General features: G+C 40.1%; 2 protein-coding genes across 2 annotated transcripts; one reads left to right on the top strand and one right to left on the bottom strand.

Moving 5' to 3' along the window:
* Nucleotides 1-9,827: 9,827 nt before the first annotated feature.
* dock2-like (dedicator of cytokinesis protein 2) lies at nucleotides 9,828-104,701 on the top strand. The gene is made up of 51 exons (XM_070836321.1): nucleotides 9,828-9,899; nucleotides 12,648-12,731; nucleotides 13,202-13,242; nucleotides 13,447-13,502; nucleotides 13,590-13,686; nucleotides 13,775-13,923; nucleotides 14,225-14,360; nucleotides 15,034-15,191; nucleotides 16,686-16,767; nucleotides 17,005-17,140; nucleotides 17,778-17,853; nucleotides 18,035-18,111; nucleotides 19,752-20,002; nucleotides 20,440-20,538; nucleotides 20,727-20,799; nucleotides 21,093-21,196; nucleotides 22,937-23,135; nucleotides 24,842-24,939; nucleotides 25,039-25,128; nucleotides 25,411-25,511; nucleotides 27,735-27,869; nucleotides 33,767-33,875; nucleotides 34,247-34,317; nucleotides 37,114-37,220; nucleotides 51,241-51,383; nucleotides 55,555-55,650; nucleotides 86,635-86,733; nucleotides 86,853-86,947; nucleotides 87,876-87,954; nucleotides 88,087-88,187; nucleotides 88,514-88,572; nucleotides 89,056-89,204; nucleotides 89,609-89,694; nucleotides 90,025-90,181; nucleotides 92,329-92,369; nucleotides 94,546-94,636; nucleotides 95,530-95,637; nucleotides 96,179-96,268; nucleotides 97,337-97,441; nucleotides 97,890-98,031; nucleotides 98,426-98,507; nucleotides 98,675-98,759; nucleotides 100,394-100,480; nucleotides 100,662-100,838; nucleotides 101,439-101,522; nucleotides 101,631-101,768; nucleotides 102,286-102,413; nucleotides 102,783-102,987; nucleotides 103,093-103,198; nucleotides 103,777-103,925; nucleotides 104,429-104,701. The coding sequence occupies exons 1-51, from the start codon at nucleotides 9,857-9,859 to the stop codon at nucleotides 104,489-104,491; spliced, it is 5,517 nt and encodes a 1,838-aa protein (XP_070692422.1). The 5' UTR covers nucleotides 9,828-9,856; the 3' UTR covers nucleotides 104,492-104,701.
* LOC139207569 (uncharacterized) lies at nucleotides 57,868-69,013 on the bottom strand. The gene is made up of 3 exons (XM_070837307.1): nucleotides 67,440-69,013; nucleotides 64,684-64,758; nucleotides 57,868-58,051 (listed from the first exon to the last, which is right to left on the bottom strand). Exons 1-3 carry the CDS (start codon nucleotides 69,011-69,013, stop codon nucleotides 57,868-57,870), a joined length of 1,833 nt encoding a protein of 610 aa, XP_070693408.1.
* Nucleotides 104,702-112,792: the final 8,091 nt, after the last annotated feature.

The following is a 112,792-nucleotide window of genomic DNA, read 5'->3' as shown; positions in this document are numbered from 1 at the left end:
AACAAGCAAAATAAAGCTGCGATTTTAGACAGTCACTAATGGGAATTCCAATCTATCTACAATAAAACCATGGCCTAAGACAGATGAGCATGCTTATTGTGGGCACAGTATGTGTTCAGTACCACATGCACAACTGTGTAAACATCCAGCATAGCTAAGTGTCTCTGCACAGTCTGCTGCAGCTAAGATGATGTTAAGACTTGTTTTGTTTCAATATTGTTGAATATGATTAACATTTTTGATGCAGTGATGAGGCAATACATCAGAGTAAAACCCTGTTAGGTCTCATGTGTCTCAAATCAAGTTATAGAAGGTTTGTTCTGACTGTTGAGAGCCACTAATGAATATATGATTTAAGTATGCTAACCATAGTTAACAAGTAATAGCCAGAAATAGTAAAATGACAAACATAATTTCTGCTAATTAGCAAAGCAAGTAATTTTACATTAAGCACTTTTGACAAACACCATTATTATTATTATGCTTTGTTTTTACATACTTCCTTGTTGAGAGAGTTACACAGTGTTATTTGTCCTCTGTGAACTCATTATTGGCATGTGGGCATTAGTTTTTAATGTTTGCTTGGTGGAATGAGGGTAACTACTTGATAAGTGAGGGTGTGTGTGTGTGTGCGTGCGTGTGTGTGTGTGTGTGTGTGTGTGTGTGTGTGTGTGTGTGTGTGTGTGTGTGTGTGCAGTACATGTGTTTGCGTCATTGGGTGGTGGGTAATGTTTGCTCGTCTATTTTCTAACACTGTAATGGATATTTGGACATTTGCCAGACTCGGTCCAGAACCACTTACTTATCACCTCAGAGTGTGTGTGTGAGAGAGAGAGAGAGAGAGAGAGAGAGACGCGTCAAGAGGTGCACATGCTGGCTTCACATGAAGGTGAGAAGAAAGGGCACTAGTCGACATAATGAAAAGAACACAGAAAGAAAGGTTTTGATTGAATCTGAGTCTAAGGACACCAGAACACCATCTCTAATCTTTGAACTCTTCTAATCTTCATTTCTTTGTTCCACGGACACATTTCTGTCATAGTCTCACAGCTTTGAACTTCATCCAGAGTAAACACTGATAACACAGCCACTAACCTATGAAGTGCAGCTCTCAATTGCACATGACATCTCGGCGTTTATGCCTGACAGAACCACAGACTGACTCCCTGAGACCACACATTTTCACAAAACATGCATGAGAGACAGAAAATCTGTCTCTCATGCAGTCACTTTCTTGCTTTGCCACACACACACAAAAACAGATGGAATGAATTTTGGAATTTTGTGTGTGTGTGTGTGTGTGTTCACCCAGGCATACTTATTTGCCCTCAGTTTAATGCATTAGTTCCTTTTCCCATCTTACAGTGCATGCGTATGAGAGCTTAAGCATATTTGTTTCCTGTGTTTATTTTTACATAAACATTTGTGTTTTAATAAAACCATATTAATATACAATCCTCCCCACTCACTCATCAACAACTAAGCACAAGACTTATTTAATAAAAGTAAGATGCAAGCAACGTGCATGCATTTGTATTTGATCGATTCCAAGTTACTCGTAGTCAGTAGAAAGTCAGTCAAAGTCATTGAGAATTATGATGGCCCCCATAGTAAATAAAGAATTACTCATTCAGACAGTGCACTACTTTATTACTGACCATCTGTTTTCTTTCTCAAACGTCTCATTAGTTGTCCCTAATGGAAAACAATGATGAGTGTTACTACATCTGTATATATAATCACAGACACATGCATGTAGGCCTTCATGCACTCAGTAACACACAACCCAAAACATGTCTTAGTAATGGATTTTGAGGACTGTAATGGATTGTAATGACAGCTGAGTGCTGTGTTTTCCACAGAATGTAAAGGCTGCCCTACTTTCAGTTTTTTTCTACAGGAGAATGCTGTGTCCTGTTCTCAAGAGACAACAAAGGATTGCATGGGTTTTGTGATAGTGCACGATGGGTTCATCCCAGGACAGGTCAGTCTGTGTATTGTATATATTGCGGTGACGCCCAACAGCTTGTGGACATAACAAAGTGATAAACTTTTAGGAGCTCCTAGACAGCTTCCTATCCATGATTACGATCTTCCAGCTTAAGAAAGATGCAAATGAGCTGGAAAGGCTTCATTCTGCCCCATCTAGACCTTCCCTTACTCAGTGAGTGGTTTGGTGAAAAGAGCCCAATTTGGGTATTGAGATGAAAGGCAGGCAGAAAAAACTTGGAACAGTGTCTCTGCACCAGACATGATCTGAGCTCAGAGATGAGTAATGAGGTTATTTACCTCTCAGCTGGGACTTGCTGCCTGATTTGTGAAATTCTCCCAATACCATTCTGCAACCTTTTTTTACCAGCCAGATGCGTCCTTTTAGAAATAAACACATAATGAGTATCTGCTCTTCTTTGGCCCAATGAGCTACCAAAGTAATCACATGTATTGTCACAAATTCAAAGTAATGACTTTGAATTTGTTTACATAGAGCCTTCTCATATCATTGCAATAGTGAGATAAGCTCTGTATGATTGGCAGGGTGTAAAATGAACCTTTTTTTAATTCAGTTGCTTCAGACTAGTCATAGATACAGGAAATAACTCATTCATTCATTCATTCACTTTTTCGTTCAGTCAACCCATTAAAACTCAATCACAGTTAGTGTATATGCCACCTAATGGCTGGTAGGAGGTATGGCATCATCTTAAGGTGACGCACTGAATCAAATCATTTGCCTTCTCTCTATATTGCAGGTGAAATGTGTGGAGAGCTTTGTGTCTGTGGTGCTGCACAGAACAAGTACAAATAGTGAAGTACAAGTGCACCTAGTGACTCCAGTCACAGTACTTCACAGTAACATGGTTGTCTGGTAATGGTTCGTCAACGGCAGAGACAGACCTGACAGTGGAAACTGGCAGTAACTGGTGTTGATTCTACAGTCTTCTGAATTTTGTAGCAGGTCAATAATCATTTAATTAGTGGGGTGTGTAATACTGAAAAGATGTGAGATCAACTTTTGTCCCTGCACGCAGCATCCATAAGAGCCTCATAATGTAATCAGACATCTGAATGCTTCATTTATCCTAATATAATTCAATTCAGCACCAAATACTTGGCTCACTCACTTCCCCTGCTTTTGCAAAACAAGCTATAGCTGTCTGCATTTTTGTGAATTTGCCATTGCCTGTGTGTGTACTATCCATGTACTGTATGTGTATATGTGTGTACTAAATGTATGTGTATGTACTGAATGTGTGTGAGTGTGTACACACAGTCTGCCTTACTGTTTGTCTTTATTTTTGTCCTTGACATAGAGACCCAGAGAGAGACTGGAGAGAGAGAGAAGTGGCCTGGGATGATGGGTTGCTTGGTAACAGTTGTATGCCCTGACCAGTGGAGGAAGCGGTGGAATCTTGACGAAGCGTGAAAACCTAACACACAGAGTGTCAGACGAGACTGCAGACAGGTACACTGACAGGGGGATCAGACACATTAAATATGTATAAATACTAACAGCATGCATTGCTATGGCACAGACATGCAAACACAAACAAGCTCAGGTCACGGAGGGATAATTGATCACTTGTAATGTGTCAGTCTTTATTACCACACCTCTGTTATGTCAACATTACAGCTACTGTATATAGTGCTTCAACTTAATAATGCCTATGTAAGTGCAAACACACACGCAGAGACATTTGTGTGGAAATTACATTGACACAGGTCCAGAATCAACAAATGTCAGATCATATCTCATAGTCGCACTTCCTACCAAATAAACGGAGAACCTTCTTCTGACCTGCTCAGCACCACGTATGACACTTAACCACATCCTCTCACAATGCTGGTGGCTGCTCATTTGGGTTAACCCTCCCACTGCTACAATAATAATATAGCTCAGTGTCAGTTCACACTTTCTCACACATTTCTTGTTCTATTTCCTGCAGGTAAATCTTTACTGGCTCATGTTAAAGCAAAGAAAAACAAGATGGTTACCATTCGCAGTCAGAACCACAATTTCTGTACATAAAAAACATAAAGTACCGGCTTTAGAAACTCAACCTTTGTCAACATAAAGGCCATGGAAAAGATCTATGCATCTGTATTGATCTGTCTATCAATGTGTCTTCTGATGTGTTGCTATGGAAATTCACACTGTTTTAGAGTATGATAGGGGGAAATTTGAAATTAGTTCCTTGGTTTTATTACACACACTCTCACACACACATGCACACAGAATAATCACACTTCCTCATTTTTGGGACTGATTAAATGACCCCTCTGTATGTTTGTCATTGTGCAGAGTTCACATGCTCACACCAAACTCAGGACTGGCTCTGTTGAACTCTTCACAACCACAAATCTATGAATTTGAATTTAAATCATAACACAATTCCATAGTAAATAAGAAAGAGTTTCCCTACAGCCGAGCTGACAAAGGCTCAGAGCAGGTACCTCTTCTGCTGTGAGTGAAATTTGAACTATAAAGAGCAGAAATGCTCCGAAATCTGATATCTTCAAGTTTGATGACATGTTAAATATATTTTAGAGCATATAAAGCAGGAACATATCAACTCACCTCAGTGCTGCTCTTCCCTCTCTGTGACGCCTGCACCCGCTTCTCTGCTCTGCTCTCTGAGAGAACCACGGTCTTGCTCGTGTGTGTGTGTGTGTGTGTGTGTGTGTGTGTGTGTGTGCGTGGAGTGAGTGTGTAAGTGTATGTGGGAAAGAGAGGAGAGAGGGAAAGTGAGGGAGCACCAGTAACTCACAGAGCTCTCTCTCTCTTTTTTTTTTCACTCTCTGTGTCTCCTCCTATTATTCCTCTCTTTCTCTCTTTAGGGTAATTTGCCTTTGAAATTATTTTAATAGCTCCTCCATTCTCTTATTGTCCCTTCTAACTTGCATGTGCCAGCAGCTGCGATTAAGTTGGTTCTACTTAGCAAACTGTTACCTTTGGATACTGGCCAGTATCACCTGTGTAATACAAGGAATAATACAACCTGTTGCATCGAGCCCTAATGGAATCGTTGGCACATAAGTCCACTTTGTAGTGGGGAGAGATGCATGGTACTCATGTATGCATCATTTCTTGTCTTTAAGATTTTTCTTCCTATCCATGTCTCAAGCCGACACAAATGCCACTGCTATGTAAACTTTATACAATTTGGCAATTTAGGGATTCTTTAGAGCTTCATGGATGGAGGGCTTTTGGGTAAATCTCTGAGAACTGGCACCAGTTGGACTGGAGTGATGTCAATGACCTGTTAGGTCACAAAAAAATCTAAATCAATCTCTCTATTTCTGGTGTAGCCTTTTACTCAGCCTCTGTATCTATTTTTCAGCTGCTTCGGTCCCTGATGTAGCTTCTCTTGGCTTTCCAATGTCAGTTCATCTGCCAGCCTACAGGCTAATATTCACAAGTCATTATTGCTTCTTTTTTAATAACATTTGTCCATTTTTGCCTCCATCTTCCCTTATCTGTCTCATATCTGTCTGTCTTTGGCCCTGTCTCAGCTTCCGTGGCCTTGTTCATGTCTTAGCTGGTGCTGAAATTAATCTTTCTTTGTCTCTTTTTTTTGCTTCTTTTTTGGCTGCTGTCTCTTTTTATTCCTTCATCTCTATATCACTTCATTTCTGACTGTATCCATCTTACATTTGTCACGTTTTTCTTCCTTTCTTTCCACACACCTTTAAGCTCCACCCTTATTTCTCCTTGTGAGTCACAGCAGCAAGGTTCCAGTTTTGTTCCACTGCAGAACTATGCGATAACATATCTTTCTTTATCTTTTTATTTTTGTCCCTCTCTCCTTCTTTCTTCATCTATCTGCCTGTCTTTCTTTCGGTCTTGCTCTCTAAAGCACACAATTTCTGTCACTCATTACTAAGTGTCACCTCCTCGCACACACATACTTGTTAATGTTTCTAAGCTCACCTGTCTGTCATTGTCAATTTCATAGTGTGTTGACCGGGTCTTTCGCCCCTCATGTTTCCACAACAACAAGATTTTCACTGCACAGATGGGGGAGGATACCTGATTGGCATTCCCATCTCTGAATCAACAGTGTCATCAGCCATTTAGCGAGTCATGTGATGTGATTTATAATGAAGACCATAGCTGGGAGTTCCTTGGAGTTGATGTATTTGGGCCGCGGTGTTCCCATGCAAGTTAGAGTAAGGAAAGAGACCATTTATTTAAACTGGTAGTGTGAAAAAGGCATTTGGCAGTGGTATCTCAAATTCCATTAGCATTGTAACATACTTTTTTATTATGGGAAGTTAAACTGCAGCTCCCAGTTTAGGTCAATAGTGTGTTTAAAATATGCCAGATCGTGATAAGATAAGATGAGGTAATGCCAGGGGAATAAAACAAAAAATGATTTAGAGCTCTACCACCCTCTTTTGGAATTGCAAAGTAATGACATAATTTCTAAGGAAGTCATTTGTTAGTGTTAGCCACAGGCAAACAGGCTAATTCAGCCTCACCAATCAGACTGAAAAAACAAACAAACGCCTCTTAGATAAGTAAAGGAAAATGTACTTTCGAATAAACTGCTAATATTTGTGTCCACAGAAGCAATTGAAATTCATTTGAATGATACAATAACTTAAACCTCCCCCAAACTGAATGAAACAGTAGACATTTTAAGAATTGTCAAAAGCATTAAGCCAATTGTTATAAATCTCAATGAGTGGTGGTTTGTAATATGAGCTTTCTTATATCTCTCTCTCTCTGTGATTCTTTTGGAAGCTAAACTTTCATAGTTTTTTTTTTTTGTTCAGTTGGTCAGTAACAACAAATATCATCCTCATTTTTCATCATCCTCTTATGGCATCTCAGCCAACAGTTCCACTCGTTAGTAGCCTCGTACTCACGACCACTTTTGCCAGCTGATAGAAGAGATTCCTACTGGTTACTTTATAACTTTGATATGACTTAGCAGAATAGTTTTAAGCTAGTTGCACACTGATCGCTTAGCTAGCTGGGTGTTCCATTAGACCTACTTTGTCTATTTATAGTAGGTTCAACTACTGACAGATATCAGTACAAACATGCCTTTTGGTAATATTCATGAATGCCTTGCTGTGAAATTTGAAAATGTGTTTTAACCTTCAAAAAATGCACTACAGAATTGCTTTCTGGGGCTATATGTATATAAATAATTGTATATATTGTTTTATTCTATTTTCTTTAGTCTTTAACCAATTCTGTTCTAATAATTAATTTAATGTGTATATATGTTTATTTATGTGCAGCATGAAAGGGCTATGACTTACATTCCATTGTACAACCCAGTGTTGTAAAAAGACCTTGATACTTGATATTCTATACACAGCTGATCGATGTATACACAGAACTGAATTTGCCAAAAAAACTAATAAAAGTATTTACGTAATAATAGAATTACATAAATAAAACTAGATAATACAGCACATTTTTCTTCATGTTTTAAAGGATAGCTAAGAGGGGAATGTGATGAAAGTTACTCTCTTCAATCATCAGCATAATAAAACTCAAACACATCACCCACACTAACAGTCAAATGCTGATAATACTAGTAAATCAGCTCTGTTGTGTATCTGTTAAATTTTGACATCCAAATTGGTTGAGAGCCAACCTGCAAAGCACCTTTTTATATTCTAAATGCTACTTTGACTTTGACCATTAAATAATAGTGAAATGCTAAGGACCTGCAGGAAAACAGGATATTTACTGTTCTTGGTACCATTACTTTACACTTATAATAAATTACATTTACTGTTCTTGGTACTATTACTTTACACTTAAAATAAATGTACAGAATTCACTTAAGAAGATAAGAGATTAAAATGGACAGCTTTAATAAAATAGTCAATAAAGGTGCGGTGTGGAGTTCTCATGTAAACAAACACAAGTTATGTTTGTATTCATTATTGCTCACCAAAATGCATTGTGTGCATCTTTGAGCTCTAACAAGCTGAATGCTTTTCTTTCCTCATAAAACATCTGCAAAGCTGGATGCATTGTAGGCTATTTAAATCCTGCATTGTTACATTGACTTGATAGCAGTCTTCTGTGTCTTTGCTGATACATTGCTGTTGGATCAATGGAAAATACGGAATAGTTTGCAGGATTGTGCATCATATCACCCATGTGCAGGTGATAAACAAAGATAAACAAAAGAAGATAAATTAAAAAAGGTTCTGCTCTTCGAAAAACAGCACTATACCTGGTCAAAAAACTCCATAGTGAACCTTTAATTTAGGATTTGGGACCATTTGGACTGTCATGTTGATCATAAAATCTGTCAGAAGTGAAGGATGATTTTTAGATTAGAAATAGTTTTTGGATGGCAAGAGTTACTCTGGGATCCAAAATGTAGTAAAAGAAAACTATTTTCCTGTTTTTCCAGTTAAACTGTATTCATCTGCAATGAGTGTAATCCGCAATTTAAGTCAAGAGAGTGCTCAATAATATTCAAAAACATCCTGTTATGGATGGTTGTTGCTTGTTGTTATTGTGTTGAGGATGTTTTCAAAATGGGAAATATATGTTTACCCTGACAACGTCATCTGAAGGGGGTACAGGGGAAATAAACATTTGATGAAGACGTGTATTTGAAATTCCAGACATAAACTTCAGCTTGATAAAGAGTTTCTTAAAAAAGGCAACTCGGACACAAATAAACACCTACCTTATTTTACATATCATCTCTATCTACAGCTGGAGTTCAGATGCTGCTTGAGCTGCTTCTGTGTTTCTGATTATACCAAAGAGACTAACTTTAACCAGACACAAATCCTTTCAAACTGATGGCAATTTACAGCGTGCAGGATCACAGCTGCAGCTCTCCATTTGCCTTTCACCTAGTCGGAGTCAGTCAGATTGATAAACAGAAGACAAACACGCTGTATTTGAGATTCAGGATTTTTGTTGTATTGCCCACAGAGACATCCAAATCACATTTCTAAAGCTGAATTTTACAATTAGCTATATTATGTGTATTTATAAGAAGTGATACTAATTTTAAAACATCCTGCTGATTTCCTCTTTGAAAAACACAAAATTATTAATGGTGTAGTGTTTCCCCATCGAGTCTGATTACAGGGATTTTTTCAAGTCTTATCTTTTTTTTTGTTGTGGCTGAAGGAGAGAGGAGATGAGAACAAAGCTGGTGTGATCTGAGGTGATCTATAAATGAACACAACCAGTGGAGCTGCTTCTTGTAACTTATAACACATTTATTTTCACAAGCTTGAAGGATGATGCACATAGAGAAGAGGCGAGAGCATGCTGACCGTGTGAGCTGGCAGGTGATCGAGTGAAGTCCTCCATGGTTCAGGCACTTTGCACACTGTATGGTATCCACGACACATTTTCTTCAGATTTGAGAATCTATCACAAATATAAGTTACTTTCTGTCGCTTTAAATCTGCATCTTAAAGAGGGACATGTTTAGGCCCAGCTTTGCTCTAATGAGAAGTGCAAAACTATCAGTTTTGACATTGTGGATAATTTTGTGAACTCTCCTCAGCATCTGTAATCCTTTTGAAACATGCGACACATGCTGCTGATGTTTTACAGTCAATTATAATCAGATAAGGTAATCCACTATGTCCAAATGAGCAAAGCACACTCCGCACAGGCCTGTGGGCAATGTAGGCCTCCACCATGTTGTATTCACCCACTTCCTGTAACCGCCAGACTGCAGAGAGGAGAGACAGAAGAGGAAGAGAAACAAGGGGGGATGGGCTTATTGTTTTCATTTAAAGTAAAAAAAAATAGAGAAGTGAGAAGTTTAACAGACTCAGCAGAGAGAGAGAGAGAGAGAATCAGAAAGACGAGTAGAAAGTAGGTGAAGTAGGCGAAGGACATGCAATCATGGCTCCTTGGACAAGGACCATCTCGGAGCGGTATGGTGTAGGTACGTCAGTATGTGCTCACTTGTGCGTGTGTGTGTGTGTACATGGACATACATGTTGCTTTAGTGTCTGTCTCTTTGGGGGTGATGGTAAACTAGTCATGTTGTGAACGATAATGAGAACACTGAATGCTTCGCATTTCCTGCTCAACAGGATCTGAACAGGTGCTTTAGGATGTACACATCAGATGTAGTCCCTCCAAAAACTTAAAATTTAGTATCATATTCACATTAAAATATTTAAATTACAAGCAAAATTACCTCCCATCCTAAGCTGATGGAGAAATGAGCAGCAGTTAGTAGGTAGTCTCCATGCATTACGCATTATGCACGAAGAAGAGAAATGATTAAAAGTTTAAATTTTTGAAGTGAAAACATTTGATATAAGCAACAGGAACAAATCCTAGACTGAAATCAAAACTTCTCTGTACAATCTGTAGTTAAACTGATATGTGGGTTGAATATAGCCGAGCTGATCAGCATGTGTTACCGTTAGATAATATGCAAGATGGACACAATCAAAAATACAGATTTCTGAGTTTTAATACAGATTGTAATGGCAGAGTTACCCTGGCCTGCAGTAGACGATGCAATGATTTATCAATCACTTGCAATAAGTTAGGTATATATTTTGTACTGTAGACAGTGAGTGAGGGCAATGTTACATTTTTATATAATTCTTATATCTTAAGATCGATAGAGAAAATAACAATGAATTTATAAAAGCCACTTTAAATCTGTTACTTATATGATTTGCCTACTTAATGAAGTGGTGTATATCTATTGTATCTACACTGACTGTCTTCCTGGTCTGTGTAAGACTACAACACAGGAAGTGGAGGAAGAAGGAAGAAAGTTAGTTTGAGTTTGAAGCCCTACAGCTCAATACTGCAGAAAGACTTAATTAAAACCACATAGTGTTATGAATTGTATATACTCTATACTTTCATTTTGGAAGTATTATCTATCTTCATTAATGTACTGGTCTTAAAATAGTGTGCCACTTTTTTAAATATACAGTCTAAATACAGAGCTACTTAGTTTATCAGTCATTTCTGTCACTGCTTGTTTAGTGCCCAAACCATTAAAGCAGCAGTTGGTAGGATTAAGAGAGTGGACTTAGCCTCTCTTAGACTTTGAAAGAGTACAGTTTCCAGCTCCCTCCCCAGCGTGCTTCAGTTCTGCCTCCAAAGCCCCTCCCAGCAGAGGAAGCTGTCATGCACACTCAGGCTAACTACGGCAACTGAAGAGGCCAGGTGTACAATAACGTCCATAATAGGTACACAACAGTAACACTGCATTGACATTATTGATCTACATGTGATTGGAAAAGAACAGAGGTATAGAATCGCTTGTTGACCTGCACGGAGTAATGCACTACTGGTGTGAACAGCCATAATGACACTTGCCCGACACTTGATATATCATGGCGCTTCACTGAGCCTCCCCTTCCTGTGTGTGCCCGGAGTAAAAAAGAAACATGAAGTATTCTCCACATAGCTAGAAATAACATGTTTTTTCATTGCTGTCGTTGAAGATGTTGAGCTTGATTAGGTGAGAGCATGCGTGGGAGAGCGGGGCTCCACAGTGTGTACAAGAGCAGTGACTGACACTCAGCTAGAGAGTCTTCCTGCTCTGATTGGTTGTTTTCATTCAGGCGCGGTGATTTGACATCAGGAGCACTGAGAGGGGTCAAAGGAAGCAGATTTTTTTTTTCACAATTTGCCTGTCTCATGAGATGGGAGATGAGACTTTACTGAAATTCGCATGTAGCAGCAAATAGAAAAAATAAGCAATAGTAGATAAATGTATATTATAATGATAATAAATATTTACACTATGTACACTATGTAAACGCACACGGTGTGCAGCATATTGATATGGTTGTTGAGTAAGGTGAAATGAAATTTACTACTGTCAGGATATAGCCACAGTTTCATCAAATATTATTTAAGTCTTTCTTTATAAAAGTTACAACTGCTGCGTTAAACACAAATGGAGCAAAATTTGGAGTTGACTTTTTGCAGCAAATGGTGATGATGAATGATGGTGAGGCTGTTTACAGAAGCTGCTGCTAGTGCTCTGCCTTCTCTTTTGCAGTGTTTATTCCTGGTGCTTGCTGATTAATTTCTAAATTAATCAATTAATCATTTAGTCTTTAAAATATCCGAAAATATTTAGAAATTCCAGAGCCTGATGTATTTGTTATCAAAATGGTTTCAGAATAACTTTCTTTCAGTTGACTAGAACTGATAAAATTGTCTTAATTGATTAATCAGATCATTTTCAGCTCTATGTAGGGTAAATGATTTTATAGGCAAGGTGAATTGGCATCATGTTGCCCATGTAAACACATTTTTGATGCAGAAGCATGAAAAAAAAAAAAAGAAGAGGTTTGTTGGCTCCATTGTTGTTCATTCATTGGTTGGTCTTACAGTTTGACTGGTCCTGCGTTTCTACATGAGATTAACTATTTTCAAGGCATTCAAGGCTTTCTTCCATCATAATACTTGTAGCTAGTCTGAAAGTGTTTCTCCATAGCTACTCCAGCGACAGCCTGAAGCCAAGGACACCTGTTGCCACGGTTACCAAGGATCTGCTGCACACCATTCAAGCTAGTTTACTGCTAGCATTCATAACATGAGAGGAGTTGGTGTTTGTGTTCTTGGAGAGTTTTTTTCATTGCTTTTCCATTAAACAAGGGTCTATCAAATGTATCCCTCATCATATTGTAACAATTCCTTTTTTTAGTAAAATGGAATTTTGTCGGGAAAGGAGAGAAGCAGCTCTCCCTCGAGGTAGGAGATATGGTCCACATCCAGGAGGTCTGTGATGGTAAGAATATCTTGAAACATAAACATTGTTAAATTAAATTGAACATCACTTCTGTTGCATGGTGCTCCTAAATAACCATTTTAATTTGATTTTAGCATGTCCTACTGTGAGATATGCTAATATTTTGCATCTGTGATATTACGTGTGGCATGTCCTAATACAGACATATTTTCCCTGATTATAAACCAGCTGCATCAAACACAATGACAAATGAGACAAGTTAGCACTTACAGATTGTGAAATAGAATAAAACAGGATAAGAATGCCAAGAACTACAAGTAGGATAGTTGACAAATATTAGGTCAATGTTATACCAGTTCAAGATTGAATGCATTTTAGTTTCCCTTTAGGTTTGTCTTCCCACAATCTAAACACCTTTGGAAATTTCACAAAACACCAAAAGCCTTAGAGCCTGTAGAGATGTCAGTGTGGTATGATGGCAGTAAGATGACAGTCAGTTTGTCTTTTAGGATGGTACAGGGGCTACTTGGCTAGGAACAAAGCCCAGCAGGTAAGAGCTCACACACACACACACACACACACACACACACACACACACACAGAACCTAGTTTTTACACCACATTGTGCATCACTTTGACAGAAAGGTGATAAAAAGACATAATGCGGGACATTTAACTGCTATATGCAATTGGGATACCTTCTTTTCAAGTTTTGTCTCTCGTCTTCATCTTCCTCACACATATTCCTCTCCAGGGAGTGTTCCCTGCCAGTTTTGTCCATCTTAAAGAGGTCATCGTTGAGAGACGAGGGTGAGTGGGAGTAAACACTCTTATCTGTCTCCAAGTTTTTTTTTTTGTTTGCAGTTGTTCTGTTTTCATGTATGTGTGTTACTACAGAGATGAGGAGGTAGTGATGTCTGCAGAGATGCCCTTGGTGAAGGAAGTGACCACCACATTGAGGGAATGGGGAAGCATATGGAAACAGCTCTTTGTGGTAAAAAAAAAAAGCAAAAAGGCAAAAACAGTGTATGCGAATGTGTGTGTGTCTGTGCGAGTGTAACACCATACATCTACCTGTCCAGGCCAATAAACAGGTTCGTGTGAAGCAGGTCCAGAGACTGATGTGGGAGCTGATGGAGTGGCGTTCACAGCTCCTGTCTGGCACTTTGCCCAGTGATGAATTCAAGGAGCTTAAGCAGAAAGTCACCTCCAAGATTGACTATGGAAACAAGTATGCCTGCTCAAAAACAATATCACTGGATTGCAATTTTTCTAACTAATGTCAGTCTGTCACACCAGCTAATTTCCTCCCATCTCATCTACCTGTTCACACCTTTTGAAGCACTATTCTTTCAGTATCTTCCTCCCTTATCTCTCTTTTCTCTCTGCTCCCTCCTCCATTCTGTCTCCCCTTTGTCTGCTTTCCTCGCCTATTTCCACCTACACTTGTTGCCCTTTCATTGTTCTCTGTCCTTTGTTCACCTTCCAATAATCTCATCAATCCTCACCTCTCCTGCCTCCTTATACTACAGGATCCTGGAGCTGGACCTGGTGGTTCGGGATGAGGACGGGAACATTTTGGAGCCGGAGCGCACTAGTGTCATCAATCTGTTTCGGGCCCACGAGAATGCCACTGTTAAGATCAATGAACGCATCAAAGAGGAGCAGGTAAGGATAAGAAGGCAGTGAACCCAGTAGGGAGAGGGCCACATGTTTAATGGGCAAGAGACAGAATATCTTTGGTGGACGGGATACCATTTTTAAATCAATTTATTTAAGTTTATTTTTTTTATTTAATTTATTTGGCAACAGCTGTGATTTGACTGTGCTAGACTGTCCAGAGACCTGTTTACCAAGAGATTTTCCTGGGAATATTGGAAAATGTAGAAGCTATTGTGAAGATACTCTATGGGTGGGATCACAATTTTGTCATTTCATTTAGTTAAAATGAAGATTCATCTGCATGACAATGCCATGAATAATAGATTCGGCTTGCCAATCATGTCTGCCAACGAAGACTTATTAAGAATTCACTTCCTCATAAATTGGCTAGACTTAACTTCAACTCCATAAAGCCTATTTTACATTTCAACACTGATTCATTGGAGTGCACTCTATTACGATTTCTTTTTTTTATTCAGTGACTTTTGTTCTTTCTGAAAAACCCACAATCTGGATGCTGCAGCTTGTACATCCCAGAATGAAGTAACCAGCTTTTATTAATTGGAATACCAGCCAACAAGATTTTTAGGATCTTGAAGTTGAGGCTTTTGGCTGATATTTTATCCTGTTAAACCCTTGTCCATAGTTAACCTCCAATAACTAATGTCCTCTCCTGCAGTCCAACATCCAGACAGACCACAGTGGGATCTCAGCGCGGATCCAGTCCTCCCCCACCCACAGCCTCTACGTGTTTGTCAGGAATTTTGTGTGTCGCATCGGAGAGGACTCGGAGCTCTTCATGTCCCTCTATGACCCCATCAAACAGACCATTATCAGGTGTCACTTGCCCTTCTCTCTTAGTCCCTGGCCTCATACAGTGAGCCTCCATTGGTATTTTAGAGAGTGGCAGTGTATTCTTTTCAGGATGATCAGGATTCACAATTAAGTTTAAATGTGTCTGTTTAGGCTTCAAGTAATAAACTGATGTTAAGGAAGATTTAATTTAACTCCCCTTTCATTACTTTAAAATTGAGTCACATGATAGAAAACAAGGTGCATGAATATAAACAGCTAGTGCTGTTTCTTGAAAGCTTATATTGATGTGACATTGCTTATGACTCTGAATATTGTATGTGAAGGACTTAGATCATGACTTAAGTAAACTCTATCCATTGAATAAAATAAAAATATGGCAAAATTTGGGTTGAGTGGATCCACCCTCCACTGTACCCCTCTTAGTACCATTTACAGTCTAAAAATGAATTGAAATTATGTAGAATTGAATTAGAGTTAGAATTCATGTGCAAATTTTTTAATACATTTCGTCCATCCCTCAGCTGTCTAAAATGTGCATGCATGCACGCACACACACACTCCAGCCCACACACACTCTCTGATTTTCTCTTCATTTTCGACACGTCTATATACCTCTCATTCTCTTCTTTCCTCATTTGTCCTCTCTCCTCCATTGTTAATCCTAAATTAGAACAATGGTATGCCATAAATTTGAATACAGAAACACAAATTATAGAGCACCAGATACTGACTGGCAGCACTATGTGGTGCCTGACAGTGCTGATGCTAAGCCCTGTCACTCACTGTCATACTGGGTATATCTATGTCTCAGCCTCTGCAGTCGGGAGTATTAAGATAGAGTTGGATTGATTATCTTTTTCTCAACATATATATACATGCATTCTTCACCATTTGATTGTCTCTTATGTTCTTACCATTTGTCCTGATGTCTAATTCTCTTCTGTCTCATCTGCACTTGTTAAGATTTTTAAGTTTGATTAGTGAAATGCTTCGCGTTTTTGCTTTGTACTATCCATTCAGTCTGTCTCTCTGAAAAAATACTTTTTTTTTGACAGGACTGTTTTAGGAGGGTGTGAAATTTTTCTCACCTTTGATCTACCCCTCTGTATCTATACTTATAGACATCACCTGTGTGTCTTTCTTGCTCTCTTTCTGTTCTTCTCTCTGCCAGTACCTAGTACATGCCTATATGTCAGGAAAATGCTATCGGGAATAGAGGGATTGCACGTTTAGCACTTCAGTGCAAATTCTCATGTGGCTGAATTGCGTTACATTAGTGCATTCACACACCAATCAGGGGATAACTGTAACATTTGAACTTAATTTTCTCAGAATGTAATGGCACATCAGTAAGTGTATATATTTTCACTCAAAGGGAATGAGATGTGAGATGATCTTTATTGCAACTGCAGTTTCTGATACTATGTGTGGTTGTACATTTAAACATTACACGGTATAATATATAGCAGTTATGTAACAGATATGCTGTGTGTCTGATTTCCATGCTTGCTGCAGTGAGAACTACTTGGTACGCTGGGGTAGCAAAGGATTCCCCATGGAGATTGACATGCTTAACAATCTGAAGGTTGTCTTTACAGTAAGTGACCACAGGAGGGCACTGTCACATTGTTTCTGAGCACTACAGACACTGCATATTATACCAGTGAATGTATTTATTCCCTCTCAGGAGCTTCATTCTGTCCCACTAACCCTCGGTCCCCAAACTTCTCTCTCCTCTATCTTTTCACCCTTATATCTCTTATTCCCACTCAATCCCACTTCTTCTTTTGCTTTATTTTCTCTCTGTTCTCTTTCCCCTGTTGTACTTTATCAGGACCTGGGGAACAAGGACCTCAGCAGAGAGAAGATTTATCTCATTTGTCAAATAGTGCGAGTTGGCAGGATGGACCTGAAAGAGGCGAATAACAGGAAGTACACTCTGGGCCTGAGACGGCCGTTTGGAGTGGCAGGTACTTTAGTGGCAACCCGTTTTATTTTAGTTGAAGGTGCTGCTAGGTTGCAAATTCCAAATGATCAAACAATTAGCAAAGTATTGATTGTAGTTATTAGACTTACCAAGTCTAATAATCAGAAAGATTTCTATGTATCCTCAATATTTACCAGTGTCGCTTTAAGGAGCCTCTCTACTAAAGCCGTGTTATATTTGGTGACAGAGAAAGGCAGTTTTGCCTCGTTCCAATGGAAAATTTTAGTTTGTTTAATAAACAATAATGGCCTTTGGTAGTTTCTTGGGTAATTTTTACTTTTATTCCCTAAAGGTCAGACTAATCTTCTTTTATTTATTTCTTTTATCTGCTGCAGGTATTATTGTCCATATTTACACCTGGGAGCTACCCTGCACAACCATAGTCCACAGGTTTATTGTTCCTCGAAAAAGTTGCATGTATCCTCATATAACCTTAGAAAACAGATATCAGGTTGTGTAGTAAGGCCTGTTTTTCACTAGCGTGTGATGAGAGCTTTATACACAAAATGTTCACAGAGGCTGTCATCGTTGACTGATGTGAATCCACCATCAGAAATGATTGTATAGCATTTTTCTTTGATTCTGTCATCACAGACGCATTTGTTTTCTCTTTTCGACAGTGATGGACATTAGTGATATCATCAAAGGGAAGATGGAATGCGATGAGGAGAAGCAGTTTTTCATCCCCTTCTTCCCGTATGTCCCATTTTCTGCCTTTTCTTCTCTAAAAAACTTAAATCTCTGGTCACAGATCCTCCCTGTAATTAAAATAGCTGTATTGCAATTTTATGTCTGTTAAGTTTTGAGCATCTGCACGATTTTAAGATTAAAAGGTTTCTGTGTGTTTTCAAGTGTGCACGTGTGTGTTTGTTTCCAGGGTAGTTGCTGAGAATGACTTTCTCCACTCCTTGCTGAACAAAGTGACGGCATTGCGAGGAGACAGTGGTGGCCAAGGTACTGTTTTGCATTTACAGGCTTTGCTCTGTTTTCTTCTAGTTTGCAGGCCATGTGACTATTCCACCAAACTTGTATGCACTGAAGGTTCCCATTGGGCTGTGTACACTTCAGTTATTTGTGGTCATACAAAATGGCCATTTCTCAACGCATCCTCACCTCTTCTCTCTGCTCCGTGGGTGAGAACGAAAGACATTATCCTGATGGATAGTGTGTGCCCTTGAGCCGATGTTTTCGTATTACTTACCCTTTATCTCTCCCTCACTAGCCTCCAGTCTCACTGCCCACTACCTCATGTTTATGGCTGGCTATGGCAGCCCACATGTGTGGCACTGGCTTGTTCCACATAGAGTACCCACTGGACTGCACTGGACAGCACTGTCATATCACTCAGCTTTTATCTTCTCTCCTGCTCCTGAAGTCCCTGGGTATAACCTAGATATGAAAGGAGGACCTGGATGAGCAGATATGGAAGGAGCACCTGAGGCTACCAGATGTCTGTTCTTAACATTACTTACCCTCAATCTCTCCTTACTCTCATTTTGAGCAGTTTCTGCTACAGTGCGCGCGCACACACACACGCACACACACGCACACACACTCATGCTGACATGCATTCCCTGTAGGCATGTGGTTAGCCTTGAAAATGTGGGTTTGTGACATAGTCTAGATTTCACCAACCATGTATTTCCCTAAAATAGCTCACCCTTTTCCCCTACTCTGTCCATTCTTTGTCAGTGCTTTCTCACATAATTTGTCAGAAAGTTGTGAAAGCCTTTATTGTTAGGCACTAAATTTCTGCCTGTTATGATAACACCTTCGTCCTTTCTTTGTCTCTTTTGCTTCCCTCTCTCACACCCCCTCCACTAACAGGAGATAGAAATTTTATAGTATTGATTACAGTCTAGCCTGCAACAACAGCACATTTTCACATCCCTAGTTCACCTTGGAACACTTTAACATTATGTTACACTAAAATGTTTCATAAAGTGGATCTCACTTTAAGTTCAGCTCTTAGGCCTAATGTTTCAGGGTTTCTGTTGTCCCTAAAACATTTTAAAATGTTTTAAATTCAGTTTGAATTCTACAGAGCCTTGAACCTCCTTATTCATTCATTTGGCCTTAATTTGAATTTGCTTACCTGAGGAGGAAAATGAAAACACCCTCTGGATCCCTGATTTAAAATAGGGACCTATTTGTCTAGAGAAATTTAATTTGATATTTGGTCAAACAAACTTCTGTGAAGTATTAAACATGACTCCCTGACATCTACACATACCCTGTGACCCTGTGCTTTCCTAAGTTGTTTTCGGGTGATCACCCTTGGTCACTATTAAATTTTGTCTCTTACAGGCCTGATGAAGGTTCTTTACTTGTCATGGACATCTTTATATGAAATCCCAGAATGAAATGCAGTTTCTCTACTTATATAATGTATCATCAACTTGTTAAACTATTAATCTTTACATTAAGAACCCATGTCAATTTAGTAATGTATCTCAGACAATATGTGCTATGCAATATGTCTAAATTTCACATCTTCTTGAGAGTCCTATGATGGTCTTCTTATTAATTGCGGACCTGAAAATGCAACCACGACAAACATTAATACAAAGCCTTCTCTCTTCTCCTCCTTACAGGTCTGTGGGTGACCATGAAGGCTCTGGTAGGGGACATAGTTCAGATCAGGAAGGAATATCCTCACCTAGTGGACCGCAGCACCGTGGTGGCCCGCAAGCTGGGCTTCCCAGAGATCATCATGCCGGGAGATGTTCGCAATGACATCTACCTCACCTTACAGGGCGGCGACTTTGACAAATACAACAAGACGACGCAGAAAAACGTGGAAGTCATCATGTGGGTCTGTGATATGGAGGGAAAGGTCATACAGGTGAGCAACGTGAAGAGATGAGGTTAAGCATGTTCGGTGACGGTGTATCTATTTTGGAGAGAGGATAAGGATTGGCTTGTGTATGTGTGGCGTTTGAGGTAGAGTGTGCAGGTGCTAAAGTGTGTATGTACGTCTACCGTATGTGTGGTGTTTAAGAGATTGAGGTGGTATGGGCCAGTGAGCAAGCATGGCACTGATGAAGCGTTTACTCACCCTCTCATATTCAGAGGGCACATAGACATGGCTTGATCCCAGAATGAAAATCCGTCTTGGGCATACATGGACGCACACACAGACACACACACACACACACACACACACACACACACACACACACACACACACACACACACACATATATATACACATGCACACACAAACATAAACTCCTTCAGCTCAATATGACAAATATTCTTCTCTCCCTCCCTCTTTCCCAGAACTCAATCTGTCTGGGAGCAGGGGATAAGGTGGTGAGTGAGTACAGATCTGTCATCTACTACCAAGTGAAACAGCCGCGCTGGATGGAGACAATTAAGGTATGTGTGCATTTGTGTGTATGTGCGAGTTGCAGAGCTAACAATTTAGTTGTATAATATTACTTACACCTACGCCACAGGTGTTTATATAGCATTTGCATTCTTCCAAAGTCAGTATCATGGTATATGTTTAAAATTTAAAGTAATGTGTTATTTTATATTCTACAATAACATGAGGTGTCCCCCAGGTGGCAGTCCCTCTGGAAGAAATGCACCGAATTCATTTACGCTTTATGTTCAGGCACCGCTCTTCCCAGGAGTGTGAGTACCAGCCTCTCGTTCTCTGCCTCCCTGTTGTCTCCATACATCCACACTCTTAACTACTCTCCTCTGGTCTCCTGAGCATAATGTGATGCTGAAAAGGGTGAATGATTAGGGGCAATTTGGCAAATGACCCAAGGCCTCATTACACACACTTGATTATACAAATCAATGGTCTTTCCTCCTCGAATGCCTGAATTGTCACCCTCCCTTCTCCTTTTCTATTTTCCCTGATGTGTTTCTCTCCTGACTCTCCCTCCTTCTGTTTACAAATCATTCTACTTTGTCTCCAGCGAAGGACAAGAGTGAAAAGAACTTTGCCATGGCCTTTGTGCGCCTGATGAAGGAGGATGGGACAGTTCTACAAGATGGGCAGCATGACCTTGTAGTGTTCAAGGTCAGAATCACAACAGATCACTTACAGAAAGAAAACAGATGAACTCATGAACGGGCTTAGTGTCTCCTCTAAAGAACAAACAAATCAAATAAAGAATAAAGTAGACACATTTCAATTTGCTGAATGTGTGATATACTCAAAAGTGGATATATAACGTCTTTATTGTCACCCAAATCCTATCATCTTTGACCACCAATTTAGAGAATAACACCATTATGCAACTGAATAGCAGATCAACACACAAAGCTCTCTGACTTATACAGATGTAAACGCTCCACTGAGAGTAACAAATGCAATAGTATGTCTGTTATGACGAGAAAGGGTCATAGCTCATTACTCTTTTGGACAGCCCAACTACAATAAATCTGAAATACTGATGGTTAATATCACATCCACTTTACAGGATTATTTTGATTCATAAATCACAGTCAGACATGAATGACTGGGGTGTTTATTCTAAACTGCACTAAAGCTCAATGCCATTTCCCACTTAATTTTCATCTACATGTGTATATATAATGGTGTGAAGTAAATGGGGGACTTTACAAGTCATTGAAGCACGACGGATTATTTGACTAAAACATGATTGAAAAAGGCAGATAGACTGTTTCTTTGAGGAAAGTTCATAATGTTTATACTTTATTTAGCAGAGAAAGAATTTCAAAGTTTCAGTTATATGTAATGCAGGATGACCACAGCTCCACATGACTAGATCTTTGCTAAGGTGCTTGAAGCAACAAAAAATGCAAACTGATAAAGAAGGTTTCTGAAGACTTAGATCTATGCAGTGTATCCCTTTATTTCTGACCTTTCAGTCTATCCAGCTGCAACCATCATCAGAGCAGACCCAAACATATAGTGAGTCTGGACGAGAGATTATGGCCAGACAGGTTGAATAAGCCAAATAGATTTCCTGCCAAATGAGCCAGAGCTAAGATTGAATCCCCTTATTGATTAAATGCCAAACGCAATGAAGATTAATTACTCATGATTCACTCAAAGACCAAATGAATAGTCTCTCTGTGCCCTCTCTCTCGATTATCTCTCGTTATCCCTACATTCCTCTCCATCTCTGTGCCACTCATGGCTTCAATCTCTTACTCCCTGCTTTTTCACCCACTCACTCTTTATTACTTACTGGTTTGGCATTAAAGGGTACAGTGCTGAGCTTTGAGGTCTGACTGAATCTATGACCTGAGGATGGATATTTTATGTGTGGAAGAATATACAGTATGTTAAGTACGATCACATAAACAAAACAGATAAAAGACATCAATGCATCAATATGCCAATCACTTTCCTTTCACTCTAGCTTATCTCCACCTTCTAGCTAAGAGCAAAAGCTGTAATAATAGTTGGTGTTGTTTTTGCTTGTGCTTTTATTTTTCTAAACTGTCCTGGCTCTACTGTTTCCAAAGTTTACAGTTTGGCAGAAGTAGATATGGCATAGTCACCACTGAGGATTACTGCCGCGTAACTGGCAACTTCAGTCACTGTTTGTCATTTGTTTCCTTCAGGGCAGACCTGATAAATCACTGCAAGTGTACAAACCCCAGTGTGTCTGTCTTCTTCTGCCATATTTGCATCGAGACATTTTGACTAAACAAAGGAAATCTAATTCTTTTCCCAATGCTGGTGTGCCACCCACCAAACATCTGTGCCATCATTAATGATGTTGCAACATTACTGGTGTGTCAACATTATCGGGTTAAAAATGACTCCCTCATGTTGTCCTCTCAGGGTGACAGCAAGCGCATGGAGGATGTGAACTGCTACTTGTCATTACCCTCTACCCGCCAAAACCATGGTGACCCCCACAAGGTGGCATCGCTGAGCCGCAGCTCCAGCAGCGTGTCCGGGAGTGGAGGACTGTCAGTCAGCTCTAGAGACAGCTTCTGTATCTCCACCCTGGTCTGCTCCACCAAACTCACCCAGAATGGTAGGTGTATCTGTGTTTTTGTTTGCATGTGTGTGTGGTGCAGGTGTTGCGATGTTCAAGCAGCTCCTTTGTGACATTGTGTTGACATTAAGCTACTCTTGGGAGACTTGGCAGGGCAAAACATTCACACATACACACATACACACAAGAGTTGAAGAAAGGTTTGGGCATAAATTATGAGGAGGAGGGTGTTTGAAATTAAACCTGACACGTCAAAAAAACATTAATTAACATCTTCTTTCAACAGAGTAATAAGGCCAGACCAAGACAATGAATTATCGGCTGGCTGTGAAATTGGGAGAGGACAAATCCACTGCTTAGAAGGTCTCTTTAAGCCTGAAAACACTACTGGTCCAGTGCTCATACTGGAGCTAAATGGGTGATTTTTTCTTAGAAAACCCATAAAACCCATATTTGTAATGAAATGTAGGTAACATTTGTCTGACCTCACCAGGTTTAGGGCTAAAAGTTGAGTCAGCATGACAGAAGCCGAAGGGTGAGGGGAGGTTTGGGTTAGGGTAAAGGAGACGTCTAACCAATTAACAGTGAGTCAACAGTATGTTAATTAGGTTAATGGTGCCAGAACTGCAAGTGTGTCTGGTGTGTGGTATAGTCATGGGATACTGAGCAAAGGATGGAGAAAATATGTGTATACATAGGTTTTATTTGTAGCAAGTATCGTCATTTTGTCCTACACGCTCTGGCAGGCAGCCACACAAGCAGACACACGCTGAAGTGCACATCTATAAATGCATGCACACACGGACACTCTAGACAATAAGGTGCATCAGACACAGGTGCAGTGCAACAGCTGTTACTGAGGAAGCCAGTCCATCACTATAATGAACATTATCCTGCAGTATTAATCACCTGTACCACACACACACACACACACACACACACACACACACACACACAAGCTTTTAGGCATGCAGGCACACAATGTTGTTTGGGGCCACCCACCAGATGTGCGGCTTGGCATGGTGTGTCAGAAATTATTGGACAGGGAAAGCAGTGAGCTTCAAGCGGGCAGCCCTACAGAGACATGGAAATCTGCCCCATGTCAAACTGTACCCAAATTAATGACAGAAACTGTGGACTTGTTCAGCTGAAGGTCTCACTGAACAGAGGAACAGGGACTGTCCACATTACAAATCATCACTTAACAAATTGTTGCTTATCAGTCAGAGATAAACTTGAGAACACATAACTGAATATAGAATAAATACAAATGTGTTTGGGACACAGAAGAACAAAAATGCAGAGGTCAACTGATATAATGTGTATTCAAAACCCAAACTATTACATTTACAGTGATCTAAAGCAGAGAAAAGCAGCAAATTGCAGATTATCAGAATTGTTGCCCATTCATTTTCTGTTGAGTAATTGATAAATTGAGGAATTATTTCAGCTCCAATTTTAATACAGTAATCAAATTACACATCACATCTTTTGTATTATATTAAAAAGTGACAAGTCACCAACTAAAACTCAGGGCAACAGTTTTTATGTATTCTGTGCAATACATAAGATGACATGCATCGTTAAATGTTGAAGGACAGAGAGTGGAACGTTACACTGTCAACTAAGATGTTTCAATTACAAGAGCTTTGATCAGCATTCAGGCGTTAGCAAAACATCATGTGTATGAATGGACACGTTCAGACAGCTGAACAGAAAATGTTCTGTGTGTGTATCCTCTCCAGTGGGCCTGCTGGGGCTGCTCAAGTGGAGGACTCGACCTGAACTCCTGAAAGAAAACCTGGAGAAACTCAAAATCATTGACGGAGAGGAGGTGGTCAAGGTCAGTGATATGGATGCGGGTGTGTCTTTGCATAAGTGTGTATTTTGCTGTGAGTGTGCTCTCACTGGACCTCTGCTTTGTCGTTACATATGTGTGTAGTTTCTGCAGGACACTCTGGATGCCTTGTTCAACATCATGATGGAACACTCTCAGACTGACGACTACGACATCCTCGTGTTTGATGCCTTGGTGAGTTTATGGTGTGTTTGTGTTTTCCCAACAAATATTTCTGAGTGTGTGTGTGTGTGTGTGTGTGTGTGTGTGTGTGTGTGTGTGTGTCGTCAACAGATGCAGCTTTCCTGACAGGCTGATTCTTTGTGTATCGAGACTGACATTTTTGTGTCTACCTGTCCATCTTTTTCCAAATAAACACGTCTATCAGATGATTGTACATAACTTCTCATCTGTCTTATAAATGTCTACTGCTTTGTAAATATGTAACTGTCGTTCTATTTCGCACATGTCTGCTAGATATACATCATAGGTCTGATCGCTGACAGAAAGTTCCAGCACTTCAACACTGTGTTGGAGGCCTACATCAAGCAGCATTTCAGCGCTACATTGGCCTACAAGTAGGTTATTTCCTGGATCACAACCCACTTTCTGTCATCTGAATCTGTTATGTTTCTTTTGTGAGTTTCTGAATGACAGAAGGCATTGTTCTCACCTCCATGTATGTCTTCCATCAGATTCTAACAAATGGCAAACAAAGTTTCAACGCCTTCATAAATCTGACAAAGATAGGTAAATTTAAATCAACATTTGAGGCATTCAGACTGAGAAAGAAGCAACAAGACAAATATAAACATTGCAGGCAAGCAACATGTAACATGTATGAGAGCAAAATATGACAAAAGTCACATAGATACTAGAAAAAGAGGATTTGTTCTACATAAGTTTGCTCTCCAAAAAGTAAAATGTTCAGTTCCCTTTAGTGAATACCACTTAAACTCACTGAGCACGATTGGCTATTTAAGTAATTTTAATATGGGCCAGCTGAGTCCTTAATTTAGGTATGACCTTAGGGACATGTAAACATACAGTGCTACTCTTGTGTGAAAACATGCATACAGTGTATCTGCAAGTTTTGCAATGTTCTTGTTTGCAATTCAAATGAGGGATTACATGATCTTTCATGAGGTAATTCTCCCACCACTTGGGAATTATGAAATCTTTTAAATCCCATCAGATAATCTGAATAATGCTTTGTCATCAAGCCAAAAACACAGACTGTTTTGTGGTTCCTAGAAGGTTGGGACAGAGCAGCTTAAAGTGCAGTATTAGAAAATACATACAGCATCAGTGTAGGTTGTCCAAGTTGAAATCAAATGTATAAGGTAAATTATAATCCATGCCAAAGGTACACATGTGCTTAACCTATTGTGGCAATTTAAAAGTCACCTGAAGATCTAATGTTAAATGATTAAATACTGCACTGTATCCAGCTGCCACTGGAGGTCAGTGTGTATTTTGGCCTTTTGAGCACTTGACTGAACAGGATTAGAGTATGCTACTTTGCTGTACACGCATCTATTCAGAGTTTTAACCCAGCCTCTTTGTGGAGTAGCAGCCAAAGCACTCAGGCATGCTCCTCAAACACTTCTATCTGCTGCTTACTCTCTCTTAATTCACTTCACTTGATTCAGTGGGCACTAGAGAAAACATTTGTTTGCACTGCCAAAGCTTCAGTTAGGAAATTAAAAACATGCCTGACTCCTCCTGCTCTCTTTTTCCCCAACAGCTCCTCCTCCTCTCAGCCTCCTTTTGTCCAATTATCCCAGCGACTCCTCTCTTAACCGCTTTTCTTTCTTCCTCTCTGTTCTTCACTCCATCCATTCATCTGTCTCCCCTCCCTCCCCTGCCACTGTGTTGGTGTTCACCCTCTTTAAGAGGGTCAGTGGAGCTTAACGCCTGTCAGTCCAGAGGCTGTTATGTAAAACTCTCTAACTCCCTCTCACTACATTTAAACTCCCTATCTCTTGCTCTTAAAAAAGAATAAATCCTCCTGTGCTTGCCTTTAAGCCATGCACCAAAACAAAACCAGGGAAGACTGAATGGTAATAACACTGGTAATATTTTCAAGGCCACCCTGACGGCAGAGAGGCCAGATTAGCGCTCACTTTTTAAGGGGACTTTTATTGTTTAAGAGGATTGGGTAGTTTTAAACCAGTTAGAGGGTGATCCCCTGTTGCCATTTCATGGAAATAGAGCGATCGCAAAGCCAGCCCTCTGTAGACATACAGTATTGTTTTATGTGTTCTGAATATGCTAGTATTGCATATACCATTGGGGGACTAGGCAGAGAAATGCTGATAGGTCATAAACCTAGAGTGAACTCTGTCCCACCCACACCTCTCACAAACTGCTTTGATACACCGGAATATTTATGTGTGTGTCTAAAGACGCCTGTGGGGTGTGCGTGTGTTGGAGAATGATTTTTTTTTTTCACCAAGCATCTGAGGGCAAATAAAAATGTGAGCAGTGTGAAAGGTACATCTGTTGAGGTGTGAAATACTATTTTGCCATGTTTCCACCTCTACCTCCTTGCCAGTCTTCCTCTCTCTCTCTCGTTCTTTCACTGTCCCTCTGTTGCACCTTGTCTTTCTGCTCTATGGAAGTGAAAAATGGAGTTGGTGATTAACTTTCCAACCTGTGGAACATCAGAAATGCAATGACAGTTCTGACTGAATGATTTTTATTTCTGTCCTCCTTTTTCACTTTTCTTTCTTTATCTCTTCATTTTGTTTTCTTTTCTTCTTTTCTCTCTCTCACTTTTTCGTATCATTCTCTCCCAGAAAGCTGATGTTGGTGCTGAAGAGGTATCTGGACGTGTCCAGCCGAGGGGAACGGTGTGAGCCCATCCTTCGAACCCTCAAAGCCCTTGAATACATCTTCAAGTTCATTGTCCGCTCGCGCATGCTCTACTCCCAGTGAGTGTTTCTTTACCTTATTATGAACTGATCTTTGTGACAATGATTTCCTCTTAATGATTTCTAATCATAGTGATTTCTTTTTGGACACTAATGCAAATAGAGATTCCTGAAGCCTTACACACACACACACACACACAGTCCAGTGACACTGGATTGTCGGGGTAATCGTTTTTGACAGCTCTGTGAGAAAAGGCTGCTGATTACAGCACTAACGTTGCTAATAAGCATTGATGATGAAGTGCAGAGTCCAAATGAGAGCTAATGACCAGGCAGAGCTGCTGAATGGGCAGCCTACAGAACCAGACAGACAAAATTCCAGCAGGAGAGACTTATGACACCTACTGTGCTGAGGCGAGAGCTGCTCCATACGATAAGTGTAAACATCATTTATAACTACAGCGCAGAAGTAGAGGCTGACAGATCAGAACACATGATCCACAACTGTGTGACGTGCCTTGCCTGTGGGCGACTTGAGTACCTATGTGTGTTTGTTTGCAGGTACAGTGGGTACGGAAAGTATTCAGACCCCTTCACTTTTTCCACATTTTGTTATGTTACAGCCTGAAATTGATTAAATTCTTTTTTTTCCTCATCAACCTACACACAATACCCCATAATGACAAAGTGAAAAAAGTTTTTTAGAAATTTTTGCAAATGTATTAAAAATAAAAACCTGAAATATCACATGTACATAAGTATTCACACCCTTTATTCAGTACTTTGTTGAGGCACCTTTGGTAGCAATTACAGCCTCAAGTCTTCTTGGGTATGATGCTACAAGCTTGGCACACCTGCATTTGGGGTGTTTTTCCCCATTCTTCTCTGCAGATCCTCTCAAGCTCTGTCAGGTTAGATGGGGAGTGTTGCTGCACAGCTATTTTCAGGTCTTTCCAGAGATGTTCAATGGGGTTCAAGTCTGGGCTCTGGCTGGGCCACTCAAGGACATTCACAGACTTGTCCCGAAGCAACTCCTTCGTTATCTTGGCTGTGTGCTTCGGGTCGTTGTCCTGTTGGAAGGTGAACCGTTGCCCCAGTCTGAGATCCTGAGCGCTCTAGAGCAGGTTTTCATCCAGGGTGTCTCTGTACTTTGCTGCATTCATCTTTCCCTCTATCCTGACTAGTCTCCCAGTTCCTGCCGCTGAAAAACATCCCCACAGCATGATGCTGCCACCACCATGCTTCACCGTAGGGATGGTATTTGCAAGGTGATGAGCGGTGCCTGGTTTCCTCCAGACGTGACGCTTGGCATTCAGGCCAAATAGTTCTATCTTGGTTTCATCAGACCAGAGAATCTTGTTTCTCATGGTCTGAGAGTCGTTTAGGTGCATTTTGGCAAACTCCAAGCGGGCTGTCATGTGCCTTTTACTGAGGAGAGGCTTCCGTCTGGCCACTCGGGTTCTTGGTCACCTCCCTGACCAAGGCCCTTCTCCCCCGATTGCTCACTTTGGACAGGCGACCAGCTCTAGGAAGAGTCCTGGTGGTTCTGAACTTCTTCCATTTACGAATGATGGAGGCCACTGTGCTCTTCGGGAGCTTCAATGCTGCAGAAATTTTTCTGTACCCTTCCCCAGATCTGTGCCTCGATACAATCCTGTCTCGGAGGTCTACAGACAATTCCTTTGACTTCATGGCTTGGTTTCTGCTCTGACATGCACTGTCAGCTGTGGGACCTTATATAGACAGGTGTGTGCCTTTCCAAATCAAGTCCAATCAATTGAATTTACCACAAGTGGACTCCAGTCAAGTTGTAGAAACATCTCAAGGACGATCAGTGGAAACAGGATGCACGGGTGTGAATACTTATGCACATGTGATATTTCAGTTTTTTATTTTTAATACATTTGCAAAAATTTCTAAAAAACATTTTTCACTTTGTTATTATGGGGTATTGTGTGTAGATTGATGAGGAAAAAAAAGGGTCTGAATACTTTCCGTACCCACTGTATATAAGACACAATCATGTGCATAATTGAGTGTTTGTTCACATAATAATGCAATGTTATTGTCTCAGTTGTTTTGGGTTGTGTGCCTTTGTTAGAAGCTGCTGTCACTGTTTAAATGACTTGGGAGTGGACCTCTGTGTAGGCATATGTGTGTGCATGTGCTGTTATGTGTATGTGTTTGTCAACCGAAGTACAGTGGCCAATGAAAGTCTGTCTTTTTACTCTTCCAGAGGGCATTGTGGGCTTTATTTGTTAAAATTGGTGTGTTTGTTTATCGCTGTGGTGGATGTTTTATTTATTCATAGGCTGTGTGTGGATTTGTGTTGATGCATTAGTGTAGTTTCGCAAGTTAGTGTGTGTGTATATGTGTGTGTTAATGTGCATGAGAAAGCATGTTGTTGTACACAGGCCAACACATACAGTATACATTCAATCATATGTCTAAATAGATATCTTTATGTGGGCGCGCATGTGTGTGTGTGTGCGCGTTTATGTGCACGTGCATCACATTATTGCTCCACTGCTCCTGGATTGACCGAGTCCCAGTTGCCAACATCCTCTGGGTATCTCTGAACTGATAAATCTCACCCTCCTTCTGACTTTCTTTCCTTCTCTATCTGTCGTCCCCCAACTACCTGCAGACTTCAGCTTGCTCTGCATCTAAAGTTTTCCCATCTTATTTCTCCTCCTATAAGGATATGTCATGCAGACAGAAAATCAGGTATTCAAGGGAGCCACTGGCGCTTTAGGTGCATCTGTAAGAGCCCATCATTATCAGCATCAAGACAAGCAGTCATTAATAGTTAAATAGGTGGACTGAAGATTTATTAGCTTGTCAAACGGCTTTGTGTTCATGCAAAGTCTATTAGAAGTGTGTGATGTTTACTTCGAAAATATGTAAGGCACGCTGTACCAGATTTTGCTCTTTCCTTCACCTTCTTTCTGTCCTTCACGCCCTATAGTTTTCATTACTTCCCTGTAGTCTAGCTCATCAGTTGTATCTGTTTCTATTTCCTTCCCCTGAGCACCTGCTATGTTCTACATTTCTCCTTTGTGTTATCCTCCCCTCGTCCTCTTTTTCTCCATTCCTCCCCTCATCTTTAAATACTCCCTTTCCTTCATTCCACCTCTTTAAATTTTCTCTCTCCTTTTCCTATTGAAGCACATTGCATTCATTTAATTATCATGACTTTGAATCTATTGAGTCTTTACAAGCTATCTTACTCTTATCTTACTCTTGTCATCAGATAATTTCTTGTAATAGGAAGACAGAATATCTAGCAACGATAATTAAAAAAGCACATCTTAAAATAATGAGAAATAGTTCATAATAGCATTCATCACCTTGAAGAGCTGCAATTTCATCTATCAGATACAGAAATACCAAGTTTGACAGAGCAAACAATATTTTGATCAATGCTAGCCTTTTCACAATTACACTGATTGACCTAAGGGGTCTACAATGTCACATTTTCAGGTCAAATCAGATACTATTTATATAACCAGAAATCACAAATGACAGTATGCCCTAGGGGACTTTGCAATTTGTACACTTTTCTTTACAAACTTACACTAAAATTTCATTTATCAGTCTTGTAGGAGCAAAGTACTTTTTATTATACTTTTTCAATGCAATATGAGTCACTCCACCACTTATTTGCTCATCCACGTGTCTTGCAAAAATCTTGTATCTCACTACTTAATTACAGCATTTAACATTTTTACTGATTGGACCAGGGGAAACTGCAATTATGGACCACAACAAAGTGATATTTGCAACTGATTTGCTTAGGCAGGGATTTCATTACTCATGGGGGACAGGTTTATTGTTTATCTCATCCACAACTACTCCTTTGTCCCTCACTCCTTTCCTTTCCCCCTGTCAAATGCCTTCGCCCCATCCCTCTCCCTCTCCATCTATCTCCAGCATTAATTTGTTGAGCTCCTGTGACATATTGGTGGTGTTGTACTCCTGTGAGGGTATTTAGTGCCTGTGTTTTTATGTAAGTGTGTGTGTCTGAGTGCAGACAGTTGTAGCAGTTTTAAATTCCACATACAGTGTGGAGTTGGATTAAAGTGGTACTCAACAGGCTGTGATATGCTATACTGTACTAATGGGACACAATTATTTTAGTGAAGTGTGTGTGGTGTGAGTGCATAACCCGATGTTGTCACACCAACACTTACCCTAACACATCTAGATATCATCTCTCTCTTTCTCTCTACACACATGAACACACACACACACACATACATTCATGCACAGTCAGGCCTGGTGGATTAAGCAGGGCAATGCGTCTGTAACTCTACTCTGCAAAGAGCCCCGTGATAATACCTCTGTGTGTTACCGCCTAATCCTTCCCCCCACATGCAACAACTGTACAGCTCCACTGAATCACACAGAGGTAGTGAGAAGATGCGGGAAGGAGAGGGGCAGTGAGATGGATGAGAGCAAAGTTTGCAAGGGGTGGAGGAAGTAGGACTGAAGGGATGGAAGAGTAATCTGTAGGTCCTTGCGCGTGATTTTAAATAGCAGCAGCAAAGATAATTCTTTTTTTGTTAAGTCAGGGGAGGATTGTTATAATCACAGCAGTTAGTGTTATTGATGTTTTTTTTGTCAGCATGACACTACATTGTTTTGCTGCATAACTATAATTAACTACAGGGCATTAAATTACAAGTGTATGCAGTCATAGGCAGTATAATAATTTGGTGTAATGGTCTTACAGCTTCCTATGTAAAATGAAATATTGACTTAAGGGTTAAAGTGCAGTACAGCACTATCACGTTGAATATTTTTTCAACTATGTCTTTAAAAGAAGGTGAGAAACTGTAACCAATTCAGTGAATGGCCCATTTCCATAAAAACACAAGAATTCAGGTGTAGTTTCACTTGTTTATAGATTTCTCTGAGTTAGCACAGAGAAACAATACATCAAAAACATGATATCCAGCTTGGAAGCAATTAAACTGTTATATATAAAAAAAACAAAACACTGCAGAATAATGTACATCTGGAGTCACCTGTGGTTCTTAGAAATGATTGACTGTAACTGCAAAATAAAAGCTGTCAAGGGGATAAACATGTCAAGTTATGGACACAGGCTTGTTATGGAGTTGCAATAAATGTAGATTTCCAAGGTAAAATGTGACTTATTATGTACAAAATCATCATATTGCATTATCACGTATTATAGCCTACAAAACCCTCTCTGACCTTCAATGTAAAACAAAATAGGTTGAGTGCAACAGGGATGTGTTAAATACAAAACACATCCATGTTGCACTCAAAAGGTATGGATGTGAGGGCTTGGCTTAAAGACTACAACACATAGCCTGACCTGATTATTACAGACGCGGCTTCCATAAGTACATGCTTTAGTAAAAGAAAAACAACTTAAGCTCCTATGTAAAATCAAGCATCAGCTCATTGTGCATGATGATCCCATGGATTATGCACTTAATTTGACTAGATATGAGAATCAACATATATTGTGAACTAAACTCAAACTGCATAGTTCATCTATAAGTGTACACCAAAGATACAATTTTAATTTTATTATATTTAAGTTAATAAACTTACCATCTAGGTTTTTTGCCCTACACTCAGTAGTCTTTTCATATTTCTGCTGCACAAGAAGAAATGTAGACAAAGCTCTTTCGGACAGTAGTTACATCTAACTTGAGCTTCTTGTCATGTATAGTTATTTTGACATTTTGTGTCCTATTTTCTCTCTCCATGCCCTACTCTCACTGATTATTCAACCCCTATATTGTTTTCTTTCACCTTTAGGTCCCTCCTCAATCTGTTTTGCTTCCATCATCCTCCCCACCATCTCCCTTGTTAATCATGTCACGTCATGTTTCTGACATTCGTCTCATGCTTTCTCTCTTTCTCCCCTTTTCTGTTTTTCTCATTGCATTTCCATGAATTTCCTCCTGCCCTCCCAGGCTGTACGAGGGGAAGGAGCAGGCAGAGTTTGAGGAGTCACTGAGAAGGCTTTTTGAGTCCATCAACAGCCTGATGAGAACAGACTACACCACCACTCTGCTGCTCAGGGTAATCACGTACACTCACCCTGTACTCATACTTCACCACCTCTTTACATCCATCTCTTCCCCTCACTCCTTTTCTGTATCTCTTGTTTCTTCTTCTGTTTTTCTGCACTTTCCTGCTTTGTCTTCCTGCTCCTCCTCATCCTCCAACTCTGAAGTGATCTCTCAATCTAATTCTGACTACATCACTGTTCTGCTCATTAATGTCTTCCTGCCCTGCAAACACATCGAGTCACAAAAAGTTTGGCAGACAGACAAGTGGCCCTGTGAAAAATAGAACTGATGTTTTCTCACACATGTGATGAGAGAAGGCAAAGTTACCTTCTATTAACAAACATCTTCTACAGGACTGTGTTTACTTGTGTGTGCCATCAGGTTGCTGCTCTGAAGTACCTGCCAACAGTCCTGCATGATGTTGAGAAAGTATTTGACGCCAAGCTCCTCAGGTAAGCTTACCTTTCAGTATATGACACACACACACACAAGCACCTTATCTTTTGGTCTCATCCAGAGACAGTGACAGAGAGGATATATGGGAGCTTTCCGCTCAACTCAAGTTTTCCTCTTGGCTTTGTTCATTGACCCCCATCCTTCTGTCCCCCACACATTCAGTCCTGCTTGAGCCTTACTTTCTTTATCAGGTGATAAAAATCTCATCAAACTGACGTATAAGGACACACACTCTCCGCACCTCCTCCATGTGCCCCTGAGTGAATTGACAATTTCAGTGAAACCATCAAACAAAACCCATTTGAACCTCTTCTCTTACGTTTATTCTCAGCCTCTTGGAGAGCAAAATTACTTGGAATGACTTGTTTAACCTGTCTTTGACCCAGAATAAACTTTACAAAATACTGTTTAGCCCAGAGAATTACCCTTTTTTTCAAACAACAAAATTCAGGCACTTAATTTATCATCTAGCAATTCTACAACAACCATGGATCTATTGTCTTGGCATAATCTTATTACTTTATGGAAAGAAAATGTTAAGTGATGCATTCTTGACCCGCCATGTTCAATTTCAAACACACTTGTCTTTTCACCTTTCTGTCATCTGTGTGTGCTTTTGTGTGTCCACATATTTGTTTGTGGATTATCCTCATCTTCCACTTCAGTCCCTCGAGTGGCTTGATGTCAACACAGCATCACAGAGGTGCTACCTTTAACACCAGCCACACTGACACACACAAGCAAATACACACACATAAAGGTAAAAAAGTGATGAAGGGCAGAGAGTTAAAAATCAGCGCACATATTCTCACTTTCTGTCATACTTTCTCTCCCCTCCACACACTCACCCTTCGTGTCTGTCTTCTGCACTTTTTTTCACATGCACACACAAACATACCCGAGCCATCTAAACTTAAAAGTAAGGTCCCCATTGCATTCCTGATCAGAATTGCCTCAGGCAGAGTTTCCAAAAGCAAGCTGTTTGAATTACAATCACTGTGCATGGGTTGGACATCAAAGCTTTGTCTCATTTTCCGAATAGCCACATTCTTACACCTTGTAAACTCACCTGTAGTGTGATCCAGGAAGTGGTACAAGCACATCATTATCAGCTATTCGTGTGTTCTGTTTGGTCTCTGTGTCCTTTGCATGCCCAAGTAGAAACAGGCTGACATTTTGGGTTTTAATTAAATTCAGCTCAGCTGATTAGTGGGCCTGATAAGTCTGCACTGAGCCTCTGTGCCCCAGCGAGTCTTCGTGCCAGTTTATGCACATCAAAAGTCATACAAATCTTTTTGTTGTATTTGGGTTTGGGAGATGAAGTGGTGCATTTCATTCTTTTATGCTATTACCGAAAGTGCCTCTGCAACCTGTGTGGCATAATTTAAGGAGACGGAGACAAAGTGAGAGACAGACAAAAAAATGGAGACAGAGGGTTTGCCATGCTCTGAGCATTCAATCTTTCTAAGTGGCATCAGGGCTTGCAACCAGCCTGTTTAATTATTCTAAAATTGAATTTGGGGTGGAGGATGGCTCACCTGTGTCTTCATTAAAGTGTGTTTAGGCTTTGGCTCATTTGTTTTCATCCAGCATTCATTGCTCTGCTCTATGCTGCCCTGATAACACCATCACCAGCTTTCTGTGGTTCGTTTAGTTGTATTCCTGCGCTGCTTTAAGTGCATTTTCCTGATTATACTTACAGGGCAGGAATTCTACCGAAAAGAGAGTAGGAGAGGGAAAGAGGAGAGCACTATGAGTGCTTGAGCATAACTACTGTAAGTGTAAATGCATAACAGATAATTAGATGCTGTGATAATGAATTTAGCAAAAGTAACTGGGTTGAGAGCAGGAAAAATGTTACCAGTAACAGAAACACTGGCAACCAAAAATGAGACAATATGCTGACCGCAGCATGTCAGCACATCAGGTCACAATTTCATCTGGGCAGACTGCTATAATTTCGATATACTGAACTGATTGATTTCATTGTTCATTGTGTTTAGATACTTTATTTACCATTGTTTTTGGCCTAGCTGGTGTACATTTTGGCCGCAATGCCCCAATAAAGACCTTAGTGGCCTTGGCCTAAAAATGACTTAATTCCAGGACTGTTAAAGTATTAAAAGTAGTCAAAGCAGAAATATGACCCCGTAATTGTTATACCATTATATATTATCATTTATCACTCTGAAATGCACAATATTTACATTAAAGTAAATTGTAATGGAGTAGAAGTAGAAAATGACATGAGAAGAAAAGACTAGTAAAGAACACGCACCTCAAATTTACAGAACAGTACTTGAGTAAATGTACACAAGCAATTCCAACACTGGAGAGCGGATATAGATCGAACATAAGGATGGAAAATTTACAGAGAAGTGGTACTTTACAGATTAGGTGATGAGGAGTGATGACAGCAATGCCAATACAATGAGCTGCAGCATTTGCCGCAGGTATTCAACAAATAGGACCAACTTGTTTGTGGTGGAGGCATCGTTGAATGAAAATTGAATCTATTAAAGACAATGGAAACTCGAAAACTCGAAATAGCTGTTAGCATTGTTTTAATGACATTGTATCTTATGCAGATTTATGGCCAGTTGAAAAATATTTTGGCTGGTAATTTTTTTAGGTTTACCAGCTATTGGCAGATAGGTCAAACAGGCAATTTGGACCTGCCTGTAGACAATGATTCTTGAATATTTCTATTTCTTATTTTCAAGAAAAACACTCTTCCTGCATAATGATCTTGGTGATTATTTACTCCACCGACTGTTGCTTTCTCTCCCCAGTCAGTTGCTGCATGACTTCTATTCCTGCATCCCACCTGAGAAACTCCAGAAACAGAAGGTGGCCTCCATGACTGAAATTGTCAGCAGCAAACTCTTCCAGAGACAAGGTATGTCATTTTTTCCAATAATAATAGGCCAGAGCACTGAGCCACTAACCAATGACGGACTTAACGGTTGTGTAAAAAACCAATCACAGATGTGCACAGTAGCAAACAACTGCCAAGCCATTCTGCATGAAATCCAACAGAGCATTAGTTGTTTCTCAGTTAAAGGTTGAAGTCACATTAAAAGGTCTATTATACAGTGAGTAATTCTAGCTCAGCAACAGGACTGGGCAGACAGCTGTTCCCACTGTACTTGATGACCAGTTAGGGTGGTCTTTGCTTGAAAGGTTTTATCTTGATAAAGTACATTGGATAAAAGTGTGGTGTTTATACTGGAAGGGTAATGTTCCATCCCTTGTAGGGCAATCCAGTAAAGCATTGTGGATAAAAGCATCAGCCAAATGGTGAAAGGGAATACTGGTGTTTATGTAGTTATATTTTATTGCAACATACACGAGTGGACTCGACAAATTACACCATTCAATCACAATCTTTTGAATTTTGAATATTTACCTCATTTGTTTTATTTTTTTGTTATTACATAAACATGAAGAATAAACCTACCTTAAAATGATCTGTTTTTTCCAAATAGCATGTACATAAAGAAGACGTGGATATTCGAGTTGCTTTTCCTGTTTAGATAGAGAAAACAATATGGATATTTGATGCTGATGCTGTAATAAACAATTTTATGTTCACCTGTACTGACATAACAATCAGTTGAATGGACGCCAGTCAGATACCATCTTATTACAATCAGCTCAAGTGGCACCGATTAATGTACTCCTCCACTGATGGTAAAGGTCACTTCAAGTCATGCTTGCTGAGATTAAACAGTCTTGAGGCTAAATTAACATTGACCTAAACACATATTTGTTAGTCATCTGCAGTATTTGATGGTTTTCTTTTGTCCTTGCGGCATTGATATTCCCTCTCCACCCAGACTGAAAATGTCCATGAACCTTATTGCAAGCAGAAAATGAGTACACTGTTCATGCCTCAGTAGGTATTGGTGGCGAATACAGAGAAAGATAAGTGTTATCCTTATTAATATGACAGGTGATACCTGCTGTCTGCCAAAGGAGACGAAAGGATATGACTGGAACGGCTCTCAAAACACTGCAATTTTACTGTCATTAATGTCACTTTTCACACCATATCAACTCTACTGTTGAGGGGAAATTTGTCCACATTTTATGTGGATGACCAATGAGTGGTGATGTTAAACATAGTTAATTAAAGCTATAAATGGCCCAGTGTGTGCCATATTGACTGAGAAAGCTGAGTTCTGCTGCTTTTGAAGCCATGCCACAAGTGCCTACATGTACTAGGATGCCTTGTGTGCAAGCTTCTGAAGCTGTCTCTACTTAGGCTAAAATTAATTGCTTTAATTGCTCTCCCATGCCAACAATAACAATAAGTCATGAATAAGTCATTCTGCTGCAACGGAACCACCATTTGCTGTGTGTTCTTGGCAGCTCGGGTTCTGGATGGTCCATGCCGACTATTGTCTAATGCATCTGCAGCCAATGCATGTCTTGACTGCATTTCTTCGGCTGCATGCTCTGGCTAAATAAGACTGAATATCCTATTCAGCCAAAACACTGTAGAATGTATCCTTGTCCATAACATCCTCTGCACTTATATTTTGGGATGCCTTTTTTGCTGTCAGTTTGCAGTATAAGGAAAAACAACACGGAAGGTTTGTTTTTGAGCGGCATCGAGAGCACACCTACCCAGATGCAGAGAAGCCCAAGCTAACATAGCCTGTGGTTCTTTCAGGCCACCAACGGCTTCACATGATGGTACTGGTGGCCTGGAGGAGCAACAGATTTTGCAGCAAGAGAACTCTGCTTTCTCAGTCAATACAGCATACACTGAGGTATTTTTTGCTCCAATTAAGTACATTTATTATCGAAACTGATTTCTTACCCACATAAAATATGGTGAATGTGGTGAAAAGTAATTTTCACTAGATCTGCCATAATTGTCAGGGACATATAATTATGTTTGTATTATACCTTTAAAGTGCACCACACATCAATGATCACACACTGCACCAATTTCCACCCCCTACCTCTGTTCAGCCCAATTACATCTGTCTAATTTGCTTGTAGTGGGCTGATAAGTGGTGTTTTCCCCTGTAGAGGAACACATTCTGATGGATAGAGTGGGCTACTGTTGTGCTGCTGTATTATACAAACTCGATAAGGGGGTCCAAATCGGGCCTCTGAAGTTGAAATTGAAGAATTGGAAGTAGCCTGTAAGTGATTGTGGGAGAGAAAAATTTGGTTTGAGACAGAAATCAGTGTGAGCGGGACCATGATAGAATACGTGCTGGGCTGCACTAGACAGATTCAGTCACATCATGGACATTGCTCCATGTTTGCATGAATGCATTCTCGTACGCAACCTGCAAACACATTTGTATGTATTTCTTTCAGAGTGACTGATGACACTATATCTGGGTGTGAGTGTATTTGTGCATTTCAGTGTTTGTGCAGTGGTGCATGCTAAATGGGTGTGTGCACTGCCTTTAATGTTGTTTTTGCCCGGTATGGCAGTGGGTGCGCTCATCAGTCAGTTGCTGCCAGCCAAGCCAGTAGCTCGTCCGGGATACGGTGCTTTGGTATTGATCCTGGCCCCGATGATTGATCCCCTAGGGCCTGTCGTCTAGCCCTCTGGCTAGATGTCAACACACTCAGAGTCACACTCTGTCACCAGGAAAGTAGGGAGAGAGGGGAGAAAGTGATGAAAGTAGCAGGAATGGGAGCGATGGGGATGACAGGTAGAGAAGGAGAGAGCAAGATAAAGAAAAAAATAATCAAAGGAATGTAGGGCATCATGCCAAAATGCTACATATCAATTTTGGCAAAGAAAGACCTCTGAGTTTTCAGTCAATGTGGAAAAAACAGATGACTGTCCTGCAACTATTTTTGAGGCAAAGATTTGGAAATTACTTTTACCTCCAGTCGTAGTGTGCTGGAGATGGAGGCAGGCAGGGGTGCCAGAGAGACCAAGGAGCCAAGAATAAATAGAGGAGAAAGGGATGGATAATAGTGAAGTAGATAAGTTAATTTGCAAAGAAGGGAGAGAGAAGGAGGGGAAGGGAAGAATCTCTGGGAGAAAAAGGAATTGAGACCGGAAAGAGGAAAAATCACAAGATCACATGATTATTTGTGAAGGTGGAGCAGAGGGATACGTAAAGGGATGGGAAAGATGGATAACAAAGGAGTGGCGAAGAGACACAGGCTGGTTGATAAAGAGGGAACAAGGGATTTGAGATTGATAAAGAGAGAATACGTAGATGATGGTGTTAAGAGAAAACAAAATAGCTTTGGGAGAGCAAAAGTTTGTGTGAGAAAGAGAGAGGTACTGGCCTTGTTTTGCTATGTAACAGTCCAAAAGTGATTTAAAGTTTAAGGTCTGCTCACACGCAGTCTATCAGCAAACCTGCATGTTGCTGGTCAGCGGTGCCAAGCCCCTCCTCTGCTCTTTTTTCTCCCCTCATCCTCCGGCACAATGCTTATTTATTTATTCGTTCATTTATACATTGGTCCATTCCATCTCGATCCCTGCCTCACCAAATGAGGGCTGACACTCAGTCTAATTGAGATGCATTTTGGCATTGGGATGCTAATCAGAGGGCTTGTATGCTAGGCTGCTATTCGCCCAGGAGGCTGAAATATGCAGCAGAGCTAAATTATATATTTATAATAGTTAATGGCCTGGTGTCCTATCACTGCACTGCAATACATATTTAATAACCCTACCTGTCTGTGTGGCTGTCTGTCTGAGCAGGTCTGCCAAGCTCACTCTCCAGGGAAAAATGTCAGGCCACTGACAGTGTAGGAGAGGTTAGATGATGGAAGGGGCTGGTGTGTGTGAGTGTATGTGTGTCAGGGTGAGACGGGAGATCACTTGCTTGCTTATGTTTGACAGAGTGAAAATGAATTATCTTAGGTATAGTTATTTTTGTTTTTTACTGTAGATTTATTTATGATATAAAATGATCATTAAAGTTAATCATTCAAAATCTAGTAGGTAATCTAGTTGGTAATTGGATTATAAATGTACCATTTGCAAATATATTTTTTAAATATTCTTTGTTTGCTTGATTTATTTTTTACTTACTTGGATGTACATAATGAACAGCACATTTGCTTTTGGCCCAGTTTTTCTCTCACATACTTCTACTGAAAGATTTTTGGGAGCTGTCCTCATTGCAAGAGGACATTGTTTATTGTAAACTATGTTGGTCAGCATCTTCTTCTTTCAGTAGAAAACACAAGAACTTTTGGGTGTGTAGGGACTAAAGCCTGGATGAAATTTTGTTTAAATGAATCTGCTGGGTACATTTTGGACAAAGAATGATAATCATTTATGTAAGAATCTTTTTTTTGCAATAGGAAAGCAGTTGCTATTTGTGTAATGAGGTTCTCTCACATGGTCACATGTATTCCTTTTTCCCCAACCTGGTTTGCTGTGTGTGTGTGAGTGCACGTGTGCATGTGCGCACGTGTGAGCATGGTTTTGTGTTTGTGTCCAACTTCCAGATTTTGCCTGTCCATGTGCTTGGCTTTCTCATGACTGGTTGCATCCATGGGCAGTGTTTGAAGGGATTGGATGTTTTTTTTCTCCTGCTCAAAAATACTCCTCTGATTTATTCAGCATACGCTCCTGGGATTAAGGGTCTTGGCAAGCACATACTGTATACACACACAATGCACACATACACACACTGACACACACGCACAGATACACATGTGCATCCTGTCATACGGGTTAATCTGGTTTTGAGACAAAATTAAATTTACGAGGCGCATTATGGCTCAATTTAGGCAAATTATAATGCTGTCAGGCAATCACTGCGACAGATTGAGAGCATCAGCACTGATAAAGGGGAAAAAAAGGACGAGAGATCAGGGAGAGCAAAGTGCAGAGGGACAGAGGGATGAGTCTGTCATTTTGTTTGCCCACTCATTTCCAAAAGCTGGTCAAAGTCCCTGATACAAACCACTAACCCTCTGTATTTTCTCAGCCAGGCCGCCATTTCCCCTCCTCCATCTCTACAGCTGGAGGAGAGACTGCAGTCATGTCACCCGTCTTGTAGCACATATTAAACAGATTAAAGGAATCCCAATGCGTTTTGATATAATGCTCTTGAAGGGTGAATTGTTATAGCGAAGTCTCTCTATAACATAACATAAAAATAACCCATAATACAGAAAATCAACTAATACAGAAAGCTGCATGTGTGTCTAGTGTCAACGTATTTTATTTTAATTAATAAAAAAATTAATTAATTTTAATTTATCATATTCATAGTCCATATGAACAGCAGCAATCTCATTACTTAAATTGTTTGCATTTTATGGCAGCGCATTATACAGTGTTGTTGACATTGTTCACACCCATGTCTATATTTCCCCTGCTGTGATTACTTAACGGATGCATGTCAGTGCTTGATGAATATGGATGAGTGATGTGTTGTTCAGTTATTATCGTCAGGATTTAATCAACGCTGAGTGACCTCGGTTGTCTCCACATTCTCTACCAATCAGCATTAGTGACAGGCCACTTTAGGCAACAGTTATGATAATACTGAATGTAGTTTTCTACATCTAACCTCTAAGAGAGCTTTAGATGACAAAGATACTACCATGTTAACATGCAGGATCTGGCTATAAATCTAGAGTGATCTTCTTTACTCCCTGACTGTGGTCAAAAGTAAGATTAGGCTGTGCTAATAGCTTACCTTAACTAAATCTCCAGCTGGTGTTAGTAGAAGAAGGATGGTATGTGTGTGAGGGTTACCCTGAGGGTAAGCAAGTGTTTGCATGCATCAGAAGGGACCTGTATTTATTGTTATGTATTTCTCCTAGCCTTTTTCAAAGCAGCTGCTTGAGCTGTAATTTCAAAGCTGTCAGCTTTACTGCTGCTCAGGGGATGTGAGCGTCTATGTGTATGAAACAGGTTGCTTGGTGGTCCAGTAAGCCCCCATGCGCCCATATGCTGAATGTTTAGTTATATAGACATATTAAGAGACAGACATCATAAAAAACATAATCGTCATATGGCTGCTGTGTCCCCTCAGGCTGTTTCAGAAGTGCTTCTCTCTCACTTTGCTCCTTATGAACGAGGCGTTTACTGCACTCTTCTCTTCTCTGCTCTTCTCATCTTTCTTCTCTCACCCTCTCTCTCTCTGTCCTCTTCTGTTCTCTTACCTCCTACTGTGTCTTGCTCTAAGATATTGTTTTATGCTGTGTTACATTACATTAGCTTCTGTTACATCACATTAAGGTTTGTGTCACGCTTTACAGTAACTGCATCGAGATCACTCTCACAAACAACCAGCAAAAACTGCCTGCCACACCTGCCAGAGAATTATGAATATAAATTGGGTACAAGAATATGAATTGGGTACAAGAGGTGGCGTGTGTGTGTTTGTTAATATGTTTGACAGCAGAGGAGCAATGTGCCATAGGTGATTTTTGATTTCGTTGTACAGGCTGACCAGAAATAGCTATACTTAATGTAGAGCTGTGGGGCTGATGGCTGCGAAGTTTAATGAGAAAGAGAGATAGTTACTATCATTCATTCAGAGTCTGTAGAGACTCTAGTTTGGGAGGTTGTAGATGAAACAGTGGCAGAAAAGAGGGATGGATGAGACTAATGGAGCAAAGTGAATGGAGTTTAATCATTTTGGGAAATGCCTCTGTTTCACAATCTTCCTCTGTCTAATTTATATTCAGATCCATTCTTGTGTCTGTGGGTTGATGTCACTGGAAATTGAATGCAAGCAAGGACAGCAGAGGTACACGGTCAGTGTATTAGCACACTTTCTTTAGTTCATTTAGCACAGATGGGGTTTGCTTTAATGTTAACCAGAGACACAAGCAACCTGACAGAGAACAGCTTGGTACTGTCAATAGCCGGCTTTCCACTGCACAAGTGGGGGTTATGTTTCTCAGGTTACAGCAAAATAACATTTCTGGGACTCCTTAAAGCTTAATGATCCCCGCCGAGACTCTGGGTCATTATACAGCTGCAGCAATAATGGTTGAAGTGAAGGAATTATTTCAAACTCTGTAGTAAATTGGAGATGATATAAAGATAAAATGAATAAAGACTTACAGATTGAGCGCATGTATCACAATTGTGCTCACTCTATTATCCAATTCGAACAAATACATAGCAGGATTTAAGAACTGAAATCAGATATAGGCTTAACCAGAGCCAGCAGCTACGTGATATATTACTCTCCTATTAGAGGGCACTGGGAATAAGCCTGTCCATCAGTCAAAGCAGTGAGATGGTTCACCGCAAGGCATTCATCTACCATAGATTGCCTTGGTTAAATTGATCAAAAAACGCTGTAGCAACTAATGTTACCAACAGACTAATTGGTCGATCAATTTAATAGCCATATGGAAGACAGAGCAGAGGAGGAAGGCAGAGATGAGGGATGGCAATTAGTGGGTGACTCATAGACAGTGAGAAAGACAAGTGGGAAGAAACAGAGAGATAATTTACATGCTGTTTGAAGCACAGGGTAAAATAAATAAAAGCTGCTTCTAAAAGCAATACTCAAGGGATTATCTGAACAGTAACAACAGTATCCAGTTGTTACTTGTTATCCTTCCAACAAATCTTTGTTTTAGTGGTAAACATGACAAAGATGCCCAGTTCCTTCTGGACCAATGATCAAGTTTCAACACATACATGGTGCAATGCATCTACATTGTTATCTATTGTTATGTTTGTTGTTATGTTTGTAAGTTTCTGGTCAACTTTTTTTGTGTGTATTTACACTAGGGAGAAAACACGAGGGAAACCAATTGCACTCGCAATAGCACCCTTCTCCATGATTGTGTTTACCTTGGTTTTGCTGACAGTATTTGTTCTGTGTCAGGTCTTATCAAGCTCATCACAAAAATCACAGTGAGAAATGCACTTTCAGGCATCATATCCACTGTATATCACCATCATTCAGGAGCGCACTCTGTCATCTATAACTTATTGGCCTATACTTTTGGGAGAGCACTCTTTCACATAGGCAAGACAACTTTATGCGTTTCTATGAAAAAAATATGATCCCCTTAAACCATTTTTAGACAGCTTTTTTACTTCTACAAATCATACGTACATGTCAAACAGATTTTACCACCACACCATACCGAACTAGTGATTGAAGAAATAGAGTAATGTGTACAGACAGGCTCAACCAAAATACGAACAGAGAAAATGCAGAGCTTTAAATTTCTGATTCGGTTTAAAGATGGAGCAAGGAAAAAAGAGGGAGGAAGACAAATGAAAGATGGAGGGAGAGCGGATGAGAGGGGACACCCACAGTGACACAGAGAGATGAAAAACCTGCTGAGAGAGACATTTAGTCATCACCATGCAGGAAGACAGTTGGCGTAGTCCCAACACCTTCTCAACATAGACGATTTACTTGTTGTAGTGCCTCCAAACCTCCTCATTATAATCTTTTCTATCACTCTATCTTCCCGAAAGCAAGGCATGACAACCCAAATGGAGGGAAAAGAGAGGGATGGAGAAAAACGAGAAGACACCTCTGATTTACATGCCTCTTAGAAACTGAGATTGCATCTCATTATCATGTGCTATAGTTTATTGTGTTTGGCTGTCAAATGCAAAAATGGAGTAGAGAAAAGATGAGCTGGCTGCTGAGCCATCAAAGCTACTCTCTGTGTGGTGGCCTGCCAGCACCCACGGCTGTCTGCTCTCACAAAACTTGGTAACCCAAACACATAACCAGGCTCTCACACAGGCACAAAGAGATTCCAGCTATTACACATCAAATAGTGGTGAAGCACCAAATCAGACACAAAAAGGACGATTCACACTTGGGCACACATTGGTATTAATAATCAAAGGCTGAGATTACAGCTAGAATAAACAGACATTTCCAATTGATTAGATGAGTACTCAAAACTTGGTGCGTGTTCTGAAAATGTTGTGTATTGTGTGTCAACACCTGTGTGTATTTCTGTTTCTTTGAAAAAGTGTGTTTACCTGCACACAGTGAAAGCTAGAAGAGAAAAAGTCCAAATGCATCCCAATGTTTTCCCCAAGACCTTGATTTCCATTTGTCTGTCAATGCCTGTTGGCAAAGCTTTCTTACTTACTTTCTTTCCACAGCATGGCTGAATTGATTTACTGCATCGGTCCACTGCAGGCTAAAACACATAACATGCAACTAAATCACATGGGAAAGTGGAGCATGTAACCACAGGCACACGAGCACACACACCTTTTCCATTACAAAATAGCTTGTAAATTTTATGTTTGCTTTTTTACATATGTCACATAAAATCTCTTCAAATATGAGTAAAAAGCAAATTGTATGCTTAGCTTTTTTTTTTATATAGCACAGTTCCTCAACTTTGGCATCCCCCACCCCCCTCACCTTTAGTTGAGCCTCTGAGGCAGCATCTCTTTTTGGGTGTCTTTGCTTCAAAGCAGCTGCAAGCATGCTCCACCAAATAGACCACTGCAAAAATGGTTTCAGGTTATTGGATTAGGGCCATGACTGGGTTAGACTCTGCCAATCCTAGCAAAGGATGCTGGATTTGTGTGCAGCCCAAAAGGAAGTTCTATGAGATTCAAACCAGAGCAGAGATGAAGAACTTATCACATTTACAACTGTTCTATATTCGTTGAAAAGACCAGGTACATAGCTTGTGGCAGCATGGAACTGGTGTTCATAGGTAGCAAATTACAAAATAAAGTTTGTAGTGAAATTAATTTTACCTGAAATGCTGATGTGGAAAATCAGAATTATAATAAACAGAATAGTACGCTGATGTGTAGAAAGGACAAGAAATGATACAGAAAGTTGTGAAAGGACGTGTGGGGGGGTCAGCAGAGAGAGTAAAAAAACAACATGGAAAACTACAGGCAAGAGATTGAGATGGAGAAGATGGAGAGTGCATTATTCACAGAGGACTAGGGAACACATTGAATAGAAATATAAAGTTAAAGAAAGTGAGACACACACAAGAGGGAAGATAGCCACCAGGAGGAGCAAGAGGAGAACTTGCTGGCTGAAGCAGCAGATTGTATGGGGAAGCTAAATTTTCAAGCTTTTTGCATTTAAGAACCCAACAGAATGAGCATTTGTGCCAAGGAATTAATTGCATTTTATAAGTAAGCAAATGTTTTTCAGTCACTATGAGTCCCTGTAGCTCAAATAAGGGCAAATTTGTACAGGTGGTTAAACTGCTCAGCCAATGCGTTAGTGCACTTAAAGTTTATTTTGACTCAGTCAAGAAATAAACTCACTAAAATAGGCTCATGCGGTTCCATTTGCAGCATGAGCTCTTTCAATATCTGTTTAGAAAAGTCCCAGAAGAAATGCAGGAAACTTCCATTATGTTTGATTGGATCATTGATGTGATCCACTGTCATTTGATTTAAAAAAAGTTTTCCCTCTGTTGTACAAACACAGATAGTTCTTCAGGTCAGAGTGTACGGTCAGCCACAGTGCAGTGCTGCAGAGCTTGTGTTCCTTGAAATAGCAATCATTTCAAATGCCCTCTTTATGAATGACCCACACCTGGGAGCTGCACACTATTGTAGCGGGTGTTCTTACAAGGCTGAAAGCCCGGAGGACCACAGTGCAGTTCAAAGAAGTCTCTGAGAAAGCCACCATTCAGGCTGACGCAGCAGATATTTACATTCCTGATGTTATTTCAGGCCAGGCCAGGCGCAAGAAAATATCTGCAATGTTAAAGGTTCTGTTCTGTGTTAGTGACTGAAGAGTCTGGAGGAGCATTAGTGTTTTGAAGGGAAACCTAAGTAAAATCAAAACAGGCAAAACACACCCTGAGAGATCTGTCACAGTTTGATGCTGGAGATGAACAAACTATGACGGTGTTTTCTGAGGAGCGGCTGCTAGAGGTGTTTTATTCTGCATACAAAAGCTCTCAGAAGAGCAAAGGTTATACAGAGAGTCTTCAAAAAACATGTTTTTCCCCAAATTATTCAAACTGGTGAAAATATATACTCTAGTGTCAGCAGGCCCAGTAGAAAGGCTGATCAGAGTTGATCAGATTGTGCAACTGTGGAAAATGAACTGCAGTAGTCTATAGTAAAGTACATAAAAGTGTGCCGCCTATCTGACTGTTGCTGAAAGTTGTTTTTGATTTAGAAAATCACCCCAATATAAAAGGAAAATAATCAAGTTTCAGTTTCTTTTTTTGTCACTTTACCTGCACTACCTCATTTTTTCAACTGTGGCAGCCCTTTGTTTGTAGACAGATTACAAATAACCCAAGACAAAATAGTGTGCCTGCAAAGAAACGGCAGCTTGCGAAAGGGAGTTAAGAACTTTATTCCCGACCGCCTCTCTAGCCTGTACAGTATTTGTGTGCATCAGTGTTAATTTTCTAAATGTGACAGTCGAAGTGCAGTAATGTTATGTGTGGAGCTTCTGTAAATTTATTCTTGCTGTCTTCCTGTGTATTCACATAGGGGTTAGGCTAGGAGTAGACCTTGAAACTTGCTATCGTCGTTACTTTTTCATTATGCCTGCTTTCCTGACACAGTAAAAACAAAAAGTACACAATGTATCATACAACAGGATACCCTTTCAACCCCCCCATCTGCTCTCAATTTCACTTTCTCTCCCCTGACCATGGTACACCTAAAAATATCGGCTGGGTTTCTTTCTTAGATCAATAGAAATAAAGAAGCAGGTGGCTTTGGGGTCATTTCACCAGGGAATGGAGTTCTCCACAGGTTTAATGGTACATCCACTCCACAGAAGGCAGTTGGATTAATTCTAGAGCTTGCGCACACAACAATGCTGCTATAAAACATAACCCATTGTTTTCTGTATCTGGAAGGACAAAAGCTGATGAGTTCCTGCTTTGATGGATTAAACAGATTTAGTAGGGTTTCTACTCAAATACAAAGCTGGCAGCATCTAAAACACCATGCTCTATTTAAAGGGCACAGTCAAGGAGTCCTCCCTGTTTCATGTTCATTAAATCTGACAAAGGGACATTTTTATTTGATGTTTTATATCATGTTAAATAGATTGGGAAAGACTGGATGACAAACAAAAGTAGCTTCTCAGTGTCTCACTTTAACTGCCCCATCCTGTTGGATTTCCTCAACCAGTCCCGGCTACTTCTCCATCTCTTCCCTCCATTTCTTTGAGTCATTGAGGGCATTCAGTGACTCATGCATTTCCCCCTCTCCCCATGTTTGTGTGATGGAGTGAGTGTTGTGATGAGGGTCCACTCAGCAGGCGTACAGGCTTGGCTCAGTTAATAATGGAACTAACGAGCATCAGCCCAAATGAGCTTTTAATGTGCTCTGTCTACCTGCGGCTACAAGGGCGGGGGGCAGAAAGATGGAGCAAAAAGAAGATAAGAAAAGGAAAGGTCAAGGTAGACAAGTGGGAAATATAAGAAGGATCACAGTGCACTCACAGTTTTTCTTACATTATACATTTATAACTCCATAGTTCATCATTTGTAATGAAAGTTTAACATTTATATCTGACCTTGAGTTAAATAATTTGACCTGTCTTTAATACTGTCTATTTTAATCGATTAACTGTAGCCCTTGACTCTGGCTTTTTTGGCAATTTGGCCAAAGCGTTTGAGTAAAATAGCGTCCTTAAAAAGATCAATTATTTTAATTATCTGTCAGACAGTGCCTAGTCAAATTACCCATCATTAAATCTAATCAAATGTTATTGTTTCCAAAACAGTGTGATGTTTTAGACGCCTAGTTTTGTGTCAATGAAGTGAAATGTGTAGGAAGGCATCTTCACATCCACTACTATTTTACGATGCAGATACAAGATTTAGCCCTGAATTTGGACTTTTTTCAGCCACAGGAGGAGCCATAGCTTTCCTAGTTTCCTAGTTTGGCATGAAAATAATATTACAGGAACTTGAATCATTTTAAATTTGAAATAACACTATTTGTGTTTGTAGCCGAGAGCAAAGACTCTTCCTTGACCGCGCATTTTGGATATTGTGGGACATTATATACATACAAATAGACACATTTATCATTCTGAAAGCTTAAGAAAACATAAAGAAAAACTACAAGAAATTGTAGTGTTCACAGCCTTAGGACAGGTGCGAAAGTCTCACCTACATCCTGTAATTTACTTAGGTCTACTTTTACTTCAGTTTCCACTACAGTACTTTTGCTCCCTTCGTCCGCCTGTAATTCCTAGGATGACTTTGGGCAACCCCCAGAGAGGAGCTGTGACCATTTAACACCTAAAAAAGAATTTATTGAGTAGTTAAGCACCAGGTGTAAGTGGTATAAAACATAATAGATGCCGTCATGTACAGTAGCTTAATCTATATATACTTTAACATTATTGAAGTAATTTATCACCTTTGTGTTCACGACTTTGACGTTATCTTTTGTGGAAGTAATTACTGATGATGCATTGCACGTGTGACCAAATTAACACATGAATTAATTTAAGATTAGGATTAATCAGAGAGATAAAAAAGCATAAACGGGAAAACATTAGGCCATGGTGATTGATGTGTTGCCTGTGTGGCTGACAGAGCAGCAGACATGCATGAAACTGTAAATAGACACTTGATTGATATCACTCCATTGTGCAGTCTGGGGTTAGGGTTGAATTTCTTCTTCAGGGTGCATTGGCATCATTACTCATAGATGTGTGGGAGCAGCTGTCTCCACAGGTGCTGCATCAATTGATGTGAGGGTCTGAGGTTTAGGTTTTGAAGGGTTTTTTCTGGGGGGAATCACATTAAAGTAATTCTTGATGTTGTGACTTGATGTTGGTTTTTAAAATTCTTTGGGCTTTGCCTAAAAGAACTAAATAAACCATCACTCTTGCATAAACTGTCTCACATTACCAAATTTCTTACTGACTGGGAAGTTTTATGTGTGATGGGGAAATAAAAAATCTTCACCATGTGTGTATGTGTGTCCGCCTTTATTATTGTGTCTCTACTTATTAAGTCTGCATGGTTTTGTTTTTTCACAGAGTGCCGTGATGTGTTGTTACCCATGATGCTGCGGGAGCTGAGTGGGGCACTGGCCAGTATGGCTGACGGGCCTCATGATGAGAGGAGAAACAGTCTGGAGCTGCTCAACAACATCCTGGAGGTCCTCAGCAGGGACAGTGTGGTGAGAAACACAGCCATTTTGTAATAAAGAACACACAATGCCCTGTTCTCACTTGGCACTAAACTGCATTCTGGATTTCAAAGTAGATACACACTGAGAACATGTTGGCCTTTGATTACTCAGGCCACATTTGGTAATGGCTAGCATAACAAACAGCTGATCACAGCTTCTGTTTGAGGCAAGATGCTAAATTCTTATTTCTTTCTCTTAACTTTCTTATATTTGTTTACAACTTGTTTCATTTTGAGGTTTTTTTCCCAGTGTGCAAATGGCAGTCCCAATCATGTAGCTTCCCTCAGTGGCTGTGTATGATTTTAGTTTTTACAGATATAATCAAATGCCAGTGGGAAACAAAATTACAGCCCAAGTGGTCACTTGACGTGCAGCCCAAGTGACTCATCCTGATATCGGGAGTGAGCAGCAACAACACCAGTTTAGACTTCATCTGGGCACAATCTGCATTTGTAAAAAGATGAACAGGTCTGGTAAAATATAAAAAAACAACCAAACAACTAATACCAGATGCTGACAGTTCAGGCCAGACCTTATTTGCTTTGGAACCACACAATACCACCTTCTTACAAAGCATTATTATTGGGGAAATGGTAGGGCCCAAGGATTAGAAAACATTTCCTTATCTTCTTAGAGTTGTTGCATGAATTTGAACTACCCCTGAGCTCCGTGCCACCCAAGTGAAACTTGTCTCTTAAAGAGTAAAGTAAATAGCCTTAAGCTATTTTGTCTTAAGTCATCCAGTCGTGCAATGAAGCAGGCCTTGACCAATTAGAATCTAATTGATTTCGTTTCACCCATGTTGCTGCATGTTAGTCTGCTGAAACAAAATACAGTTAGCTCCCGAACTCAACACCTTTGACACACACACACACACACAGAACAAATACATCACCAGTATCCAGTCGAGATCTTTTTAATTGCTCCTGCAAATAGTTGACAGCCTGCTGAGTCTTTGAAGGGAAGTTATGGCTTTCTCATCTCTATTTATTTGGAAACACTAATGAAGCATGAGCCAAGAGAAAGAGACAGTGAGAGGAGAGAGAGAAGTAATGAATGGAGTGGAATGAATTTGGTGAGATCACTTTGTGTCGGTTAAGGTATAACAACAAAAGCAGGCGGTGGCAGAGTGTCAAAAGAACACGTACAGGTCCCAGTACAACGTGAATGAATACAAAACCAGAGACGCACAACCACATGAAAAGCTATGAAAGCTGTTGGATAACATAGAAGCGCCAGACTTCATATTAAAGTATTCTCTGAAATTTACACACGCATTCACACACTCACTGTATTGCTATTTAGTCCTTGCAAGACACATTAAGGACACTTTCAGAATTAATGCTGGCTTTGATGAATATAAATGTACTTATTCTAAGAAAAACACATACTTACCTGCACCGTGTAGTTCATGCCTGTTGGTAGACTGCACCTACTATGGTTAATTAAGAACCTTGACCAAAACGTTTCCACATAACTCCGGCTTTTATGTTGCACATCTTTTTGTAAAGGTGAAAATGTTTATTTCATAGACAATAAGGTGGTAGGATTTTACAAGAAAACCAAAAAGATCTAGAGAGATGGCAGTCTGAAATTGGAGGGTGAGAGAGAGAAAACAGATGGAAGAAAAACAACAGAAGTACAGGTGAAAAGAGGTGATAAGAAAGACTCTTACGTCCTCACTTTCCACCTTTTTATTTTCTGCATCTTCTTGCCTTTGTTTTTCACCCATCTCTTCATCTCTCTCTTCCTCGCTCTGGGTGGTACCTGATTAACTTGTTACACCACAGATGTCTCCAAACTAGTAAGAGATGCAGAAAGATAGACAGAGATTGAAGAGAAAGCAACACAATAGACAGATGCACATGTCTGTGGGAGAGTTTGTGTTGAATGTATAAGTAACTTTGTTACTTTAGTGCGTGTGGGTGTGTGCTAAAGGGAGGATACAGAAAGACACATGGCTCACCAGAGCTTTCTCGCTTTTTTCTTTTCCCCAACCCCAAAACAATGTTATCTGCTTTTCTTTTTTACATCATATTGTCAGTAGAGATTATAAAACCAGTGTGGCTAAAGCTTGGAATAAATGAACAACTTCCACACGTTTGCGTTCTGCAGGAGAGAAGGAGCATTGTGTCTCGTCTCTTGCTTCCTGCTCTGAGACGACTGTCTGAGAGACTCTTTCCAGGAGACCAAAATACCTACAGTGAGCCAGAGAGATTTAGGCTTATTTAGGATCAACAGCTGCGCCTCAGCCTAACTACGTGAGTGTGTGTGTGTGTGTGTGTCGCAGTGTGTGAGTTTGACTTGGTCTGAAATGGAAATGCGAGAAGACACACGCACACTTACAGTTGTTTATGTTTTCTGTGTAGTGCCTATCTGTTTCTCATCATGGCCCTTCAAATCATCTGCCATCAGCCCAGCATACGCACACACACATGTACTCACACTTACAATTGCACAGTGAAAGGTAGAGTGAAACTTTGAACTTGAGGCCTTTTTACCTATTTCTGTTATTTTTGGACATACCGTCTTTGTTTTTCAGTATTGTTGATCAGCTTTTACAAGGACATATTCACAAAAAGTGCACACACAAGTATTTGGGTCAGATTACGCTAACAAGGGTGTGCGCACACGCACACACACACGCACACGCACACACACACACACACACACACACACACACACACACACACACACACACACAGATGCACCATGCAGCATTAATGCTAAGATGTTTTTAGATGGAGCAGATGCTTCACTAGTGAGTTACTGCTCCCAGGCAAGTCTGAGTCATCTTCCATTGCCCAGCTTCACTGTAGCATCGTGTGTGTCTGTGTTTTGTCCTGTGTCCATGGAGCCATACCTCCGTAAAGGTCCATATTTTACATATGCATACTTACCTTTGAGGGAAGGATTTGACCTATTTTTATGTTTGTGGCATTAGTCAGACTCAAGTCTCTTAGCATCCAGTCTTCACGGATCAACAAAACATTTTCAGTATTTTTTCAAAAATTTCAAATCTTTTATGTTATTAAAGTATTTTCTTTCATCATAAACAATATTGTATGTTCAATGTAAAATTTATTTGATTATACAGATAATGGTAAGTAAAAAGGGTAATGTCAGGACAATGTATCTGAATGATAATGGCATTGTGACAAAGGATTTAGCATAGACTGTATTACAGTATTTTAATGTTCCAGCTCAATGAGAGGAAGACTGAATCATTCTTGTTTGGTTACCATATTCAGATTCAAAAATAGTGTTTTTTAGAGCATTAATAATAATCCCCACGTTCTATTCTATATTTCTATATCACCTACTCCTATGTTCGTTTATCTTAAGAGCGTTGGTAATTATATTTACATTTGCTGCTGTTTAAGGCCTGACCATTGCAAAAGTTATTAGTTATATTACCTGCACTTTGTAGTTTCCTTTTGCTATCAACCCAAGTGAGTGCACCAACACAGCATAGACAGCAGGTCCAACCATAGTTAATATGCCAGTCTTGCTGTCTAACAGCGCTTGGCCATGAAGACAGACAGACTCTTAGATACATCTCACCTCCTTTGTTCCCGTCTGAGCAGATGAAGGAACAAAAAATGACAGAAAAGTGGCTTCAAAGGGAAGGGAAAGATATGGATAGGAAAGCAGTCCCCATTCTTGAGTCAAAAGCCTTTGCAGTTCAAGTGTCCACACTGAAGTTGATTAACTGAATGTGCTGGTGAAGCTCATTTTCTGAAAAGTGAACAGACTTTAAATTTTAGAGTCCGAAAAACTTTATTCTCTTTCTTGTTTCATTTGATCTGCCATCCATCCATTCAGAGCCTGAGTATGTGTGAAGAGTTGGTTGTCTTCAGATTGAGGAGAGTTCATGAAAGGGGCGAATAGCTGCATAAAAAAAACCTGATGAATCTCAAAAGTTTTGTGGAGGAAAAAGTTCTGAGGTGTTCCTCGAAGCAGCGCTAGCGTTATGCCCGAGTGGATGCTGCTTGAACAGAACAGAAACTGCTCTGCTTCTGTGTGGGTTTTTTTTTTTTTGTATGTTTACATCTAAAAGATATCTAACAGTCTTTTGTTTCTTTGTCTGTTTTTCCTCACCAAATTTCATTGTTATTTTATTTCTTTTACTCTACTCTCTGTCTCTGTCTTTTTTCAGGGTGAAACATTTCAACATATCCAGGACATTGTGGCATCTCTGCTGAGGATCATCAACGGCACCGTCATCACAATGGGTCGAGAGCATGCCTTGATTGTAAGTACATGCATGACTTTCTATAAATGGATTTGTCAAGCATTGTTGAACCTTCAACAACCTTCTTCTGTCCTTTTCTCACTTTGTCTACTGTTGTTGTAGACAAGTGAAGTAGTAAAAAAGCCCAATCCTCTATACACTCTTCTCTGCGATGTAGTTTCATTCTTAAATACAAAGTATGTCAACAACACCACATGTAGTTTAAAATACACACTTTTATTGTACATACAAGAGGAAGATCAGGAAGAGAGGGGCATTGTGGGAGCTCACAGACTGTTATGGTTAATTAGTAAGTGTGGTGTCATCCAGGATTCTAATTTGTGGCAATTTGTCACCCAGAAGCAGCTGAAGTAGGCTCTTGTGAGATTAGTGGTTATGCTCTAAACTGCTGTGAACAAAGTAGTGTGCAAATGGTGTGTGTCTACATGTGTCCAAAATAATGGTGAGGGTATGTGAGTGCAACAGGGATAGACCCATACATCATTTTTACAGATTTAATTTCTGACAAGTCTGCCAATATATCTGCCAAAATGTTTGCTGTAAAATATAATATTCCTCTACTAATTGTTATGAGTTTACAAAGACATTGTTTATTGGTTAAAGTTTCACTTTTGGATGAGATAAGGTACCTTGACCTGATAAAGTATGGTGATTTCTTTTTTTTTTTTGTGTACACAAGATGTGTAAATCATCTATGTAATGTATGTTCTCATCATTGATTTTTGCTTCTCTATTGTGGCTTAATGAATCAGCCAGCAGTGGCAGTGTGGCCTGAACAATACGACAAGTATATAGATATGAAAATTATCATCTACGGTATATTTAATATGGACAAGGTGATGTCCATTATTGGGAATAGCCTTTCAAAAAGGACTGGACATATTTTGGTTTTTCTGTTTAATTTACTTGGTACATAATTGCAGATAGTCACAGTTGGTGGGTGTTAAATCACATGAAACTGTTGCATGTCCCCCAGACAGTTTCACTGCAACTCATACAGAATTTTATAGGTGCCTTATTATCTCAGCTTTTGTAAATATTGATACACCTTTGAAACATGAACACAGGCCAACAACTAACTGTGAACTGATCACTAGTCTACCCCTAGATTGATTGCATTGGTTCACAACTGTATGTATGTTTGTGTGGGTTGAGTACTTGCTTGTGTTTCAGGGAGTATACTGCATGTGTGTGCTTGTAAGTATATGCCTCTGTGTGTTTGTGTATGTGTGGAAAAACCTTGAAACAAGACTGAGCTTACATCAAAACACTTCCATTTTGAATGGTAATAAAGGAGAGAATGAATCACTCTGTCAGACATAGTTGACAGAATTTTTAATTATCTGACACGGCCTGTCAGTCTGTGATCAGCTGCCTATCACATTGTCTCTTGATGTATTCTTAATACAGTCTCCACCATTCTCTCCAAAACCTTGATATCCAATCTGTCTGTCTCTTTGTTTTCAGAGAGCTCAGCAGCTTGTTTTCCACTCTTATCGTCTTAGCTCTTCAGTTGTCGCTACATTCAAATTTTGGCTGTCAAGCCCTCCAAAGACACAGTATTCTGATTAGTTGTTAAATTCCTGGGATTTTCAAAAACATTTTTATTCCCCTGCTTATTGCTTCAATTTAGCCATAACTGTTGTGAGGATTCATTCCCAGCTGTAGGCGTGAATCAGTCTTGGCATAAATCCTTTCATACATCTGTCCATCTGTCTAGACAGCCACTCAGCTAAGTGACAAACAGTACACCCATCTGTCATCAGAAGTGTCAGTGCTTCATCTTCCTGTTACAGAATTGGTGTGGGAAAACAGTATCCCCACTTCAAGTCAAAAGTTAATCACAAATTAGCCGGTGAAGTCCAGTTACCGCAGAGAGAAGATCATTATGATCTTGTTCTCGATCTCCCTCTTTGACAGATCCGAGGGGAGGGTTCAGCAGCTCCTTTGGTCCTCTTTTCCTTCTTTAGCGCTTTTCCTCTTTCTCTACCTGGTCCCCTGGTGTATATTTTCAGAGCTGAGGATGGATTGCTGTGTAATAAGTGCCATTTACAGGGATACAGCTTGGAAAAGCCCCCCACTGATTTTAATGACACTTAAACACACCACACACCCTCAGGACCATGAGAGAGATGCTTTACTCCACAACTTTAGGGCCTGGGTGTCCTGAATCATAATCATCACCCATATACCATTGTATTTTTTTTTTTTTTTTTTTCAAAGCCACCAGAAACACTTCTTGCGGAGTTTCTTGACACGGGCCTTGGTGCTGGGGCGGCTGGAGGAGGAAGGGGCTGGCGTAGGCTTGGTCAGAGTGGGTGCAGGCACATCATATTCCCCCTCAAGGGCCTCAATAACCCCCTGGAAGCGCCCCTCCTGCTGTCGGAAATCGTGCTCCACACTGGAGAGAAGAGAAAGACAGAGCAGTTCAAGGGGACCGAAACAGGGATGAGGGAGATGCAGTGGGAGTACGATTTAGAGGTTGGGGTAGTGTCACATCAAGTCAAATTTATTTATATAGCTAATTGTTCACAAAAAGAGATTAGATGTGTGTGTGTGTGTGTGTGTGTGTGTGTGTGTGTGTGTGTGTTGTAAATGCTGACAACACCTTAAAGGGAAGTGGTACTTTTTTATACTGAGATGTAAAATCATGTTGTGTTCTTAACTCAGATATAAGCACCTTCAGCACACAATCACGCACACTTTCACACAGGACTCAACTCAGCACTCATTTCACGTCCATAGTATTCTTCTGCGCTTCATGCACCGATAGATCACAGGCTGGTGAGATGAGAGGAGTGGGAGGAGAATGGAAAAGGAGAGCAGGAAAGGAGAGGACAGGAGGGTTTGTAAAATGGAGGAGCTAAAGGAGGGAGTAAAGGAGGAACTTTTTTCTGCTCTTCTGATGTGTTCAAAGCAGACCCTCTTGACTTTCTTTTTCTATGCTTCTCTCATTCCCCCTCCCCCCTCTCTTCTCTCTTGCGCTCTTTTTCTCACCATCTCTCTGAAGTGTCCATTGCTCTGGGTCATAGTGTAGTCGACTTTGAGTCTCCCTCTCCTCTTGGTTACTGTGTTTTCGTGTGTCCGAGAATATATGTGTGTGTGCGTGTGCATGTATATTTTGAGTTGGATTATATGGGTGGAGCTGCATAGGGCCTGGCATCTGGAGTTAATGAGCCATATGATGAGGTAAGGAGAGCAGAGACAACTACCCACCCTCCTCTCCTCCAGCATCCCAACATCTCAACATCCCAACATAAGCACATATACACACACATGCTATAAAAACACATATGTGCTCCCCTGACATCCAACCTGCGCATCTTCCACAAGAAGCCCACAGTTGAGTGAGGAGGGGAAAGGGAATATACTGGCTCCTCTGGGAGATGGGGGGATGGATAAATGAAAGAAAGGCAAGCTTTAATAATACAAGGCAGAGAGGTCACTGTAGAATAAAGGCAGAAGACAAAAAAAACAGAGGGAAGAGGTAAAGGAGGAGAGGATGAGTGCCACCAGAGACAAGGAGAGAGGAGGGCAGAAAGGTCTCTGCTCCCCAAGATAGAGCACAGGGATGGAGGGAGTGTGGGAAAAAGTAAATCAATGAGAAAGTAAAAGCTCTGGTGGACACAGAGGAAGGGAGATGGCTGTCATGAATAAATGATAAATGAAATGTACTATGACTACACCCACACACCCACATATATACAGTACAGGCCAAAAGTTTGGGCACACCTTCTCATTCAATGCGTTTTCTTTATTTTCATGACTATTTACATTGTAGATTCTCACTGAAGGCATCAAAACTATGAATGAACACATGTGGAATTATGTACTTAACAAAAAAGTGTGAAATAACTGAAAACATGTCTTATATTCTAGTTTCTTCAAAGTAGCCACCCTTTGCTCTGATTACTGTTTTGCACACTCTTGGCATTCTCATAGTTTTGATGAGAATCTACAATGTAAATCACGTATGTCAAACTCAAGGCCCGCGGGCCACATCAGGCCCGCGATACAATTATATACGGCCCGCGAGATAATTTCATGTGACTATTAAGAATGGCCCGTCTGTAAACAGCACTCCCACCTCTAATACTACAAATCCCACAATGCACTGAACAGCTGCCGCGCTAGTCAGGACCCGTGCAGCAGCCCCTCCTCCCGCAGGTATAATGACACACCGATCAGCGGATCAATGCATCGATCAGCGCTGTTATAGCGACACTTATGGCGCGTTTCCACTAGTACCTACTCAGCTCTACTCGGCGTAGGTACGGAGTAGGTACTAGTGGAAATGCGCCATTAAGCTAGCCCCCCCAAAATAAATGGCTAAACGAAAAGTGGACTTTGAAAACAGAGACTTTCAAAGCAGGTGGGGGGCAGAATTTTACCTGTTTGTCTGTCGGAGGTGAACCTGTGTGTCTTGTTTGTGGAGCTAATGTGGCCATAATTAAAGAATAGAAATATAAGACGACACTATGAGACAAAACATCAGGATAGTACAGAAAATAAAAAAATAATTTAAAATTCTATTTATTTTATTGAGGAAAAGTTGTTGAAGTTTGGCTGTTTACATTCATATTTCTGGACAATATATATATATATATATATATATATATATATATATATATATATATATATATATATATATATATATATATAATATGATATACTATAATAAAAGAGTCACTATTAGAGTCTTCACTAAATGTTGAGCCCGTTTGGCCCACGACTTAGACCGTGTTTTAAATTTTGTCCCTTTCTTTGATTGAGTTTGACACCCCTGATGTAAATAGTCATGAAAATAAAGAAAACGCATTGAATGAGAAGGTGTGTCCAAACTTTTGGCCTGTACTGTATAAGAAAAGATAAAGTGGTGCACCTGTCCCACATTCACTCAATTTATAGGATATTTTGTTTTAGAATGGAGGACTTTCTGTTATCAGGTCTGTCTATACCCACAAACTTCAACAGGTTTTAGTCTTCTCTAAATACCTCTCCACCCATATATACCTCTCTCTCACTATTGTTCATGGGATTATGGCACAGAAGTTCATTCTGCATCTTCAGCCTCTTATGTGAGTCTGTGTTCTGGTTGCCTTTGTCCTTGTGTGACGCTGTTAAATGTTTAAATCTTCAGTGGGTTGGTTAAGGGTGAAGGTTAGTCATGTTCAGGGTTCAGAATCAGGTTTGTATGAATGTGTCTTCAGGCAGCCAGCCCACATCAAAACCCCTTTTTTCACCACAGATCATTTGGATGGATGTTCCAGTTAGGCCTGTCACGATAACAAATTTTGCTGGACGATAAATTGTCCCAGAAATTATTGCGATAAACGATAATATTGCCGTTTTGATACCATTTTTCAACTAATATAATAATAATGGTATAATAATGCAAGTAGACCCTTTTAAAGATGAAATATTTCTTAAGAATATTTAAAATTGGAATTATATTATGAAAAAAGACATTGTAAATATCCAAAATAAATAATCAAAACAACCAAAAACAATAAATAAAATGGACTGTCAGTCTCTGTTAACAAAAAATGCACTTGAATAAAAACCACTCACAACTGATGGTCAATGGTATGGTATGGTCAAGCTCATATAGGGGGTCATGTTTGAGCTTGACCACATATCGTAGTGGCAGAGTAAAATGGGATGTCTGTGATCTCCTTCAGTATGTCATCTTTCATGTTGTTGTATGCCGGCTTTTCGACGGTGTTAAAGGGCTGCATCTCTTTGGCGATGTAGCGAACTACACCGTCTGTGAGTGCGCACCATTTGGCACTGTCACGTTTATATTTTGTTTGCTTCATAAACGCCCCAGTGATGGTGGACTGTCGGGAAGATGTTGACGGCCCCTCTGCCTCTTTCGTAGACGTTTTTTTTCCCAGTTAGGAAAACTGCAACGGGTGGTTGTGTTTGAGGTGAAGGTGCATGTTTGTTGTGTTGCCGCGTTTAGCATGAACTGTTTTAAAACGAATGCGACATACCGGCTCATTTATGTTTTGTATTTCAACGCGGTCATTTGGTTTAAATCCACAGTGTTCCCACACGTCAGCTGTTGCTTTCGGCTTAGAGACCAATTCCATTTTTCCTCCAAATCTCTCCCTCTACTCCTCACGGGGCTCTCATGCTGTACTCTGTGGTGCGCCACGTGCCCCGCCTCCCCACACAGAGACAGAGTGACTGACAGGAGGGTTCACTCCTCATTACGCTAAGGAACCAAGAGGAGTCAGTTGAGACGGATGCAGCGAAGTTAACTCATTATCCAGTGTCTTTGGTAAATGAAAAATTATCGAGCCCGGCAAACTTATCGAGCTGATTTTTAATTATCGTGCAATTAATTGATTTATTGATTATCGCGACAGGCCTAGTTCCAGTCCCACGCATAATTCATCCTATATCTCTCTTTCGCCCATCCTCTTTACCCAGAATCCTCTCTGAGAATTTGATAAGGCCATTACTGTCCAATCAAAGCTCTTGTACTTTTTACTTTTGTGTATGTGTTTGTGTGTGTTGACCCTGCATGTGTAAAATGTGCATATGTTTAATGTGCACTTTTTTTTCGTCAGAAATGTATACTGAAATATGAGAAAAACTGATTAGGAAGCAAATTCTGCATTTCTGTCCAAGTCATTATCTCGCAGCGTGAAATATATTCAGTTCTTTGTTTGTCAGTATGTATGAGTCTCTGCATGCAAGTATGCCTATGAAATCCATGCAAAGACATATCAAACAAAAGCTTTTGTTGGATTAATTAGCATTTGTACAAAAAAAAAAAGGAAAGGGAAAGTGGAGCAGGAAAGAAAATCTGTGAAACTGAGAAGAGAGAAAAGAGGGATGATAATGACGTGAGAGGTAGCAACTTGATATCATTGGTAGCCTCAGGGCCCCAAGATGTCTGAAGATGGCTAACTTCAAAACTTTGAAAATTATTGTAATATCTAAATTACTGCTGTTTTTTTTTTTTTTGTAACTCTTTAATAACACATTTCTTTGCATTGCCTGTTTTACCTTACATTAGACAGTAGGTAGTAGTAGCAGCAGATAAAATAATTGTAGGTTATGTCCTGTAAACATCAATTTCCACTAATTTCCAATTTCCTAAACATATTTTTTTGTTTGTCAAATTCATGTGACGACATTTGGAGGTGCAGATTAATTGTAGAGTGACCAGAAAAAAAGCTTTTTGTGAGCAATTGTGTTTTCCTGCTTAAGTGAGTGGTTCTGTAATGGAAGTTGTTGGGCTGCGGCTCATGATAGTTTTCTTTATGAATGAATCTGCCAAATATTTTATCGATTAATTGATTCATTGTATAGTTGTATAGCTGAAAATTGCAAAAAATGCCTGCTTTCCAAAATGACTGCTATCCAAAGCTGAGTGGACACATTTGTATGCCTTGTTTTGTCTGACAAACAGTCAAAAATCTAACATGTTTAGTTTGCTAAATTACAAAACGGGGAAAAGCAGCAAATCCTCACATTTGGCATACTGTAACCAGAGAATTTTTAACATGTCTGCATAAAAAAAATCACACAAATGATTATCAAAATTGTTCATTCTCTAACCAATAATCATTTCATCTCTTGCTGGTTGTAAGGTTATATTCCACTGAGCACTGAGCAAACTTTTTTGCCAGATTGTCTGCATTTTTGTGATTATATGTTTGCATACATTTGCTTGAGGACAGATTTGTGTGTGTTCATTTACATCTGTTTATATATGTATGGATATATCGGTGGATGAGTACGTTAGCATGTGGCTGTTCTTTCCCCTTGGTATTCCTTGAAACTTACTGGGCCAAGGATCCTGCTGTGTTAATTAACATCAAGGGGAGGAGAGGAACAGGGAGTTGAAGAAGTGTGTGAAGAGATGGAGAGATGAAAAAACAGAGAAATGCAAAGTAAAACTAGAGGAGGAATGCAAATGTGGGGCTGCTGGGAGGTGAGTGTTTTTGCGAATTAGGTAGAAGTGGAGAGATAAAGACCCTGTAAAATGTGCCTTTATCCCTTGTGGCCTGCAAGGGGCATTTATATACGATTGTAAACAAGCAGAGGTGGCTTCAGGCTGAGCTTCGGATGCATGTGCACAAAAAATTTTGGACTAAAAGGAGGTTTTGATGCCAGATTATTCCAGTTACAGTATGTAAATATTTCTCTTCTAGTCTGTTTGTGTGTTGAAGCTACTGTACATGTGAAAACCCATATTTCCAGCAGAGCAGAGAAAGATCAGAGTCTTAGAGGATGGGTGGGAGTGGGGCACAAGTGATTATAGCTTTTGTCAATTGACAGATGGAATGAGCCAAGGATGTGCAAAGGAAACCAGTTTGATTGAAAGTTAGAGATGAAAGAAAGGGAGACTGAGCAGGCACGGGATGAAAAGGTGGAGTGATTTACATAATGAAAAGGTGAGAATAGGAAAAGGATGGGGTGGAAGTGATGGGAGGATTTAACCACAGTATGTGGTATCAGATTGTGTGGATGCAGCTCTGTAAGTTGCACAGGATCTAAGAATGCAATTATTTATTTAGGTCACACACACAAGGGATAACTGAAACAGAAAAGACATCATTTAGGTGCTGAATTAATGTGCTTGTTTGCATAGAACACTCTTTTGTGCGTAAATAACTTTCCTGGAGAGAGCATCCTCTTTAATCTCTAGAATACAGCATGTATTTATTTCAATATTGTTGAGGGGGATTACTCACTGTCTCGCATTTTTCATATAATAGGGATATATTTTATGAGTAGTTCAATTATCAGATTGGAGAAAAGGGCAGAGACAGCAGGATACCAGGAAGAGAGGCTAATGAAAAATAAAACAAAAAAAGAGAAAGATATGCTGAATAAGTGATAAAACCTGGAAAAGCTGTTAAAAACAATGGAAAATGGAACATTTTCAAGGCTACAAAAGGCATACAGTTCTCTAGGAGAGGTTTTAGGGCTGTTTATGACGCTGCAGGAAAAAATGAGTTGTCATCGGTTGGGTTATGTAATGCAGTAAGCTCATTATCTAGATCAGTTTACCTGTAGATGATGCAGGCTGTCTTTTGGCAGGTGGGGCAGTTGTTAATGTCCTGGCCAGTTCTGTATGAGCTGCGACTGGAGAAACAACAGATTTAAAACATTCACACACCCTCGCAAAAGGAGTTTAATTGAGATGGCACTTTTACATTTAATGCTACAAATACTGCTTATTAGATATTGTGTTGTTATTTCAGTTGTATTGTAATTATGTATACAATTTGTTTTAGTCTGCTTTAAGAACAACGTCCATTTTGTCATCTTAGAAATGAATTTATCAAGAGCAATGATTTCTAAATTGATAAATATCAGATTATGTATCAGCCAGTGGAAACTAAACTCTTTGTAGACTTAAAATTATACACTGATTTTCAACAGCAGTGGAAGAAATTTTTGGAATAGCAATTTTACACTAACAGGCCGAGCTTTTCTTCACTGGAACATGACTTGCTCTCTTGACTGCCGGTATGACAGTTGTTATTGCTTTCTCCACCTGCACATACTCAATGCAGCAACATCAGGCGTGTTCCCTGGAGGGTTGTCAAAGGGCACAAAATAGCTTGTGATGTTTAGTGCATGTGATTTACTCCACCAGAGGTATTCAGGACATCAACTGGATAGTCCTGGTGGGTTAAAGACTGCCTTATTTAAATGAAAAAAAAAACGCTAAATTTAGTTTGCAGTGACTGTCAAGGCAAGCCTAGTTAGGGGCCAAACATATGACACCATTATAAAAGCAGTGTTCAGTAAAAATTACTTTATTGCCGGTCTTATTGTCATTTCATTTGAGAAAATAGCTGTCGAAAATTGTTGTGCATCACAAAAATATTATTACACATGCAAAAAGGTTGAACAAGACTACAGAGCTGTTGAAAAATAAAGTCAGATTAAAAAAAAAAAATCTGACAAGCTCACGCTGACTGCCATGTAATTAAAAAGCTTTATTTTGCCAAGATATTTTGGCTGTCCCTGTACTGAACTGTGTAGGAGAGGGTGTAGCTGATTTATGTTGATAACATAGATAATCATTTTTCCTCCCCTACCAATCTTTATCAAAGACAACAACAGCAAGAGAAGACAAGTATTTGCTTCAGGAGAAAAAAGAAAACAAGAAGCTGAGCACAGCAGCCCAGCCGACACTTTTATCACAGCAGCCCACTTAGAGTACTTTCATTGCTGGTCCAGCATCAGATACTTGTAGTCCCTCTTACTAGCTGGTTCTCTTATTTTTCTCTTTAATTTTATGTCTTTTTATCTCTCAATTGCTCTCTCTTTGTGTCCCTTTTCTTCTGCCTGTTTTTATTTTTTTCTCCCCCTTTTCACCCTAATTTTCACACTCTTAGCATGAGACAGCATCCTCACAACAAGCACACACACACACACACTGAAGGATATGAATACATAATCTTATACAGTCACACACAAGACAGAACAGCATGTACACTGAGTTTAGGAGCCTTGTTCGGCAGCTTAAACATGAATTGCATTTCTCAAATGTAATCTGATAGGCATTAGTGTGGAGCCAGAGACATCTGTTAACCCTGAACAGAAAGAAGGGGTGGGATTGAAAGAGGGAAGGAGGGAGCAAAAACATGTTGGCTAAAGAGGAAGTTTGGGTGGAGTTAGAAATATCATTTTTGAGAAGTTGAGGCAAATGGCTAAAGAATTGGTTTGGGAGGACAGGAGGAACTGGTTGGTATGAGAAATTAGGAAGGCGAGACAGTTAAGGTGAAACGGTGAGGAGTTAAAGAATGGGAAGTGATAGAGGAAGGGGGAAACAAAAAGAGTGAGGGCTAACACATGACAGCAGGGGAGAGTGATGGACAGGTTGTCGGGGCAGAGAGAAGGGGGAGGATTACGAAATGGTGAGAGGGCAAAGGATGGATTCACAGTGTTTAGTTGCGGACACGGTTTATACGTGGAGGTGCAGAAAGACAGAACAACTGGGAGAGAGAAAGGGTATTAATTAAGAACAGGGGGAAGAAGTGCGAGGGCAAAGGTATAGAAAGAGATGAATAGCTTGAAGCGTTTTAAAGGGCCTCTAAGAGGGGGGATGGCATTGATTGAAATAAAGTGAGTACCAAAAGCCAACTGAGATATGTAGGAGGAGAGGATGATATATGAATAAAAGAATTAGCAGGACAGAGCAAGAAGAACTGATTAGTTTAATTTGGTGGGCAGTATGATGTGTCTTAGGGATACTGTTACTGTGGAGAGCACATGCCCTATAAGGTATAAGATAAAAGGACAGGAGAAGGATCTGCTAGCATTTACTACAGGCTGGCAGGTATCATATATTCCTATAGGATTTGATCACACACACGCACACACACACACACACACACACACACACACACACACACACACACACTACAGCAATTCTCCACAGGCCTGCCTGACATTTAAAATCTATTACACGGACTTGAAAGCCTGTCGGTATATATTGCTATAAAAACTCAAATATACTCTCTTCTTAATCTTGTGCAGTCCCTTGACACCCTCTTCTTCTCCCTCTCTTCGTCACTTTACCTCACTTTCTCACACTCTTATTTAAGCACTTGCTATTGCAATGAATATCTCTCGCTCTTCTTCATCTCTCTTATCTCTGTTTTCATCCTTTTCTTCATCTCTCCCTCTTTTCACTCGCTGTCTTGGTGTCTAACCCTCTTTTTTTTCAAACGCCATTCTCCACTCCTTCTTTTCATCACCTTCTTATATTCTTCCATCCACCTATCACCCCCCATAATGCCTTTTCTCACCCTTCGCTGAGGGCCTTGCTCTTCTCCAGGTCTTGAATGACGTTGAGAAGCACCTTAATCTTCTCCTGATTGGACACCAGGTTCTCCTCCACACTCTGCAACTGCCTCTCTAGCCCGCGTGGTGCGTTCCCTGCATGCCCACCCAACAATCCTCCTGGAGCCCCGTTACATTGTGCTTTCATATGAGTCTTACAAGGCAGAGTGTGGTCGTCAAATGATTTGCTCTTTTGTTTTGTGTAGTCCTTGAGTTTCATCCGTGCTGAGGGTGTTTGTTTGGGAATATCTGTGGTCTCCTGGGTATTTTGCGCTACAGGTGTGGCTGGTTTGGAATGAGTGGGCTTAGGAGAGTTTTTTGGTGGGAGAGGTGGGGTGTTGGTAGATTTTGGGTCACTGTGAAGGGAAGAAGCTGGAGGTTTAGAAGTGGCGCAGCCTAATGTGTGTTGGTGTTCATCAGTGTTCTGAATCTTAGCCAAGTCATGTTTTTGTTTGTCAGTTGAATGTTGTTCTGTTGCGTCTGCAGATGGTGTGTGTGCCTCTTGTGTCTGCGTGGTAGCTGTGGTCCTGTCTGTGTTATTGTCTCTGTGTGTGTCTGCCGTTTGTGTTGCTGAGTCCTTGTAATGAGTAAAGTCAGCAGAATGTGGCCTTGTCTGCTGCTTTGAAAATTTTGTTTTGTTGTGCGTGTGTGATGTGTGGTTGGAATGTGAGCTGTGTGTTTTTGGTATAGTGTGTGACAGCTGTGGTATTTGAGTAATCTTTACTGAGGGGTGTGTGGAGGTGTTTGCTGGGTCTGTGTTTTTGGAGTAAGACTGTGAGTCCAGAGCAGTTTCTTTTCTCGACTGGTTAGGAGCCACAGACGGTTTCCGTGGTGGATTAGGTAAAGTTTGACTGACTGTTATTTGATTGGCAGCCCTCCTGCGACATGCACCCGTGCATGGTGTAATCTGTGATCGTCTCCTCCCACATGTCCCACAAAGACGTGGTGGAGAAGTAGTCATCACTCGACAGGGCCTTGGTGGGGTGGCGTGAACAGTTGTACAAACACTCCCCGTTTTCAATGCCGAGCGATGGCCCTCCCCTCGTAGTGACTGCACCCTCCTCCTCTCAAGGGCTGGCTCCTTACCCTCTGTGGCCTCAGTGCAAACCCCTCCCACCACATCGGAGGCTACCACACTGCCATTTGTATACCGAGCTGTCCTTTTACAGCTTGTGTCCTTGGGGTTTGTCCGTATAGTTTTTATCTGGCAATAAACTCCGCCGCCAGATCCCTGTGACCCCATGTCGTCCTGTGTCAGGCTGTTGATCTCGTTCTGAGATGTCTCCTTGGACACTGGCAGACTGTTGCTGTCACTTCTGATAACTCTTGCTGTCTCTGCTGTCGATGTTTTGTCTGTTGCCATGGTGAGTGGCCGATGTGTGTTGGTTGGTTGGTTGCCGTGTCGTTTGATGGAAGGGAGAGTCCGCAGTCCGGGAGATGTTTGCACCCCGACACTGCACAGCGGGCCCCATCGCCCCCCTGCCAGGGGAACCCCCAGCGCAGGCACGGGATTGGTTGGGTCAGCCACCCTCCTGCCCATACTCCCTTGCAGGCTGGCTCAGCCCCCTGAGGAGCTGAACGGGTTGGTGGCAAGCAGTGACATCAGCCAGCGTCAGCAGGATTATATCCAATACAAAGTGGGAATGGTTCCAGCTTTTGTTTAACCAAATGAATTTGTGTGTTTGTGAGACAGTGTGAGAGAGTTTGTATGTGGAAGCTGGTGACGGGAATTCAATATCCAATAAGGCTATAATGTCCTTCCATTAATGACCTCCTTGCTGCTTTAGCTACCTCTGATTGGACATCACTGTCAAGGCTTCTCTCAGTCTCTAACCAGTGGCCTGCTGATGATGAGTTGGATGGGTTCTTTCGGCATTGCAGGTTCATTCTGGAGAGAGAAAAACAGAGAGAGAAAGAGAAAGGCAATGAATGGAAGAAACAACAGAAGGGAGACATGGAATAAATGGTCAGATTGGCAAGACGACACAGACATTAGGCACGTAAAGCACCATATAAAAGCTTTGAGTTCGACTGAATGCACACACTGACCAGATCGATAGAACTCTATCAACCTCTTATTAGACCAGCAGGTGGGTGGGAGTTAAAGAGACAAAACTCTAAATCCCATCAAGCTGTTTCTCTTGAAGGAACAGAAAAGACTAGAGATACCTTAAGGGTAATAGCACGTCTCTATGAAGTTGCAAGGTGAACACACACCCCAAAAGCTATGTCAATAGATCTTAAGAAATTTAAGACTGCAGATATCGTTGCAGTCTTTTATTACATGATGACACATTGTGACACATTTCATGTGATGTTATGTTTGCCTCCCACAGCAGTATGTAAACTGATGATGCATTTTGCCTTGACATCTCTCATGGAAGCAGTTTGGGAATCTGTGTAATGAGCTCAGCATAATGTAAAGTTCTGCAACATTGTTTCTGCCCATCTTCCTGTTTTTCACTGGGCTAAACAGAAATGTTGCCTAAAGTCAGTGGTAATATATCTTTTACTTTTTTAAGAAAAAAAAATCAGAGTCAGCTAATTAATTTCAATGCATAGCTAGATTATGTTACAGCCTTATCGGGTTTAGTATTAATAAGCTTGGTCAAACTTTTTGGATTGTTTGAGGTGGAAGCAATGTTAGTCATTCAATCTTAATCAAATCACTGAATGACTCAGAATGCTTTACCGGTACACTATGACACCATATTAGCTGATGAAATTGGGGCAGGATAATATTATATCCAATGAAACTGGGTCATTGCAGAAGCACATATGGTACAGAGTGCATGGAGGTTATTTAATATACAATTGCAATTTATACTGTAATAAGTATTTCATTTATATTTGTCAGGTTAACAATAAAATAATGGAATTGTCTAATCACACACATTTAGGTGCCGCTGCCTGACTGTGATGCCTCAGTGCCACTCAGCGACCCAGTATGCTGTTAATCCCTGCAAATTGTTGCTTTCCAACAGATGCAAACAACAAAAGAACTGGTCACAAATGATAATGTGTCCATGAAATTAGGATAGACCAAGGCATCAGTCACCAGACTGAAACCTTGGCCTAGCCAATATTTTGTTTGTTCTCCTGTCAGCATGTGATGTTAAACCACTGGCTGGCATAGTCACACACACACACACACACACACACACACATACACATAAGGAGCAAGCTTATTCTATGCCAACTGGTCCAATATCACAACACAGATACTTGCTGTATATGGTCAAGGTTGGAACAGTGCATTATTTTTCAAAATAAATGAAATATGGCCTTGCTCACCTATTAGTTTAGTTTAGTTTTCATTCGGAAGTTTGTCTCAAAAGCAAAGGCAAACGTCAGATTCATCCTCAAGGATTTTTAAAAGGAGTTCTGCCTGTCAGCAGTGGCCCTGTAGCAGTTAAAATCTGTTCTCATCAGTGGACAGCTATTAATTTATACTGACTATTAAGACTGAGTGATGTACTAATAGTTCATATGTGTTTAGGATCACAGTCATGCACACATTCACTTATAATGATGCTTTGTGTGACATATATTGACTCCTTTTGAAGCCTGATGTCACATGCTGTTTTGACTGCATGGGCAGAATTAAAATATGGCATTTTATCCCTTTTATTCTCTTTTCCCTGACAGCAAGTGTAATTAATATTGTCAGAGTCTTTGGAATTTCAGATTTCATTTAAGGTCATTAAATATTAAAACTGGGTGAATATAGTTTATTATGCTGGTGGGCCTGCCCATGGGCCACAGTATACGAATGGGAGCTGTTTAAATTTAGACTGTTTTCAGCCTCTATCCCTACTTTATGAAACTTTTCTACATCTGTGCTGAGACAACAGTCAACATCACAAGGTACTGTGCTGTTATTGCTCATGACAAAGTTCCTGACACACAATTGTGCTCAAGAGCTTCGCTGGCAAACAGCAGAGCTTTGACATGTAAGGTCTTTACGTAAGACACTATAGATCAAAGGACTTCTGCTCCAGTGTCATGTTGCTGCTATTTATATGAATATCTTGACAGTGTGTTTGGCTCAAGGGCTGTTACATTGCCTGGGAGCTCGCAGGGGGTCACATATAATTGACAGCCCAGATTGTTTATGATTGGTTACCATGGTAACATTGGTAACTATTGTCCTGGAGTGGACCACAGAGGTCTTGACTCTGAGTTCACAACTCACAAGTTTGTGTGTTTTTTTTTTTTTTTTTGCTGCGTTATTGTGGTGTCTGTACTCTGCGTGTGTAAGTGTGTATGTGAAATCTATTTGCAAAAAAGGCTGCAGCCACCGGGTGGATAGGAAATGGACTGTGTGGAGGTCTGTTGTTTGCAACAAGACATTGCAGATGATGATGATGTTTTTGTGTGTGTAACGGACACCGCAGATATGTATGCAAATGGACAAGTGTGTGTGTTTCAGTGTGTACGTGTGTTGTCAAGCAGTTTGCCTTGGGATTTAGGCTAAGTCAGTTGAAGGTAATTTCACTGCAGCTCATTTTCAAGCATTTGTCTTTCTACCAGAAGCCATACCAGACATTAGAGCACCTGCTGCAATAGACTTCCTCTCTTTCTCTCTCTCTCTCTCTGATTGCTGCCACCACCTATCTATGTGTGTGTGATTGCGTCTTTATGTGTTTGCCTACCATCTTAAATCACGCTCTTCACCCTTGACCTGCAGACTGTTAGTGAGAAAGGGACACAATATCCTCGGATATCAGTCTCTCAGACTCGCACAATTGCCTCTCTACATCTTCCCATCACACGCTTGCTCTCTCTGGCTGTCCCTCTCTTTAAACTTATTGGATACCACTCTCATCTCGTCACTCCTGTCTTTCATCATTACACGTGTTTGTTGTTGCACTTTTCCACTCACCACCCCCTTTTCAATCTCTGTCATGCTGTCTTTGATTTGCTGTGTCTTTCTCTCTCTTTCCCTCTTGTCTCTATATTTAATCTATGTCTCTCACCCACATCACACCCCTGGCTGTGCAAAATGAATAGGAGGGAGAAGGGGAGGTAATGCTGTCGGCCAGGGGCGATGAAGGGGGGGGCAACGAAAGAGGAGAACATGGAAGACGGCAGCACAGCGAGGTGCAGAGCGGCTGGTGGAGGGATAAGGGGGAGAGAACAGATGAAGGAGAGGGATCACGGAGGGGATGAAAGCGATGCGTGTGTGTGTGTATGTGTATGTGTATTTGTCAGAGAATGAGATGTAAAGGCCCATTTTCCTAAGTTGAAATCTCCAAACGTGTCTGATGGAGTTTGTTAAAGAATAAAGAGAGAAGCACAGAAAAGAGAGATGCGTGTAGAGAGACATTAAAAGAGAGGAAGAAGGAGATCTGGGAAGCCGCTCACACTGCTTGCCAGTAATCAATACGCACTGCAAGTGTGTTTGAGCATCTGTCACCACACAAACACACACAGCCTTTAAACACAACAGGGAGTTTCTTGACAGGGTGCAGTTTTTTATGAAATCTGTTTATACATGCAAAGAGTTTAATTTGCCAGTTGGTGGGTTTGGGCTGTTCAAGAATTGTCTACAATGCAGGCAGTCACAGTGAGGCCCTGTGTGTGTGTGTGTGTGTGTGTGTGTGTGTGTGTGTGTGTGTGTGCGTGCGTGTGCGTGCGTGTGCGTGTGTGTGTGTATGTACATGTGTGAATGAGTATGTACATGTGTGAATAAGTGTGCACCCACGCCTTTGCAGTGGTAACAGCACTGAATGCTCCAGCGAATCGAGTCCCCTGGCGTTTCAAGGTGAGCCTCATTTTTCAATTGCCGATTGACGGGCCCTGTGTGTGTGTTTTAGGGAGACTAAGACTCGCTTTACTGCCCTGTAATCACACTGCTTCTCTCGCTCACTGTCTCTCACCCACTCACCACCAGAACAGAACAAACGCAGCACTTTATTGGCCCTTTGAGACAGGGCACACGCTGCATTTTGGGTAGTGTAGTTGCTATTTCTTCCTCGGCTGTCAAGTTTCAAAGCAACAAAAGAAAACTTTTCTATTTTAGCATTTGATTCTTGTATATCAGGGAGCTTTATGTTTTATTACCACAATTTCTCTGGTTATACAAGCCTTTGGAACTGCAAATGTCTTCTATCTAATACTTTATGCCATCAAGGACACTTATGTCAAAGAATTTAGGACCATTTATTACAGCAATTGAAATTGGCAGGAAAATGCTCTGCTCTTGAAGGCACTCCCAAAATCAATTTGAATAAGTATGCTAGAGTTGTTGCAATGTTGCACAATGGAAATTCATACATTTCATATTTCCATAGCACAAAATCATAAACAGAATTTCAAGATGGCTTGCACAGACATTTGTCAATGAATAATTGTAGGAAGAAGTTGGGCTGATGTCAGCACAGGAAGCCACAATGATCTGCTTAGTAAGAGTGTGAGGTGTTAGATTATTCATTCCTCCTCTCTGACTTGTTTTAACATGATTGTTGGTAGAGAAAAACTGCTGATATGGTCAGCAGATGAGCTGCCATACAGGTCAGCTGGACTAATCAGCTCATTACAGATGCGATTTCATTGCTTCACCTGAACGAACATGATACTAAAAAAGAGACTCAGCACTGACAATCCTTCCTCGACTTTTTAGAAATAAAAGGCAGCTTATGTTTGACCTCTAATGTGAAATGAAGACACGTGTGTAATAAATACAGTGAAGAGACTGCAAAGGGCAGTCTTTGTCGCTGTAACAAATACTAGTATTGGCATTTCTGCTTGTAAATTGATATTGCATGTCTGCAGATGTCCAATATTTCCATGCTGCAATGCACAGACATGCATGTGCTTTATCCATTTTTCTTTTGTTGCCTTAATTGGTCACTGGTTTCATCTTTTCTTAAGTGTCATCTATTGTATTTATCCCTGCACTTCACACAGAAAGAAAAATGCAGTAATGATCATCAAAACAACAGGAAACCTGCTCAGCTTTCTGCAGCCTGTTTTGTTCTGCATTTTAATTGGGTGCAACTGTATTTTTCAGGGACAGTGCACTTTAATCAGCATTTCAACTGAAGAGCCAGAGGCCACAAAGGCTAATGTTTATATCACAAATGCCAAGCATCTCAGCCAACCCAGCATAATCCAAGTTTGGTTTTCATTGAAGCATTGTTTGGGGCACATTGTGTGTGCCTCAGTGATAGTAGGACACCCAAGTGTTTCTACATGGGAGCTAGTGCAAACTATGGAAACTATTGTTGTCCGAGAAACATGTAACATGAAAATATAATGTATGTTTCCCAAACCCACTCACATACCATCAGTTTTATGAGGAACAGATAATAGCTGGGAACCACACAGCTGTAGAGTGCAAACTTTTTACAGACTACGGCACCTGTTCAAGGTAAATGTTTTCTGTCATGGTACACTGAGCCACCCAAACCCCAATATAATGTGAATACATTTTTTTTATCATTATTTTTAACAGTTTTAGATATCATATAGGTGAGAGAGCCATGTACGAATATAGGGTTTGCAACACACAATATCACAGAGAATGCAATGATGATGAGGACAGACATCTGTCTTCCACAAGCAGTCTGTTAAGCTGTTAGCCAGGTAGAAGTCTGATTTTAGTTTCATTGGGAGGGTTCGGATTCAGTTGTCTCAGACTGTGTTGAGGACTGAGCTGTATCAGTGTTTCTTTGAGATCTATTTACTGTGTCACTTCTTTCCATCCCTTCTCTGGTTGTCACTATTGTTCAGACTGCTGAGCTCCTGAAAAACATGGAGCCAGAAAGTGTTGTATTACTATGTTTTTTCATTATTATAAGTGTATTAGCTTTTTAAAATTGTGGTTTTAATATCGATTGCTTTTTTTCTTCTGTTTGTTCTGTATAATTTAGACCACTATGAAATGTAGTTAATGTAAATGTTGTCAATTTTTAAAATGATTATCAAAAAGCACCATAAATGAAAAATAATACAATCTTGCAGCGCCCTTGGCCCTTCTCAAAGCTCAACTTTGGGAGCCACTGTTGTACAGCACAATGTGTACTGTGTGTTCCTGATAAATTTATGTTTCAATCTGGCTCACCATCTTTGTTATGCCCAGGATTTAATTTTGCGCTGAACATGAATGATGATCAGGACTCTGAGTTTTGCCATCATGTGTTAATTTCCTGCAGCTCACAGTGAGGTAGATAATGAGGCTTAATGTTCCTGGTTAAAGCAAAAGAAACCTTCAAAGATATAAGTTGTGAGGCAACACTGTCAGTTTGGTCCCTGGACAACACCTCTGACTATGTGTACTTTACCATGTCTATGTGTGTGCATGTTTGGAATCAGCTAAGCATTTATTAGACAAAAGAGGAAAGTGAATTTTGCCAGAAATGACCTAATTCTTCATTAGACGTCTGAGAAAACAAACCTGAACTTGTTAACCTTTTCTCTGAGAAATCCCCAGATAATTATAACAATGATATTAATTTGAAGTAATTTATAAGGTTTTCAGTTGCACTTTACATGCATGAACATTGTCAGTTAACATCATAAGTCATTTAAGGTATTCCATCTGAGTCAGTGATCACTGACTATTTTAGAGGACATTTGAGAATACAAATTAAACTTCCTCACATATGAATTATTTAATTGAAGATGTGTTTAAACATGTCTGAGGCTACTTTTTTATGAGGGAACAGGACATAATTTACAGCAAGGTCCTGGTCCTGTTCTAGTAAGGGGGCCCCCAGAGAAATAAACATTGAATTCTGTTTGGTTTTATAGTGTAAGCTTATTTACAGCCAGTTAGGTACCTCTAACAAGAAAAAGTATGAAATATAGGCAAAGAGCATATCATTGACAAACCCATCTGCCAATGTAATTCATTTGTTGTTGCTGGCTAGAGGAATGCGTGTTAGCTGAGCAGCAGAGCAGAGAAACCACTGAAAAAAGGAATATTTATGAGATATTTGCCACCAAATATTTGATCATCAGAGATTAGATCCTGTAAGCCAACAGGGCAAAACAGAGTGTCAGAGGAGAAGCTGCAGATGCACAACAAATACACACACAGACCCACACATATCTTATCAGCATGGCTAATAGAGTGTGATCTAGTCTGGGATTTGCATTTTTGCTCAAATAGCATTCTGTCCTCCTCTCACTTTTAGCCTTTTCTTCCTGTCACCTCATCTTTTTTCCCCTCTTTTCACCTGTCCTCACCCTTTTATTACCCCCTCTTCTCTCTATCCTCTTCTGTCATCTCATCTTTCTTCTCTCTGCCATATCACTCATCCTGTCTGCACGTCCCGTCCAATCTCTCCATCATTAACCCCCAATCTATCTCTCACCTCTCCATCCTGTTGCCCCTGCTGCCCTCAGTCCCTCTCCCTCATCCATCTTCCTGCCCTTCTGACTTTCAGGTTCGTTTCTCTTTCACCCCATCTCATTGCTTGTTCACAGTCCGTCTGGTTAGCAGAGCGCCCGAAGTGTTAGTGACACGTACGCACACTCAAGGATGCATGTGAAAATACACACACACACACATTTCTTTTAACTCTGTCTTGCTGTCAATCTCCCTTAACCTTTATTTCTCATTCTCTCCATCAGCTGTCATTCTCTGGAGAAAAGGGATGTAATTGAAGTCAATACAGTAATGGCGTAACCTATTGATTAGGTTTCCCAAGTCTGTAATTTGCATTGTCACCCTTCAAACACTCTCTTTCTGTGCTGCAGTTGTTTTCAATATTCACACTGTCATCTGTGCCTCCATGCATTTGTTACAGGCCTTGAAAATAACTTACACTACGTTGAAATTTGAAATGGTACCAAAAGAATTCAGGTTTTGTTTTGTTTCTCCTAGTTGACTTAAAACAAACATACATACACCTTAATATTGGAAAAGAAAATGGAAAATTACCAAAGGGAGGAATCTTGAGAGATTTGATTAGTACTGAATCAAATTCCCACCAGCATATGTTGGCTATGCATCATTCTTTCATCTAAGGATGAAAACAGAGAATGTGCCCAGCAATATTCAGATGCATCACTCATAACAATGATAACATACCCTCAACAGGCTTCCTGCACATTCAAGCATTATGACATCCTTTATTCAACATATGTGCTTCCATTGCTATGGGTTCAATATTTATCACTGTTATTGTGTTCAGGCAAACCTATCAGAATTTTGAACTTGCTCTTTGATTAAGACTTTTTCCTTACTCAGTTTATTGTGTTTGTCTGAGCCAGTGAAAGACTTTGATAGAATAACACAGATACACAAGTACACACACACACACACACACACAAACTGTGATTTTAAATTATGTTCTTAACTGACTGACTGAGGTTATATAAATGTTAAGTGCACAGGTTACATTTATCCACAGTGTCTCAGTTGTAGATGCCTGAACACATTTGCTTGCTCTCCCTCGCACACACACACACACACACACACAAACACATACACTGATGAACAGGGGCAGCATTAGTGTATAAGAGAAGGGTTATTGCAATATAATCCCATATTAAAGCTACGTTAGCAGTTCTGACCATTGGTTCAGAGGCTTTTAATAGCAATAGCAACACACACACACACATAAATCGACAGAAGCACTTTGAATCCTTGTTGAAAGCAAAAGTTGTTATTCACGTTGCAAGGCAACACACACAAAATAAGGACTACACATGCACATGTACTGCACACAGACTCAGACAGACGTAATCATATGCATCAAATCCTACTGTGACAGATGGATAGGATTACTCACCTGCCACACAGACACAGGCACACACACCCATTCATAGACATATATCCACATACAGCTTCATTCTTGCGATCACACTTCTTCTTCAAACAAAAAAAAAAAAACACATATTGTACAGTTGCTATAAACAATCTTTCTAGAAATAGAAATGTGTACACTTGTCTGTAGGAAACAAGTTGTCCAGCCAAAGCCAGAGACTGAGGTTTAACCTCTGGAGAACATGGACAAACACACGCACAGGATTTTGTCTTTTAGTCCAGTTGGCTCATTGACGCTTGCTTCCATACAATCAATAGTACCTCCATTCAAATTCTGCCCAGTGTCTTAAATCTTGAATGAGCTGTTTCGAAAATAAAGTGCTATCCTTGGGCTACGTGACTGGTGAGACTCCTCAGAGGCTCATAATGGAGCATCTTTACCAAGAAAAGAAAACATTTTAGGCTCATCTGCTATCACTGACACAAGCACACTTACTGTACACGCACTGACTAGTCTTTTCCCAAAACTGTCTTTCATTGTTTTCTCAGTCACTTACCTTTTTTTATCCTCCTCTTTGGTCGGCATGCTCCTCCTCTCCCTTGTTCTCGATTTCTCTCTCTCTCTCTTGTCTCTGATAGTCCTTTAGTCCTCAGTACCTCCGTCTTCAGACTCTTTACCACGCTCTATCTCTCTCTCCGTCTCATTCTGTTGCTGCTGAGCCTCGCATGCTCGCGGAGCCCAATGATCCTCCCTCCCTCCCTCCTTCCCTCTGTCCCTCTCTCTCTCCCTCTGTCTCTCCCTCTCCCTCTCTATCTCTGTCTCCCTCCTTTACTGCCTTTCTCTGATCTCACCATCTTTTTTCTATACCTACTGCAGTTCCCATTCTTTCTCTTCAGCTCTCACCTATTTTTCAAATACCATCACTGTTATTAATTCCTCCACCGTCTCTCTTTCTCTCACTGTCTCTGTCTATCTCCTCATTTCTGTCCTATGATTGGTGGCTAATCCCATGCCATGCCCTGGTTTTTTGCGTGTGTATGTGTGTGCGTTCCTGTATTGACCCTGGCATGGTGGTAGACCCAGAGAAACTTTGGCAGCAGAGAAGTGTCTGCTCCCGGGAGTCGAGCCAGGACACAAACAAACATGCACTCACTCACACACAAACACACACTGCTTCTATCAGTCACTTTATTTATATCTCTAGCTTTTCTGTGTGAATACACACTACTATTGCCCTCTCTCTCTCTCTCTCTCTCTCTCTCTCTCTCTCCCCCCCTCTCCCCTTCTCTCTCTGTGTATTATTCTGTCTGTCGCTTTCTCTCCCAAATAGCTTCACCTCACTCTCCTCTCTGAGCTGTTTTGTCGCCTCCCCCCCCTTCTTTGCCCCACTTTAGCCTCCTCACACTGTTCTTTCCTCTTCTTTTATCTTCATCTCTCACACTCACCTCATCCTCTGTGTATGACTGTACCAACTCCCTCTACATCTCATTCCCTTTCTTTCTCTGCTCTTATTCATACTGGCTGAGTATGCTTTCTTTCTCGAGGCAAACAAGACAAAAAAAACAAGATAAATTGAATAAAAGTCAGATTAAACGCCATATGACATCAGGTTCTAATTATGCTTTGTCTCTGAAACACAGCAGGAAATGTGTATTTTCAAATTAATTTCCTCATTCGTCATGCATCAGGAAAGACTAGAATGTTTAGCTGGTATTTGCTTAAGATTTTGAGTTTTATGAGTCTGGAGTAGGTTTAGCTGCATTTCATTCAGTTAAGGTAAGGTTGAATGTAGTGTCAACAAATAAATGTACATAATGAGGCAGATGTTTTCACAAATATAATAAAACTGTTGTGTTTCTTTTGTATCTGATGGCTCATGTAACTGTGTTTTGAGTTATGACTGTCAGTGATTTGTTTGTGTGTGTATGGGCATTGAATTATTACCTGTAAGTGTGTGTACATGTGTGTGTGTCTGTGTGTGTGTGTGTGTGTGTGTGTGTGTGTGTGTGTATGTGTTCCCTGAGTAGTGCCTTGATGCAATGTCCATGTGAATGTCCCTCCTGACCCCTCCTCCATCTGAAAATAGCTGGTGATGTATGCACCACCGCAAAGTGCTTGACTCACCTTGTATTGTGTTTCAATTGACCTCTGGTGAAACGAACAGTGTGTGTGTGTGCGTGTTCATGTTTGTGTGTTTGTGTGTGTGTGTGTGTGTGTGTGTGTGTGTGTGTGTGTGTGTGTGTTCGTGTTCGTGTTCGTGTTCGTGTTCGTGTTCGTGTTTGTGTTTGTGTTTGTGTTTGTGTGTGTGTGCGCGCGCTTGTGTTCATGTTCGTGTGTGTGTGTGTGTGTGTGTGTGTTCGTGTTCGTGTTCGTGTTCATGTTCGTGTTCGTGTGTGTGTATGTGTGTGTGTGTGTGTGTGTGTGTGTAACCATGTGAATGTGTTTGTGCACATTACATAAGCAGCCCGGGTCCAGTGCAACACGTGGGGCCTTTAAGAATGATACACGTGTGCACAAAAACATACAAGGTTGACAATGCATGAGATAGTAATGCTAAAGCTCTGAGGTCTAAGTAATTTTATTTGGAGTGGAGGATGAGAGGAGAAGCATGTCATTGTCTCTTCTCTTCTCATTATTCCTTTCCCCTTGACCTCTGTCCCTCCCTTTGCTTCCTCTTCCTTATTTTTATCAACTGATTGTGTGTGTCTTTGTACTTTACTAGGGAATGGGACTCTGAGGACACATTGATCGGTTTTCTGAACAGTGAACTAGCGGACATGTTCACATACACACTGAAATGCAAACACCCATGCACCCACATAGACACCCATGTTATCCCTTTCTCTTTCTCTGCCTCAGACAAACACAACAACTCTAATTACACCTCAGCACAATCCATCTCTCTCTGTCATCTCCCCTCTACTTTCCACCTCGGCCCCCAGGTGTCAGAAAAATGTGCGTGTGTGTGTTTGGGTGTAATGGAGGGGGGTCAGAGATGAGCATGTGTCTGTGAAGGTACAGTGAGGAAGGCTTCAGGCCTCCAGTGAGACTGTGTTTTTGGTTGTTCTATTTTGAAAAATGAAGATGAAAAGTTGAGAGCAGTGTAATGACTTCCCACCTGGGGGCACACCACAAAAGGAATGGCAAAAAAGAGAAGAGGAGAAGTAAAAAGGAAAGGGTGATGAGGAGGGGCACAGGCAGGTTATGGACCTAAATGAAGGGCTGGGAAAGGCATCAATGGGCCTAATATGGATTTATTTGAATGGATGGATGTTATCCCCCCTGAGCTTCAAATTTAAACTCATTTAAACATCTAATTGGTTCTATTTTGCTGTGAATGACTTTGTGTCAATCCACTTATCCTCAAAATATGCTAAATGTTGAAGATATTTGCAATTTAATAGGTGAGAACCTATAAGTAGATGCAAAAATTATCCTCTTGTACTTGGTGGATTTCTTGCTCCACTGTTCCACACTACTGAGTGACAGTTGTGACTAGTTGTGTGTTCCTTTAACAGATTAAACCCTAACGCTTCAAAGTATTTAAATTAGGGCTGTCAAAGTTAATGCTTTAATGCTCTGTCTTAATTTGAAATGAATTGTATGTTAATTATATTTAATTGCATCAATTGTGTTTCAGTGTTTATCCCACTGGGCATCTATTAGGGATGATGAACTTTTAAGAGAGAATTCAAACTTGGTGACATAAAATAAGTCTTTATAACTTGTGAAAGAAGAAATGGCACAATCTGTCTCTCACAAGAAAAAAGAGAAATCTGCAAGAAATTAAATCTTCTCTCAGTCTGTTCACTACACTCAGGACATTTGCTGCTACAGCTTGACTTTGACCAGTAGCTTGTGATAGCTTAGCCATGATTTAGTTAGCAGAAATTATGACTCTGTGTTTGTGATACTGTTAGAGTATGTTGTAGCATGTCACAGATAAAAATTCACTGGTTTTCAGCAGTATCAGCAATGCAAGCAATGCGTGGATTCGTGGTATGTGTGCTGTGTGGGAGTTGAAGGTGCAAAAGCAAAAGAAGGTGATGCTGGGTGGATGTCAGCTGTAGGAGGGGAGAAACAGAGTGATACAGCTATCATAGTCTGTCAGGCCCAGGTGAACATGATAGGCTCATCACCCTCTCATGTCAGCCTGTTGCCCTCTGACGTTGGCCAGGACAGCCTTCAAGACAATGGGAGGGCTACAACATGCAAGAAAGAATTTCCCCTCGGAACTCTTTTTGTCAAGAAATGTGTCCAGGGGATCCTATAGAGCCGATTGAAATGAGAAAAATCTTAAACACTTTAAACATAAAAGTCCAGTTTTAATACACAAATACAACTCTTTTTACATGCAAATGATCAAAACCACACTGTTCATTGCTGTTGTCACCCAAGGCAAAATCCACACGCCTCTGTTACTTAAAATGAATTTCTCATTAATAAATCTCCATTAAACCCTACATTTGCCGCTTGAGCCTGATGCTGACAACAAATAGACCAAGGATGGCCAGTGGTGAGCCACTCTCACCAGCTCAGCTGGGTGCTCGCTTTATGTATTTGCAGAATGAAATATCCCCTTTACAATTTTTATTAAATGTATGTATTTCATCTGATTATATTACAACCAAAGATTGCAAATATGTTTTTTATAATCATAGACTGGTAGGTACATTAATACCAGCTTGGTTTAATTACTACACAGAACTTTCACATTCATACTGTGGAGGTCAGATAGAAGCTTTTTCCCCAAAGCTGACATAAACAATTTCAAACTGGTAATTTCAGATGGAAAAACTTTCATTTTTTTTTAATACCATTTCTGATAAGTGAGTAGAAAAAGTGAAATTAATGATGTGTCACTTGTTTAGTTGGACACTTTATTACTGTGGAGTGTGATGAATATTGCAGCTTTTAGCGGTTCCTTGCAAGGTTTGGTTAGATTTATTCCATGTCATGCAGGTGCATTTCCAGGTAACTGTAATTTGATGCAACTCTGAAATTACAGCCGTTAATACATTATTAACGAGAGTGACCAGAGTGAGAGGATGGATAGATAAATGGAGGGAAAGTGAAGGAGGCGGAGGAGGAGGAAGAGAGAGAAATCCCAGACCTCGCCAGCATCTGTGTCCTGTTTTGTCAGTAATCTCTTCACTGTTGCGTAAGGCCTTTGCCTCAACAAGCCCTGAGCTCGCTCGCTCTCTCTCTCTCTCTCTCTCTCTCTCTCTCTCTCTCTCTCTCTCTCTCTCTGTCACACACACACACTGTAGTTGTCAGTAGTTTTATTAATGTACACAAGGCTCATACAGTATTCCTCTCATATGTCTTTGCATGCCATGCAATGTGTTGATGAAACACATTGATGTGTGAGAACACAGACCGCTGATGGTTGATTATTTGGCCCTTGAGCAGTTGTGTTTGTTTGTTTGTGTGTTTTAGATGATGTTTAAAGAGATTAAGAGCATACAGTAAGTCCTCAGAGAAGACCAATTACACTGAAGTAGGGCAATACGATACGTGACCTACACTTCAACACACAAACACACACACAGACACACACATACACCGTGAACATGAAACCAGAGTACTGAAGTACTGAACTGTAGAGTAGTTTTGGTGAGTTTGTGTGTTCTTAATCCTATTACTGATCATCCATTATACGCTAAGGAGGAAAAGAAGGAGGAGAGAGGGTGGGAGAGTGAAATAAGTAGAAAGATTCAGAGTTAGTTTTGCTATTTGCCCCTGACTGTTGTAATATAATTGAAGTATTATTACATAACATGATGAGTTTTACCTTCACTGACAGGGATAACCTTTACTGACTCTAAGACAAAAAAGACATTTAAATTCAATCCAAACCATCTTCCCTCATTTTAGTAACTGATATTAGCAGTACTTACTTACTACTCCAGTATCATCCAAATTGATCTCCCAGTGCTTTTATGGGTGAAACATGTGACAGGAACATGAGAGGGGGGGGGGGGGGGAATGGGAAAGAAGGGAAGACAGATTAAAGAGGGAAGTGTACTGACAGGCTCTCTGGTGTCACAGCACTACAAGAATTAAGTTGGGTGGAGGATGGGGGTGGTTATGCACTGAGTACAAACTCACACACATCCAAGAACATTCAGTACTCATCCCCATTTAAACATTTATGTAGTGAACTTTTGAGTCCAACTGAAAACACGTCCTTTTAAATTTGCGTGTGTGTCTGCATTTGTGTTTGCTAAAACTGTACCCGGTTGAAATAGGCTTTTGTTTGCATTCTTGATTTTTTTTTTTTATTAGGATGCAGGCAAGCACAAACATAACCTGTCCATGTTTATCAGATGAAAGCTGTCACCACATTAGACGCCTTTCATCTTTCATCTTCAATTAGCCATCCATCATCCTTCATCTCTGTCTCATGTTTCCCTTTTCTGCCACCAACTCTGGAGGATAATTTCACCCAAACCCTGGCAGCCGTACCTGTACATCTGCCATGTTTCTGGAAAATGCTTGTGAACCTCATTTCAGCAATTAAACACATCAGAGGGGAGGCTCAGAAGACACTAATGTAAAAGTAAAACAAAACAAACAGGACAGGACTTTAAGCAGGGAATAAACCACACTGGACATTGACTGTGCTCTTTACAAATCAGACTGCTCCTGGTGTCCACGAGGAGCCTGCACACAACTCCTTTCAGGCTCATCATACTGGCTTTCATTGGTGGGAGCATCATGCCTGCTGTTTTAAGCTCAAGAAATGAAAATTAAGATTGCAGATGCAAGAGAGAAAGAGATTAAATGAAAAAGAAAAATAAGAAAAGGGACAGGGCCACTTACAGGAGTAACAGGTTCGCAGGAGGACATTTTATTGTCTGTATAAACATTCTAAAAGGCAGAAATGATTAAGAAAGTAACATCAGACAGTTGGAGTAGAAGGAAGTTGAAGGTGACGAGAATTTAGCTCGACTAACCAACAAATATTTTAGCACTCTAAGTGATCATATGTATGTAATATATGCAAGATATTTTAACATTTATGCCATTTGTTATTTCTGTTCTCCTCTGGTCAGTGCAGTTCAGTTTTTGTCGTCTTTTTCTCTGTTTTCGTCTCCTCTGTTGCCCGCTGCCCCTCTCAGTGTCTCCCCCTCTCAGCCTCTGGTTGTGGAAAAGTTTGCGCTAAATTTTCCATGAATTTTGTGCTTTAATCCAGCTCAAGGAGTTTTTCTCTGCATAAGTAGTTTTCACACACACTTAAAACTTGAAACTTGTTAAAACTTTTTTTTGCCTGTCCTCATCTTTCATGTCTGTCTTTCACAGACACAGCAGTGTTCGGGTCCCTCTCCCTCCACTTGTTTCTTGACTCTCCTTCACTTTCATCTTCCATCTCTAACTCTCTCTGTGTTTTCCAGAGTGTTAACACCTCATTAAAAATTGCAACAGTAAAAACCTGCAGTGTGTAGTCATTGTGTTTAGTTATTACCTGCCTTGCTTTGTGAAATCAGGACCTTTTATATGTTGTGTTTTGTCATGATTTTATACGATACATTTTTTTTAATATAACGTTTTTACTATTGTGATGACATTGAAATTCACCACATCTTGCATTGCACATTCTATTTTTTTTTTTTTAATTGTGTTTATATTGCGATTCAGAATATGTTTTCGAAATCTTACCTAGTGGCAGAGGGCCACAATGTAAACTGTAGAATACAATTTAGAAACCGCTGAGTGTGCCAGTCTTTCTGGCAGTGGTTATGTTTGTTTATAGAAATTATGCTAATTTGTGAATAAAACAGGGGTAACACGTTGATGCATAAAAAATCAAAAACAATAACATCAGATTGCTCAGAGTACTTCCCCTTTTCAAGGGCCTGCAGGCAGCATGTGAAGATGGCTTTAATTAGTAATTGACAGAACTGGTCTGACGTTTTCTTTGAAATCCTCTTGAAACAGACTTACAGTACAGCAGCAAATCTTACTTTAGGAGATTTAAATGTCTTTGGATTTAGATGTATAGCACTCAGTTTAAGAGCAGCTGCACGGTGCCCAAAAAGCATCGACTGTACAAAAGAAGTAGACGTAGCTTCAGGGTCTAAAAAAATGAAGCCAATGCGAAAGTGCCATAAACCTGTATTCTTTCTAATGGCCAATAGGGGTGACAATTACCTTCTTTCTCAGTTGATTTATACCTCAATGTACACTCTCTGTATGAGTTTATGGTCTCAATTGCTAGTTTCAGTTTTTTTTTTTTTTTTACTAGCTGACTTACCAATTAGAGTTATCACGCCTGGCTCCAAAAAATCAAGATGGCGACACCCAGACCCGAAGCTTAAAATCTGCAGTCCAAAAACTAATTGGTGGCGTAATGGTGGCTACATCCACTGCTTTTATAAAATCTATGCCAAACCGTAATGGTGCATCCCTTTCTCTCTCACACACTTTACCTTTGTAGTCCAGGGTGGTAGCCTGCATGACAGCTATCCTCAGTCAGATGGATGATCTTCACTATGCTACATACATAGACACCTTCACTGGAACCTCTGATCTCGTGGTAAGTACACACACACACACACACACACACACACACATTCACAGTCTATTGAATGCAAAAAAAACCTCAAACTGTATTGAATGAAGAAATACCTGAACACATTCTCTCTCTCACTGCAGGACTTCCTGATGGAGTCCTTCCTACTTTTCAGGGACCTGATTCGGAAACACGTGTATCCCTCTGACTGGATGGCCATGATCATGGTACAAAACAGGTACCATACAACAAGCAAACTCCTACACAAACCCAAGATTTGATCCATCCACCTACTTGTCCCAGTTTTCTGCTTCTCTAACTGAATGCGCCACAGCTGCTCCAGCACATCCTGCTGTTGTGACATTGAAGCGTGGTGTGTGTGAATTTCAAAGGATCGTCGACATCCACAGTAACTTGTGCATCCACACAAACTCACACAGGGATAAGTTAGAGATAGTAAAGCTGGGATCAGGCCTGTGATGATAAAAAAGGCTGATGTGACAAATGTGTTTGTGTGTGTGAGCTGATGGAGAGAAAGCCATTGGTGTATATTTTGTGATATAAGCTAGACGGGAGGCTACAGCTCAGAGGAAGAGAAGAGGCAAGTAGGTGAGAGTGAGATAGAGGAAAAGACAGGTTGATAAGGATTTTGTAGACTGGGGTTAGGGAAGACATGTGCAGGTAGAGAAATTCTCACTTAAAAGAAAATGAAAGGAGGAGGGAGAGAGTGGCAGCTGGCTCTGAATAATGATGATGAATAGATAGTGTAGGGGCCTAAAGACTGGGAGCAGATTTGCTGTTTAACTTTAGAAATGCACAAAGTCACAACTCACTGATACACCTGCGCACAGTGTTAAGTTCATGATCTATCATTTTGACAGAAGTCTTGAATCTGAAGCAATATCACAGTCTTGTCTGAAACATCAAAACATTTCAGCCTTGACAGCAGTTCCAACTCATAGTTTTTTAATCAACAATACATAAGTCACATTTGTGATCATTGAAAGATTGTCATCTATTTATTCTTAGGCATACATTTTCCTTAAGATTATTTTATATTTGTTTTATTTGAGGAAGTAGTTTTTTGCAGCACAGAGACAGTTCTACTTTTTTTTGTATATTTTGTTTGTTTGCGTACAAGAAATGTGTGTGTTTCTGTTCATTAGAGTGTTCCTGAGAGCCATCAATACCTATGCAGACACCATGAATAAAAAGTTCCTCAATAACGACGACTTTGAAGTACAGGTAAGTGTGTTAGTGTGTATTTACAAGCATTGTCTTATACTGACAGTATCTTTTGCCTGTACTGCTTTAAACATTGATCTCTATTGTCTCTCTCTACATTCCTCTTCTTCATCACTTTTCCTCCCTGTCTAGTTATGGAACAACTACTTCCACTTGGCGGTGGCATTTATTACCCAAGAGTCTCTGCAGCTTCAGCATTTCTCTCCAACTAAGAGAAACAAGATCCTGGCCAAGTAAGAGAAGGGCCAATTTCCTTAGTTACCACATCTACTCTCCCTGCTCTAATGAAACACTTGGTGATTTGTGATCTATTTTGGAGTCTGCATTTACTGTTTACACTCCCACTGCCTATTAAAACCATGTGGTGCCAGAAGATAGACATTCAGTTTAGCTCATGTTGGGGTAGATTAGTGCAGTGTTATCTTTCCCTCTTGGCTGATCAGTTTGTGAAGGTGAAAATAACAGTATTGATCAAGAAATTGTTTATAAACTAAAGGGCTGATTTCTGTCTCTGTTTGTCTATATTTGTCTATATTCTTACTCTCACACTTTATTTCAGATATGGAGATATGAGAAGACTTATTGGCTTTTCTATACGGGATATCTGGTACAAACTAGGTAAGAAAATCTTTTTTTATATAAGTATGACTGCCTTGCTGCTTCTGGGTATGCAAAAGTGTGGTTACTCTCATATCAAGACTGTGTGTGTGTCTGTGTGTGTCAATGTTTGTGTAGGTCCACTTTCACTTCATATAATGACACAACCAAGCATCAGTGGAGTTTGTTTTTGGTACAGCATGATAATGAGGCCTCACAATGTCAGTCCCATTTCACATAGACAGACATCAATATAACATAAGGTTTCACTATAGATATTTTTTTCCCTTGGTAGTCAGAGAAAGCTACATGCATAGAATGTGGCAGAGTGATGAAGGGTTCAAAGTCGTAATATCGGATGGAAAAACTTGAATTTGGGTGTATTTGTGGACAGAGACCTGTGGAGTCCACCTGAGGGCAAATGCAGGATAAGGTGGTGAGCATGGGGAGATGGGTCAGACATGGTTTTATCTTTCCTTCTGATTTTGTGGGTGTATCTTTTAGGCAGTCACAAGATCTGTTTCATCCCTGGCATGGTGGGTCCCATCCTGGAGATGACTTTGATCCCAGAGGAGGAGTTGAGAAGGGCCACCATTCCCATTTTCTTCGACATGATCACTTGTGAAAATGCACACTCTGGAAACTTCCACAAGGTAAAAGCCCACATACATGCAGAAATGTGTGAGCATCAGTCATACAGACGTATTCTGTATGACTGACGATCACACATGTACACCCAATACATACAGTGAACACTTCTGTATGAATCATGCAACAATCATGTTTGAATCTTCAACACAAATGTGTGAACATGTATATATGTTTGCAGAAATGTTCATGCAAAACATCAGGAGATTTAAAAGCGTAAAAATCTGTACTTGCATTGCATTGTGCTCCTCTATTGGTTTCCTGTGACATTGCGCATAAAAGTAAAAGAGAATTAATCTTGCATAACTGTTTTCTTCTCCTTTTACTCATCACATTTGCTTTCTTATCTCCCTTTGGTCTCCCTCTTTGCTTTCTCTCCCCCTCCATCTCTCTCCCTTTTTTTCTGCAGTTTGAGAATGAGATCATTCTGAAGTTGGACCATGAGGTGGAGGGTGGAGGAGGAGATGAGCGATACATGCAACTACTGGAGACCATGTAGGCCTGAGCATTAGAGTACACTACAAGTACAACTAAGAATAATGCCTGATAAGTTATACTTATCAGTTATACTTACTAAAAACAGAAATGTGCAGATTAAAGTGATAGTGCTGCTAAAATGTGGGACAATACATAAATGGTTCAAATCTTGACTGACATTTCTGTCATAATTACTTTAGACCATGGATTTCCTGTTAACCTTCAAAAAGTTGAATTTTGACATGTCACTGGACCTTCAGCAACACATTCACAAAACTTGCTGCACTTGAACACTGAATATCAAGGCAAAATCCTCTGATGACTAACCTGTGGATGTTTGTCTGCCAGCCTGCTGGATTGTGCTACAGAGAAACTCACACTGAGGCCACAGGTGCAGCATTTTGTCGCCTTAGTAAAGGGACTCCTCATTCGTCTCCTTGACTACCGCACCGTGATGAGTGATGACAGCCGCAACAACCGCATGAGCTGCACCGTCAATCTTCTGGTGAGTCCCACCGTCTTTGAAGTTTAGCTAGCTGAGTTGTCCTAGCCTTGTCCTTTAAATTTCTGGGGGTTTGATCTGCTTCATAAATTCCTCCTCTACATTAAGTGTACTTTCTTAAAGGGCACTAACCAACATGGATACAGGAATAAGTAGGAAGTTTGGTCTGAGAATTTCACCATGTTGCTGTGAGCCTTTCCTCCATAAGAATTTCATCAGTTTTTTGTTTTGTTCATGTTTCACTGATGCTCTGTGAATCTCTGAAAAATCACCATGTGTTGTAAATCTGGCATACATCACAATGGATTTGCATTTATTAACACTAACTTTGTGATTCAGGTACTGGACTTTGTAGCTGTTGTATCGAACTTTGCAGCAAAGAGATGCTGATGTCAAATGCACACACCGACACACATATAGAAAAATCAATAAACTCATTATTAATTGAAAGACTAATGTAAGGGTTGGTAAGTGACTTTGTTCCATATAGACCTCAGTCAATAATCTCCTCCATAACAAAAGAGCCACACTGATTGAAGACTTCATTATCAAACACTGATTTTTTTGTTTTGTCTTTCATGCCAAGATCTCTTTATTCCTTTTCCACTTTTAATTTGTGTGCTGATTGATCTAAAGGAAAAGATTCATCTCTGTGTCTGGTCTCTGACAGTTTGCAGAGGGTTGCATCAGCTCCTGTCTGTTCCACATCCTTTCTCTTATGTGATCTCGTAATCAGATTCTCCCCTACAGTATTCTCTGGTTTAGTAACGGGTCCCATCCACCCACCACATGATCATCTCCACAGCAGATTAAATCATATAATTCCCCCTCTATACTTTGTCTTGCCTCTTTTCATTTTTGAAGACAATGACAGCATTTAGGAGGATCAGTTAATGATAAATGGTTGTGAGGCGGTTTGTATCTTTCAATGTGTTATTTTATTTCCTTGAGAAGGCACATGGCAGAGGTGTTTAACTGGTAGCCTGTGGCAGCTGCCTATTAGCTATTCTCTTTCATTTGTTTGGCCAGCTAAGAAAATCCTTTCTGCAGGTTACCAGGCACTAGTGCACTCTCCTATCCATGCCCCCCCAGGCTAACTTCACTTAGGAAGTACACACACAATCACATAGATACAGTATTTGCTATACTAACTCATGCAGATGCACTTTCAAAGAAACACAAATACACTTGTACACATGCAGAAACATACACACGCCACCCTAAACTAAAGGCTAAAGTAGCCTCTGTTAATTCATGCTAAAGAATTTCCAGCATAACTTTTCAGGGATATTTTAAGCCGCTTACATTGTTATTGCAGTCATTTCCTCCATATACAATAAATGCATGTCGATAGATTTTTAAGAAGCAGCCACTTGGTATGTTGTCAGGTAGGAAAGATGCACAGAAGATGAGACTGTTGTTCGACTGAAGATTGTGTCGTATGTTCAGAGGATTCGTCAAAGGCGACTGCAGCGCTTAAAAACATCTGACCTTCATGTAGATGGGCAACCTCCAGCAGGAAATTTGTTTATTGAAGTTAAAATGCATTGATGCAAACAATGATGTGTTTGACCTTTGCAGAAATAAAGCACCTAGATATAAATATGCAAACAGTATGCTTTGGCTTCACAGTGAATCTCACAGTAATTGAGCTCTTTTTTTCGCATTTTTGTGATTATCTGTGTGCGTGTGTGTGCATGTGTGCGTGTGCGTGTGCGTGCGTGTGTGTGTGTGGGTTCTGCCGGCTCATACTTGTGATAGGACTTGGGGTTATATCAGTTCGTTCCACTCCTCTGTTCTCTGTAGATGTCATTAAACTTCATTAAACTGGGAGTTAGTGCTGCTTAACTAACAAATGCGCATGCACACACTTCCACATCCACACATTAACACGCACACAGGCAGGATTTTAAAATCAGGATTTTACAGCATGACAAACATAACATACGCTTACAGTACAGCCATTTAGACAAACACTTGGCCATCCAAATACAAAATTACAAACATACAGTCAGTGCAGTGCCTCAGAATGATTTTGAAAATCACTCTCTGTCACACACACATGTTCAGTATACAGTATATGTACACACACACCACACACAAACACACACAGACTGACACTAATCTGACCTCTCCTTTTGATTTTGCAGAACTTTTACAAGGACATCAATCGTGAAGAGATGTATATCAGGTATTTACGTGTTGAATTTGACATGATGTACTTTCCTGTGGTCCATGTCTGTGCTGTATGTGCATGCATGTGTGTGTCTCAATGTGTGTACATGTCAGTGTGTGTCTCCATAATCTGACAAGGGATTATATGAGTCCCACTGAATTAATGTCAAAATCCACAGGATCAGCTCTTGGTCTGACTGGGGGGAGAGCAGAGAGAAAGAGAGACATGATGGGCATGAGGGAGGGAGAGAGACGGAGGAAGATAGGATGGTGGCAGGAGAGAGAGAGAGAGAGCGAGAGAGAGAGTGGGAGGGGGGGAATATAGGTCCTGTCAGGTCCCATGATGCATTTCTGGCTATGGCTTATAGACATAATTAGTCATCTGTATGTGTGAATGTGATCTCAACTCTGTGGTTGATCAGCAGCTTCCATCTACCCTGTGGAGAACATGGTAATATTTGGCCAGCTCACTAGTTATTGTTGGCAAACAAACATGATTTAATGCCAATACATATTTAACCACTATGAGTGTGTTATATAAAAAGCCAGAATGTTATCTTACTCAAAGACCTAGTTACTGCAGGCCATGCATGGATAATAAAACCCAAATATTATGTTAAAGCCTGGTGTGTAAATTATGGAACATTACATTTGCACATTCACATTTATCCTGAGACTGATACTTAGCAATCAATGCTAACGTGACTACTGACTATTACCTCATCTTAGATGTTGCCAGTATTTGTAGAAGCTAAACACTTTGAAATAAACCTAATATTGAATGAGAAAACATGATTTTCATTGCTCACTCATTCAGAATTCCCTTTTTGGTATCATCCTCAACAGAATCCAACACTAACTTTTCAGTATGTGATGAAACTCCATTGTGCAATGTTTAGTCACTCATTCAAAGAACCTTAGTGCATAGAACTCACTCCGGTCTTGTTTGTATCGTTGGCTCCATTTAGTGAAATCATTTCTCAAAATTTTTGTAAATGGTGAAAAAAACTCCAGCTGCTGTACTGTTGTTCTGTTCCAGATTCCATACTATTGTACATATTGTACTAATTATATGCCACATGTACCATATACTAATCTTCATAGTCTTTATAGTATATTGTTTTTTGCATTTTACAAGAATTCAACATTCCTTTTAGTGCAAACGAATGCACTAAAAGGATACTTTAGGATACCTTTGCTCAATAAACTAAATACAATTTTATTTGGGGTTTTTTTTTGTTTGTTGGTTGTTTTTTTTGTTTGTATACTAACTTTTTGACTGAACTTTTTGGCACCTTTTTTAATGTGAGCATATTAAATATTAACAATCTTCAGTAATCAAATGTAGTGTGGAACTGGGTAACAGCTTAAGGGTCCAATTTATAAGATCTAGCCAGAATTTTAGTTTAAAACATTCAAGCATCAACTACATCATGTAAAAGATGTCTGTTGACAATAACATGCTAACCAGCCAGCCTTGGACCCTACTGTCTTGTAATACAACTTTATATCTCAGGAGCAATAGTGAGTCACTGTAGCATCCAGTTTGTGAGGAGTTTGTCAAATTAACACCTTCAGCAAGTACATAAAGGTGCAGATTGACTTGGGAAAGCAGGACTGAATGTCCTAACTAACAGAATTTATAAAACTGAAAACAAGACCCTTCAGCATTTAGTCAGATGGAATGAACAAATGACCTCATCCATACTGCTTAAGCATACGCGGGATTGTTCACTTATAAGAAGCCACTGCTTTCTGGCTTTGTCAGCCTCCAGCCTCTGACCAAGTGGCAAAATGTTTCCTCCAGACAGAGTGAGACGGATATATAAAAGGATCAAAACTAAAAACGGAAGCAGTGAAATAGTAAGTTGGTTCACTAGCAACCCAGTCAGGCCATTGAACAGACATACGCTGAATTTTGTGCTTTTGTGTTTACTCATGCATGTTGTCTTCAATGACCTTGTATGTGGTGCACATATTTTTAGGGTGTGCGTGTGAATGTGAAAGAGATAAAATGTAACAGTAACACACAAATGATTAATGCAGGTTTTCAAGTTGCCCAACAGTGGCATCTAGTGGATTGGGTTATAAATTGCATTTTAAATGTCACTTAACCTCTGTGACTCTGTGACTCTGTGTGTGTGTGTGTGTGTGTGTGTGTGTGTGTGTGTTTGCACGCACGTGGTTTTCAGGTACCTTTACAAGTTGCGGGACCTTCACCTGGAGGGTGAAAACTTCACTGAGGCAGCATACACACTGCTGCTCCACTCTCGCCTGCTCAAGGTAAGACACACACGCATACACCTACACATATAACGAGACATTATGTCATTTAATGTCATTTAATTCTGGATCCAGTGTCTTAGTCTGCCTAATGACTTGTCTGTCTGCCACGAGTGAGACAGCGTTTTATTAGCTGATAAATGGTTGTTACGTCTCTGGCCTCCAAAAAAAGCTCTTAGGTTAGTTTATGGCATGGCATTGGCCACTGTGGCTTCATCACTATGGTGATTGATGCAGTAAGTACGTGTGTATGTGTGTGTGCAGGTTTGTGTGTGAGTGCATGCATGTGTCTGTGCGTGTTTGACCTCTTTTGTCTCTTCATCTCTTTTATGAGACAGTTGGGGCTCTCAGAGAGGGACAGAGGAAGAGAAAGACGTCTCTTTCTCTTGTTCCACTTCTCTCTCTGTCTATCATCATTACATCAAAGCAGTTGAACTCTATGTTTTTTATAATCTCCATTCATCGCCCCTGCCAGTCCTGTCATGCCTTTCTCACGTTATTGCAAGAGTGAGCTGTAATGTACAGCATACTAACATACAGCAGTCCTCTTCTTCTCAACAGTTCCAATAATATATGTCAGATTTGGAGATCATCATTCACGTTTTGTTTGGTTATCTATATTAATTTCAGAGAAATTTGTGTAATAGAAGTTAAGTTTTTGTCTCATAATAAATGAGCATTGCACTGCCTGTTTTTGTGCGCTCTGCTCAAGACTAATATTGATTTATTACAACAAAGAAACACTAAGCTTTAAGTTCTTCTCTCTTGTCTCAACATCATGATAAATGGGACAGTAAAAACAGGGTTGATTTGACTTTTTTCCTTTAGTCTCAGCAATGAAAATATGCATACTGTGTCTCACTTTTTGTCTCTGTCCTTTCCTCCTCCCTCAGTGGTTGGATGAGATGTGTAGCCCGCAGTTTGAGTTCCACTGCCAAACCCAACGTCAGCTCAAAGAAACGCTCTACGACACCATCATTGACTACTTTGACAAGGGCAAGGTCAGAACTGTTTTAGACTACAGCATGTTTCTCTCTCTCGTACAGTAACATGACAATTTGAAAAACAGTGATCAATGCTCCAAAATCAGTTATAGATAGATAATTCACAAAGTGTTACCTTTAAAAAAAAAAAGTAACTGAATTCCTGAATCACAATACTTGACAAAATTCATTTAATTTTTAATTTTTACTTTACCTTGGGATACACAAAAGCTCATAAAATCAAAATTCAGTCCACAGACTTTTATTTTGGAAAATCTTCCATTCCTGCATCATGTATTCAGCATCCTTTGAGGATGAAACAGTATTACAATCTTGCAGTCATGGTCTCCGATGGGTGTGTTGGTGTCGCATTCGTTTTGTATTCTCCACGAGTGCTTTATGTTCTCTGAAGCAGTGATAGAGATATTTCCCTCCACTCTCCTGAGACCTGGAAACAGATTTTCACAAGATGAATTCCCACCACGACAGCTGCTGCCGATTTATTAACAGATGGCGTAATGAAGGACATTTCTTTCTTTCCTTGTGTGTGTGTGTTCAGATGTGGGAAGAGGCCATCACTCTGTGTAAGGAACTAGCTGAGCAGTACGAAAACGAGATCTTTGACTACGAATTACTCAGCAAGAGACTGGTAATACATGACTGTGTCAAACCTTCATATTGCATCTTCTGCGCAATAATCATGATTTCGCTTTTTTTCTCTCTGCATTTCCTTCTTTCAGCTTTCTACTCTGAATTCCCTTTATAGGTTTTTCTTGGATATAAGAGGGTCTTTGAAAAAATTCAGGCAATGTATTCAAGTTAACTTACCTAACCTAAGTAACTTAGGTCACTGCATGTGCAGCTGCTGTGTACCGAAACCTTGTTAAATTGAATGTGAGTGATGTGAAGATATGTACTGTATGTACTGATCAAACTGAACCTCAAATTATCCAGTAGCCAGTCTCTAAGTTGCATAAGTAATAAGTTGACCTAACCTCAGTGCATATTGCTCACAATAAGTAGTTTCCACATTAAATCAGTCATCTGACTCTCAAACACTGCGAACGACTCAGCATAATGATTTACCATGTTTAAAAATGAATTTACTGACTTACTTATACTTCCTTGACATTTCAAATTCTCCTTTAGAATCAATCTTTTTCTGAAGAGCTCTGGTTTGAGCTTTCTCATAGACCATATGACCGCAGAAGCGTGATTCTTCATTGCCAGTCATCAGCAACTTCAATCCCATCTTAACCCTTCTTACTTTGTCCTCTCTCCTCTCATCTGTTTCTTTCATCTCTTACTTTGGCACCTCAGCAGAAGTGATTCCCTCCGTACCCAAATCCTAACTTGTTCTCTAGCACCACTGTCTCCTCTGTCTCCCCTTCATTCAGCTTTTCATTTCCCCTCCCCACAGAGAATTAAGTTTTTCCTAACAATGGGAAAAACTGTCTCTCTCTCTCCCTTTATATGACTGCAGCAGTGGCTCTCTCAGCTTATACTGAATTTATGTGGTTATATAAATGACAGACATTGCCCTTGGATGCTTTATTTTTTTCTACATCTATCACCCTCAAAGGCCTAGCATTCTGCTGAGGGTAGCTTTGTCATTGGCACCAGCTGATAAAACTGCTATGGCTGCACACATCTGAAACTTTCCCCTGAACACAACCTCTGTCTCTGTCTTTCTCTCTCTCTCTCTCTCTCCCTGCAGGAGAAACAAGCCAAGTTCTATGAGAACATTATGAAGATCTTGAGGCCAAAGCCAGACTACTTTGCAGTGGGCTACTACGGACAGGGCTACCCTCCATTTCTCAGGGTATGTGTTGGTCACTGTTTGGTGAGAAGAAATATTTTTAGCTTACAAAAATATTCTCTCCTTTCATAGAATATAAACCTACAGATTCACACTATGTGTAAGGAACCCAGAGGTAACACTGACTCACTTCCTCGTACAAGGGAGAAAAAATTGTTTTCTAGTATCAACACAGAAGCTAAACTTAATTAAAAATTGCAGCATTAGACACGTTTCTAAGCACACCAGGAAGATAGTTAACAGAATGGGACATAAAGCAAACTGCTCAAATTACATATTCCACTGTCTTAGCTCCTGTATTCATTAGCTGTGTTAATCTGCAGTGGTCTACCAGCTCTTGATTGACTGTCCCATTGAAGGGATAGATTTTACTTATTTTGATCATAGGATGAATAAGGACTTAATAATTTCATTATTGTTCTTCACATGAGTTTATTTTCTATGGCTTCAGAACAAGGTGTTTATCCACCGTGGCAAGGAGTATGAACGAAGAGAGGACTTTCAGAACCAGCTGATGAGCCAGTTTCCCAGCGCCGTGCGCCTCAACACCACCACCATGCCAGGAGATGATATCAGGAACTCTCCACTCCAATGTATCCTTCTGGCAGCATAACACATACAAAAACACACAAATGTACAGTCATATGTAAATGTAGATATGTGCACAGTATTTGGGTCACTGAAGTCTGAACAAATCTGTAAGTAAATAACAAGATCAAGTAAGATCCAGTCTTTTCCTAAAGAAAATATCCGTGTACATTTTACCCAGACACACAATAAAACTTGCTCAGACATCAGATTAAGACAGTTATACCCTGGATCACTATGGAAATGTAATTTTTGTTTTCTTTTGTTGTACTTCTGTATATTAAAGCTCACCCACCAGAGGTTGGACACATCCATCATCAGTTTGTACATTGTGAGACAGGGATGTAGAGATCCTCTTCACCATGTAATGATGTTTTATTCCTGAGTGATCTGAACCAGACATCCAGTGTTTCACAGTGCAGCCAGTCCTTGAGATTCCTCCTCGCCTGAAGAACAAGCCTGTTCCTGACCAGATCATCAAGTCAGTTAAACAGCATGTGTAACTCGTCATATTTTAATGAGGAAAAATGACAATGAAAAAGAATAGGCAGTCCTGATATTCAAGTCACATTTCCTTCTTTTGTAAATTGTGTTTTTATTTCCTTTGTTTGACTTTAACCAATCTGTCTCTTCTTACACCATGTGCAGCTTTTACAAGTCCAACTACGTGCAGCGTTTTCACTATTCCAGACCTGTGAGGAAAGGACCTGTGGATCCAAACAATGAGTTTGCTGTGAGTTTTGTTTTCTGAAAAGATTTGTAACCAAAGGCACCAGGAAGGTCTCTCTTATTGTTATAAGATTTAGATTAGCACTTGAGATCATCAGATTCAGTAGTGTAAAATCAAATTGTGCAGTGATAAAGAAAAGAAGAGGATAAAATGGGCAATGAGAAATAGAGAGGGCTTAGTGTTTCAAAAAAATAAAGATGTGATTCACTCTCCCGGGAATAATTTGTTCTCCCATGAGATATATTTCATTCTTAATTTATTATCCCTACACCATTGGGAAAGACTGGTAAAATGTTGACTGAAGAAACTGGAATGTAATTGTGAAATGAAAGGGACTAAAAACACAAGACAGAAAATTGGAAATTACTATGAAGTTGTTTTAGTGGAAGGTCAGAGAATGAGTTTACCAGTCCTGTGGAGTTCCAAGAGTATAACATTTGTTGGAACATAAACAGCGCCCCCTCCCCCCAAAAAAACAAAAACAAATGGTGAAGAAACCAATAAAAATGCTGAATGATGAAGGAAATGAAAAGTGAAGGCAAAGAAGAAAGAAAGAAGAAAAGAGCTGCAAATTCAGAATTGGTTTAATTTACAAAAAAGTGTATTCCCCAAATACAAAAGAGAATATCACAACACAGAATAAAATAATGTTTCATTAGAAAAGGATTAGTTGTGTTGTCTTTTATTAGGGATTATCAGGTTCTACAAAAGTTCTTACTCAAAGAGCAAAGGCCACATTGAAATGCACAAAAATTCAAATATGTCACAGATTTTTTTTAGAAATGATTGTCATTGTAAACAATGGACAATGGTTTATGCATCATTTCATGAGGTAGCAAAGCCCTCAACACTTACTTGACTATAATCAATTTAATACTCTCCGTACATGTGAGTACCATTTACTGTATATTTAACACTACACTACAGCAAACCTTTGAACAGGACTTGAATGAACAACAACAGTAACTGTTTTGTGAAGGAGAAACTTTTATTGAGGAAAACTTCACTTGAGTGTCAGGTTGAAGAAAAAAATCTTTACTGAAGTTTCAGAAGAAAACAGATGGTTATGATGAGCATTTCACTGAGCAGCAAAGAGGGAATTCGCAGCAGTCAGGGAATTTCTTCTGAAGATTGACATTAAAAACAAGGTTTTATATCAATAGAACAAAGGTAGATTAAAACAATAGGTTGTAGGTGGGACTAATCAAGACTTTTTAATCATAACAAAAGGAAAATAGAGCTTGGGAAAGCCCTGGACAGGCTATTTAACAGTACAACCTGATTCAATCTGCCAGTATCCTATTTGTCCAATCCCTTCAACACCTGTGACAAATGTAATCCCCACCTGCCTTGGTGGGTGTCTGGTAAATTGAATTCACAAGTACAGTAAGACCAAGAAAGCATCTCAATGGCTGTCTTCCTGGATGAACAGTTCAAAGATTTTGCACACAGTCATATGTACAGAAATGGAAATAGCCATCTGTCACAAGACCCCAATGATAAACACGTAAATGAAAGGTTACTTCCACACTGGAAAGAGTTCAGACTTTCATACAAACTACAGTATTTTGTTATGACTATTTATATGTGGCATGGGCTCATCTAACTGCTTAACTGCTTCTATCCCTGTGTTGTAGTCAATGTGGATTGAGCGCACAACCTTCACCACAGTGTACAAGCTGCCAGGGATCCTGCGCTGGTTTGAGGCAACTGACATGAAACATGTAAGTCTGTGAGGGCGTGTTTGTGCTCCAAGTTTGACTTGAATGTTTGCTGTGAGCTACAGCCTCCTTTTTTTTAATTCTACAACTCCCACATCCTTACATCATCTGCCTTTTCACTTCTTCCCTATTGTTTTCATTGTTTTCATTCTTCTCTCTTCCTTCTCTCTGCTTCTCTGTCCAGACCACCTTGTCTCCTTTGGAGAATGCCATAGAGACCATGGAGTCCACCAATGAGAAGATTCTGACTATGATTAACCAATACCAGGCTGACTGGAGCCTTCCCATCAACCCCCTCTCCATGCTGCTTAATGGCATTGTCGACCCAGCAGTCATGGGCGGCTTTGCCAAGTATGAAAAGGTAAACTGTAAAGAATCAGTCCTAGAATCCATCCCAATATGAAGCCTGTTTTTTTCATTACTTGCAGCACTTAAAAGTTTTACTTGCTCATTTTTTTTTTTTAAATAATGCGGAAACAGTGGAGTTAAAAATCCTTGTTGTTTTTTGCACCCACACAAGTGTACATTGATTTCATCTCCTTGTTATCTAAACAAGCACTGAATGATTTATTGTGACTGTGTTTGTTGAATTTTAAAAGGCACCATGACGAAGATTCATCATATCAGTGCTGCTTTACCTTTTTTTTTTTGTGAAAACCTCTTAAAAAGTTATCTGAGCTTAAGAGACTTCCAGACTCATCTGTGATGATGAATTGACTTGAATTTGTTTAGTATCAAAAACTCAATATCACCTCTGAGGTTCTGAAAATGATCGGTCCAAATTACATTAAATGCAAAGAACTTATTAGAGTTCGGTGTATTCATAACTTGAAATATTATTAATGTTCACCCTCAAACACTGTCCAGTGTTACAATATCCCGCATAGGATGTGTGCTTAGAGCAGGTGAAACTTATAGCTGTGATTCCCTAAATGGGTTTGTATTATTTTCTTGGCACCAGGCATTCTTTACCGAGGAGTACACTCAGCAGCACACAGAGGACAGAGATAAACTGCTGCGCCTCAAAGACCTCATCGCATGGCAGGTACAGAACACACTAACACACATTCTTGAATATACATGTACATAAAATATATGGTTGTGTCTCTTTTATGTGGACATTCTGTTGACGCCTTATAATTTGTATTTCTAGATCCCATTACTAGGTGGAGGGATCTCTCTCCATGGCAAGAGAGTGACAGAGGACCTACGTCCATTCCACGAGCGCATGGAGGACTGTTTCAAACAGCTGAAGAAGAAAGTGGAGAAGGAGTACGGAGTGAGAGAGCTGGTAAGAACTGGGAAAAAAGGATGAGAGAGGGAGAAGAGAGAAAAGGAGAGGGGATAAGACTTTTTACTGAAGCATAGTGTTTCTCTGTAGTCCCAAACAAGTTCTAAGCTGGATGCAGAGTTACTGTGGTAGAGCTGCTCTAATTAAGCTGCAAATGAGCTGACCCAGGCGAATTTTAAAGATCAAAGTACTCACAATAGCCTCTGAGTGGAGCATTGACTTGGGATTTGTACCTTTTAAATTTCTGTACCATCAGTGTAGGGTTTGGATTGTCTGACTGAGGCTGAATATGATCATTAACTTGTAAATTGGCTCTGCCCTACAGGGGAGATTAAACTAATGATGGGTAAGAGTGATGATGTGCTGTTTTTAAGAGCAACTTCATCTGCTTTTACTTTTCTTGCTTTCTTTAATGTTGGACATCTGCTTTTTTCACTGTCACTATCTATGAATAGTACTATCCTTGTGGTATTGTCTTTTTGATTGGTTGTAATATTCTTTAACTCTCTATTTACAGCCGGACTTGGATGAGAGGAAGTCCACTCGTCCTCGCTCCATGCTGCGCTCCATCCGTCAGTCCATCATCTCAATCTCCTCACTGCAGGGATCTGAATGTGGGACTCCAACCAAGCTCCACGCAGACAGGTAGCACACATATACATGTGTTGACAGGTGAATTGATCAAGTTACCTTAGAGTGTCAAGAGAACTTCAAGTCAAGTCAGTTTGATAGAATCACAAATCACAATTTGCCTGAGGGGACATTTGAATTTATATATCATACAATACTCTCTATCCTTAGACCCTAAATTCAGATAGGGGAAAACCCCTGCAGAAATGCATTGCAAGAATGATTATAAAATGGCTGTCAATTTTATATACATCTGGTATACATCTTATTCACAACTGCAAAGATGCTCTCTGTATGAAAAATGCACTCCTGAACATCATGGATCTGAGAATCAACATTTAACCACTTTCATTTACCACTCACACCCTTCCTACCTCCTCCCAGAGACTTCCCCCCTGAGTCACCGAACTGGAACTCGACCTTGCAGCGCTCCAGCGGCAGCATGAGTGCAAGTACAGTGGAGGAGGGTGTGGTGACAGTGGGCGATGCAGAGGTCAGGCTGAGGAAGAGTAAGAAAAAGAAGAAGAGGAGCAGCATGATCTTCATCTCAGAAGAAAGAGAAAGGACGAATACAATGGAATCCAAACGGGTAGGAAAGAGGGGGAAAAGAAAGGGAGGAAAGAAGTGAAAAGACAGCAAGTTAATGGATGTTTAAGTTACTAGGCTGAGTTTTGTGTGATCTGTCTCCCTCTAGCTGTCCAAGAAACAGGAGTTCCGCAGTGACACCAACTTGTCTGATCCGAATGAAGGAAAGGTGCTGTTGACCAATGCCAACTCCAGATCCCTGCCTGCCATAACAGGTGATTAACATACATAAATTTAATGATACACACACACCAAATCATGGCAGGAATATGCCTTTCACAATCTACTGTGTGTAAAATACAATTTTTGCAAGCTTAGAATGTTGCAATAACAGCCTGACATAACACAGACATTGATGTAAGGTGGCAAATTAGTGAATCAGTCTATTGGTTTTAATTTTTTTCAAGACTGGGCAGCTGCTTCATCCAGTTTATATTTCATTGTTTTAGATGCATAAGTTACATAAGCCTGCACTTCAAAATAGTGCATCAAACCACATTTCATGTGTCTCTGTGTCTCTGGCATGCTGCCATGTTGGAGCAGGCCAGCTGAGCCAGCGCTGACTGTGGTGTTAATACACTACCTCGGATTAGCGCTGCTGACTACAAGCTGTACTGCTTCACCAAACACGCACAGTGCCGACAGTGTTGCCAGAGCACAGAGTTCATCAGTAGAACAGCAGCAAGGGCACAATTAGTCACAAAAGATCATCTGCCTACAGAAGGAGGCGCAGGTTTTAAGTTTGTAATCAGTCAGACCCAAACACTGAATCCTCAGTCGTTTCTGTCTGCAGGTCTGTCCTTGGCGGTGGTTGGGGGCACAGAAGAGATGAACAACCCCAGAGCCAGGAGGGACAGTAAGACCATGTCTGTGTGTGTGACCTCTGACCGAACAGCAGACAGACGATCAAAGGGCGTCATTAACCTCCTCTTCAAGTCCAAGGTGAGAACAACAGTTTTAATGCAGTCCAACAGAGAAACAGCAGGTTGACGTTAAAGAATCAGTACTACTGATTGGTTACGTCTTCCCCTTTCTTGCCAAGACTGAGAAAAGAACATCAATATCACTCTCATGTCCGTATGCTAAATATGATGCTGCAGCCAGGAGAGGGTTATGCTAAAATAAGATAACTAGCTGTTTGCTGGATTCATATTTATCATACAGAAATGAGAAAAACTCTTTTCATCTAAGAAAGTGAAGATGAGTATTTCACAAAATTACGACCTATTCCTTTAACAGGGATGGAAATTTTTTACCAACATTAGTCTTATCTAGATTGGTCGAAGCAATATTCAGATTAGATTATTACAATTTTATTTTTTGTTAGCATTTGAACATTTTTACTCCAAAATAATCTTCCAGATCAACATCATGGACCTATTTTATATGATGTTTATTACTAAGAGTAAACCTTGTGTTTATACTAAGCATGTATGTTTCAACAGAGCTCCAAATCAGAGGATGTGAAGTCCGGTGATCCAGCCAAAGACAGTGCCAACCATTTCTGAAATCCTTTATTTGAAACTGCTGTTCCCTTTGCTTAATTTTTGCTTGTTTTGCTTGTATGCTTTTGTTTTACAAAGAAGCTCATATAAACCTGCAAGCAAAGTGAAATTGTGCATTCACTCTCTCTCTCAGTCTGCCTGTCAGCTTCAGTATTGCTGTTGCCTTAATATAATTGATTTTACCTATCAATAAAGGCTATTTTTGTGGCGTGACCTTTTTCCTGGTAATTCAAATGATTCCCAGTGAGGCCAAATGCCATCTTACAGCTTTTCAATCAATTCTGCTTCTACAAGAACGGGCAAACACAAACCATCTCACCAATGTGCCTGATTAAAAAGCATGTTATTATACGGGTTTCAGCATTGTCGTGACTGACTGAAGTTAATGGGAAAATAATAATTTGATAAAGCACAAAGGTTACCGTGTCCTCACAAGGGACTTTAAACTGGAGCATGCTGCCAGAAACCTTTGGCACTGATACAACAAACAAGAAAGTCTAATAATTTCAAATATAATAGGGAGCAGCATACTGTGGAGCCTACTCTACAAAGCATTTTAAGTGTGTTTTTCCAGTCTAAATCATTATATATTGTGGAACAACCACTTACTTTATTTTCATTTAAATCTAATAACATCAGGTTTAGGAAAATGGAATAGTTTGACATTTGGGGATATAATGTTCCTTTGCTTTTTTGCTGAGTTATATGAGGAAATTGATAGCACTTTCTATGTTTGTTTGCTAAATATAAAGCTACAGCCAGGAGCCGATAAGCTTAATTGAGCATAAAGACTGGAAACGGGTAGTCTGGCTCTGTCTAAACAAGACCTACCATCATCATCATCATTGGTGCTCACTTGTTGATGAGTTTGACTGTCCTCTGACTGGATCCTTGTGGGTCTGTAGGTGTGCGAAGAGGCCAATCCTTGACCTGAATATCTATGTGTAGTGTGTGCAGAGGTGTGATGTAGAGGTCACTGATGTGTTCTGGGCCTTTTTTGTCAATGTTTTATCCTCTTGGTGGTTGTGCTTGGCTTCCACAGCATGGTGGAGCTTGTTGATGTGGAGTGCAACAGGTTTTAAGTGTGGACTGTTCTTTACAGTGACTTCCAAAGACAGCAGAAGGTAAAAATTCTGTAATATACAGTTCCAGCACATAACACCACCTTAAAGCCACACTGTGTCCTTTTTAAATGTTGGTTTTGGTGCAGAGTAAACATATGGAGGATATAAGGAGTTAATAACACAGAGCCAGGATAGATGTTTTCCCCACAGGCCAGCCAACAGGCATAAGGAAGGTCTTGGTCAGAGTAAGTAAACATCATATTACTTTAAAGAGAACTTTAAGAACTACTATTCTTGAAAAACTAAGACTAGATTCATGAGTTTAAAAAATGGTAAAGAAGTGAACATACAGCTATATGTATTTCCTATTCAGAAGTTTTATGATATATTACATAGTTATATATGTTCCTTGACAAAAAAAATACAATTTTGTTAAAGATGTTACTTAAGTACATGTAACTGACTAAATGTAAGTTGTTACTACTCACCTCTGTTCTTGACAAAAAAGCATATAGAAGTGAAATAACCACCAGCTTGGTTCTCAGTGAAAGGTTGAGGATTCACACTGAGTGATTTATTCTTCTTAGATGATACTGGGTTTTTTTCTTAGTCTGAGAATTGCAAGCTCTGCTGTGAGGTTGCTCCCAAAGTTAGGATACTGTGGGATTTGTTATCTGTGTCGATGTTGCTGGATAGGAGCAAGCAAGAGGCAGTTTGAACAATGAAAGATAACCCAGGATGGCCAGGTCTGTGTCTGTGGGGCTCCCTAGATCTGAGGAACTGAGGAACTGAGGAATCCTGTGGGCCAGAGGTTAAAGACGAACTCCTGGGTTGGTGAGCTGATTTCCTCTTTTTTCCTGCAGCAGAAGAAAGAACTTGAGGATGAGAAACAGTGCAACCTTCAAGCCAGTGTGGACCTTTATTTTATGACTTGTCTTATCGCACCCTTACTCAGTTTGTTGATTGTTTGATCCCCCCAGATACTGTCATCCTGTCTTATTCTAAACAAGTTTATTATAGTTTTGCATTTTTATTACTTTTTATTTTGTTTTCACTGTTTTAACAAAAACGTCTTGTGACATTTAGTTATTTCATTAGTTTTTATTAAGGATAATAACCTTGATCCTGATTCCATGCAGCTAAACCCTTCAGAGTCCTGGCAGATGGTGAGGAAGTGAGTTAAGCAGGAAATTAGCTTAAGTCTTACTTTTCTCATTGACATTTTAATAAAGGTATTATAAATTGTTAAAAGAGTGACATGCTGTTGGATGTGATGAATATGAATTAGAAGGCCACCTGCGCTGGTAAAAGGTCAACATGTTGGAAGATATATTTTAAAATTAGTCTGTTTCAATGATTCGTGAATGTGGATGGATGTCTCACATTTGCCCTGGGGTGGTTTTATTTCCTCATGGTTTTCTCTGTGCTCTGAGCTGTGAGAGTGCAGACAGTCAGAGGGTGATTCAGAACAATGGAGACATTTCTCCTCTCTCTTATTAATACTGCCATTATCTAGTGCCACACTGACCACCAGGTTTCCCCACTGCCAATTTAAAGTTGCAGACTAGGCTTTTAAAACTCATGCAAAGTCCTGCACTACAATACGGCAGTCTGAAGTGAGGATCGTTGATTAAACCATTGCTCTGTGACCACAGAATGATTTCAGTGCACATCCATCTCATGCCTGCAAAAAAAGATGTAATTGGTTGGTGGTTGAGTTAAATGACATGCCGTATATTCTCATAAGGAATGGTAGGTCATAAGGAAAGGTGCTACATTGCTTGACTGGCCAATAGTTTAATTCCCATTTAAAATAGTTAGACTGCAAGGTGTGTAGATATACCAAACTACTGATAAATCTCTAGTGTGTAAAAGGAGAAATGTGGAAAATATTTTCAAATTTAGAAGTATAAGAAGCATGGTCAAGATCCTATCACTGGTTAATTTCAAATCTTCAGAAATATGACTCATTATTAATGGCTTGTGGCTGTTTTTTGAATATTCATATCAAAGTTAATGATCTTACTTTGGGGTTTCTATGGGTTTCAGAATGGAAAACCCATCAAAACTCCTGCAGTTATTATAAGTATTACTTTTAGCCTCTGAAGGCATGTCAAATTCTTGCCATTTAGTTTGAAGCCTTTATTGGAGCTGTCATTTTGTTTTGTACTATCACTTACATGTCATACTAACTGGTTTATTAAAGTGGTCACACAAGCCGCTACATTTGGACGCTTGCTAATGCAATGGCCAGTGTTATGTTTGTAAATGAATATCCTGAAACCTCAGAGCATTGTGCAGGCTTTCATATGGGGAATTTATCCGCAATCATTGTTGGACTTTACAGTTACTTAGCACAGTTTTTTTATGACTGACACAAATTGTTATGTCTGCAACAGACCTTCTGCAAAACCTCACTGGGTATAGTTATAATGTTACAATTACTTTAGTTTAATTTAAGTAAACAACAAGCAGAAAAATAGTTTGTGTTTGTTCGTAGCTTATGTATATCAATTAATCAGCATATAAACAAATGATTGTTCTTTCATGAATTGAGCAGGATGTCTTTCTTAGAAAAGAACCTGTGAAGTTAAAGTCTGGTTTTACTCAAAAACTTGGACTTGGTGTTACTTCTATTCTACTATTCACTCTGTTTGTTTATTTCCAAAAATCTGATGTGATCAAATGTATAATGATTAAATAAAAAAACTATAATTATGATATTTATTCATCAATATATGAACAAAACTGTAACACGTTAGCTCTTCCCCAGAAAGCAAAATGTATCACAGCGTTTAATTAGTGGATGTACTTGATTGATTTGAGATGAGGTAAATGCTCAGTTAATTATATATTCGCTCACTGTGGGCTTTTCGATATCAGTCTAAACTGAGCACAGCTGCACAGAGCCCTCCTGGACCTGAGATCTGCAGGCTGCTCCGTGCTTTCACTGCTCTACTCTGTAGCCTGAGTGGAGGATGACAGACATGGCTGAGCAACTCCACTCACCATCATGAATTTCCCAATGAGCAAAGTAATAAAAGGTGGTAATTTGATAACAATATATCTAGCGCAGTTGGAGGAAAACTCATTTACAGCTAATTTCAAGCAAATTATAGATTAGCATCAGAAATTTCCTCATAAGCTTTGTCATCATTGTTGAAATTGCGGCAATGCAAACATTGTTTAGTGTCACAATAACTGAGCCTGTAGATGTGACACGGGCAGGCTCCTGTAAATTGCAGCATTACAATAAGAGTTGTAGTTATGATTCTTGTCCACTAGGGGGCAGTAAAACATTAATCTGAGGCTTGAAAGATGAGCAAGGACTGATCACACCAGCTTCCAGCATGCATGTTGTGAATCCTTTGAGGAAAATAAAACATAGAAATGAAAGAAATATTTTGTGTAAGACATTGCAACAATTCTCTGATTTACCTCCTGTAGCAGCACCCTAAAGAAAAGGTGAAATGAGATATGTTACAGCCTGCTGCAAGAGCAGGAGAGTTGAAGCAGTTGATTTTTCTGACAGTTTGAGTGCTTTCTCGCATTAGAGAGACATGCTCCCCCTGTGAGAATAAAGGCTTCAGTAAACCTCTGATTCTCACTTCTACCACTGATTTTTGCCACAAGGCTGTGCCAGCTACAACACTTCCTGCTCATTCCCACTCTTAGACAGTTGCCTGTTCACCAAGATGGCAGGCATCCAGCTGAAACGTACAGGGTAAATCACAACTACTTCCTCCTGTTGGCCCCTGAACCATCACATAAACACACAAGGAATGATTACGTGATTCATATGGTTCAAATCAGGTCTTGGTCTTGGCCTTTTTCCCTCCAAAGTTAAACCTACACACAGGAACAATTTTCTCATTCTGGCAGTTTGCCTTTGGTCAGCAATGTTTTGATCCATGCTCCCCTTTCCCCAGCCAAGCTTTTAAAATTGAATCCAGTAGTCTATATGCAAAGGATAGTCGGGGTTAGGAAACACAATGAATATTTGTCACATCTTAATGTGTGTCCTTGGCATCTGGTAATTTCAGAGGGTGAAAGCCACTGTAGAACAGTATTACAAAAATACACAACTTGAAGCCCACAATACATAATCTGTCCTCTGCATCCTCATAGCTTCTAGGTTTCTCTGTGGTTATCACTAACCACTCACTTGATTCTTTTTATATGGTTTTCTTATTTCCAGGGTAATTAATCCCAAACAGGCTGATTTCTGTGTGATTTCTATGCTGTGATATGAGCTCAGTTTCATTTCTATCAAGTGCTACCCAGAGCTCTCTTCACTGTTGCATAACACAACAGTAGCCACTGACAATTAGATCTAGGGTTGAAACTTGGTTATAATTATTGCATTTTGCAAAATTGTCCATGAATAGAGACAGCAGACACTTGTAAAACTCTATTATTTTCAAATTCATTGTAGCCATTTTACTAGATCATCAGATTTGGTCATTTGGTCTTTGCAGAATTCAGTCACATTTATTGCCATGAAACTTTACACATACAAGGAATTTTTCTGAATTTAAAAACGGCCTCAGGTGTTATTCTCAAGATTCCTGATTGTCAGCCTGTGTTCATAATCATTCTAAGTAACCCTTTTTGTTTTAAATTATTTTTTCCAGCCTGTAGAGGGTAGTGTTGAAATGTGCCAGCAGTGAGCGCTTGCACTCTGGGTGATGGAAGAAGCTGATGTGTTGGGAGCGTAAGCAGCTGAATAGCCTACACAATTCTATAAATCAAGACTGATAACGTGCTAGTTATCAGACATCCTTCTCCTCTTCTGCTCCTTCCTTCTACTCATCTACTGTCACTTCACTTTCCTCTTCCTGCAGCCTTGTAATTGTCTAGTTCTTACTTTGTCAACACTTCTTCCCTCTCCTCAGTCTTTCCAGCCCATTTTGCCCTCCCCGTAAGACTCTTCATTTTCTCTCCATCTCTCTGACACAAACAGCTGATGGGGGAGCATGAAAGTGGAACAGTGCTGCTGTGAGTTTTAATGGTGCTCCTCGGTAATTCTTAATCTGACAGCTCATCAAAGCAAACCGTGCTGCTCATGTTCCCTCTTTCTGGGATCACTTATTAGGATGCATGTGAGTGTAATGTACCATGTGTAATCTGTGCCTGCAGGCTTGTGAGTATGGGTTATGTATAATATACCTTAGCACATATGGTTAATATACTGCAGTGCACGGTTCAGTTTAAGTTTAAAATTGCTGATGAGAGGGTGATGGTTTGTGTGATAATAGACCCAAAAGAGGCAAAAGGTATTTTGGTATTTACCGAACTAATGACAGATTTCATTAGGCAGTTTAATCTGAGAATTAATGCCAGTTGATGAGGCAGTAGGCATCTACATGTCTGCTTTCTTATTAATAACTATATTATTTTCCTGTTTTTTACATTTTTAAGAGGACTCACAATATGAAAACATTCATTTAGAAGAAATAGAAATATAGATATTTTTTGGTGCACAGCCCTGTTTCATATGGCTCCGTGCAAAACTTGAAATTTGACACCAGCAAAAGCGAGAGATCAATGCTAACCCTCAAGTCTGCATCAAGCGCATAGTCAAATGCCAACTATAAAGTACCGTGTATGTGGTGATTGAGTTTCCAAAATGCAAAACAAGCAACGTTTGAATCTGATGTGGTCTGTGTAAACCATCTTTCAATGTGTTCTCCACATACATATAGTGAACTATACAAAAGAAAATCATCAAAATGACAACAATGATAACTGGATTTGGTGTTTACGATTCAAAATCAGAGTCAGAGCCATTCTGTGTACTTATTCTTGTGTATCCCAGCATTCATTTCACCTGCACTACAGTCCATTCGTTTGGATTTGTTGCAAAGTAGTTGCTGTGTAATTGTGCTCCTGGCAAATGAACTTGAGCACCGGTTGTAGTGGCACCAAAAATGAAAAGTGTAACATTTTGGGAAAACACTTTTTCACTTTTTTGTCAAACCTTAGATGAGAAGATTGATACTACTGTCATGAATATGAAGCTGGAACCAGCAGCAAGTTTATCTTAGCATAAAGACCGGAAAGCAGCACCTCTAAAGCTCACAAATTAACATGATGTTTAGCTCGGCTGTATTTTGTGTTTTGAGCTAAATGGAAAATGTTAGCATGCTAACAATTAAACTACACTGGTAAACTTTATACCTGCTGAATGATACCATGCAAGGATTATCGTTATGAGCATGTAACTTAATTCTTTTTTTCCCCCATCTGGACAGAAACAAGCTGTTTCCCAGTGCTTCCATCCTAATGCAGCCAGAATGAATTCTTCAAACATTAATACTAACATCATGTGAAATACTGGAGAGGGGCAGAGTGGATGATAAGAGAATGAAGTTTCCATCTTGCCCGAAAAGTTATTCATAAGTGACAAAAGCTTTTGTTAAAAATAAGTTGGTGCAGAGCTGTATTGAGGCATATATCCATGACTAAGGCCATAATAACTGGAACAGATCTCGTGGCTCACCCTTCCTAGGTTCCTAGGAGTCACACATTTGATTTCAACCAGGCCATTGTAGCGATTGCAGCACCTCTTCCTCAGTTTGATCAGATGGATCACTGGTCCCTAGAATTGAAAGTTTGGAAAGCAGGAGCCATATCATCCTGCAACACGCTTTATAAGAGTGAGACTAATAAGCATGGCATTCACAGGTAGCAGCGGGGCAGGCAGGAGCAGAGAATGATGAGTGAGTTTGACATCTTAAATCGACCACCTAATTGGTGATGGTCATACTGTATGTGAAACTGCAACATGCGCAGTGCAACGTGTGAATTGTGTCTGTGTGCGTGCTCTGTGGCACTACATGATATCGGATATATCCTTGTACTAATGACAGTCTGTGTATGCCAGAGGCATAATGGCTGCAGAAGGGAGGAAATAGAGAAAAAAGAAGATGGAGGGAGGCTGAAAGGAGAGGATATTATCGGGTGGTGTAATAGCCAGACCAGTGGGGCGCTTTGTGTTGAGAATTTGGACAGAGATTACATTTTGATAAAATAAATACATGAATAAACAATACAAGAAGATATGTTTATACTTGATCTTACTTTAGTCAGTATGCTTAGATGTATGAGTACTCAAAATGCTTCATCAAAACACTGAATATTTGCTCTCAAACTTAAAAAAGCTTCTCTGTTTCCATATAGACTTACACCCTTGTTGTATGCACACAATTACAAATACACTCACATGTAAAATAGCATT

Source organism: Pempheris klunzingeri, chromosome 9, assembly GCF_042242105.1.
Source record: "Pempheris klunzingeri isolate RE-2024b chromosome 9, fPemKlu1.hap1, whole genome shotgun sequence".
In the NCBI taxonomy this organism is placed as follows: Eukaryota; Metazoa; Chordata; class Actinopteri; order Acropomatiformes; family Pempheridae; genus Pempheris; species Pempheris klunzingeri.
This window is presented reverse-complemented; position numbering and strand designations above follow the sequence as displayed.

Excerpts from the sequence above, each read along its gene's own strand:
- dock2-like (XM_070836321.1), top strand. The coding sequence starts at position 9,857 with ATGGCTCCTTGGACAAGGACCATCTCGGAGCGGTATGGTGTAG. Across the intron at positions 18,112-19,751 it reads AGGAGACAGTGGTGGCCAAG|GTCTGTGGGTGACCATGAAG; the intron begins GTACTGTTTTGC and ends TCCTCCTTACAG. Across the intron at positions 23,136-24,841 it reads CACCAAACTCACCCAGAATG|TGGGCCTGCTGGGGCTGCTC; the intron begins GTAGGTGTATCT and ends TATCCTCTCCAG.
- LOC139207569 (XM_070837307.1), bottom strand. The coding sequence starts at position 69,013 with ATGGGCAGGAGGGTGGCTGACCCAACCAATCCCGTGCCTGCGCTGGGG. Across the intron at positions 64,759-67,439 it reads AGCAAGGCCCTCAGCGAAGG|TCGCAGCTCATACAGAACTG; the intron begins GTGAGAAAAGGC and ends TTGTTTCTCCAG. Across the intron at positions 58,052-64,683 it reads ACAGCCTGCATCATCTACAG|TGTGGAGCACGATTTCCGAC; the intron begins GTAAACTGATCT and ends TCTTCTCTCCAG.